Here is a 144,179-nt window from a genome sequence, read left to right as displayed (position 1 = left end):
TGTAGCTGGCTTAATTTGCATCCACACAAGAGTCTGGGAGAACAAAAGAGATTTTCCTTTGAACATGGGAAAGGTGGGGGCTGCTGAGACAGGGGGCATGTGGAACTATCATGCTCAGCAATCCACACTGCTAGGTGTTCACTTAGTAAGTGTTAAGTGCACCATTTCTCATACACACATTAATACGCACGCATCTGCCCCAAGTTAACTAGCATCTTTATATCAAACCCCGCATACTCACACATTACATATCCACATAAAAGGTTTAATAAGCTTTAAGGTAAAAGATTTAAGTTTGTTCAGTTAGTATAAATGCTGTGAAATAAAGATATTTGATAACTAAGGTTTTATACAAGCTAAGAAAGCAGTGTTTGGTTTCGTATTGATGCGTATTCTTTCAACAGAATTCCGGTATTATCGGTGTGGAGATCGCATCATGAATTCTCAACTTATGGACCGCAGAGACTTCAAGCAACAAAATGTATATTATATGAACAACTGTTAGGATGATTGCATGGGGTGGGAGGGCAGAGACCCCCAGTTGTTAGAGGCTGGGATGAGTCTATTTGAACCAGCCTGTTAAACGCTCTGTAACAGATGCTTCCCCCCTGGGAACAATAGCAAAAGCAAGAAACTTCTCTATTGTCCTGTCTATTCTGGGGGGGGTATAAATATGTGTGCTCAAACACTGGGTTCTTAGTCTTCTTGCTGAATGCTGAATGACGACGGGGTTTCTTGCTGATGCCTAACATCTGGACCAGAAAGCGTGGTGTATGTATACTGTACTTGGGGTCTGTATAATTCCTTTGCGTCTAATTGTGTCTGGATCAATAGTGTGTAACTGACTGTACTTTTTACTTGAATAATACTTTGTGCTTCGGAACCACACGTTCCAAGTCTGGAGTCTTTTATTTACTGTATGAGTGCGTACGCAAATTGGCGTCATCCTTAGAGGTTTATAGGTAGGATTTTAGAAGGTACAGGCAGGGGTATATAGAGGTTCTGATCCAGTATCATCAACAAATATCCAAAAAGTGAACTTCAGTAGTACTTTTTAGTCATGGTCAGTTTTATGGGGCTAGTAGAATTGTTATGGGCCTCAATTAAAGTGTCTAATGCCACCACATGTCCCGTCTAAAAATTAGAAGGTCGTCTATGTACCTATAATATAAATTAATATCATCAGATACCACTGTATTCTCAAAGAATAGGTTACATTCGACCTCCCACATGTATGTATTTGCAAATGACGGGGCTACGACAAAGCCCATTGCACATCCTGTGGTTTGCTGATAAAACTGGCCATCAAATAAAAAATAATTATGGCTCAAAGTGAAGTTGAGTGACAAATAAAACTCAATATCAGGTCCCTCGTATTTCGGGTTACCCACAGTTAATCTTTTCAGCCCCGTGTGGAATACACGTATAGAGACTGGAAACGTATAATGTTGTTAAAAGTGTGTTTTTATTGGGACCACTTTCATGTCATTAAGTTTTCTCAACAAGGTACTAGAATTCTTGAGGTGGGAAAAAGTGCTCTGTATGAAGGCTTGCAGATATATATCCAAATAAATGGAAATCGGTTCACACAGAGACCCCCTGCAGTGGCGTAACTAGGGCAGGGCGAGCGAGGCATGTGCCCTAGACGCTGTGGGACCGGCGTCATGGGGGGGGCCTGCCGGCCATGGTACTGGCCCATCCCAGTTAGCCAGTGTAGTGCCGACCACAGTGTATGCGGTCAGCACTACACATTTACACAGGACCGGCGCTAGGCTTCCAGCGCCGGTCCAGTGCTGCACAGCCGAGCCCTTTCCCTCCCCCTGAGCGCTTGCCCAATAGTGCCAGAAGGAAGGTGGCAGGCGGGCTCATGCTGTGCTTAACACACACATCGCCGCCAGCGCTGGTGGCGATGTGTGTGTTAAACAGCAGCCAATGAGAGTCAGATAGACTCTCATTGACTGCTGCAGCACCCACTGCAAGAGCCGTCTCCCTTCCGGCTCCTGCAGTGGGTAATGGGAGAGACGTCATGACGTCTCTCCCATAATGCAGAGCGTGCCAGCCCGGGAGGACTGACGTGCGGACGGCGGCGGGAGCCGGAGCGTGGATTCAGGTAAGTATTTTTCTTTTATTTAATGCTTCATTTCAGTGTATATTTGTTGGGGGGGAGGCATTTATACTGGGGCACTGCATCGGGGGGGGCTATTACTAAGGAGGGGACTACTACTGGGGGCACTCCTTCGGGGGGTCTATTACTAAGGAGGGGACTACTACTGGGGGCACTGCTTCTGGGGGGGACCACTTCTGGGGACTACTACTGGGAGGGATACTACTGGGGGCACTGCATCGTGGGGGACTCCTACTGGGGCACTATATAAGGGGCTCCTGGGGGCACTGCACAGGGGGGACCACTACAGGGGGCACTGCATAGGAGGGATAACTACTGGGGGCCTGCAAAAGGGGGACAATAACTGGGGGCACTGTATAAAGGGTACTGCATATGGGGGATCACTACTGGTGGCCTGCATATGGGGGATCGCTACTGGGGGCACTGTAAAAGGGGCACTACTGGGGGCCTGTATAAGGGGGATCACTCCTGGGGGCACTGTATAAGGGGCACTGCATATGGGGGATCACTACTGGGGGCACTGTATAAGGGGAACTAATGGGGAGCTGCATAATGGGGACCACTACAGGGGGCACTGTGTAAGGGCACTGCATATGGGGGACCACTACTGGGGGCCTGTATAAGGGGAACTAATTGGGGGCTGCATAAGGGGGACCACTACTGGGGGTACTGTATAAGGGGCACTACTGGGGCCCTGCATAAGAGGGGGCACTACTGTTGGCCTTGTATACTGGGGGTGCTATATAAGGGGTACTATTGGGGGCCTGCATAAGGGGGACCACTACTAGGGGCACTGCATAGGGGGGACTGTATAAGGGGCACTGCATTAAGGTGCAAATGGAAAGAAATGTTCCCAGTGACAAGAAAGGGGTGTGTGTCATGTTGACAAGCTCCATTTTTAATTGGCCACGCCCCTTGTGACCACGCCCAGATTTCACCACGTGTGCGCACATATTTACACATATTTACATACCCTAGTTACGCCACTGGCCCCCTGGCAGAAATAATTGGTCTGCCAGGAGGCCTCTGTGCATCCTTATGTACTTTTGGAATGATATAAAACACAGGCACAATGGGACATTCATTAACAAGTTTAACATATATCTCATTTATCTCAGAAATAATACCTGAGCTGAGGGCCTCATTCAGCATATTACCTAGCTTTCGTTTATATACATTTGTGGGATCACTATCACGATGACGGTAAGTTGTTTCATCCGATAATAAACGGTAACATTCAGATTTATAATCCTCTATGTCCTACACAACTACAGAGCCCCATTTAACTGCTGCTCATATAATTATGTCCTCCCTTTTACTTAGCGCTTGAAGTGCCTGCTGTTCCTCTCTGGACAAATTATGATATAGCAGTCCTCGCCGCTCAATAGATTTGCCCAGCATCCTGCAGAAAGTCTTTATTGATGCATTACAAGATGGTGGGTTGAATTTTGATTTTTGTCCCATTTTCTGTAATTGAATCAGTAGAGACATTTTGCCAGCATCCGCTGGATTTTTGCCAAAAAAATTCCTTCAGTTTAAGAGATCTTTCCAATTTGTACTGTAGGAGCCTATTGTCCACTGAAAACTGTTCAGCTGGTGAGTAGGGACAAATGTTAATTCTTTACTTAATATTGCTATTTCTGCCGGAGATAATGCTTTAGATGATAAGTTGAATATTAATTCCGGTTGCCCCTCAGTGTATGTAATAGATATACCATTCTTGGGTGCAGTTGTGCTCTCTCATATATGCTATATGTATCTTCTAAAATTCTACGTGGAGATGATGTAGGGTGAAACAGATACAGGGTAGGAGATAAAAATAGTTCAGAATAGGCTGTTTAATTTGAATTATTGTTAATGAATAAACATTTAACTGGATAACAGTGACAGTAATGTGCAACTGTTTAGCATGGTTCATTTTGGAAGGCTGTCATGTCTACTCACTGTATAATGTGCTGGATTCTGAAGTGAGTGCTCAGGTAAGCCCTGCTCAAGTTCTTTGAATAGATCACCATTGTACAAGTCAATCTTTGGTTAGGATTGATGTTAGGTACTTTTTTTTTTAATGTTTTGTAAGAAATGTGTATGTCTGTCAGTGAGGCAGTGATGTGCTGCTTTTCTGTGAGCAGTGTCTTTAGGCTCTATTTATTAACATTATTTTTACTAAAATAAAGTGAAAAAGGGTATGTTTTCACACCCTTTTCACGTTATTTTACTTTCACCTAAAGTCACTACAGGGCAATTGGAGTAGAATTCATAAAATTCTACTTCAAGCCCTAATTATTACTTATTTTTAGTAAGCAGATCGCATTTCCCATAATTGTGAAAAAATACTGGGTAAAGCCCTGTGATAATAACGCCACCTGGAGGTGGCGTTATCCAGGGTATCCCCCGGTTACCGAACTCCTGCGCTGCTCTAACGGGCAAAGCAGAGCCTGGAGTCGGCCCAAGTGATCAGCTGTGTGGTCTAAGCAGACCCACACGCTGAGCACTGCTAACAAAAAAATAAACTTACCAGAGTCCAGGGACCGGTGATCTGGTCTCCCAGCCTGCACTGGGACCCGGTCGTCACCTGACCGGGTCCCAGTGCAGTATGGGATGTCAGCTGACCGAAGCCACGGAGGACATCACAAGAGCACCGATCAATGCAGGTAAGTGTAATTAAGGGAGGGGGCATCGCGGGGAGGAAGGGGGGGGTCACGGCGGGTCCGCGATTGTGGGAGGCGGGGCTTAGCAGCAGGGGCGGGGCTTAGCAACGGTCAGTCGGCGCATGCGTCCGCACTTGTCACTGTTTTTTGGGGGAAAATACTGTGATAAGTGTGCGGAGGGGATTCGCAGGGACAGAGCTTTATCGCAAGCTCTGTCCCTGTTGTAGTAAATCCCTCTGATATTGCCTGAATTCGCAATGCGAATTCAGTCGGTAATATTACACCACAATCTGCATTACAAATGCGGATTGAAGTAAATAGAGCCCTTTGTGAGATATGTTTACACTTGTGGAGTGATACAGCTGTGGCTTTGTGATGATTTTTTGGTGACAGTTGGAAGTAGATCAGGCCTGAGGCGTGCTGTCGTTGGGTTATAATGAACGATCATGTGATCTAGTGTGTCCAATGATGTTGATGGGATTTGACTCAATATATCACACCGTCATCCCCATTTTCCTGGGAGGGACGTGGCCAGGGTCAGCATCAGTGGGCGCAGATTTCTTAGCCTTGCAGGCTGCCAGGCTGCCAGGAACTAGCATGGCTCATCAATACAAAATAGTGGTTGCTCATGATCAACTTAATAGTTTTTCACAGGTGCTTGTAAAGGAAGGGGTTTACACTAGGCTACAGCACACTGCAAAAAGAAAAAACGGCAAAAGACTTGAACACTACATCATAATAGAAATACTATTTCCCCTAATGCTACATGATAATAGCACCCACTCTGGGTCATTTAATTGCATATTGTTGTGCCACATAATAACTAACCTGAAGGTACCCCAGAAACCTCCAAATAGCACTACAGGAATCAGCACACCCTCCCAATGTTGGTCCCATCCATGCCTCTCAGAACAGCAATACAAAATACTGGTTGCTCATGATCAGCTTAATAGTTTTTCACAGGTGCTTGTAAAGGGCCGTGGTCCAGCGCTTAACCATGTATTTGCAAATATATGCAACAAAGATCTCTGAATTTCTAATATCAAGTAGTATTCAAGTCTTATTGCTGGTCTATTGCAGTGTGTTGGGGAACATTTTTTTTCTTTTTTTCTAGACCAGTGGTTCTCAAACTTGGTCCTCTGGACCCCACACAGTTCACATTTTCCAGGTCACCCAGCAGGTGCATTCATTATTCACTGACACATTTTAAAAGATTCACAGGTAGAGCTAATTATTTCACTTGTGTTGCTGTGAGGAGACCTGGAAAACATGCACTGGACCGAGTTTGAGAACCTGTGTTCTAGACTATCAAGGCTTAGTAAAGTCTCGGCTTACCCCGATGGTCGCAATGGGGATCTGAGGCAGCATCTAGACTCTGCACGGGGATCGCAGATGCAGCAAGGAGGTGTCTATTTCTTACAGGCAGCTCCTGCTTCATTTGCATTTGAGTTGGATGGTATTGCACAGCCGCATCCTTACAGCCATGGGCGCAACTACCATAGGTGCAAGGGGTGCAGCTGCTATGAGGCCCAGAGCTGAGGGGGGCCCATCTTCCTTGTTAAAGTTACATGTGTAATATACATTTTTAACTATTGGGTGGTACATAGGGGCCCTTACAGACTTTTGCTATGAAGCCTTCAAATACCTGGTTGCAACCCTGCTTGCGGCTGTGTTATATCTTCCATCTCTGAATCAGGCCCATAGTTCATATAATTCAATAGGACTTACAAGGTAATATGGTAGTGATGACTGACGAGTATTATATCATTTCACAATCTACATCAATTTGAGACAATTAAATATATAAGTATAAGTAAATGCAATAGTTAGCAATTACCGTATGGACTCCTTTTTATTATATCTCTGTCAATAAAGGGAAATTTAAATAAAAAGTAAAACAGTCATGACACCTGTCAGAATCCCGGCGCCGGCATCCCAAAGCTAAGTAGCGGGGCTAGGGGGAGGGTTTGGGTTAGGAACTAGACATGAAGGGGGAGGGGTACAAAAAGGGTTAGTATACCTACTGTCAGGCGTTGATATTCTAACCCTGTTGGGATGCCGGTGTCGGGATTTTGACCACCGGCATCCTGTACCAAACCCCACGGAACACCCCTAATATGTGCTCCTTCGACCCTTTACCACATTTAAATAATATCTGAAAAATGTATTTTCTTTTATGCATTGCATAGTAATATTAGGCACATCAATGCATCTACACCATGCTTAGCAAGAAACACCTTCACTCTGCACTCCCATGGGCCATTGCAAATGCCACCATTTACCTCTGTACCAAGGCGGAAGTCTAGAAGACAGGCTCTCCCAAACATGATTTTTTTACTTCGTAGGTTACTAAAGCTATTTTTATGGTTTATGAGGAGACTGATTATGTGTCATATAAGCAACATTGTACAAGAACAAGGTTTGACATTGATCTGTATTAGAAATAAACAATGTAATCTATTACAGACATTGTCATTGTGTTTTCAAATATTGTATGGTGTCCAATCACTGCAGTTATGTTTAGCTCTGATAGAGCTATTGAGAAACTCAGTATGTCAGGCACATAAATATATCTCTGAGTTGACCTAATTGCTTAGGAACTATCACAACAGCATTCACAACCATGGTGTCATAGAAAACAGATATACGATATTCACCATACAAATGTGCTGTGCTGGTACTCCTAATGTGCACCAGTCAGGTTACTAGTTTTGCTACAGTATGTTGGTGACTGTAATATATTTAGATAATGACTGGCAGCATACAGTAGATAATCATTTTAAAATTATTTTGGCTTTGGCAGATATTACCTTAGAATGATTATTGTGAAGACGGGCAGCTATTAAAGTGTTGCAAGGGTGTTAGTGTATACTAACATTTCTAGATTGCAGTCATCATAATAGTATTTTTTGTTCTTTCAGAAGGTGTAATGCAATATTCTAATCATTATTATTTGGTTTATCACTAGTTACAGAACATGCCCTTACAATACAATATCCTTAAATTAGGGATGTGCAGGCTCGGATAGGTTCGAGTTTGCACGTGGAGTTCGGATTTTTCCCTCCAAAAAAACGGAACTCAGAAAGAGGCAAAACGTCATCTTACATGGACGAACATCATCATTCCTGGACTTTTGTCCAGGAATGATGATGTTCGTCCATGTAAGATGACGTTTTGCCTCTTTCTGAGTTCCGTTTTTTTGGAGGGAAAAATCCGAACTCCACGTGCAAACTCGAACCTATCCGAGCCTGCACATCCCTACCTTAAATATAAATCCAATCAGATCGGTTGCACAAGTTTAATAAGTATTAACTGAAGATGGTTTCAAAGCAATTCAAATAAATCAAGGTAAATAACATAAATCTATTTTAGCCATTCCATTACTTCTTCTGCCTGTGCACTTCAGGACGCTAAACCAGTATGTGAATTACGAGTGTAATCCAGAAAGTGAAGACCCATTTGCCTATTAAAAGAAAACCCAAAAACATCTGGAAGTACATTTGTCTATGTCTTCACATAATCACATCCTTCTTGTTAGCATTTATCATATCTGTCCACGAGCTTTACAATCCCCTTGTTGTAGTCACTGTCTCCAGCCCATTACGCTAGTTGCTAACTGCAAGCTTCAGCTCATCATCACTTCCAAAATATTTTCAGTCCAGAATCTCTTTCAGCTTATTGAAAAGGTGAAAATCGCTTGGAGCAAGGTCCGGACCATGGGGTGGATGATCAACAATCCTCCCACCCAAAGCTGTGACAAGAGATGGGCGTCCTGGTCTATCTCCTTCATGCATGTTTGTTCCTCCATTATTAAACATTTCACACATCACCATACACCTGCTTTAACTGACAATAATGTTTGCCATGTCTCACTTTCTGCGCATTCAAGAATCTAATAACATTCCTCACTTCACAGTCGGATGGATTTTGTATCATAGGGTTTGTTTTAACAATGCACAACATCACCAAAAACAACCATAACAGCACGTCACTCACAGAGCACTAAGAAAACAGGACAGGGAGAATGACCGACAATTGGGGAGGGCGAATGACCCACACGGCAGGAATGTACAAACGGTCTTTATTTTCTGGTTTACCCTTGTATATTTCTGAATATACATCTATCTTCTTCCACACACATCACCTATTTTGTACTACACTAACAAAAACACAGCTGAATGTTCTGCTAAAGTGGTAAGTATAGAGAACAGTTGTTATAAATTATAATAGGATAATTAGTTTTCAAAAATCTAAACAATATACTAATGCAAGTTGGTATCATATAAGTTTGGAGGAGGAGATATTAAGCTTGAAACTCTAAGTTTAGCTGGTTGTATAACCTTAGGTAAATTGTTAATAAGACCAGTAATGTCTTGTTTCCCAATACACATTCCATTCGAAGGAGTCATCCTCAGCTTGGACGAAGGCTCTTCTGGAGACAGCTCATTCTGTGTGTAGGATCTGCTTGGCACAAACAGCGGAACAGGAAGCAAAGTCTTGTAAGGCAGCTGATAATTCCTCATGTCACCGCCTAGTGTACCTGCTCTGATGGTTTGCAGAGGAGATCTTTGAACCAAAACAATTGTTTGCTGTCTCTTTTTAAATCCCTCTTTGGATAGTGAATCAAATTCAGATAGAGCCATCCTGTTAACATAAAAATAAAATTGCGAATGAGACTGTGTATTATGAAAGTGTCAACTCTTGCACATTGTTTTATAAAAGGGATCTATATCGGGATGTATCCAGTGGGGTCCCTCCCAGTGGTGACATCCGGTGCAGGGAGGCAAGCCATGCACGCGGCACAGCCATGCACCGCTGAAAAGGGGGCATATCCTCGGGGCGGGGTGTGGCATCACAGCCCGAACCCCGGTCCGCAGTGATTATCATTGGGGTGGTGAGGGCTGTCAGAGGTGCATGCAGTAGTGACAGCTTACTTGCATTTAACTTTATAGGTTACCATCCTACTTAGGGCCATATTTAATTTGAAGCGAAAAGGCCATTATCGGCAATAATTTATGCTGATGACGTAATTTTCGCCTATTTTCATTATCCCCATATTCAATTTCAAAGACTTTTCGCCAGTGCGAAAAGTCACTGAAAAAAAAACGGGGATAACTTTTCACCACTGAATAGGTGGCGAAGAAAAGTGCAGAATTGGGTTTTAGAGGTGCAGCCTTAAAAAAAATAGCCTGCACCCCTGGGAGAGTCCCCTAAATAAGATCTGTGTAAAAAAAAAAAAAGTAAAAAAAAAAAAAAAAAATCTGGACACCCCAATAAATAAAGTTTAATTTTGGGGTGAAAAAAAATAAAAAATATGGGGAACAAGTTTGAAACTAACGATATTAATTCAGGGGGGGTTCCCAAGTATGCGGCAGGTGTTTTCTTCATTGCGGGTAGTAGCGGCAGGTGCATTTTTGAAGAATTTTAAAAATGCACTTTGGGGACTTAAAAATATGCTTGCACCCATTTTCATGTACCCCAAATTTGATGCACCTAGTTTTTTTTTGTAAAAAAAAAAAGCTAAGTGCTCTTCTTGACCCCTTCTTCCCTGTCGGAAAAAAACACCTGCCACAGCTATTTAAAAACCATACTTACCTTTCCGCAGGCCAAAACGGGGGTACCCATAATGATCCCCCATGTCAGGACATCATTAGGGGGGTCCCTGGATGCTTTCTCGAAAATTCACAATTTTTCCTGATACTTAACCTTTCCGCCGGGTCCTGTTTTTGCAGCTTTCAAATTAAATACGGGGATAAAGCGGGCGCGCGCCCGATACTTTATCCCTGTAAAACCTCTGATGTGGAGCGAAAAGTCCAGCACGGACTTTTCGCTCCCATATTGAATACCCCCCTTAATGTTAGTTCTTAGAATATTTTTGTCTTTTAGGCATTATACGCCACTTCAAAAGTTTTTGTAGAGAGAAAATAGTTGCAATGCCGAACAGGGCCAAAGCAGGGTGAAATTCTGTCCTGTAATGCAGAATAGTGGTTGCTCATGATCAACCAGTATTTTGTATTGCTGTTCTGAGAGGCATGGATGGGACCAGCATTGGAAGGGTGTGCTGATTCCTGTAGGGCTAGTTGGAGGTCTCTGGGGTATCTTCAGGTGGGTTGACTCAACTTAAATATATCTGTTTATGTGCTGTTATCATGTGGCACAACAGTATGCAATTATATGACCCAGAGTGGGTGCTATTTTCTATTATGATGTAGTATTCAAGTGTTTTTTTACTTTTCTTTTTTTCTAGCCTAGAATAAACCCCTGCCTTTACAAGCACCTGTGAAAAACTATTAGGTTGATCATGAGCAACCACTATTTTGTGTTGCTGTTCTTAGAGGCATGGATTGGAAGGGTGTGCTGGTTCCTGTAGTGCTATTGGAGATCTTTTGGGTACCTTCAGGTGAGTTGGCTTAAGTATATCTGTGTATTTGCCGTTATCATGTGGCACAACAATATGCAATTATATGACTTAGAGTGGGTGCTATTATTATGTAGCATTAGGGACGGCGGTACAGAGAAGCCTTGATGTGGCCGGCGCTTAACCATGTATTTGCAGATATATGCAACAAAGATCTCTGATTTTCTATTATCAAGTCCTTTTGTTGGTTTTTTTGTAGTGGGCTGGAGGGACATTTTGTTTTTTCTAGCCTGAAATTTTGCCCTGTGCCAGGCCTGTCCCTCAACTTGTGACATCACAATGTCTCCTTGAGGTGAGGGGGCTCCGGGACCAGGAAGGAGCAGCGTGCTCAGAGTATACTAACAACACTCTGGGCACCTCTCCGGCAGCTTTCTAAGATGCAGGGTGCTGTTCCAGGCACCCTGAAAGCCAAATCGTGGTGCACCAGTACTGCCTCTTAGGCAGCAGTATACAATGATCATACCACGTTATGGCCCTGAACGCAGATATTGGCATATGACATAAAAATCTGATAAAGCGTCTACAAATGTTGACCCTACAGTACATGTTTGTGCAGGCATCAATCCAGGATTCATAGAAACATTCCTGTGCCAGGTTACAGGTTTGTAAGGGAATCCAAGTGAGAGTAATCTTAAATGAGTAAATTGCATGCCATTAGGTGTAGTATGGTAACCCACAATGTAGCTTTCAGCATGTTACTGGATATCTGGAAAATGACAGGGCACCCTTGGAAAAAGGGCGTGTGGAGATAGAGGTAAGTATTGTACTCACATAACTTGGAGGATATTGGTCACAGGATATCACTGACATTGGATCGGTATGAGGAAAGACTCTAAATTTGTGGTTCATATTTTAATGTTCTATTTCACAACTGACAACCAAAGCAATTCTCAAAATAAAATGTCATCTTGAGTAAGGGGACGTATCCAAGATTCTCTTCACAATTTGGTATTGTGGATTGCTATTAAAATTGCAGCTACAAAAAAATATGCTACATTGTCTGGATTTGTTCTAAAACGCATACTGTATTGGTTTACAACACAGAAACCATGCTTCCAGTGGAAAATAATATATTCTGGTCATATTATGAAACATGTGTCTGTATAAAATGCTGCCCAATGTGTTCTAAGTAAGCAGAGCCACATTCATGTTTTAAATGCATGTTTGTAAGTTTAATGTCAACACTAATGTTATACTGTATAATAGAGAATGTGGCTTCATGGATTAGTGTAAAACATAAGATAATAATAATAATAATAATAATAATAATAATAATAATAATAATAATAATAATAATATATTTGTGGCCAGCACACAAAGCTATACCAAATGACTTCTGTATCAGGACTTACTTAGAAATAGGATTCTGCAAAAATATTTGTAGCCAAGAACCATAAAGAACAGCAAGAAATAAAAGATATTTTCTAACCTTTCTTCTGGTCGGCTTTCCATTGTCAAGTCCTCCCAATGCCAAGTGCAGGATTCCCTCCTGTCTAGATCTTCCTCTTGCACATCGCAGTTGAGGACAGTAAAGTTAATAGATGACTTGGCCTTCAAATCCATGTACAACATTGAGAAATCTATTGCTCTTGAAAATTATACATGGTACAGTTGAGTGGAAATATACACAAAGCTCTAGACCAGTTAGGTGTTCCACAGACAGTTTAGATTACAGCTATTTAAATAACACGTCCTATCTATTTTTGATCACAAGTATCACATTTTATGCATGATCATGATGATTGAAGTGTCTGGCCAAGTGAAACATCCTAAGATTTTTGTTTTTAAATAACTGACAGGTCACTGTCATCATTATATATAGATTATAGTTGAACAAGACACTGACTATTCTATAACTACCACATCTACACGGGAACAAACGGGATTGAGCGCTATTTCAGTACCATACTGTGTGTGTGTATATATATATATATATATATATATATATATATATGTAGATGCATGTAGAGGGGCACTCGCATTGTCATGTTTAATGCCGGGGTGCCATCCATAAATTAAGTATACACAAGGAGACCCCTGTAACCCAGGGACCAGGTGGCACTCAGCGGGCTTCCAAAAAAGCAAACAGATTTTAATCCATAGATCGACGTTTCAAGACCTGCGCGGTCTTTTCATCAGGATATACATTACATGAACAAAGTAAAAGTAAGCTTACCTATATACCAAAGTGTGTCAAAGAAAAAACTAGCACCAGCTGCTTTCTGTGACCAGCGTCGTCTCGTGGAGCACAGGGTCCATGACCTCATCACACTGCGTCTTGGCCGGCAAGGAAATCCCAGCGTTGTCTGGGAGACGGTAACCAGGCAATAGTAAACAAATTGACTCTAAAACAGAGTATGCGATGACCAGGGCCGCGGACCTCTGCTGCTTACTGAGCGAACAACTGTGGAAAGCAAACAAATAGATTAAACAGTGCTCAAGCATAAAAACAAAACTAGTAAATATAGCAAGGTTCAGGTAAAGAAATGTAATTATAGCGCATTCAAGCGGAACTAGGTATATATATCAGTAAAACCCAGGTCTAAAATATATAAATGTTCAAAGTAGTCAATACTGACAAAGATAAATCGGCATTAAAGTCCACAATATATAGGACCATTATAAACATAAGTTCCAAGGCAGTTTTTCGTTAAGCCCACCAGGGGATACTGTATTCAGGGAAAAAATCCAACGTGCTTCCCTGATTGAGAGCAATTTTGCTCTATCTCCTCCTCGCTTCAATGGGGTTATGTGATCGATGATTTTGTAGTTCAAATCCTTTAGTTGATGCTTTGCTTCACTGAAGTGTCTGGCCACTGGTTGCTCACTTGCTTTACCTTCAATGGCCGCTTTGATAGCCGACCTATGGAGGGCCATCCTCTCCTTGAACATTGTGATAGTTTGTCCGATATAACACAAGCCGCACGGGCAAGTTATCATATATACTACAAAGCGAGTTGAACAAGTGACCACATGTTTGATGTTAAACACTCTACCCTTATGCGGGTGTTTAAACGTAGAACCCATCTCCAAGTATTTACATGTGGTGCATGAAATGCATCTATAGCATCCAGGTTGTTTGGTAAAGGTGGATTCATTCTTCCGTTTGAAGGGAGTTATGTCGCTCTTCACCAAAATGTCTTTAAGATTTCTGCCCCGTCTGTAACTTACCAGAGGGTATTTATTGGATAAACCGGGTAAATCTTTATCACTCCGGATGATTGGCCAGAGTGCCTTTGATGCTCTAGGGATCACCGAGCTAGCCAGCGTATATTCTGTAATCAGGGGGATCTTATCCCTAGTGTCACGTATAGTCGTACTGTTCAATAAAGTAGACCTCGACATTTGTAGTACTTCTTTCTTTTGTTTTAGTAATGTCTGTTTGTTGTATCCTCTTTTGTCAAACTTAGTGACGATCTGATCTAATTCCTTTTCCACATCACTGTTTTTGCTGGTAATGCGAACTGCACGTATCATCTGCGACCTAGCCAGTCCCTTCTTCAATGCCGGAGGATGGAAACTGCTTGACATAAGTAACGTGTTACGATCAGTGTCCTTAATGTACAGTGATGTCTCAAATTTATTGTTGATAATCTTAATAGTAATGTCCAGATAGTTAACAGACGAAGTACTAGACTCAAATGTAAATTTAATCGGAGTGTTCTGATGGTTGACACTAGATATCATAGTTTTAAAGGATAATTCATCCCCTTTCCAGACCAAGAACAAGTCGTCTATGTATCTCGCATAAAAACTAATATTTACTGCGATGGCTGGATCAATGAAGAAAAAATATTCTTCCTGGGCAAACATGTATATGTTGGCAAAGGCCGGTGCCACATTAGAGCCCATAGCACATCCGCTTTGTTGTAAATAATACTCGCCATTGAATAAAAAATAGTTTCTAGTCAGGTTACGTTCCAACAGGGATATAAAGAAATCAATGTCCATAATATCAAAGTTCACCTTGTGTAAAAATGTTTTTGTGGCATCAATGCCCTCCTTATGCGGTATCGCCGTATACAGGCTCTTCACATCAAGAGTACACATTAAGGTATTATCTGGTACATGTCCAAAGGAGGAGAGTTTCTGTAGAAAGGAAGTGGTGTCCTTAAGGAATGTTTCTTGTGCCATGACAAAGGGTTGTATGAGGTTATCCAAAAATTGAGAGGTGGGTTGATATAGAGATCCTCGGGCAGAAATTATAGGTCTGCCCGGCGGTGTAGTCTGATCTTTGTGGATCTTGGGCACAGTGTACAGTAGTGGTACCACAGGATGTGTTTGTGTTAATACTTTAATGATCTTAGATTCCAGGATTTTATTCTCTAGGGCCTGTGTTAAGATGTTGTCCAGTTCTCTTTTACACACTCCCGTTGGATCACCACAAAGCTTTTCATATGTGTTGTGATCAGACAATTGTCTATCTATCTCAGACTGATAGTCTTGTAAATTCTGGATAACTATGGCTCCCCCTTTGTCCGCAGGGCGGATAATTATGGAGGAGTCCTCTGATAGCGTTTTCAGGGCTTTCTGTTCCTCCGGTGATAAATTGTGGTAAGATTTAGGTTGTGCCTGTAAAAACCTATGAACTGAATCATCCATCAGTCTAGAAAACGTTTTTATAGAAGAATTGTTGGATACTGGATCAAAATTTGAAAAAGAGTACTTTTTTAAAAAGGATGTAAACGATGAAGAAATTTCCTCAGAGTTAAAATTTTCTTGATGTTGGAAATATTCCTTACGTCTTAATGTACGTGCAAATTTGTAGTTATCTAGTTTCCAGTTAAACTCATTATGTTTGTTGGTTGGAATGAAATACAACCCTTTATTGAGTACTCTAGCTTCAGTATCTGTAATTGTTCTGGCCGAAATATTAAATATCAGGTTTTCTTCCTGGTTGCTTTTCCGGAGCCTTTTGGTCTGGCCCCCACGTCTTGTGGGTTTAATGGTGGTAATTCTCCTTGCTTCGTGGTACTTACCCCTAAAGGGATAGACCGCGGAGTTGAAGGCTCATCTGAATCCTGCACCTGAAAATCGCTATCGCTCTGTGAGGACATTGCTTCCTTTCTGAATCTTTGTTTCCTATTTCTCCAGTTAGGGCGTCCTCTTGGGGGACCTGTTGGAGTTGGTCCAAAGCCACTGAGCCAACGGTAGACCCGTTTTTCTTCATAGTCTGAGCTCACTGTGGCCCATTTTCCTTTTTTATATTTTAATAAATCTTTTTTGTATTGTTCACATTGAATCGTTAGTTTGTTCCAAAGTTGATGGTATGTATTATCATCCAACATTTTTTTGTTATCAGCTGTATAAGTCTCAATTTTTGTTTTAACATTTTTGAGTTTCTTGCCGGACTCCTCAATCACTAAAATCCAAACTGCACTTATTTAAAATCGCTACCCATCTCCGGCAAAATTCTGCATTATTACGTCCTATTGTTGGACAATTCTTTATCCTAAAGCCACGAGGTATTAATTTAGCTCTAAAATAATCAGATAAAGTGCTGCCGTGCAATAGATAGTCTATTTCTTTCCTTTTTAATTTGATAAGATGATTATATATATCTTCAGCGGAATTAGCATCCTGTAGAGTGGTATCGTTTGATTGAGAGAGTATTGTAGAGATTTCAGCTTCAGAAAAACTAAGCGTTTCCCCTTTAGGTAGATCCAAATTAACAAAAGATAGAGGGTCACCTGATTACAGAATATACGCTGGCTAGCTCGGTGATCCCTAGAGCATCAAAGGCACTCTGGCCAATCATCCGGAGTGATAAAGATTTACCCGGTTTATCCAATAAATACCCTCTGGTAAGTTACAGACGGGGCAGAAATCTTAAAGACATTTTGGTGAAGAGCGACATAACTCCCTTCAAACGGAAGAATGAATTCACCTTTACAAAACAACCTGGATGCTATAGGTGCATTTCATGCACCACATGTAAATACTTGGAGATGGGTTCTACGTTTAAACACCCACATACGGGTAGAGTGTTTAACATCAAACATGTGGTCACTTGTTCAACTGGCTTTGTAGTATATATGATAACTTGCCCGTGCGGCTTGTGTTATATCGGACAAACTATCAGAATGTTCAAGGAGAGGATGGCCCTCCATCGGTCGGCTATCAAAGCGGCCATCGAAGGTAAAGCAAGTGAGCAACCAGTGGCCAGACACTTCAGTGAAGCAAAGCATCAACTAAAGGATTTGAACTACAAAATCATCGATCACATACCCCCATTGAAGCGAGGAGGAGATAGAGCAAAATTGCTCTCAATCAGGGAAGCACGTTGGATTTTTTCCCTGAATACAGTATCCCCTGGTGGGCTTAACGAAAAACTGCCTTGGAACTTATGTTTATAATGGTCCTATATATTGTGGACTTTAATGCCGATTTATCTTTGTCAGTATTGACTACTTTGAACATTTATATATTTTAGACCTGGGTTATACTGATATATATACCTAGTTCCGCTTGAATGCGCTATAATTACATTTCTTTACCTGAGCCTTGCTATATTTACTAGTTTTGTTTTTATGCTTGAGCACTGTTTAATCTATTTGTTTGCTTTCCACAGTTGTTCGCTCAGTGAGCAGCAGAGGTCGGCGGCCCTGAACATCGCATACTCTGTTTTAGAGTCAATTTGTTTACTATTGCCTGGTTACCGTCTCCCAGACAACGCTGGGATTTCCTTGCCGGCCAAGACGCAGTGTGATGAGGTCACGGACCCTGTGCTCCACGAGACGACGCTGGTCACGGAAAGCAGCTGGTGCTAGTTTTTTCTTTGACACACTTGGGTATATAGGTAAGCTTAATTTTACTTTGTTCATGTAATGTATATCCTGATGAAAAGACCGCGCAGGTCTTGAAACGTCGATCTATGGATTAAAATCGGTTTGCTTTTTTGGAAGCCCGCTGAGTGCCACCTGGTCCTGGGTTACAGGGGTCTCCTTATATATATATGGATATATATATATATATATATATATATATATTTTCTATCCCATGTTTAGTTATTTAATATATTTATTGCCATCATGTAGAACAGACCCTGGGATTAATGGACAATTTGTTATACCAATTCGCTATGCTGCTTATAGAATATCTCAAAAGTAATTTTAAAATGCTGGAAAATACAATCCAAATTAATTGTTTTTAAAGCATAAGGCTATGGTAATGATATATATATATATATATATATATATATATATATATGGAGTTATAGGAAAAAAAGGTCATGCACGCTCATACTGTTATTAGATATTACATGTTAAATGGTTTTGAATAACCTAATTAAATGAAGGGAACCGTCAGTGTGTAACCAGCAGGGTATTGACAATGATGTCACTGAAATAAAATCTGACTATTGCAGCATAGCAATGACTGAGTGGTGACTGTGGGCAGAGCCGGGTGTAGATAAGTTCTGTACTTCTGGGCATTCCATACTCTTAAAGACACAACCTGCAGAAGATATCCAAAAACTGATGAACTTTATACCTCCCATTTACTGTACAGGTGTAATATGCAGCAGGTTATGTGAACAGGGACTGTGGGATTGTATTTTATGATATCAGAATAAAAATATAATCAAATAAAAATAGGCACAATCTATACTTTTAGCTGGCTTTCCACAATGAAATGTAAAAAAATGACAATGCTTTGCTGAATGCACAACTAATGAGCTTTGGAAAGTCAAGGTCAGTCCTGAAAGTGCTGTGTCATACGTGATATCATATTTTGTAGTCTGAATTAGAAATTGTAACCTAACACGTTGTGGTAATACACAAAATAGCTATTACAAAGATTAATGAAATAGCATTGTAAAAGAAGGCTTGGCATACGCATCATATTTTACATGATGAACACTTTACACGCTTGCTAGTATATAGCACTAGCGCACGCAAGGGGGGGATTTCTGAGTACCCAGAAACCCCCTCCTGGCAGACTTGAGAGCAGGCACTATCTTCTTAAGCCCCGCCCCCTCGAGGCAAAATGGTGCATTTGCGGGTCAATTGGGAGGAGGTGGAGCCAACATGACGTGATTGCATTAGAATCGCATCATTTGGCTCCCCCCCTTTCTGATTGACCTGCGAATCACGGCATTTTGTCGCTAGGGGTCTAATGACATGGTGCCAGCCTGTCAGGTTCCTATGCTTATCAGGTCTACGACCCACAGCTGTTGCAAGGTAAGTATGTGTGTATAATATGAGATATGGTAAGAACTTACCCTTGTTATCTCTATTTCTACGAAGTCCATAGGGTTCCACAGGATACCTTGGGGTATAGGTGTGACGTCAGTCGCAGGGCACCAAAGAGTTAAGCTTTCAGCCTCCCAGGATGCACTAGGTCCCCCTCCTATACCCCGCCCCCGGGCCAAGGCACCTCAGTTAGTTACCAAGCCATAGGCCGGAGGAGGAGAAGGAAGAGAGAGAACAAAGATCTGGACACATACAAGAATCACATTCTCACCAGAGGGAGACGGAAAACCGGTGACCAGAGCAAAGCCCATCTGCAGCACAGGTGCGACAGGGCGGGAGTCCTGTGGAACCCTATGGACTTCGTAGAAATAGAGATAACAAGGGTAAGTTCTTACCATATCTCATATTTTCTACTTCAGGATACCTTGGGGATGTCCCAAAGCAGTATCCTTTAAGGGTGGGGACGCTCCTGTGCAGAAAGGAGAATCCGCCGCCCGAAGGAAGCATCCTGAGAGGCGAAGGTGTCAAACCTGTAATACCTCACGAAGGTATGGACAGAAGACCACGTAGCAGCCTTGCAGATCTGAACTGCCGAGGCACCACGTCGAGCTGCCCACGAAGGACCCACAGACCTAGTGGAATGAGCCTTCAGAGAAGGAGGGACCGGTAGGCCTTCATGAAGATAAGCTTCAGAAATAGCCATACGGATCCAGGCTGCCAAAGTTTGCTTTGAAGCAGGCCAACCCTTTTTACGGAAGCCAAAGAGGACAAACAAAGCGTCCAACTTCCTAAACGAAGAAGTGCGGTCAACATAAGTCCTTAAGGCCCGCACAACATCCAAAGAGGCCTCACCCACGGAAAGACCCGGTGAGTTAAAGGCCGGAACAACTATTTCCTCGTTAATATGAAACTGGGAAACAACTTTGGGAAGAAACTCGGGCCGAGTGCGGAGCACTGCCCTGTTCCCATAAAAAACCAAGAAAGGGGGTCTACAAGAAAGAGCCCCTAACTCAGAAACACGTCTGGCCGAAGCAATGGCCAGAAGGAAAACAGTCTTAGCTGTTAGCCATTTAAGATCCACTGAGCCCAGTGGTTCAAACGGCGGTCCTTGGAGAGCCCTCAGGACCACAGCCAAATCCCAAGGCGCCACAGGTGGAACAAAGGGCGGCTGAATGCGGAGAACACCCTGCATAAAGGTGCGCACATCCGGGATTGTAGCAATCCTACGGTGAAACCAGACAGATAGGGCCGAAACCTGTACCTTCAAAGAAGCAAGGCGAAGCCCATGATCTAGTCCCGCTTGCAGGAAGGCGAGAATCCGAGACAGACGAAACTCCCGCGGTGCATAACCTCTCGGTCGACACCACTGGAAGAACGTATGCCACACGCGATGGTATATCCTCGCGGAAGACGGTTTCCGAGCTCGCAACATGGTACGCACCACAGAGCTGGAAAACCCCCGGGACCTCAGCATGGCCGTCTCAACAGCCACGCCGTCAAAGACAGCCGAGTCAGGTCCGGGTGAAGGCAAGGACCCTGAGACAGAAGGTCCGGTCGTAGCGGCAACCGCAGAGGAATGTCCACGGACAGACCCTGAAGGTCTGAGAACCAGTGCCGTCTGGGCCACGCGGGAGCTATCAACAGGAGCGTCCCTCCTTCCTGTTTGAATTTCCGGATTACCCGTGGAAGAAGGGAGACCGGAGGGAACAGGTATGCGAACCGGAACGTCCACCGGACGGACAGAGCATCCACCAGAGACGCCCCTTCGTCTCTTGTGCGAGACCCGTACACCGGCAACTTGTTGTTGTGCCGGGACGCCATGAGGTCGATTTCTGGAAGACCCCACCTGTCCACCAGTAGTTGAAAAACGTCCGGGTGCAGGGACCATTCCCCCGGATGAACGTCCTGGCGACTTAGAAAGTCCGCCTCCCAATTGAGCACTCCCGGGATGAAGACCGCTGATATGGCCGGAAGATTGCGCTCCGCCCAAACCAGGATCCGAGAGACCTCTACGAGAGCCGCCCGACTGCGAGTTCCTCCTTGCCTGTTTATGTAGGCCACGGTGGTAGCGTTGTCCGACTGGACCTGCACCGGGCGACCCTGGAGAAACCGCTGTGCCTGCTGGAGAGCATTGAAGACCGCACGGAGTTCCAAGATATTTATTGGAAGCTCCGCTTCTGTCGGCGTCCACCTGCCCTGGAACAAGTGTGGACCTGAAACTGCTCCCCAGCCCCGAAGACTGGCGTCCGTTGTCAACAGGACCCAATTTGGAACCCAGAACGGACGTCCCTTGTTGAGGTGGGTCGTCTGTAACCACCACGTAAGGGACAGGCGAACCTCCTGGGTGAGCACAATCGTCTGGGACTTCAGAGACTGAGTCAGCCCGTTCCACTTGGACAGGATCAGGTGCTGCAGAGGTCTGGAGTGAAACTGGGCGTATTCCACCATGTCGAACACCGACACCATGGAGCCCAGTAACCTCATCGCCGAGTGTAAGGACACTCGGCGGCTGTGCAGACAACTGCGCACCCTTGACTGTAAAGCAGAGATCTTGTCCTCCGTCACGAAGATCCTTTGCTGTCCCGAGTCCAATAAGGCTCCAAGATGCAGAATCCTCCGAGACGGGATTAGAGTGGACTTCTGCCAGTTGATTAGCCAGCCGTGCCGTTGCAGCAGTGCAATGGTCAGGTCCAAGTGGCGTAACAGGAGCTCTGGAGATCCTGCCACCAATAACAGGTCGTCCAAATACGGCAACATGCGGACTCCCTGCAGCCGCAGAGAAGCCGCCATGACCGCCATCACCTTGGTGAAAACACGTGGTGCTGTTGCCAGGCCAAAAGGTAACGCCCGAAACTGGAAGTGGTCGCTGCTGATTGCGAACCTGAGGAACTGTTGATGGCGCCAAAGAATAGGGACATGCAGGTAAGCGTCCTGTATGTCCAATGACACCAAGTAGTCCCCAGGTTCCAGCGCCAGAATGATGGACCGTAGGGTCTCCATCCGAAACTTCGGGACCCGCAAAGACTTGTTGAGTGCTTTGAGGATGAGAATCGGACGATATGACCCATTGGGTTTCTGTACCAAAAATAGATTTGAATAGAAACCCTGGCCCCTCTGGGAGAATGGAACCGCTACTATAACTCCAGCCTGGAGCATAGTGTGCAATACCTTCCGCAGCTCCGTAGCCTTGTTCCGGTCTGATGGGAGACCCGTGGTGAAGAAGCGAGCCGGGGGTCTGTGCCGGAAGGAGAGGGCGTATCCGTGAGAAACCACCTCCAGAACCCAAGTGTCTGTCGTAGTGGTCGACCAACACTGGGCGAACTGTAGCAGGCGGCCTCCCACCCTGGGATCCCCCAAAGGGAGGCCCGGACCGTCAGGCCGCAGGCTTGTCATCTGGCTTGGGGGCCGGACGTCTGGTACTCCATGCCTGCTTCCGGGGCTTGACCGATTTCTTAGGGCCAGCCTGTCAAGGAAACGACTGTGGTTTGGGCCTGCCCTGGGCCCTAGATGACCGAAAGGACGATGGTCCCGAACCAGAAGGAGCAGCGGCCGACGGGAGACAGGCAGATTTGGCTGCCGCCAGCGTGGCCACAATCTTATCCAGATCCGGACCGAAGAGAACTTCTCCGGTAAACGGCAACGCTTCCAGACCTTTCTTGGAATCTGCGTCCGCCTTCCAGGATCGCAGCCACAAGGTGCGACGAGCAGCTACCGCTGCTGAAGAAATTCTAGACACCAGAGTACTAATGTCTAGAGCCGCCTCGTTGATGTAGGTGGCCGAATCACGGAGATTGCCAATCAACTCCGCCTGATCGGCCGGACAGTCGGATTCAAAAGAAGCCTCTAATGAATCCGCCCAGCGCTCCATCGCTCTGGCAACCCAGCAAATGGCCATAGCCGGCCGTGCTGCCCCCCCTGCAAGGGAATAAGCGGACTTCAGGCAGATTTCTACCTTACGGTCCATAGCATCCTTAAGGGAGGACATGGATGGCATCGGCAATGTGGCACTACGGACAAGACGGGTCACGTGAGAATCCACCTGTGGAGGGGATTCCCACTTCGCAAAATAATTATCCGCGAACGGATAAGCCACCGCCAGGCGTCTCTGCGGCTGGTATCTTTTGCCAGGTTGTTTCCACGCCTCCTCTAAATGGTCCACCAACTGACCCGAAAGAGGAAAGACTGTGGCATCGCCCTTCACATCTTTGAAAAAGGCATACTTAGATTTAGCCGCTGGGGGAACTTCGTCCTCAATCACCAAGGCTGTGCGGACCGCCCGAATAAGTCCAGGAATATATACTTTGGACTTAGCATCAGCGTCCTTAGTATGGAGAGGTTCCTGATCGTAAGGATCTAGAATCTCCCCATCATCAGACGTCCCTTCGTCATCCTCATAAGGAGCGGACAGAGACGCCACCGGCCTTTTATGAGACCGCATCACAGACTCCCCTTGCAACACATCCGACAAGTGCTGTACAGAACTCGTCAGGGAGTTAACCCACGCTGGCTCCTGAGAACCCGGGAGCGGGGAAATAGGGAGACTGTGGGGTACCACCAATTGTCGTGGGAACCCCTGCATGGGTGACGACACCACAGACTGCTGGGACAAACCCATCGGAGTAAACGCGGGCTGCGGAGCTAACTGGCCCACTAAAGCTGTTAACGCCTGAGCGAAACAAGCCCAGGGCGGCTCCTGTACCGGTGCTGTAACCGTAATAGGCCGCGCCATGGACAAACACTGCCGGCAAAGGCCCTCCGCGCTACCCTCCCCCTCCGCTAACGGTACTTTGCACGTGGTACACTGTAGCCGGAGGGGAAAATCACTTTCAGACATGATGGCACCACGTATGTGACCTCTCTCACCAATTAAGTATTAAATAGGCGAGAGACCACCCTGCAGCACCGCACCGCAAGGGCTTTAGCAGAAAGAACAGGGACAGTAATAAAGCTGACAGTTTAGATGAAGAAAAGATTACAGGCAGCAGCGCTAGCACAGTCACATACAATGCAGAGAAATAACAATTCCTGCACTAACAGCGCTGATCACTCAACTACACAGACACAGGGCCTGGTAGGACACAGCGCTGCATACACAGACCTGACCACAGCGGAGGAGAGGTATGCGGGGGGACCCAGACCACGATGCTTCCGTCCAGCGCTTCCAGCAGCGTTCACCATGCGTTCTGGAGAAGATGGCCGCCGAGGAGCAGAGAGGAGGCTGGCCTGGGGGAGGAGCGCTGCCACAGGACCAGTCGGCAGCATGCAGAGAGGGCTGTGTGCAGCGGGGGAGGCGCCGGCTGTGAGACAGGGAAGGCGCGCTCCCCTGGCATGCATTTAACCCCTGGGACGCCGCAGCGCTACCGCTCTGCTGCGGTCCGCTGTCCCAGGGGGTAGTGGAAGCGCAGGTTGGTCGCCTGGCTCCACGCTGCAGCCAGTCCCCAGGGAGCCCCCTGCCTGGGGACTTAGGACCATGTGATCAGCGGGGACCCACCGCGGGACCCCGCTGCTTACCTCTGTCCCCCTTGAATCCGGCCATGGTCCGGAGCATCTGGGGTCACCGCTAGCTGTGACCCCAGACGCCCACCAGCATCCCCGGATCAGTACCGGCGTTCTGGTACCGGCGGGGTGTAGGGAAGACAGCATGGACGTCAGGACTGACTGTCCATGCTGTACATCCAGTTGTGCAGCCACAGCTGCATGAAGAATAAGCTTCAGGGGCTCTTCTAGCCCCCACTCCAACAGGTGCACCCGACTCCGGCCGGGCACCAAACTAAACTGAGGTGCCTTGGCCCGGGGGCGGGGTATAGGAGGGGGACCTAGTGCATCCTGGGAGGCTGAAAGCTTAACTCTTTGGTGCCCTGCGACTGACGTCACACCTATACCCCAAGGTATCCTGTGGATACCCTATGGACCCTGAAGTAGAAATATTATATACACACATGTGTATGTGCGTGTGTAAATATATATAACATGACAAAAGTGCTGGCACTCACTGTCTCCATGTAATAATTGGCGCCGGTGCCTTCCCTTGTCCTGACCGGAGCTAGGTGATGTATAACAGCAACCGTGAGGGCGGCACTCTAGGCGGCTTGTAAACAGACAAACAGTCTCCTTTAGGTTATCGACGTTTCATGAATTTAATTCATTTCATCAGGATATAAAAAAGTGAACACTGTACATACCTTTATAACCATCACCTCGTGAAGATGCCGTCCGCCCGCCCGACCAGAAGCAGAAGGTGACGTCAGCATAAACAGTAGTGCACCTGTCACCATGGTAACTAACAAAATGTAAATACAACATGTCAGCATTGAATGTACGAATAACATGATCGCTAAAACGATTATAACATGCAGCGACAATCATCATATGACTCAGTGGCGTAACTACAGCCCCCGCAACCCCCGCGGTGGCTTGGGGGCGCGGAGGCTGTGGGGCGAGGTGGCTGCAGATTCCATGCGGACTGGCTGCCCGCATGAAATCTGCAGAAAACAGCCCTCCCAAAATGGCCGCCGCCTAGGAGGAGACATATGCTATACTGGACCTCTAGCATCTGTTAGTCACCCAGGCAGGGTGGTAGTGTGGACGGCACATAAGTGCCGTCCGCACTACATTACTAGCAACTAACACACAGCCGCCGGCTTCGGCAGCTGTGTGTTTGTTTTAGCAGCCGATGAGAGTCTGTGAGACTCTCATCGGCTGCTGTGCCCACTGCGGGAGCCGGGCTTCCGGCTCCTGCAGTGCGTGATGGGACAAACGTCATGACGTCTCTACCATCATGCAGAGTGGGCCGGCCCGGGAGGACGCTGCACGGAGGAGCATGCCGGAGCGGGGATCAAGGTAAGCGGAGTTTTATTTTCTTTGTGTGTGTGTGTGTTTCTGGCCGGGCGGGGGGCACTGCTGGGGGGACTACCACTAAGGGCACTGCTGGGGGGGGGGGAGGACGGACTACTACTAAGGGCACTGGGGGGGGGGAGGACGGACTGGACTACTGCTAAGGGCACTGGGGGGGGACTACTACCACTAAGGGCACTGCTGGGGGGAAGGACGGACTACTACCACTAAGGGCACTAGAGGGGACTACTACACTACTAAGGGCAGTGCTGGGGGGGAGGACTACTACTAAGGGTACTGCTGGGGGGGACTACTACTACTAAGGGCAGTGCTGGGGGGGAGGACTACTACGAAGGGCACTGCTGGGGGGGACTACTACTACTACTACTCTGACGTCAGAAAAATTTTTGGCAGGGGGGAGCAAAATTTATAGTTACGCCACTGATATGACTACTGAGACAAGAACGGAATATAACCATTAAAAGGATACAACTATCTTGTGTCTATAAATGAGCCTTAAATGCATTGCTACTGACATCATGGTAGCAAAAGATGTTGTGGTTCATTGACCATATACATAATCAAGCAAGAAGACAAACAGGATAAGACACTAAACTGCAATCAAAAAATTATTATGTACATGCCTCTCGTTTTGTTTTGACCGCCCGGTATTTTTAAAATTTATTAAGTGATTCTGATACAAATACCACCCCTAACAATTCTGCAAGTATCCCTTTAGGCATGTCTACACGCATGACTCCGGCACACGCAAGAGAAATTATACCAGGTGGTCGAAACAAAACGAGAGGCAGAGGCGGACAACGCAGACCCCCATTCCCGAGACGGACTTAGTGTTCAATTTGTCGGATAGAGATTTGACAACCACAGAACGCAGAGTTTTGAATCTTGGCTTATCATTTGTGCCTACTAAAGACCACGATGCGTTTGAATGGCAGATTGAAAATTACAAATTGAGACACAAACTCTGTCTTATGGAATTTTTTGCCAAAGATATACCATCTTCTACTAACCAGAGTGAGTCTATTCCGTTGCAATTAAAATCACTTCTGACGCCTTCTAAATTCGACCCTCCATCTTCTAATCATTCACTGAAAACGTTTTCACGGCTTTTGAAAGATTTTGCGAACATTAACCAGAAAAGTACTGCCAACAAACATCTTAATCTGACCAGAAATGAGCGCAAAGCGCTAGATGATTTACGCCAGGACTCATCAATAGTCATTCGCCCATCGGACAAGGGTGGATCAAATACCATTCAAAATTTGAACGATTACAAAAGTGAAATGTATTCCCAATTAGCCGATACATCGACCTATATCAGATTAAAAGGTGATCCTACAGGCCCATTCAAAAAGGAACTTGACACAATTCTATAGGCTGCACTTGATATGGATCTTATAACATCTTCATTAAAGGAGGCATTATCCTCCAAACATCCGAGACTTCCTATCCTATACACGGTACCCAAGGTTCATAAATCCTTGACGAAACCCCCGGGCAGACCCATAATTTCTGCCCGTGGTTCTGTATTACATCCGATTGCCGTGTATCTTGACAGTTATCTCCAGCCAGTAGTGCAAAGCCACAATTCTTTTTTGAAAGATACTAATTCTTTATTGAATCAACTTGAACTGCTGACTACTTAACCATCGGATTTAATCTTCTGTACAGCGGACGTCAAGAATTTATACACCAGCATTCCCCATCAAGCTGGATTACATGCAGTTCAGCGGCTCTTAATTAATCACCCTGTTCACACTGGACCAGATATTGATTTTTTTATACAACTCTTGGAGTTGACATTAACAAAAAATTATTTCTTATTTGATGGTTCTTATTATTTACAGGTAGCAGGGTGTGCCATGGGTTCAGCCGTGGCACCTTCCCTGGCAAATTGTTTTATGTTTGAGGTGGAAAATTAAATATTTTATACAGATCTTTCAATTTCAAACATATTTATGTATACAAACGCTATATTGACGATTTGCATATCCTGTGGTCCAGTCTTTTATCCATCTTGGAAAATATCTTTAATCAGCATAACACACTAGCCCATCCAATCAAATTTACTTATACTTGCAGTACCAAGTCTATCAACTATTTAGACGTTACCATCACTTTAGAGAACAACACGATAGTAATGGATCTTTTTCCTAAGCCGACAGATAGGAATAATATATTGCACTTTAATAGTTTTCATCCTCCGGGTACCAAACGTGGTTTACCCTTCTCCCAATTCATAAGGGCATGCAGGATTATTAGTGATAGGGCTCATTTAGAGATCCAATTAAACAAGATGGTTGAGAAATTTTTAAGTAGAGGACATCCGAAGGAATTAGTGTTAATTAAAAAACAAAAAGCCCTTGCTATTCCCAGAGAAAAACTCTTAAATCAATCTAGGTATAACAGTGACAGCAAGTCCAGAATCCCATGCATGAACCATTACAGTCCTGTAAGTTCCACTATCAATAAAGAAATTAAAAAACATTGGTCCATAGTTACTTTTGACCCTGAATTAAAGGGTTTCCATGACACAACAATAATGCAGAGTTTTAGCAGAGGCAAGAACTTAAGGGACCGGTTAGTCAAAATCTGACATTTCAGACATGCATAATGATAAATTCCAGCAATCCAAATATATGAAAAAAGGTTGTTTTAAATGTCTGGATTGCTTAACCTGCCAGTATTTACTAACGGGTAATTCTGTTAGTCATCCATTGACAAGCAAATTGTATTCAGTTAGGTATTACCTCACATGCACTACTAAGTATGTGGTTTACCTAATCAGCTGCCCATGTAGCAAGAATTACGTGGGAAAACCGAACGGATGTTCAAAGAACGAATGGCACTCCATAGAAGTGCCATCCGTTGTGCTTTGGCTAAAGGTTCCAGTGAGCAACCAGTAGCACGCCATTTTTTACTAGCCAAACATAACCTGGCAACTTTGAGGTAAAAAATTATTGATCATGTCCCCCCATGTACAAGAGGGGGTGATAGGTCTAAAGAGCTGTTAAGACTAGAATCTCAGTGGATTTTTCGTCTTAATACACTTGCCCCACAGGGGTTAAACAAAAATCTTGGTCTGCAATGTTTTGTTTAACAGGTTTTGGGCATTATGACTTGTTTTTTGGTAAGATCTTTCCTTTCATTTGTCATTATCATGCACATAATAATTTTTTGATTGCGGTTTAGTGTCTTGTCCTGTTTGTCTTCTTGCTTGATTATGTATATGGTCAATGAGACAACATCTTTTGCTACCATGATGTCAGTAGCAATGCATTTAAGGCTAATTTATAGACACAAGATAGTCATGGCCGTAGCTAGGGTAGTGCGGACGGTGCCATCGCACAGGGCACCACAGGTCAGAGGGAGCTGTTTGGGCCTGTCAAATTTCTGTTTATTGTCATTCTCACTTGTAGCTTCCTCTTATTTCATCCACAGCATCTCCTGGCTTCTCCTATCTCTTCCCTGGCCCTTCCCCATGAGGCCATTCCACTTCTTTGGGTGCATTATGTCCCTTTGAAAAATGAGGGGGGCGCCACTGCACTTTCTGGCACAGGGCACCAAAAAGTCTAGTTACGGCTCTAAAGGTAGTTGTATCTTTTTAATGGTTATATTCCATTCTTGTCTCAGTAGTCATATGACGATTGTCGCTGCATGTTATAATCATTTTAGCGATCATGTTATTCATACATTCAATGCTGACATTGTTGTATTTACATTTTGTTAGTTACCATGGTGACGGGTGCACTATTGTTTATGCTGACGTCACCTTCTGCTTCTGGGCGGGCGGACGGCGTCTTCACGAGGTGATGGTTATAAAGGTATCTACATTGTTCACTTTTTTATATCCTGATGAAATGAATTAAATTCATGAAACGTCGATAACCTAAAGGAGACTGTTTATCTGTTTACAAGCCGCCTAGAGTGCCGCCCTCACGGTTGCTGTTAATATATATATATATATATATTATATATTTATTAATATGTGTGTGTGTATAAATCCCCCTGTAAAAATCCTGCTGCCCCTGTTTAGGGTGCACTAATCCCTTATGTCAGTTGCACAAACCCTGTTGATAAAATGTATTGAGACCCACAATTTATGTATTATCATTACAATTGAAGAGGCGGGTGTATGAAGGTGTTATGTTAAGGAACTGAGATATTTACAGTTATAGATATGTGATATTTGGCATGAATTGGACATAGCACTTTTATCTACAAAATATATCAGTAAATAGACTACCAACATTTAAAATAATATTATTACTATATTCCCTAGGTCATAACACAATCCATTGAAAAGAGACTTGTAAAAAAAAAGTTTTGTAAAACAGACCTATGGCCGCCCCCTCCACACCCCCAAAAAACCACAGCCTGTATTATCAGACTATGGCTTAGGGGGCACTATATGCGACGATGCACGGCCCATTGTGCACATGTGCTGAACGGGTTCTGCGTATGTGCACATCTATGAATCATGCCCTATGTTCTAACCATACTTTTTCCAATATCCATTTATATTGCATTACAAAGCATACCAAGGCCTGTTTATCTTGTTTCACCAACCTATTGAATAAAGTAGGCAGGGGGATAAAAGAACAGCAGTAGCACCAATCGGATACCTTGACAAAGTGATGAAATGCGTCGGTCACCTAAAGTTGAATGGACATGACAGCAGTTCTGACACCGCCCTGCTCTAAGACGCTTCAGCACTGAGAACACAGAAGACCTGCTACGGTGGTTAGAGAAGACTGCCGGACCATTGGGGAAAAGCGGCATCGCTCACTTCTGCCGAGCCAGCCGGGGACATGTGCAGCGGACTCCAGTTGCTAACAGTAGAGTAAGGTAGGGAAAGGTATCACCTTCAGCGCTGTTTGAGTCCTGACTTTTTCCACAAAGGGGCATAATTGTTTGTGTTTGTATCTGTCATGCTTGTGTTTGTTTGTGGAGCAAGGGTCGGGTAGAATTCTGTTAGAGTAGTGGGAGGTGTATTTGCAAGCTGGCAGGCCTGAGGAGACTTCTGGACATGAGAATAGATGCATTCCTGACTGGGAATCGAACTTGGGTCTCGGCAGAGATGCCGGATCGTACCCACTAGACCACCAGGAACATCAGTGTTGTCGATGGTATGATGTATGTAGCAGAGAAGAGTGTAGCAGTATATTTACCAGGCTGAACTGGGTTGTTACTTGATAATAATAAAAGCACTCTTCTTACTTGGGTCTGTAGTCCAGGACACTTAAGTGGCAGTTCTTGGCAGAAGGATTTACTAGGCTTAGACTGGGTTTTCTCAGTGGTCTGGGAGCACTCTAAGATGACAGGACCGGATACAGACTGAACACTGGAATGGATGGTAGCTGTGGAATAACCTGAGAAAGAACAAGGGAAGCAAGAACGGCTGATATACCTGCAGAGAGGTGGATGCTATGCACAGGTGTAGCACACAGGGCCTGCTCGAGGCATGTTCGACCAGTGCGGTTGAACTGGGCCGCCACCCCATAGAGGACGCAGCCATTCCCGATTTCAGCAGGACAATCCCGTTTTTCGGGCACTGCCCAACTGTTCCACCCGTGGGCAGTCGGGAGGTTGGGCACCAGAGAAGAGGAATGGCGCACGGCATCCATTCAGTGCTGGAAGAGAGCTGGGGGCAGCCCAGCTACTGATGTAGTGCTGGGCTTGCCCCCAGCCTGACGTTAACGGGAGGCGTGCCATATGGGCACGCCCCAAAATAACCTCATTTAGGGGGTGTGGCCTATGGTAATTAGGCCACTCCTCAATTTTGGCCGCACGCGAGTAGGGGGCATCGATCACCCGTCCTGCACAGGGCGCGGCTCCCCCTGGAGCTGGCACTGGTAGCACAGATTCAGCACACTGGAACAAGCTGGAATTACCTGTGCTACTTGAGATGCTGATTACATAGGAATAGAATGGCAAACATAGCTAGTGCTGCAGGACTAAACAGAACTGCACTAGCAGGATAACAATGACTGTAAACCGAGCACAGTTAAGCTTCACTCAGTAGGGACTGAGCTAGACAAGTGTATACTTGCACACATGCAGACCAGAATCAGCAACACAGGAACAGGCTGGATATTACCTATGCAACTAGAGATGCGGATTGCACAGGAGTAGTATGACATAGGAGTTAGTGCAGCAAACACAATCAGAATTGCATCGGCAGGATACAAACGAAAGTAGCACGAGCTCAGTAAGCTTTACTCATTAAGGTCTGAGCTAGACATTGGGGGAGATGCATGAAGCTCAGAAGCGGTGTCAGCGCATGTTATGAGCGCTGATACCGCTTCTCCCTGATGTTATAGCTCCCCTGCTCCGGCCGATGAGATGTTTATACATCTCATCGGTAGTGCTTCCTGCTTCGCCTCGGTAAAGAGGCGAAGCAGGAAGCGATATAGCGGCATGTTAAGTGCTGCTATAATACATCTACCCCATTGTGTGATACCCAGGTAAACAGTGTCAGAGTAATTTCAAACAGTAATGTTCTCACTTTACCTTGTACTTGAATTTCTCCACCCAGCACAGGTTCTAAGGTGCGGTTCAGAGAGGTAAGGATGGTGGGACTACACAAAATTTATTTTTACCAGATGCCTTAGTTGAAAGCTGGTTTATTTGAAAAATATGTTGTTCTATAAGAATCAGCTATTGTATACTCTGTTTTGTTAATTTGCAAATTTCAACTTTATTCAAGTACACGCTGTCAGTTTCAAAACAAAACATATACATACATCCTTGCATCATAGATCAAGTAGTGCAAATCAAATTCAGAGGTATACAAATATTTCCCATTCAAGAATAAGACAGTTCAGTGAGGCACAGTAACAATCACTTTTCAGACATTAGAAAATGTACATAAAACAGCTCAATACTTAATAAGTGAAGTGAATAATCTAGTAACTTATTTCCTACAAACATCACAACACATTAAATGATTACAGTATGCCTTATAGCAAGGCCCTCGGAATCATTTGGCCTGGCCCTCTGAGCTTTTTTCTGCTAGCCTCATCTGGCTAGCAGGGTACCTAAAATTACACCCTGCAGCCAGAATCTATGCAGCAGTGCCGCCTGGAGTGTCCTTAGTATGCTTAAATGGTCACACCGCTGCCCTTACAGCTCCCCGGAGCATCCTCAGGATGCTCAGGGCATTGCTGTAATCACCGGTGATTGTGGCCCCGTCCCTTGTGACATAATACGGAGAGGGGGTGTGGTCTGCACCAAGCCCGCAAATAAAGTATATCAAAATGGCCCTTGGCAGAAAAAAGGTTCCCCACCCCTGCCTTATAGTAAGTGCATTTATAACCAACTTTGCACAACTCAATATAACAGTTATCAAGAAGCTGAATGTTCCCATAAATTGAGTCCAGTGGTAACAAAACGTCTCTTGAATCTCCACTGTTCAGCACACAAAAACAAAGGCAGTTGAGTGCCCATTAATAAGCGTTTATAATGAAAGTCAATTGCACTTTCCAGAACTCTAAGGATTCCAATACATGTACAGTATAATTAATATATATATATCTATAGAACAAAGGGGACGCCCCATAGGGAATCGGTATGAAATACCGCTGGCCGCATAGGCGAAAACCGCAGAGTTCCCGGCAGCGGAAGCCCGACAGCGCTGGAAATCCCAATCGTGGATAGGCAAGTACTAACTAACCTAACCCTCCTTAGGGGTGCCTAACCCTAACCCCCCTCTTCCTGCTGCCTTATACCCAAGTCCCCCGGGGGCTGCCTAACCCTAAGTCCCCCCCCCCCCGGGGGTGCCTAACCTTAACCCTCCCCCTAGCCTAATCCTAACCCTCCCGGGGGCTTGCTGACACGATGGACACGTGACCTGACGTCCCGGTGCCCGATACCCGGTGCCCGATACCCGGCTTGAGGTGGAGGGACGTGCTGCAGCCCTTGAGCGGTGGTGCGTGGCTTACCCCCGGAGGATAAGGAACGGCTGACGGTGTTTGCCGGGTATACCTACATTGAAACCAAGTGGTAATCAGCCCACTCAGTGTGATTTACGGTACGATTGGTACATGTTACAGACAGGATTGTCTGTTTATGTTTTTACGATTAAAACTTTTATAAGGCACTATGGAGTGCCCCCTTTGTTCTATATATTGACAGATACTACACCCTGTGGGATTCCAGGAGACCTTGGAAAAGGGGAGCAGCGACTTCAACATAGGAGCCTAGTGCAGATATCACATCCTACACTAGGATAAAGAGTGCTGGACTAATTTTATTGTTCAATTTTACTGAATATTTCACAAGCAAATGGTAAAATGAGCACCTGCTTATGTTGTGTGTGTGTATATATATATATATATATTTATATATACACACACACACACACACACACTAGCTGGAGTACCCAGCGTTGACCTGGATTTTAAGAATTTTTGTTTGCACATCATCCTCCAACAAACCTCTCCTTAGGCAGGCCTCACGAGAAGTGTGACAAACTTTCCCATCAACAGTCCTAAAGTCTTCGGAGGAAGTAGGACCTGTAACGGTGTAAAGCAAACTTCAGAGATAGAAGCATTCAAAATTTGTAGGATGTACAGTGTAAACACGGCCAAGAGCTTCTGTTGCTCTGATACCAGGATGACCATCTACAGCGACTCCCTGTTTTCTGCGCATAAAAACTTTGGGAGAAGCATTCCATGTGTAATATTTTGGCAGCTCACAGTACAGCAGGGTCCTTGCAAAGTCACCATTTTGACACAGTTTGAATAAAGAAGTAAATGTTGTTGCGCAGTGGCGTCCTTACCCGACATCGCACCTGGTGAGGGTCGGGAGGACAGGTACCCTTGATAGTAGATAAGCGAAATACTTTTGTAATTCCGTGCCCGACCTGTAGAGGGCAAATGCTATGCAAAAATTTTTGTTTTTCTTTAATTAAAAATTAACAGTAATTAATTTTGATTTCAAATTTATTTAATTGCCTCCGCCGTGTTTTAATACGCTCGTATGTAAAATTTCACGATCGTGGCTTGTAAAGTGGGCATATGTATAGAAAGACAGGAGGACAAATTTTCGCTTTTTATATAGTAGATACATATAGATTATTGTTGTATTTAGAAGTAAACTGGAGGATACATGATAACACGAGTGAAGGGTTCTCCTCGGTGTTGCAGCATTTGGTCAGTCACTACTGTAGTAATGGAATACTAGCCTTTAATGCTCTGTAAGGTTGCTTTGTAATCATCAGGCTGTAATACTGCTCTATATTGCTGTCACAGGTTGCTGCCGGTGGTGTCTCCCAGCTCTATGCCCAGGTGGATGGGACTCTCTCTGCAGGGCTGTGTTTTACACTTACTGTGCAGCCACTTTGTGATGTATCTGTGGTCTGTTTCCCAGTCTCTCCAGGGTAGCCCAGTGCTGGTCATGGTTTGTCACACACCTGCTGCTCTCAGCATACTGCTGACCATGGGCCTGATTCAGACCCACTCGCAAGCGGCTGTCCGCTCGCAAGTGGGTCGATGGTGTGCACTGCGCATGCGCACGACGGAGGGAGCTCCGTCGTGCGCATGCGCCAGACGCGACGAGCGAAGGACTTTCCTTCGCTCGTTGTGTCTGATCAAAGGGGGCGTGCGGTCGATGTTGATTGACAGCACGCCCCCTTTGGTGGGCGCGCCGGGGGCATGCCTCCCAGACGGGGGCGTTCCCAAGGGAACGCCTACCATCAGAAGCCGGCCCACTGACATCACTAGTGATGTCAGTGGGAGTGATTTTGGCTCTGATAGAGCCAAAATCACTCCGGGCCTTGCGGTTGAGAAACTCAACCGCAGGCTCCGGCTCGCAGTGGCGATGGTCGCGATGGTCAAGACCATCGCGGCCATCAACCTGCACGCTCGTATAGGCTGTGGGTGGTGACCCACAGCTATACGAGCGTCCAGGAGGACGCTCCATAATTATGGAGGACGGCCCTCATTCAGAGCGTGCGCTCTGCTCAGAGCGTCCGGCTCTGAATGAGGGCCCATATTCTTAGAGCTCCTTCTAGCTCTCAGTCTCAGCTCTTTGCTCTGTCAGCTCTCAGTCTCCATGTGCAGCCAGCTCTCTCCACACACACCAACTTCCTGTACCCAGCATTCCTGCTATCAGCCAGTGTTCACATGCAAAACACACAGCCTCTCTGAAGCTCCTCCAATAAGAGCGCGTGTTCCACTTCCTTATGCACGTGCCCAGGGTCAGACTTGGGACTAAAAAGAGGCCCTGCCATTTTAAAGCACACAGGCCCAACTCTGGGCGGAATTCAATTCTTTTCATCCCCTATCGCGCCCGACGGAGCTATTCTATTCTTGCTCCTGTCGGGCGCGATCAGTTGCCAAGCGCTACATTTCAGCTCGCAGCCCCTGAGGGATGAGAGCTGAAATGTGCGAAAAGTGACATGTTTGGGTGCCCAAACATCACTTTTCGCGATCGCGCCCAGCACTTTGGTCGGGGTTAGCCGTTTTACGCGGCTAAACCCGACCACTTTGGGTGCGATCAGCGTGAAATGCTGGCACAATTGAATAGTGGCCCGCGATCTCCTGTCACTTTAGACGGGAGATGCGGGCCGCGAAATCAATTGAATTCCGCCCTCTGTGTCAGCATCTGGTTCCTGGCACAGACTCCTCCCACTGCTTAGGCTATGCTCTTACACATATAATTAATATTAGAACAACATAAAAGTGTACATTATTCTCTGCATTAAAACATACACAACAAAACACATCCTGCAAGGGACTTAAACATTTGCCATAGTCAGACATTTGGTACTTGGTTGGTTTGGTTAGGTAAAGCTGGCACTTCATTGGTGTAGATCACACCCAAAGAAAAGGAAAGGCATTCTCTCAACTGCCACTCAGCTGGGACACGCCCGAGCCAGCCCTGACCACCAGTCACCCTGCTCACCACCAAACCCCCACCCATTTATAGTTACTGAAGCCATCTTCAATCCAGAAGCAAGGGCAGTTGTCACGGAGCCGCTTGTCACTACAGCACCGCTACATGGTCCAGTAAAGGCGCTAAGTCTTCCTTGACTCCACCCCTGCTATTTATAGCCTGCAGCTGGGCCAGATCATCAGAGAGCCAGGGATTGGCTGCAGTGGAGCGTGTCCCCGGGGAGGCACCCATTTTGAAAAAGGGAGTTGATGGTTCTCAATACGTGCTATAGCACGTATTTCTGGTCACTGAGTAACCATTACAAAAGCACAGAAAAAAAAAAAAACCACTAATATTTACAGTATATCAATTAAAAATATTTATTACATTTACACTTAATATATGATAACACAATAGGGTGTGGGTAAAAGCCAGATCCACGCAAAGTATATTGAAAAAACCTGATCCATAGAAAGCATTGAAAAATCTGGATCCACTCTAATTTCCCACACGTACGCACCCAGAAAACCTGCATCCATACTAAATATATAGGAAAAGATGTTTCCATACTGAGGACCTGATTGTGAGTCGCACACTATGCCGATAAGAATGCAAACAGCCAAAGATTTTTCTTCACCGCGCATGTGTCCTGATTGTCTGCCCACAGAGACGCAGTACAACCTGTACACAGGGTGTTGGAATTCTATTAAGCATTCCTGTGCAGTGACTGGTAAATAACATGGGGTGTGGCAAATCCAACACACACAGATGCGTCTTATAGGAGTGTCGCTGGAAGCGGCTACATACAGAGACACAGCAGCTTACATAGGAGGCCATACTCAGATAGAGAAACTGCACCTGCCATAGGTAATGTAGCAACTTCAGATGCTGCGAGTGGGCGTCTCAGTACTTGTAAATTTGGGCGCATGCTTGTACACCAAGGAAGAGCTTTTAGTATCATTACATCTGAATCAGTTTCAGATTCAGGCCATAAGTATATTGAAAAAGATGGATCCATACTAACTTCATAGAAATTCCTCTTTCTCCTCCTCTCTTTCCTTTTATTCCATCTCTCACTTCCAGTTCTCTCATCCCCATATCTCTACTCCCTTCACTATTTCTCTCTCTGATATTCTTCACCCTCTTTCTCTGATCCCGCTTCTTTGCCTCTTCCATCCCTGCCCTTCTATGTCTATGGGCCAAATGTAATAGGGTGAGAGTTTAGAAAATGTGGGAGTTTAGCAGTAATCTCTCACATTGGTCGAGTTTTATGTTCAAAATGAGAAAACATCTGGGTGAGAGTTTAACTAGTGAGAGTTTCTTGAGTCTAAAAACATACGAGTTTGCCTGTTCTGACTATTACATTGGCCGAGGTTAAAAAGTGTCAGTTTACTGCTAAACTCTCCCATTTTCTAAACTCTCACCCTATTTGGCCCCAGGTCTTTGGCCCTCATTCAGAGCCACTCGCTAGCGGCAGTACGCTCGTTCCGAGCGATGTTCGCACATCTGCGCATGCGTACGGATCGTTATACGCATGCGCGAACCAGTCAGTGCGGCTGAAATTCATGTGCTCGCAATATAGCGAATGCCTGCTATTTTGAGTGACAGAATGAGGCGTATGTGGGTGGTAACAGGGGAAGGTGCTTGAAAATGGGGAGTGGAGATCCGAACGCAGGCGTGCTTAAAGGTCAAAACGGGCGTTTTATGGGTGTGCATAATTAATACAGCAGCGTCATTGACCACGTCACTGGGTTATTTTATAGCCAGAACTGCTCGCAAGATTGTGGTAGCAAAAACCAACCACAAGAATAGCGAGCAGTTCATACGCTGGTCGATGTACTCGATTAATCTAATAAATAGCGGACATGACGTACGGTGCGAGCGGCCAGGGGGCGTTTTTAACAAATAAACGAGCGTATGTTTTGCTCGCTCGTTCAGACTTAGAGGTGTGAACAGACTGCAATTTGCGAAAGGATCATTTGAATAGCCACCCCTTGTTTTTGAACGAACGACCGCAAATAGCGAACGGCTCTGAATCAGGCCCTTTGTTTCCATTTTGCCCATCTTTCTTATTCATTTTATGTGATGGAGAAAACTGAGGGTGATTGTGTTACTTACGCTGGGCATTTACTATACAATTATCTGGCCGATCCACCCAATATCCACTGATCGGCCAGATAGTTGTAAGGTGTTTGCATGTGACCGATCAGAAAATATCTATTGGTCAGACATGCCAGAGGGGGAGTTACGGAGAGGGTGAGTAAGGGAAGGGACACTGATTGGGGGATACAGGGTGGGGGCTGGGACACTGAGGGTGAGAGCTGGGACACTAATTGGTGGTTAAATGGAGGGTGAGGATTGGGACACTGAAGGGATTTACAGGGAAGGTGAGGACGGGGACACTGAAGGAAGTTACAGGGAGGGTGAGGGCAGGGACACTGAGGGGGGTTTACAGGGAGGGTGAGGGCAGGGACACTGAGGGGAAGTTACAGGGAGGGTGGGGGCTGGGACAGATTGGGGGTTACAGGGGGGGTGAGGGCTAGGACACTGAGGGCGGGTTAATGGGAGGGTGAGGGCTGGGTCACTGGGTGTTACGAGGGGGTGAGGGCTAGGACACTGAGGGCAGGTTAAAGGGAGGGTGAGGGATGGGACACTGATTTAGGGTTACAGGGAGGGTGAGGGAAAGGACACTGAGGGTGGTTACTGGGAGGGTGAGGGAAGGGAAACTGAGGGGGTTACAGGGAGGGTAAGGGAAGGGACACTGAGGGGGAGACACAGGGAAGGTGAGTGCTGGGACACTGATTTGGGGTTACAGGGAGGGTGGAACATTGATTTGGGGTTACAGGAGGGTGAGGGAAGGGACACTGAGGGGCAGTTAGAGGGAGGGTGAGGGCTGGGACACTGATTTGAGGTTACAGGGAGGGTGAGGGAAGGGACACTGAGGGGGTTTACAGGGAGGGTGAGGAAAGGGACACTGAGGGGCAGTTACAGGGAGGGTGAGGGCTGGGACACTGAGGGGGTGATACAGGGAAGGTGAGGGCTGGGACAGAGGGGGATATACAGGGAAGGTGAGGGCTGGGACACTGTGGGGTTATAGGGAGGGTGAGGGCTGGGACACTGAGGTGGGGTTACAGGGAGGGTGAGGGCTGGGACACTGAGGTGGTGTCACGGGGAGAATGATTCCTGCGAACCTGATTGGGGGTCACAGGGAGGGTGAGGGAAGAGACACTGATTGGGGGATCACAGGGAGGGTGGGGGTTGGGACACTGAGGGGATAAACAGGTGGAGGCTGGGACACTGATTGAGGATTACAGGGAGGGTGAGGGCTCAGCATCTCTTGTTCTGGACCCGTACACTGGCAGTTTGTTATTGTGTCGGGAGGCCATGAGGTCCACCTCTGGGAGGCCCTGTCTGTTCACTAGGAGTTGAAAAACCTCTTGGTGAAGAGACCATTCCCTGGGAAACACATTGTGATGCTGAGGAAATCTGCTTCCCAATTAAAAACTCCTGGAATGAACACCGCAGAGATGGCTGGGAGGTGACCCTCGGCCCATGTCAGAATGCGTGACACTCCTGTCATCGCTGCCTGACTTAGAGTGCCTCCTTGATTGTTGATGTAAGCCACGGTTATGGCATTGTCGGACTGTACCTGTACAGGTTTCCCGTGAAGTATGTTCTGGGCCAGTACGAGGGCCCTGTAGACAGCTCGAAGTTCCAATATGTTGAATGGCAGGGTTGATTCGACTGATGTCCAGCGACCCTGAAAGGAGTGTGGACCATTCCCCGGAGACTGGTGACCGTTGTTAGGAGTACCCAAGTCCGGGATCCAAAAGGGGCGACCCTTGGTTAGAGGAGATGTCTGTAGCCACTAAGAGAGGGACAGACGCACCTCTGGAGAGAGTACCATTGTCTGAGCTTTGATCCGATGGGGTAACCTGTTCCACCTGGAGAGGATCAGCCTTTGCAAAGGCCTGGAGTGGAACTGAGCATACTCCACCATGACAAAGGTGGACACCATGGATCCCAGAACCTGCATTGCTGAGTGGATCGACACCCGAAGACTGTGGAGACATCTGTGCACTCGTAGTTGAAGTGTGGAGATCTTGTCTGATGTCAGAAAGATTCTCTGATCCTGAGAATCCAGCAGGGCTCCCAGATGAATCATTCTCTGTGAGGGATTCAAGGAGGACTTTTTCCAGTTGATTAACCATTCGTACTTGTGAAGGAAAGCAATGGTTAGCACAGATGGCAGTGAAGCACTTCTGGGAATCCTGCTAAGAGCAGGAGGTCGTCCAGATATGGCAACAGTCGGACACCCTGACCATGCAGGTGGGCCGCCATGACAGCCATCATTTTGGTAAACACCCGTGGGGCTGTGGATAGTCCAAAGGGCAGAGCCTGAAATTGGAAGTGTTGCTGTAGTATAGCAAACTGGAGATATCACTGATGTGAGTGTGCTATAGGTACACGTCCTCAATATCCAGAGATACCATAAAGTTCCAGGCTCCATAGCCAGGATGATGGCGCGTAGGGGTTCCATCCTGAACCTGGGTACCCTGAGATTCAGGGATTTGAGGTTGAGTATAGGCCGATGAGACCCATTTGGCTTTTGAACCAGAAAGAGTAGAATAGTAACCTGTTCCCCGTTGAGATAGTGGCACTGGCAGAATTACCCCTGCTTGCAGCAAGGACTGTATGGCTGTCTGCATTTGTAAGGCCTTGCTTGGGTTTGAAGGCGGGCCTGTGTAGATAAACTGGTGGGGTGGCAGTCGAAGAAATGAGGGGGCGCAACCGTGAGAGACCACTTCTCTTACCCAAAGCATCCATGGTGGTTTGACACCAGCACTGGGCGAACTGAAGAAGTCTGCCTCCCACTCTGAGATCCACCAGAGGGAGGCCCGCCTGTCAGGCTGAGGGCTTATCCTCGGCTGTTGAAGCAGGGAGTCTGGGGTTCCAGGCCTACTTGGTCCTGGGCTTGGCGGCCCTAGTGGAAGCAGACTGCCTAGGAAAGGACTAACCTTTAGGTTTTCCTTGAGGATCAAAAGGACCTAAAATATGTAGTCCGAGGCTTTGCAGTAGTAGTTGCTGAAGGCAGAAATGCAGTTTTTGATGCCGCCAATGTGGTTACAATCTTGCCAAGGTCTGGGCCAAACAAGATCTCCCCATTGTAGGGTAACACTGCTAGGCCTCTCTTGGAGTTCGCGTCAGCCTTACATGAGCGTAGTCACAGGATACGGCGAGCAGACACTACCGTGGCCGAGACTCTGGAGATTAGGAGCATCCAATGTCACTTCTCCAATATAAGAAGCTGCATCTCGTATGTGAGCAATGAAAGATATCTGAACCCTAGAAGCATCTGAGGGAAAAGAGTCTTCAAGTGCGTCAGCCCAGCTCTCTATAGCTTTAGCCACCCATGCAACAGCCATGGTCGGATGGGCAATAGCCCCTGAAAGAGTACATCGATTTATGGCAAGATTCAACCTTTCTATCTGTAGGGTCCTTCAAAGAGGATACTGTAGGGATAGGCAACGTAGCAATTTTAATTAAATGCGTAACATGCGAATCCACCGCAGGGGGAGTCTCCCATTTTGAACAGTGAGCCACAGGAAATGGATAACAGGTGTTCAGACGTTTTTGGGGCTGAAACCTCTTACCAGGCGACTGCCAGGCTGCCACCATGTGTTCAGCTAATTGGTCCGATAGAGATAATTCTGCTGAAGCCACTTTCTGTTGTTTAAACAGTGCTTTGATTTGGGGCTGGCTCATCATCTTCTATTAGTAAGATGGGTCTAACAGCTCGCACCAAGGCAGGAATATTAATTTTAGACTGACTCTCGTCCTCCCCGAGGGAGTCAGTGTTAGAGAGATCAGCATCTTCTGCCTCCTCAGATGATACTTCAGAATCTGACAGCTGCATGGACTGTGAAGACAATACAGGACGTTTAGAAGGCTTACTGGGTAGGGGCTTCTCACCTTGCAACATAGTTTGAAAGGCTGTAGAGGAAGCCACCAGATTCTGTACCGAGGTACCTGTACTGCCTGAACCTGTTGTTATGGCAGCCCCAGAGGGGGAATTATGGCCTAATGTGGTAACCCCATAGGGAAAATTACAGTCAGTATCGCCAGGCGGTCCGCAAAAGTAGCCAACACCTGAGAAAAGTAAGTCCAGGGGGGCTCTTGTGCAGGACCTGGGTGGGTCTGATGAGCCTGGTGGAGTATAACATTTAACACATAACCCATCTTGTATCAAATCCTCCTCACTTAAGCCTGAGGCACATAATTTGCATGATAGCAGTATGGGTGCAGATGCTTGCTTGCTACTCTTGCCTTTGCTAGACATAGCTGTAGAGTAGTATAGCACACAATATGACAGTGGGTATAATGCAACCACTGGGTATGTAGGATACAAGTAGGAATGCAATATACTGATCTTGTCTTAGGCTTGGGCAAGCTGCAGGAGAGCACAGCACAAATATGGCACTGTGCAGTAACCAACTGTGTGTGACAACCCTCACCAATACATTTATTATAGAGATGTGAGGTACTAGGAAAAGCCCTGAATACACAAGTATGTTAGGGCAAAGTCAGAAAAAGAGGGAAAGATATATACTGACAGTATAGAGAAATAAACAGACAGGCAGCGCTAGCATAAGTCACATACAATGCAGAAATACAATTTTACTGCAGAATGGCACTACAATCAACTATTGACTGCCAATCCGCGGGTCCCCTAGTGTCCGGGCCGCAGTCTGGGTCCGTCCGCAGGACCGGCTAGAGAGGACCCAGAGATGCCTGCCGAAATCCCCAGCTGAAGCTGGCGTTGCGGCGCCAGGAGGGGTGACAGAGTGGCAGCGCAGACGTCCTGCAGACAGTCTGCTACTGCTCGCTCAACATATAAAGTACTAAAAACAAATAAAATCAGAAAAATAAAACTACTTGGGCTGACCCGACTCTGGCCAGGCACCGCCAAAACTGAGATGCCTCTGGACCAGCGCATCCTGGGAACTGTAAGCTTTAACTGTGTGGTGCCCAGTCCTCAACCAGCACCTACACCCCCCCCCCCCCCCACCAAGGTCTCCCTGTGGAGCCCTATGGACCCTGAAGAAACATCAATATGCTTCAATGAGGCATCTCCATTATATTATGTAACTCCAAGATAAGCGCAAACATAAGGCGATGGGGATCTAGCTGCTACCCCCCAGATACTGAGTTTACACATCATGGACGCAGTATAATCATGAGGCCATGTGAGATTCATTGCTGAAATTGACGCGAGTCAGCTGGTGATCTACTCCTCTGGCTGTGTTCTGCCCCCATTAAGGAGTTAAGCAGGTCTATGGAGCCATCTCCTGCCCCTCTCTCTTGTTCCTGCAGCAGATAGCTCTATCCCAGCAGCTATGCTCGCCCTGTATAACTTATTCAGAAAATTTGTAATTCTATAGCGGTACTTGGAAGCATAAAGCATATGCCGATTGGGCACCCTTACCTTCCATGCATGTGTTTACAGGGCAAAGTAAGCACATACTGCCTCTTCCCCTCCTACCTGGCACACTTACTTACTCTGCTAGCACCAGGCCGTCTCTTTTTAGCCGAAAATGCATCAAAGTCGCAATGCAATGTGACTAGATCACACCAGCAGACTGGGCTAATTAATTTGATATGTGACACTTTTATATCTGTGCGAGACAGAGTCTCTGAATCTGTATTTGAAGTGCTACAATGTAGCGGCTGCAGCTTTTTTCATTACAAGTTCCGTTGTGCTTCATGTACAAACTCAGGTCCCCATCACAGGGTGTGATTTGTGATGGGGATTAGGGGGCATATTTAACAAGCTAAATTTTCCTTGCATTCCCTAATATTCCTTGGTCGTTGACTCATGCAGGAGCCATCCCTATAGTTTTCTATAGGGACAGTATGTAACAAGCTTGCATTAGTTAATGTCATCTTCAGTTAGACCGCTATCCTCAATGGAGCAGCCCTGCCAGAGAGGGATCTTATGAGCACTCTTTGGTGGGCTGAGTCTGTTTGCGACTTTCGAGCAGAGCATGCACATTGGTGCTTCCGTGTTGGAACTCAGAGTAAAGTGATTCTTATGCTTTGGTATAAGAATTAGGATCAATAAAAGAATTTTGTCAATGACATTAATTTAGAGAGTGTAATCCAAGTATAAGACCCAGTGTTAGATATCAATAAACAATTTGAAGCATTTCTCAAAAAATTGTTTTTTATTCACATTAACAAAATGTGTCTGCATACATTGTTGTTTAAAAAAAAAAAAAGTAAACCCCAACTGAATATTAAGAAAACTTGTGTGTTCACAATCAATGTCTCTAGACACATACTTTAAAAACAGTTGGAACTGTTTAAAATATCTGGACCACAGAAAAGTCTAACAGTTAATCACAGCGCTCATAAATATACACATATATTAGACATCATCATCATCGCTGCAAGCTGCTTCTGCGGTGAGTCGGTTTTCTCTTTCCACCAACACACCTTCACTGTGCGCATGTTGGTCTGCAAGAAAAATATATGTTACTGGTCAAAGTCATGACTGAGTATAGTAATAGCAAAACAATATTAAAAGCAAATCATTGATTTTATTTATTTATTTATTTTACACACACCAATTTGTCTATTCCTTTGGTGATTCTTAGCACAAACATCCAGAGTTGTGTTGATGAGGATAAACGTCACAATAAAATATTTATGAAAATTCAAGACAAATTCCAACAAGAATAACAGACATAAAGGGACGAAAACGTTTGTTTTTTATATCAGCTATTGTTACCTGTGAGAACTGAACTTGCAGCTACACTAGCAGCTCCAACTCTATCAATGCAATGACAACATTATATATTCTAAAGCAGAGGTTCCCAAATTCTGACATTACAGTCCAGGTTTTAAGGATATCTATGCTTGAGTCCAGATGGTTAAATCAAATTGACAGTAATGGCGGAGTTTGGGAACCTCTGATCTAAAAATTTTTTAAATTGCGTAGATCAACACGGTTTATCTTGTGGCTCCCTGGCTACAACCAGCCTTTAAAAAGGACAATAACCATTCATTTTTTTTACAGTATTTTTCTTAAACCTAAACCCAATACAATTTTACTATAAGAAATTCCTAAAGGTTTAAATGATTGAAAATCCTGCAATTTGATTAGCTGAAACCACAGAACATGGTCGTGCTGTGTCAAGCTGTAACTGTAAAACAATGTACAGTCAGTGGCCACCTGATTAGTTACACTAATACATCAACAGGAGATGTATATGTTGGCAGGCGAGCTTACCCGGCAGTTATATTGTAAATAAAATCTCCTATTATGTATTTTGACACATTTGTTTACTTTAGATTATTCGTTTTCATAGCTTCCACCACAATGCGGTTTACCAGTTTTGTAGGGGGTCACAAAATAAATGAGTAAATAAATTATTTTAGTGTAGAAAGACAATGCATGTCTCAGTATCTAGGTATGAGGCCTTGTACAGCACAATTTATTCTGTTATGTGTGCCAATTGTCTGTCTAGGATAAATGTGCTGTAAATAAATATATAATAGAGTAGTGCTTACGTAGCATAATTCCTAATTTAGATAGAGAACAAAGAATGAGAGTTATGGTAAGAACTTACCTTTGTTAACTCTCTTTCTTCGAAGTCCATAGGGTCCACAGGGTGAACTTGGGTGTAAGTGATAGATCTGGATCCCGGGCACCATGCAGTTAAAGCTTTCAACTCCCAGGATGCACAGGTCCAAACTCCCTATACCCCGCCCCCGAGCCAGGGGCACCTCAGTTGGTAAGTAGCCAAAGGCCGGAGAAGGATAAGAGAGAAGGAAGACTGCTACACACAAGAATCACACTCTCACAAAGAAGGCAACGGGAAACCGGTGACCAGAAATATAGCCCATATGAAGCCAGGTGTGTCAGGGCGGGTGCCCTGTGGACTTCGAAGAAATAGTTAACAAATGTAAGTTCTTACCATAACTCATTTTCCTCTTCAGGGTCCATAGGCTCAGCAGGGAGTCCTTGGGGATGTCCCAAAGCAGTCCTTTTAAGGGTGGGAAGCTCCTGCGCTGAGAGGAGAATCTGGCGCCCAAAGGAAGCATCCTGAGGGCAAAGGTATCAAATGCCTAGAACCCTAGAAAGGTCTGAATGGAAGACCACGTGGCCGCCTTACAAAGTTTGAACAGCCGAGGCGCCACAGCGAGCCACCCACGACGGTCCCACAGACCGAGTAGAATGAGCAGCAACAGAAGCCGGAACATGAACACTGTGTGTAAGCCTCTGAGATAGTCATACGAAGCCATCTGGCCAATGTTTGTTTATTGACTGGCCATCCCTTCTTGTGAATTCCATAGAGCACAAACAAGGAGTCAAATTTCCGAAGGAAACTGGTACAGTCCACAGGGCTTGACAAATATTTCTAAAATCTAGGAGCCAGGATGAAAGTGTAGGTGCCAGACGCCCCTTCCCTCGGGGCAGCAAAACTGAGCACCTACGCCCCAGGTAACCAACCCCCATGGCCACACCACTAATGGGGTACCCCAGGTAAACCCCCCCCCCCCAGTAGTGGACCCCTATGCAGTGCTCCATATACAGTGCCCCCAGAGGTGCCCCATTAACAGTGCCCCCAGTAGTGGTCCCCCCAATGCAGTGCCCCCAGTAATAGTCTCCACTATGCTAGTAATAGTCTCTCCTTATACAGTGCCCTAGTAGCGCCCCCCCCTTATACAGTGCCCCTGTAGCAGCCATCAACCATACAGTGCCCCTAGTAGCGGCTACCCCACCTATGCAGTGCTCCCAGTAGTGGTCCCCATATACAGTACCCTCAGTAGTGGTCCCCCTATGCAGTGCCCCCAGTAGTAGTCCCCCCTATGCAGTGCCCCCAGTAGTAGTCCCCCCCTATGCAATGCCCCCAGTAGTAGTCCCCCCTATGCAGTGCCCCCAGTAGTAGTCCCCCCTATGCAGTGCCCCCAGTAGTGGTCCCCATATACAGTACCCTCAGTAGTGATCCCCCTATGTAGTGCCCCCAGAAGTGGTCCCCCCTATGCAGTGCCCCCAGTAGTAGTCCCCACTATGCATCATTGCCCATAGTAGCAGCCCCCCCTATACAGTGCCCTTGTAGCACCCCCCCCCTTATACAGTGCCCCTGTAGCGCCCCCCCCTTAAAGAGTGCCCCAGTAGCGGCTACCCCCCATACAGTGCCCCCAGTAGCGGCCACCCCACCTATGCAGTGCTCCCAGTAGTGGTCCCCATATAGAGTACCCTCAGTAGTGGTCCCCCTATGTAGTGCCCCCAGAAGTGGTCCCCCCTATGCATTGCCTGTGGTAGTAGTCCATCCAGTAGTAGCCCCCCCTATACAGTGCCCCCCAGTAGTAGTACCCCTATGCAGTGGCCCCAGTAGTAGTCCCCACTATGCATTGCCCCTAGTAGCACCCCCCCCTGTACAGTGCCCCAGTAGCGAACCCCCCCCATACAGTGCCCCATGTAGCGGTCACCACCCCTATGCAGTGCTCCTTACACACAATAAAAACCCCACACAACTTACCTGAATCCCCGCTCCTGCCGCTGTCCGCTCAGAGTCCTGGCCTGCTCTTTTCCTGCACTATGGGAGAGACGCCATGACGTCTCTCCCATCACCTGCTGCGGGGGGAGCCGGAAGGCCGAGCTCATGAATGGGCTCGAGCCGGCTCACTCCATGGACGCAGCAGCCAATGAGAGTCTATGGTTCTCATTGGCTGCTATAACTGTAGTGTGGACCGCGCTTATGGTCTGCACTACACTAGCAACGGGTGCAGCGGCGCCAGAGGGTTGCTCCAAATCTGGTCGCCATGGCGACCTGGCCCCCGGGTTTTGTCGAGCCCTGCGGTCCACATTGAGAGCACGGACCACATCCAATGAAGCCTCACCAGCCGAGAGGTCTGGTAACTGAAAGGCCGGTACTATAATTTCCTGATGTATATGGAAATTAGAAACCACCTTAGGAAGAAACTCAGGGCGAGTGCGAAGCATAGCCCTGTCCTGGTGAAATATCAGAAAAGGGGGACTACAGGAGAGCGCCCCCAATTCTGACACCCTCCTGGCAGATGCAATAGCCAGAAGAAAAAGTCTTCGCTGTGAACCACTTGAGTTCTACCGAATCCAGGGGGTTCAAATGGAGGACCCTGTAGGGCACGAAGAACTACTGTCAAATCCCACGGTTGAATTCGTAGGACACCCTGGAGGAAGGTGTGGACATCCGGTAGTAGAGCAAGTCTACACTGGAACCAAATGGATAGGGCAGAGGCGTGCACTTTCAGTGAAGTAAGGCGAAGTCCAAGGACCAATCCAGCTTGAAAGAAGGCCAGGACTCTGGAAATCCTAAACACTTGAGGATTGTAGCTTCTGGTACGACACCACTGGAAATATGTACGCCAAAGTCTGTGGTAGATCCGAGCAGAGGCTGGCTTACGCGCTCTGAGCATAGTGTTGACTACAGAGCTAGAGAATCCTTTGGACCTCAGGAGGGATGTCTCAAAAGCCACGCGGTCAAAGACAGACGACCCAGGTCCGGGTAAAGGCAAGGACCCTGAGACAACAGGTCCGCATGTTGAGACAGCAGGAACGGAGTGCGGATGGAGAAACTCCAAAGATCTGAGTACCAGTAACGTCTGGGCCAAGCTGGAGCCCCCAGCAGGACAGTACCACCGTCTTGTTTGAACTTCCGCAGGACTCGAAGAAGGGAGACCGAAGGCAACAGGCACGCAAACTGGAAGGACCACTTCACTGACAAAGCGTCTATGAAGGTTGCTTTGGCATCTCTTGTTTTGGACCCGTAATCCGGCAGTTTGTGATTGTGTCGGGAGGCCATGAGGTGCCCCATGGAGACTCCATCTGCTTACTAGGAGTCGAAACACTTCTAGGTGAAGAGACCATTCCCCGGGATGCATGTCGTGACAGCTAAGGAAGTCTGCTTCCCAATTGAGAACTCCTGGAATGAACACTGCAGAGATGACCTGGAGGCAACCCTCGGCCCATGTCAGAATGTGTGACATGACTGTCATTGCTGCTCAACACAGAGTGTCAACTTGATGACTGATGTAAGCCACTGTTGTGGCATTGTTGAACTGAACCTGTACAGGTTTTCTGTGAAGTATGTGCCGGGCCAGTTTGAGGGCCCTGTAGACAGCTCGAATTTCCAATATGTTGAATGGCAGGGTTGATTCGACTGATGTCCAACAGCCCTGAAAGGAGTGCGGACTGGTCACTGCGCCCCAGCCCTGGAGATTGGCGTCCGTTGTTAGGATTACCCAGTCCGGGATCCAAACGGGGCGACTGTTGGTTAGATGAGATATTTGTAGCCACCACGACAGAGACAGATGCACCTCCGGAGAGAGCTCCATCATCTGAGCTCCGATCCGATGAGGTAACCAGTTCCACCTGGAAAGGACCAGCCTTTGCAAAGGCCTGGAATGGAACAGAGCATATTCCACCATGTCGAAGGTGGACATCATGGATCCCAGAACCTGCATTGCCGAGTGGATCAACACTCAGCGACTGTGGAGACATCTGCGCAATTGTAATTGAAGTGTGGAGATCTTGTCTGATGTCAGAAAGATTCTCTGAGCCTGAGAATCAAGCAGTGCTCTTAGATGAATCATTGAGGGATTCAGAGAGGATATTTTAGAGTTTACTAACCATCCGTGCTTTTGAAGGAAAGCAATGGTTAGCTGTAGATGGCTTTAAAGCACCTCTGGGGAACCTGCTAAGAGCAGGAAGTCATCCAGATATGGTAGCAGTCGGATACCAAGACCACACAGGTGGGCCGCCGTGATAGCCATAATTTTGGTAAAACACCCATGGAGCTGTGGACAGTCCAAAGGGAAGAACCTGAAAATGGAAGTGTAGCTGTAGTATAGCAAACCGGATATAACGCTGATGAGAGGACGCCATAGGTACATGTAGGTATGCGTCCTGAATATCCAGCGGTACCGTAAAGTCCCCAGGCTCCATAGCTAGATGATGGAGTGTAGACCGATGAGACCCATTCGGCTTCTGAACCAGAAAGAGTAGAATAATAACCAGTCCCTGGCTGAGACAGTGGGACTGGCATAATTACCCGTTTGCAGCAAGGACTGTATAGCTTTCTGGATTTGTAAGGCCTTGTTCGGGTCTGACCTGTGTAGAAAAACTGATGGGGATGCCATCTGAAAAATGAGAGGGCGTACCCGTTATAGACCACTTCTCTTACCCAAGCAACTGTGGTGGTTAGACACCAGCACTGGGCGAACCAAAGAAGTCAGCCTCCCACTCTGGGAACCCCTCAGATGGTTCAGGCTGAGGGTTTATCCTCGGGTTTAGAAGCAGGGCGTCTGGTGTTCCAGGTCTGCTTGGTTCTGGGTTTGGCGGCCCTCGTTGAGGCAGACTGCCTAGGAAAGGACTGGCCTTTTGGCTTTCCTTGAGGACGAAAGGACTTAAAAGATGTAGTCCGAGGCCTTGTAGTAGAAGTAGCTGAAGGCAGAAATGCCATTTTCGACGCTGCCAACGTGGTGACAATCTTGTCAAGGTCTGTGCCAAACAAGATCTCCTCATTATAGGGTAACCCTTCAAGGCCTTTCTTGGAATCAGCATCTGCCTTCCATGAGCGCAGCCACAGGGTACGGCGGGCAGATATTGTCACGGCTGAAACTCTGGAGGCCAGGAGACTGGCATCCAATGTTGCTTCTCCAATAGAGGAAGCTGCATCTCGAATGTGAGCAACAAAAGACATCTGACCCCTAGAAGCTTCTGAGGGAAGAAGAAGAAAAAAAAAAAAAAAAAAAAAAAAAAAAAGAGTCCTCAATAGCATCAGCCCAGCTTTCTATAGCGTTAAGACACCCATGCAATAGCCCTGGTTGGACGGGCAACAGACCCTGAAAGAGTACATTAATTTCAGGCAAGCTTCCACCTTCCCAACCGTAGGATCCTTTAAGTAACTGTAGTAATAGGCAATGTAGCGCTTTAACACAGAATATAGGAATCCATTTTACCCAATGAGCCGCAGGAAAAGGGTAACATGAGGTCACACATTTTTTTGTGGTTGAAACCTCTTACCATGCTGCAGCCATGTGTTCAGCTAGTTGATCCAATAGAGGGAATTCTGCTGAATCTACTTTCTGTCGTTTAAACAGAAGGTGCTTGGATTTAGGGGTGGCTCGTCATCTTCTATTAATAAAATGGATCTGACAGCTCACACCAAGGCAGGAATATTAATTTATGATAGACTCTTATCCTCTTCCGGAGGGGAGTCAGGGTTAGAGAGATCAGCATCTGTGCGTGGACTGCGACGATAACACAGGATGTATAATGGGTTTACTGGGTAGAGGCTTCCCACCTTGCAACATGGTTTGAAAGGCATTAGATGTAGCCATCAAACTCTGCACTGGAGTTAGAGAGTACGTCTACCCATGGTGGAGGTACAGCAGGTACCTGTATCGCCTGCACCTGATGTGACAACCCCAAAGGGGGCATTACGTTCTGCTGTGATAACCCCATCGAGGGAATTACAGCCGGATCCACTAGGCGGTCTGCAATCATGGCCAATACCTGAGCAAAGGAGCCCAGGTTATATACAAATCCTCCTCACTTAAGCTTGCAGCCCATAACTTGCCTGATAGCAGCAAGGGGGCAGATGCCTGTTAATACTCCTGCCTTTGCTAGACATATCTGCAGAGTAAATGGCACGGTTTATAATGCAACCACCGTATATGTAGAATACTAGTAGGAAGCAATATACTGGTCCTGTCTTATGCCTGGGTAAGCTGCAGGAGCACACAGCCCAAATATGGCACAGTGCAACAAATGTATGTGACAAAACCTCACAAATACTTAGTTCTATAAATGTGGGCACAGGAAAACCCCTGAATACACCTGTATGTTAAGGTAATAATCCGAGAAAAAACATTGGTCCTGACCGATGCTTTGATAAGTGCAGGAGCCCACTGCCTAAGTATGCAACACACTGGTCCTTGGGTAACACTTGGGTAAGCTGCAGGAGCCCTTTGCCTAAATATGTCCACACAACAGTATGTGTCAGACCTCACAAATATTATCTTTTATATATGTGAGTTAAAAGAACCACCTTAACTACACCTGTATTAGGACAGAATTAGAGGAAAGTATAGATATATGCTGACAGTTTCGAAAAAAAGACACAGACAGGCAGCACTAGCATAAGTCACAAACAACGCAGAAAGTATACTGCAAAGGGGCACTACAATCGCAGTCAGGGCTATCCCACGGGGCCCGGCTAGCACAGACCCCAGGGGCCCGCCGAAATCCCCAGATCAGTACTGGCGTCGGGGTGACGGAGCAGCAGCGCAGACATCCTACGAACAGTCTGTTGCTGCACGCTCTGAAGATAGTAAAAACTAATAAAATCATAAAATAAAAGTAGCGTTAACAGTGACCCCGACTCCGGACGGGCACCAACTAAAACTGAGGAGCCTCTGGCTCGGGGGCGGGGTATAGGGAGGATGGACCGATGCATCCTGGGGGTGAAAGCTTTAACTGCGTGGTGGCCGGGATCCAGATCCATCACCTACACCCAAGGTCTCCCTGTGGAGCTTATGGACCCTGAAGAAGAAAAAAAAAAAAAAGATGATATATATATCTATAGAGGGAGATATATATATTTATATATATATATATATATCAAGGAGAATCCGGCACTCAGGTATACACATAGCATAGTCAGGTACCTTTCCCAGAGAACATGTATCCAAAACAAGGTGGATGGCACTCTGACATAAATAAACCAAATAAAGACGTTGGCAAGACAGCCCTTGTGGTCCACGTTTCGGAGTTTTACTCCTTTATCAAGACATGTCCTTTATGTCTTGATAAAGGAGTAAAACTCCGAAACGTCGACCACAAGGGCTGTGTTGCCAGTGTCTTTATTTGGTTTATTTATGTCAGAGTGCCATCCACCTTGTTTTGGATATATATATATATATATATATATATAAATATATATGATCTTTTTTTTTTTTTTTTTACTGCAGTTATATTACATAATATAAATTTATGATTGCGGAATCTAGACTGCAGTTGAATATCACACTAGGGTCATATTTGGTAGTAACAAAGGACTGTTTATGAATATTTCCTTACCATCAACTGTGGAGTTTGTTGCTGATGTTTTATTTGGTGAGTTTATCACCTCACTGACATGGGTTGGTGACCTCGAAGTGTTAGATTCGATATTTGGATAATGTGAAGAGGAGCTGGTTTGCTTTATGATGGCTGAACATGGTTGGCAGTCTGTGGAAGATGATTGATGGGACATACATTGTGCTGGGGATAATTTTCTTGAAGAGTTGTCGCATGATGTTATAAGTTCACTATTAGCGGTTGCTTGGGATATTGCAGAATGCTTCTGGTTGGAACTCGAGATGCCTAAAGATTCTAAAACAAAACATGCACTGAATAGCAAAACATTTATAATGGGAGCAACATCTTCATTAAACGTTCACTTTAGTTCTCCCGTGTATCATATTATGACATCGGCATAATCCTGAAGTCACCTGCTCAATGCTTTACATTCCCATCATATACATAACACTACCCTTATGTCACTCTCACGCCTGTTTTCAATTCCCGCGTATGAGCGGTCACAATGCACACGTGTTTATTCCTGTAAATGATGGTACACCAACATGGCTCATTTTCCTGCACACCTGTATGGAGTGCTAGAAGAAATCTGCAGGTTGAGCTGTGAAGAAACGGGAGGAGCACCGGCACCTTGCTGCCAAATGATTTGGTCCCTTAAAGTAGATGCCTATAACTGGACTCAACAATGTATTCCACTGGTTTTTTGTAGATTTTGTTGAAGGTTTAATGACACCTGTCAACCTTTTAATGGCAATTCTTTTGCAACATGAGGGTCTGTCTTTCACAGCTCGTCAAACACTACATTGTTCTAACTAATAACCTGTAATAGTACATTTCATTTATGGCATAAATGTCATGCTTGCTCGCTAATAATTTCACCATAACAAATAATCTCTTCCACACTGACTAATGCTGTTATCTAAAACTTCATGACTCTAGAGGCTTCTTTTTCATGTAGTGCCCAAGACGTGGAGGCTACTTTTATTCGCAACATTTCTTTAGATTAACCACTCATTATGGGCTGAAAGCAAAAGGGCTCTCAATCTATAGATCTAAGCCTAAGACTTCTGTAAAGGAGAAAGCATAAAATGGTATTAAGAGGTTTCTCATTTCCAAATTGCAAGTTACTATAAAAAGACATTTAAGTAAAACCTGCTACATAAAGTTTTTTATTCCTAAGGTAATTTGTTGACATAAGAGAAACTGGAATTTCTATTTAGATCAAGTCCTTTTGGGATAGATCTGTTTACGTCAAGCTCTTCTCTGCTCCCTCCGTCTGGGAGAAAACCAAACGCTAAATGCCAACTCCTGGGCGATCACCTCCTTTGATTCAGGTACAAATACCCAGAGAGGGAAGGAGACATTTCATGCTCTCTCAAAGGGAGAAGTGGGGGACTTTATAGTTTTCAGGTCATGCATCATGCACAAGGTACATTATAAAATAATACTCAAAAATCCACAGGTGCAAAACTTTAGAACTAATTACAAAAGAAAATGTAAATTACTCTGCTGATAGAGAAATATAAAACGTAATTTGCTGCATTGACCATTGTGTAGTTAGATTCATTAGTGCAAAAAACAAACAAGTTTTATTTAATGTTAATACATAATGACAGTGGCACACTGGCGCTTTCAGTATCATATGAGCCACAGCAAGCAATGAACACTGGTTTCCTGCCACACAACAGCAGATCTGCACTATGGGCGCTGCTAGCAGTAGTAGTGTGACAGGCTCCAATGGCTGCATGAGGAATGTACAGTAGCCAGAGTCCGGTGTTGGATATACAAGGAAAACACCGGTCTGCTATTCCCTTGTTAATGATAGGTCAATATTGATAAGTCACCAGCAGTAGCTACAAACAAATTATTTCAGGAAAAGACTTACCATGGATACTAGGACTACTAGGTGATGCTGTGTGAGGACTCGTACAAAGTTCTCCAGTTGTCTCGTGTTCTGCTTCTGTGCAGACCTTGACAAATAATTGTAATAAAGATCACTAAAACAGCCAAGATCTGTTAGAAATGACCATTATTTTGGATGAATTACAGATGTGTCCTCATACACCTAGCCTCAATATGCCATGTGGCACGAGATGCCTGGTGTGAGTGAGCTGTGCCGAGGAATGTGTGAATCTGTACAACGGAACTTGTCAAAAAAAATCCTGTGGCCGCTGCATTGTACCACTTCTTCTACAGACTCCGATGCACAGATACGCAAGAGACGCATATGAAATGAATCAGTGCAGTCTTGTGAAGTGGCTGTGTCTAATTGCGTTGTGAGTAAGACCCATTTGAGCGAAAAAGACGTTCAGCATAAGCAGAGTTGCACGGGACCTTGCACGACTGCGGCAATAGTGTATGGAGACACATCTACTTTCTTTTTTCAATAACAAAATCAAATTTTATTTTTTTTCACCACATTATTAGACATTGGTACTTACCCATGCCAAACATCAGTGCCAGAAAAACCACACTCAAAACCATTTTTATTAAAAAAAAAAAAACTTAATTTATCCCTAAACACTGCACAATGCATAGTGACAAACATCTTAACTCTGTCCCACAGAGGCTTGTGTTTCATTCTCAACAGTGCATACAGTACATGCTTTGCAATCACTCATACATGGCTTTATTTTTTCTCTACTTAATACTTAAGCTGCATACACACACAACGATTTAGTAAAGGAACGATTTTGGTAAACTATTTTCGTTCATTTTTTCAAAGGAAAAATGAACGAAAATCGTTTACTAAAATCGTTCATTTACTAAATGTAATGAACATTTTTTTTGAACTACAAAAGATTTTTGCATATTCCCTTACTGAAAATCGTTGAGTTGGTCAGTCTGACTGAACTACAAACGTGAACGCGCATGAACGATAATCGTTTATCGTTTTAACTCAGAAAGTGAACAATTTTTTCAACGATTGAACGATATCGTTATCGATAATCGTTCAAAAAATCATTGTGTGTGTATGCACCTTTAAGCTGCATACACACAACGATTTTCTGTCAGATTATCTGTCAGATTTTTTTAAAGTGTAATGAACGATTTTTTTGAACTACAAACGATTTTTGTAACTTCCCTTAATGAAAATTGTTCAGTTGGTCAGTCAGAACAAACTACAAACGGGAACGCTCATGAACGATAATCGTTCATCGTTATAACTCAGAAACTGAATGATTTTTTCAACGACTGAACGATAACGACATCGTTATAGTTAAATTGTTCAAAAAATCGTTACATGTGTATGCACCTTGAAACATCATCTGCTACCTGGCTAAGCATTACTCGCAGTCCATAAACTAATGCATTGGTCTGCAGTCAGTTAGCAACAGTCAGTTAGCAAAAGTCAGGAGCTTACGCTAAGGTAACCTTCGGTTAGGTGAAGGCATGTTTGTACCCTGGACACCAGGTCACCTGTATGTATATTTCTTGGGACTTCAGGTCTGTCTGGGGCTTGGTGATGGTACAATAGTGTAGTACAAATTTTTCAGTAGTACACAGCCATAACAAGAAAGAGTCTGACTTGATTTTGGTTGGAGGGTGAAGGCCATGACAGAATAGTCTGGACTTTAGTGGGCTCTGGTCGAATTGCCTCCTCCAACCTGATGCCAGTGGTAATACCTCCGTCATCCACATCTGAAAGGGCGGATAGTCAGGACTTCCTCACTAATGCACTTGAGAACCTGGGTGACTAGCCCAAGTTGCCCTTCCCATTTTTCATTGTAGATGGCTTTATCATTCAGATATGCCTGGGTAAATCCTGACACCCTTCAACCATCCACTGTAAGGTATCTTGGGGCATTTTATATTCCGAAGAGAATGCCAGTAAACTCTGATATCCCAAAGTAGTGATGAATGCAAAAAGTACCTATGTCTCTCTGTTGTGGGGTATCTGTCTGTACCCCTTACTAAGGCCCACGATATACACAGAGCACTGCACTCAGCTGGTCCAAAAGCTCATCTACTCAGGGCATGAAATAGGCATCTGTCATGGTTTCCTCCTTCAATCTATAGTAGTACATGCCAAAGCAGATGATCTGGTCCTTCTTGGGCACTAACACTACATTCGATACCCAGAGGCTTCATGAAGTTAAAATCACTCCCATTTGCAGAATCTCATCCCCTTCCTTCTTGACCATGCTGAAGTCTTTGGCATTCACCAATGTATGTGGTTTGCCTAATAAGTTTAACCTTTCCAGCATCAACATGTTGGGCTACTACAAAAGTGCACCCAGACTTGCGGGTAAAGTGGGGCCAGAGAAACACCACCTCCCTACTATGCTCCCGCAACTGCATATCTGCACCGTCTCAAGCCTTACCTTAATATTTGCCCCTGATAACAGGTTGAGTTGGTTTCAGTCTGTGGGTTGTCCACGTACAGACAACCCACAGACTGACCAACTGCATTGGTCAAACGTCCTGTTTCAGACATGACCTAAATGATGGAACATCTTTAAATGTTTGTGCTGTCTAGAGCCACAATATAAATGGTCTTGGCACACCACTGTATTACAATAAAGGGTCAGGCACAAGTAGCCTGTAACTTCTACTTCCTAGCCAGGATTATCCCTATTACTTTCTGTCCTATGGCCAATACATGGCTCCAATCTCACCTATAATAGCCCTACTCTTGAGGTACTGCACTAGTCGCAGTTGAACGAAGCAACAACATTAATTGCTTAGGTCACTAAAGCAACTTTTCTACATGTTCCACAGCAAGTACCTCTGGTGCCCCAATACTTCCCTCCCAGCTCTCACTGACAAGTCCAGAGGCTCTCAGTCTCCCGCCTACTGAACTAGGGAGAAATATAAATTCCAGTGGAGCTTTGCAAAGCTCAAACAGATGTGTTCCAGGTTTTTCTCCCAGTTTCCTTAATTTACATAATTGCTAAAGTCCCACTGAACCTCATATAGCCGTCTAGTTTGGGATCATGCACACACCACATACAGTGTCTGATTCAGAGACGCGCGCTAATGCAATCACAGCTATGAAAATATGCTAATGTCTGCAAGATCACCTGAGCATATATACTCCCACTGCTGCCTTCATACCTCTGTAAATACCAGTACCATCAATGCACATCGACAGCCATCATGCCCTTCCGGAAGGTCTAACCAGCCGCAGCCTTGGGAGCTCTTCTGACACACAGCGTTGCATATGCAATCGCAGTGGCTAATTTATGCACGCCCATGAAACGGCGTTCAAACAGACACTTCTACTTTTTTCAGACACCCCCTCCCAGTCACCACCCTGAAATGCTGACAACCTGTCAATCACTGTGATATGAATTCCGAAGTGCGGTCGTAATCGCAGTGTGATCTCTGCGCACGCAAAGTGTGTTTTATACGCATGTGCAATGGTATACAATCGCTCGACCTGTGTACGTAATCGCCACTGCGTGCATCTCTGAATCAGGCCCAGAGTCTGCATTACTTCACTCGAACTGGGTCCCCTGGTTATTCATCACCTTCTGAGGGAACCTGGTGAGCTAAAACTATCCATTAATGCCTGTGCTACATGCTCCATATCTATAGATGACAAAGTCCCTGCCTTGACATATCAGATGACAAAGTCAGAAATTACCTTGTTCTAATTTGATTGATCTGGGAGCCTGCTTTTAATAACAGCTGTGCAGGCACCATTAAGCCTCTTACAGCCTTCAGGGTGGCAGCTTGTTTTCTCTCCAGCCATAGGTACAATGCAATGTTGGAATTGCCTGCATACTCGGTGTGGTACTGGCTCCCACTCTTAAGCTGGGTACACATATAACGATGTGTACCCAGCTGACCTATCATGCTGGGACCCTCGCCGGGTCGGGAGCAGCATCGTGACGACGGGTGCCATGCTGCATGACTGGCAATATCACTGACGATGCACAGGTGCCAACGTCAGTAACAGTCTGTATACACTGGACGATGTGAACGATATGTCGTCCATATCGTCTAGTGTGTACCCAGCATTAGACTTGCTCCTATGGGTTTTGGGGGTAACAGAAAAAGGAGTCGACAGGCTCCCCCTCACAAGCCTCTGAACTTAGGGTAGGATAAGCCTTCAATGCTTGGCCAACTAAGTTGAGTCCCATGTATTGGGAACAAACAAAAAATGGCAGCTGCTCAAATCAATCTGGCAGTACTCTTCAGGTGCATGAAAGGGAGGGGTCATGCAAAGAAGGAAAAAAAAAGGGGGGGGGGGTTGACCCCCTATTGTTCCAAAGCACGCTGCATTGCACCTGCAGCAATACATGAAGACTATATGGTGATAGAAATTCAGAGATATTAGTTGCATGCATTTGCAAATCCATGGGAAGCTGCTAGGTCACGTCACGGCTTCTCTGTTACTAGCAGTCCCTAACACTAAGGGGTTCACATCCGGGGCGCAAGGCACAACAAAAAACGTCCAGCGGTTTTTGGGGTGGCACTCAAAAACAGCAAATAACTGCACACAAATTAGATAAATTGAGTGGCAGAAATACTCAACCTTTATATTCAATATTCCCATCACCATGCTCTCACCACAAGTGGTATAGAACTAGTCTATTGGGGAATGAAGAAAACACTGCAAACTGTCCCATACTCCAGATGGCCCACTGCCATACATTGTAATAACAGGGAAAACAAGTATTTATTGTTTTACATAAATTGAATTTACCTGTCCCATCACAAGACATGAGCTCATATTGTAATTCTGTTAATATTTTCACTTTGCAAAAGCTAATGAATGCTGTAATTGAAGACTATGATTGGGGTGACTCGTTGGGGGTGATCAAACTATCTAATAGCAACTAAAAATGGTCTGCTTCTATTGGTTATCTTCAAACATTTAAATGTAACAAATTTTTATTAGTGTACTTTTAATCTAAATTTGGTGCATCATTATCTAATAAAAGAATAAAATGGTGTACACTGTTTGCCTTTTAGATGGAGAAAGTTCCTTTGGGAACTATGGCACAATTCAGCAATTACTGATTGTGCTGTATATGGCATTCCAGTTTACTACCCGCACCCGCTAGTTATTCATGCACTAGTGTGATTAAGTGACAGGCATTCAATTGTGCCATTAAAGAACACTCTCCTTCTGTAGTCAGCTGCAAAGAGATACAGATAAGAAGGGAAAGCACTTACCATTTCTTCCAGTTTCTCTTCTTTATATTTATTTAATGCTCTGGACAACATCTTTGCCATCTTTATTGCAAATGTAACATCAGACTCATTTGTCACCTCAAAGTTTTTCTAAATAAAATGAAAGCATTCAAATCACAGGAATTAGGAACACACTGTATTCACTATAAATTCTAATGAACAGCCACAAAGACACCAAGATGACAAAGGACACAAGCTAAACACAATGCAGGGTGTTTTAAAGCAAATAAATGATAACATTCAGGAACAGTGGCATTGGTAATATGGAAGACAAGACATAAGGAAATATCCATACATACCAGAAACTTGAACACATCTTGGTTTCTTTTTACTGGCTTAAATGAGGAATGTAAAAAAAAAAATGAATAAACCTTAATAATAATGCTACTATTGTAAAGTAGATTTACATCACATCCATTACCTCTGTGTTCATGTTTAATGAAAAAGCTCAAAAAGGTATCAATACTGTATGTTGTGATGATTAAATACTTATGCTATAGAAAACAAAGAGAAGTGACCACCCTGCTTTATCAGCTCCAACCAAACATTATTATGGTGTAGTAGGATGGCACACCTGTTAAAATTTATAACAGAGTTCAGTAACATAATCTTGTGCCATCATGTGGCAAAAATGTACATGAATAAAATAACTGAACATTCAATGTTGTCCATCACTATTCACCTTTTTTTGTGCGCGCGCGCGCGTGTGTAACCAAATCACCCAAAGAAGCCAACGGCCAATCAGTAATACAATTTCATTAAAATCTTTATACGGAAGAATTCTAAAAAAAACACTGCTTACAGCTTAAAATGTTGTTGACATCCAATACCACGGTACAGGGAGATGGTAAGTACTCCAGCCTTCACCCTTTCGGGAGTGAGCTCACACGACACGGGTCCTTTGCAGTAATGGATGAAGTACTTAAACCCTACACGCTTCGTCCATTAGAGTGAACTTCATCAGGGGTATCAAAACAAATTTAAATTTAAACAGTCATAGCTGGGGAAGACACCATCACGGATGGGATAGTTCACTCCAAATGGGTGAATGAACCATATACAGAGAAATAATTTTCCAGATGGCTGATTGACAATAATACAAAAATGAAATGGTGTATAACATCCAAGTCCTGCAATGGTGTATAACTTCCAAGTCCTGCAGCATAAATAGGTGTATCCTCTCCAAAGGCAGCAGCCAAGAGCAAGTTTTGGACTTATTATTTATAGGAGAACATTCTATATGAGAACACTATTCAGATTATCTATAAAAAATTGTTTATCTAGTGCCCTCTGGTATATTTTTATTTGTGTCTATCATATTTGGTTCCGGCTAACAGGGGATCTACTAATGCTGGGCATACACAGCCAGATAAAATGTCTGTCAGACCGACAGACATTTTATCTGGCCGGCTGCCAGCCGCAGATGTCGCCGGCATATACTGTGAGAGAAATCTCACAGTGTATCAGCCCGACATCTGCGCTCCGCCCCCAGGGGAGGAGACATTTACCTGTTCCTTCCGTAGGAAGGAACACAGGAAATGTCTGTCTGTCGGCCGCGCTGGGCATACATTGCCCGATGCGGCCGACAGTTACCGGGTAAATATCGCATCGGACGGGCATGCTGGACAATCCTGCATGCCCGACCGAGCAATATTTAGCCCTCGGTCGCCAGCACACACGCTACAATTATCGCGTCGATCCGCCGATATCAGGCGGATCGCCCCGATAATTGTAGCGTGTATGGCCAGCATTAGAGGAGCAGCTGAGTATTTGTAGCGCAACATAAGGGCATTTTCTGTAAATATATATACTGTATATAAATAAATAAATCACAGGGGCTCTGCACTCACCATAACATACTCACCATACCAAGATTTTGTCAGCTCCACGGCTCCGTAATTTAGGGAGTCACTATACCCTATATAAGGTTTCAACAGAGTGACTATCCCTACTTTACAGATTGATATCATTCTGGTTGCCATTAGTAACATATGCTGATTACCATCAAGGCTCTACATAGAGTTTAAAACATCTATCTTTTTTCCTATGATATATTGGAAACAGTATGTGTTTATATTATTAATGTAACATTTAATTTCATTTTTCATTCAAAGTGTAACGTTTATATATGTTTTTAGAGTTGAACTGCAGTTCATTTTTTCATATGTTCAATAAAATAATGAAGAAAAATAAGAGCCGGCAACATCCTGCTATAGAATGCAAAAAGGAAGTATTTAATCCAACATTAATAGTAAAAACCATCATCCAACAGTATAGTGCATATCCACTTAAAGTAGGGGTGAGCGGGTTCGGATTTCTGAAATCCGAACCCCCCCCGATCCGAGGCCGATCCGAGTCAGGCTCGACTTTTCCCGCCTGACTCGGATCTGAAATCGAGGCAAAACGTCATCATCCCGCCTTCCAGGTCTCGCGGGTTTTGGATCCTATATAAGGTATCCACGTCGGCGCAATTTTCTCACTCGGCTGTGGACAGTTTAGAGGGAGGGTGGGAGTTAGGGCTGGCTGGGCTGTGTAGTGTAGTGTAGTGTTGCTGTTGTCCACTCCTCCAAAGTCCATAGGGGCTGGCTGTGTTGTGCTGTTGTTGTCCATAGGGGCTGTGTCCACTCCTCCAAAGTCCATAGGGGCTGGCTGTGTTGTGCTGCTGTTGTCCATAGGGGCTGTGTCCACTCCTCCAAAGTCCATAGGGGCTGGCTGTGTTGTGCTGTGCTGCTGTTGTCCATAGGGGCTGTGTCCACTCCTCCAAAGTCCATAGGGGCTGGCTGTGTTGTGCTGTTGTTGTCCATAGGGGCTGTGTCCACTCCTCCAAAATCCATAGGGGCTGGCTGGACTGTGTTGTGCAGTCAGTTGTCCACTCCAAAGTCCTTTGCAGAGTCCCAGTCCTAAAGGGGTGCTGTAGTGTTGTCCAGGGGGTGCTCTGTCCATCAGGGGTGCTGCCCCCAAGTGCAAAAAAATTAAAATATTTTCTGTGTTTGTGAATTGTGTGCGCAGTAGCCGCACATGCATCAACAAAGTAGTGCCAAGCGTGCGCCTGTGTCATAAGTAAAGGGCCGGCTGGCTTGACCGTTACAGGGTGCTGTAACCCCCAAGGGCACTCCAAACAAAATAAAAAAATATTTTCTGTGTTTGTGTGCGCCTTAGCCGCACGTATATATCAATATAACTTAAATGGAGGACCAAACTTTCTCTGATAAACATAAAATAGGGAAAAATCAAGAACCACTTCCTCCTAGTGCTGAAGCTGCTGCCACTAGTCATGACATAGACGATAACATGCCATCAACGTCGTCTGCCAAGGCCGATGCCCAATGGCATAGTAGAGTACACATACAATCCCAAATGACAAAGTTCAGGAAAATGACCTTGAAAAAAACATTTAAATCATCTGAAGAGAAACGTAAACTTGCCAATATGCCATTTACGACACGGAGTGGCAAGGAATGGCTAAGGTCTTTCCCTATGTTCATGACTAGTGGTTCAGCTTCACATGACGATGGAAGCCCTCCTCCCGCTAAAAAAAATTCAACGAGTTAAGCTGGCAAAAGCACAGCGAAGAACTGTGCGTTCTAAGGAGATATCACAAATCCCCAAGGAGAGTCCAAGTGTGGTGGCGGTTGCTATGCCTGACCTTTCCAGCACTGGACGGGAAGAGGTGGCTCTTTCCACCATTTGCACGCCCCCTGCAAGTGCTGAAAGGAGCACCCACAGTCCACTTGCTGATATGCAAATTGAAGATGTCACTGTTGAAGTACAACAGGATGAGGATACTGGTGTAGCTGGCGCTGAGGAGGAAGTTGGCGAGGAGGATTCTGATGGTGATGTGGTTTGTTTAAATCAGGCTCCGGGGGAGACAGTTGTTGTCTGTGGGATGAAAAAGCCCATCACGGTCATGCCTGGGCAGAAGACCAAACATTCCACCTCTTTGGTCTGGCAATATTTCTATCCAAATCCGGACAACAACTGTCTTGCCATATGTACCATATGTAAAGGTGAAATAAGTAGGGGTAGGGACGTTAACCACCTAGGAACATCCTCCCTTATACGGCACCTGCAGCGCATTTATAAAAAGTTACTGTCAAGTTCAGAAACTTTGGCTAAGACCGTAAGCAGTCCAGGGACACCTAAATCCCTTTGTCCTGGTGTATCCAAGCGCCTGCAAACCACACCGTCAACTCCCTCCTTGTCAATTTCCTCCTTAGTCAGGATCGGAAGTAGTCCTGCAGGCCATGTCACTGGCATGACTGACTCTCCTATCCGGGATTCCTCCGGAGGATCCTGCATTGCTACGCCTCCTGCTGCCGCTGCTGCTGGGAGTCATTCATCATCCCAGAGAGGAAGTAGGAACACCACTACTTTTACTAAACAATTGACCCTCCAACAGTCCTTAGCGAGGAGGATGAAGTACGACAGCAGTCATCCTGAAGCAAAACGTATAACTGAGGCCTTGACTGCTATGTTGGTGTTAGACGTGCGTTCGGTATCCGCCATTAGTGCAGTGGGATTTAGACAATTGATGGAGGTAGTGTGTCCCCGGTTCCAAAACCCGTCTAGATTCCACTTCACTAGGCAGGCGATACCGAGACTGTACAGAAACGTCAGAAAAAGTGTCCTCAGTGTCCTGAAAAATGCCGTTGTACACAATGTCCACTTAACCACGGACATGTGGACAAGTGGAACAGGGCAGACTAAGGACTATATGACTGTGACAGCCCACTGGGTAGATGTATCACCTTACGCAGCAACAGCAGCAGCGTCACCAGTAGCAGTATCTCAGAAACGCCAGCTCATTCCAAGGCAGGCTACGCTGTGTATCACCGGTTTCAGTAAGAGGCACACCGTCGACAACCTCTTAGAGAAACTGAGGGAAATCATCGCCCAGTGGCTTACCCCACTTATACTCTCCTGGGGATTTGTGATATCTGACAACGCCACCAATATTGTGCGGGCATTACATCTGGGCAAATTCCAGCACGTCCCATGTTTTGCTCACACAAACTTGGTGGTGCAGAATTTTCTGAAAAGCGACAGGTGCGTGCAGGAGACGCTTTGGGTGGCCCGAAAAATTTCAGCCCACTTTCGCCATTCAGTGACTGCGTGCCGAAGACTGGAGCGCCAGCAAACACTCTTGAACCTGCCCCAATCATCACCTGAAGGAAGAGGTTGTGACGCGGTGGAACTCAACCCTCTATATGCTTCAGAGGATGGAGGAGCAACAAAAGGCCATTCAAGCCTATACATCCAACTATGACACAGGCAAAGGAGGGGGTATGCACCTGACTCAAGCGCAGTGGAGAATGATTTCCCTGTTGTGCAAGGTTCTCCAGCCCTTCGAACTTGCCACACGTTTAGTCAGTTCAGACACTGCCAGCTTGAGTCAGGTCATTCCCCTTATCAGGCTTTTGCAGAAGCAGCTTGAGAAAGTGAAGGAGGAGCTAAGATGGAGCGATTCCGCTCGGCATGTGGGACTTGTGGATGAAGCCCTTCATTCGCTTTGCCAGGATTCCAGGGTGGTCAATCTGTTGAAATCAGACCACTACATTTTGGCCACCATGCTCGATCCTAGGTTTAAAGCCTATGTGGTGTCTCTCTTTCCAGCCGACACAAGCCTGCAGAGGTGCAAAGACCTGCTGGTGAAAACACTGTCAGCTGAAGCGGAACGTGACACGTCAACAGCTCCTTCTTCATTTTCTCCCGCAACTGGGGCTGCCAGGAAAAAACTTAGGTATCCTAAGCAACCCGCTGGCGGTGATGCAGGGCAGGCAGGACCAAGTTTGGACATCTGGTCCGGACTGAAGGACCTGGCAACAATTTCTGACATGTCTACTGTCACTACATATGATACTGTCACCATTGACAGAATGGTGGAGGATTACATCGGTGACAGCATCAAAGTAGGCATGTCAGACAGTCCATACCTGTACTGGCAGGAAAAAGAGGCAATTTGGAGGTCCCTGTACAAACTGGCTCTATTTTACCTGAGTTGCCCCCCCTCCAGTGTGTACTCCGAAAGAGTGTTTAGTGCAGCCGGGAACCTTGTCAGCGAAAGGCGTAGGAGGTTACTTCCACAAAATGTGGAGAAGATGATGTTCATAAAAATGAATTATCAACTCTTCCAGGGAGACCAGCCTCCAGAACGTACAGAGGGACCTGTGGTGGTGGATTCCAGCAGGGACGAGTTAATACTCTGTGAGGATGAGGATGTACACAACACTGAAGAGGGTGAGGAATCGGTGGATGAGGACGACATCTTGCCTCCGTAGAGCCAGTTTGGGCAGGGACAGATTAATTGCCAGCATGTTTTGTGGGGGCCCAAACGAACCAATCATTTCAGCCACAGTCTTGTGGCAGACCCTGGCACTGAAATGATTGGTTTGTTAAAGTGTGCATGTCCTGTTTATACAACATAAGGGTGCGTGGGAGGGCCCAAGGACAATTCATCTTGCACCTCTTTTTTTCTTTGCATTGTGTACTGTTTGCGGCCTAGTTTTTCAAACTGCCATCCTGTCTGCCACTGCAGTGTCACTCCTAGATGGGCCACGTACGTGTTTGTGCCGCCCACTCGTGTCGCTTAGCATAGTCATCCAGCTACCTCGGTGCAACCTTTTGGACATAAAAACACTATTGTGAGGTGTGAGGTGTTCAGAATAAACTGGAAATGAGTGCAAATTAAGGTTATTGAGGTTAATAATAGCATAGGAGCACAAAAACCCACAAATTCTGTGATTTTAGCTGTTTTTATGCTTTTTTAAAAAAAAATACAGATCGAAAACACAAAACCCAGAACCCAAAACACGGAAGGGTGGTTTTGGCAAAACCAATCCAGATCCAAAACACGAAGAAAGATCCAGATCCAAAACCAAAACACGAAAAGTGGCCGGTGCACAACCCTAATTTAAAAGTCAGGGCATGCGGGGAGATCAGCGATAAATTCAAAAAAGTGGCATAATTAACATGTCATAAAGTCCATGTAGAATGGCATAGGTATACTCATCATAAGTCCATCCCCAAGCATGTAGTGTAATATTCAATAAAATAATAATATATTTATAATTTTCGCAGCCTATGATTTTTATATAGTGATTAGCGCAGACACCTTATTTGTATTTTTTTGTCCCTACTCTATTGCTCAGAACTATAACATGTAACTAGCCATCGCGCGCGCGCGCACACACACATTATATATATATATATATATATATATATATATATATATATATATATATAAAATATTGGTATAGATGTCAAACTAGACAGGTGACAACACCGCAGCAGACAAATAAAAACAACAACAAATTGATAACCTGTTCAGTGTCAACTTCCCAGTTGCCACTAGTGAGAACATTTATCAACAATGCTTATTACCGGTGGCATACTTCATTTAGTGTCACAGTGATCCTATGGAACAAGCCGCTGGTATGTAACTTAGGTTACCTTTCAGGCAGGTCCAGGGACATCCTCTGCTCCGTTGCTGGCAGCCTACCGCTGTCAGCAACAGGCTGCTGTGTAAAGCACATGAACAGCAGCAGTCTGTGCATTTCATTTTGTCCCATGTGTACTCAGCAACGCCTGGAAGGCGATGGGAACCGTACCGCAAACACTATCTTTACATGGCGTTAGCAACACAGTGACAAACAGCAGTGAGCTAAGCTTAAAGTGGTTTATTAAATACTAAATGGAGGACATAACCCCTACAGTGAGTGCTAAAGTGGTTATGTCTCGTTAAATGCAGTCTTGAGAAAAGTACAGTTCACATATTTCCTTCATGCTGTAAAGTAATATGCAAAGTACAGTAGGTATCTATGAAACCATTTACTCCTATTCAGGAAAAGAGACTTCTGGTAAATGTCATTTCCTGGGCAACCCTTGAGTCACCATTTTACACAAAGCTTTTAGGACATCACATTTTATCCCACATTGGTGAAACCTAGATATGCTGAAGTAGTCTGACCAAAGGTAGAAATCTCAGCTCTAGCCTGTATAATGTTCACAAACCTATTTATTCAATGGACTGCTAAGCCAAGTAAATGGAATTCCCCCCCCAAAATGTGGAGGTATTTGCATATTGCCTCTATGGAGTAACACACCTATCTCTGGTCATGGTTTCATACTATAACCAAAGTTATTTAATCCTACTTTATCCTGTGAAATTACACATTCTGGCCTAACATCATTGTAAAGTTGCCCACCCCAGGATACATTCATTTCGGTTCATATTCTGAATATAGAAAACAAAAAATTGCAAATGTAAACATGGAGGTAATGGAATGCTGAAAACAAATGTATACACCTTGCAGTTGGCATGGTGTGGTGTGTATATTTTTTCCATGTGCAAATATCTATATACCCCCAGCCTATTACCAGTAAGCCCCATAAAAAAAAAAAAAAAATACAGTCGGGTGCATAAATATTGGGACATTGACAGAATTTTCATATTTTGGCCTCTATTCACCACCACAATGGCTTTGAAATTAAACAAACAAGATGTGCTTTAACTGCAGACTTTCAGATTTACTTTGAGGGTAATTACATCCAAATCAGGTGAACGGTGTAGGAATTACAACGGTTTCTATATGTGCCTCCCACTTTTTAAGGGGCCAAAAGTAATGGGACAAACTAAACAATCCTAATGGAGCGTACACACGGTCAGATTTGTCAGATGAACGACTGAACGATTGAACGATTTGAACGATTTTACCAAAGTTTTGAACGATTTGAACGATTGAACGATTTTTGACTGCATTAAAATGAATGGAATCGTCCAAGTCTGACTGCAAACCCATCAGATGTCAGATATCGTTATCTGACAAACGGGAACGCGCATCGTTGATCGTCCATCGTTCAGGCATGTCAGATATGAACGATTTTCCTTCAGATATGAACGACTGAACAATTTTTAAATCGTTATCGTTCATATCTGAAGGAAAAATCTGATCGTGTGTATGCACCATAAATCTAACTTTCACTTTTTAATACTTTGTTGCAAATCCTTTGCAGGCAATTACAGCCTGAAGTCTGGAACGCATAGACATCACCAGACGCTGGGTTTCATCCCTGGTGATGCTCTGCCAGGCCTCTACTGCAAATGTCTTCAGTTCCTGCTTGTTAGGGCATTTTCCCTTCAGTTTTGTCTTCATCAAGTAAAATGCATACTCAATCGGATTCAGGTCAGGGGATTGACTTTGCCATTGCATAACATTCCACTTTTTAGCCTTAAAAAACTCTTTGGTTGCTTTTGCCTGTATGCTTCGGGTCATTGTCCATCTGCACTGTGAAGCGCCGTCCAATGAGTTCTGAAGCATTTGACTGAATATGAGTAAATAATATTGCCCGAAACACTTCAGAATTCATTCTGCTGCTTTTGTCAGCAGTCACATCATCAATAAATACAAGGGAACCAGTTCCATTGGCAGCCATACATGCCCACGCCATGACACTACCACCACCATGCTTCACTGATGAGGTGGTATGTTTTGGATCATGAGCAGTTCCTTTCCTTCTCCGTACTCTTCTCTTCCTATTACTCTGGTACAAGTTGATCTTTGTCTCATCGGTCCATATGATGTTGTTCCAGAACTGTAATGGCTTTTTTAGATGTTGTTTGGCAAACTCTAATCTGGTCTTCCTGTTTTTGTGGCTCACCAATGGTTTACATCTTGTGGTGAACCCTCTATATTCACTCTTGTGAAGTCTTCTCTTGATTGTTTTCTTTGATACATATACACCTACCTCCTGGAGAGTGTTCTTGATTTGGACAACTGTTGTAAAGGGGTTTTTCTTCACCAGGGAAATAAATCTTCTGTCATCCACCACAGTTGTTTTCCGTGGTGTTCCGGGTCTTTTGGTGTTGCTGAGCTCTCCGGTGCGTTCTTTCTTTTTAAGAATGTTCCAAACAGTTGATTTGGCCACACCTAATGTTTTTGCTATCTCTCTGATGGGTTTGTTTTGATTTTTCAGCCTAATGATGGCTTGCTTCACTGATAGTGACAGCTCTTTGGATCTCATATTGAGAGTCGACAGCAACTGATTCCAAATGCAAATGTCACACCTAGAATCAACTCCAGACCTTTTACCTGCTTAATTGATAATGAAATAACGAGGGAATAGCCCACACCTGTCCATGAAATAGCTTTTGAGTTGATAGTCCCATTACTTTTGGCCCCTTAAAAAGTGGGAGGCACATATAGAAACCTGATTTGGATGTAATAACCCTCAAATTAAATCTGAAAGTCTGCAGTTAAAGCACATCTTGTTTGTTTCATTTCAAAGCCATTGTGGTGGTGAATAGAGGCCAAAATATGAAACTTCTGTCAATGTCCCAATATTTATGCACCTGACTGTATGTCCTTGATAACCTCAGAAAGGCATGAGGTGAATTGCTAGATATAAAAAGCTTGCGTTACTTTAGTTATAAAAGAAACTTACAAAAGGAGTCATATGTCCTGCAATAGGCATATTTATAATGGGTGCAGGGTGCTTGGTGCAAACAGGCCACCTACCGCACATCCTGCACCCAAGGTAAGATGTAGGGCGTGTGGGGGGCATGAGGCACACAGGCTTCCTTGGACGTTATTACGCCTCTGTGTTCTGCATAGTCTATCTCATTATCTAGCTAGCACTTAGACCTAAAAAATGTCTGTGGATAAGGGGTATATTAGATCTAGGGAAGTAAAGTGCGGACCCAAGAGATGATGATGATGTAGGAAGTATGGGTTTCAAGATGAGTGTTATTAATTTGCAGGTCACAATCATTTCAATCTTTACATTTGTATACTTTGCCATGCCCACTTAAATTCTAGTCTATTTGTAATTGAGGTCAACTGTTTGTCCTACAATATAACATAACTGGCATATTTAAAAAATACAGGAAAAAGTGTTTCCAAAATAAATTAATTACATAAATAAGGCATTTGTTCAGACAACAACCTTCATCTAACTGAATTACTACATTGAAATTCACTAATCCTCACCTCTGTTTGTTTTCTATGTCCAATCTTTTCACTGTGCTTTGTGCTGCATGAGAGATGGAGCATTAGTCGATATTAGGCAACAGTAATTGTTTGAGTAATCAGATATACAGTATTATAGGGAATGACAAGAAGGGAAGATTCAAAACGAGAGGAGAAGGGGGGGTGGGGGGTTTGGGGGGGTTGGCCAGAGTAGCCTGGTGTAGTGTGCACTTTACCAGCTCTCCTGCATCAATCCTGTCTTAACCTCCTGTTTACCTGGAAGTTCCCACTCTAAGGGCCTTTTTATCACTAAATATTTGCTAGCGATACCCGCAAATATTTAGTATCACCCCAATGTACAGAGGAGGGACTGCAGCAGATCTCGAATATATCTGCTGCGGTCCCTATATTTCCAACAGCAGCCACAGCCCCCATAGATTTCTATTGGGTATGCAATGCCATCTGACTTACCAAGCTGCAAATGCAATAGATAAATAATGAGCCCCTAACCTTGCTTACACTGGTTGGCTTTTTTCTCCTGCTTCTCCCAGTGTTGTGCAGTGGTCAGCTCCATGATTTGCCGCTACGCGTTGTAGACAACTTACATTCACAGGGTGCAGAGGCACGCTGCACTGTGTACACAGACGGCCGTCTGATTCATGTGTTGTTACACGAACACCGGGAGGTCGCCGCACTACCAAGTTAGTGTGTGCAGTGACCACACACACAAGAATAGGATGGCAGAGGGACCGGTCAGCACCTAGTACAAGCTGGACATCAGCACAACACCCACCAGCACTCCCATAAACAGGTAGAGAGCAGGTGGGAAGACTTTACAAGCTACAGCAACTGGTAAGCTTATCATCATCACAAAGTTCACATATTTGACTTTCTGTTTGCTGGCCGTATTCAGTCTGAAGCATTACCAGACTGAGAACATCATTTATTCTTTAGCATCATGCACCCTGCATTTCTAAAGACTTTTTAATACTGAATATACGTTGGGCATGTGCATTAGTTCTGTATGTACATATGTTGTGTTATAATAACCATCATTAAACTAGTATATAAATATCATACCTTGTCTTTATTGTACACACCTCTCCTAGCAGAGCGCAGTACCTTAATTGATACTAATATTTACTTATGAGAAAGGAATATCTAACGAGCGCAGTTCCTACTCTTTTTATATTGCCCTATCCCTGCCTGCAGTCCCAGTGATCCTGTGTTCTTCTCTAGTGGCCGATTTGCGGTACTGATGTCTCCCTGGCCTGAGATGAACTCCTGTTATCCTCAGTGTGCAGGCTACTGGTTACCTCTCCTCTGGCTTCCCTGGGAATGCATTGATGATCTGGGGTGCGCGGGAAGTGACACTCTGCCGCTGCCAATTTAATCCTGCTCTTCTCCGCAGCTACCTCTCGGTGCTCAATGATGTTCCTGCTCCAGTGGTGCCTCCACATCCATGTCAACTCCCTGTGGTCCCCCCCTGCCCCTGGCCCGATGCCATCCCCTGGTGTATAACTGAAGGAGCTGCTGCCACCAAGGAGCTCAGAAAGGACTGGCTGTGAGGATGTGAACTGCTCACGATTTAGCATATTTACCCCGATGCTGATGATTGTGCCTTCTCTAAAAGGCTTGTTTTGGTGTTTACCTGTGTTCTATTCACTTACCTATTTGCACTGAAAATATTGTTTTATGGTTTTACGTTATGGATTGTCCCCTCTTATGATTTTATTTGGAGGTACTGCTGACACTAATTATGCACGTGTTGGAGTACACCCAGAAGGATTGATGGGGAAATTTGACATTTGTTCATCCGAAAAAAACCCTATGAAAAACCTACTTTCCGATCTGTCCTCTCAAATGGCTGCAGTTAAGTCCAAACTGTCTGATATGGAGGAATAATATACTTTTTGTGGGTATTTCAGAAACGGCGGAGGGTATTACCCCCCAGTTCGCCGTGAAGAATGTACACAGTCTTCCTTCCCAGCCACTTTCGCCAGTGGCTTCACCCTGGACTTTATAGCTCGCATTCTTCAAAGACTGGGATGCTGTCCTGCGACTTGTCTATCTTCAAAGGCCCTCATGTACAACAATCATTCAGTTTCTGTGTATCCCGGTTTTGTTATGGATGTTCAAAAGAACAGTTTCCAATCATTTAAGGTTAAGAAAAAACCTCAGGCTCATCAAATACAATAGCGGAGGGCTTTGTTTAAAGATCCAGGTATACCTAGGTTTGGGGCTAGGTATACAGGGTGAGGTGATCTGGGGTAAATTACTTGTGTCTGGGTGTTTTTGTTTAGAACCATTGGCGAATATGTAATTTGCCATTTTCAGGTCTTCTGCGCCAGTAGTTTTCTATGTAATAGCTCTGTAACAGCGGGGGTATACATCTGGGCTGTCCAATATAGTTTATAGGCTCTATATTACTTAATTCCCACTAATTTCTTGGTTTTAGGTCGCATGGACATAATTTACGCCTTCAGGTACTTGTTCTATTATCTTTATACACTCTTTTTGTGTATGCTTGTTTCCCAAATGTTACTAATTGCTTACTCACACCCGCTGATTGGTTAGGTATAAGAACTTATTTACCCATCTATTTTTGAGTTTTTAATTGTTTCCATCTAAATGCTATGTCCTGGACACCATGACATTTGTTTGCTTCTCTATTATCTACAATTACATTGAGGTTCTATGTTGTCACATGCCATTATGCACATAATATTTGTTGTGGGTGTAACGCTCTTAAATTTTTTTTATAAAAAAAAAAAGCAAGACTTATTAATAATCATAAGATTAAAATACTGCAAGTAAGTCAAAGGAGATGTGTGGATGGCAGGCATTAGATACTATTAGGGGAATTCAATATGGAGCGAAAACTCAGTTTTTGCGTTAATATCGCACCTATGACGTCATTATCGCAGGTTTTAGTTTTAAACTGTATTCAATTTCAAAGACTTTTCGCAGGTTCGAAAAGTCTTTGAAAAAAAAACCGGGGATAACTTTTCACCACTGAATAGGTGGCGAAAAAAAGTGCAGAATTGGAGTTTAGGGGTGCAGGCTTAAAACAAATAGCCTGCACCCTTCAGAATGACCCCTTGAAACGATCTGTGTCAAAAAAAAAAAAAAAAAATCGTGACACCCAAAAAAAAGAACTTTGAATTTGGGGGCCAAAAAAAAAAATGTTGGGGAACAAAGTTAAAAAATAGCGAACTTGACTCTGAGGGTGCCCCCAAGTATGCCCCAGGTGTTTTTTTTCATTGCAGCTCTTTGCGCAAGTGGGTTTTTCACGATTTTTTAAAGTCTCTTTAGCAACTTTAAAATATGCTGACCCCCATTTCAAGTACCCCAAATTTGCTGGGCATAGTTATTTTTCCCCCCCAAAAAATCTAAATGCTCTTCTGCACCACTTTCTTCAAAGTCGCATTTATGCACTTGCCGTGGCTATTAGAAACCCCGACTTCCTTCAGGGGTTAAAAATGGGGGTACCCATAGTGATTCTCCATGTCTACACATCATTAGGGGGGTCCCTAGAATATTTCCCGAAAATTCCCTTTTTTGTTAACCTGTAAAAAAAATGTGTAAAATTTTAGAAAAAAAATTACATAAGGTCCCCCTCCCAATAGCCAAACCAGCCCCAGGCTTGCCAGCCAGTGGTGGTTTCTAAAAATACGGGGAATAAAATGTGTAGGGTTCCACCGTATTTTAGAAACCAACACCGGGCTGCAGGGACTAGTGCTGGTTTTAAATATAGGGGGCAAAAACGACGTGGAGTACCCCCTATATTTAAGACCAGCACCAGACCCAACCGACCGGGGTGTAATGCCACAGCCCGGAGACCCAATCACCGGGGCTCCAGGTCCAAAGCATTACACCCGAAGTTGGTCAGCGCAAGCCGGTGATCTCGGGGGAGTTGGGGACCCCCCTAAAAAGGGTCCCCCCTCTCCCGAGCACCACAGGCTTACGCTGAAGCCTGGGGCTCATCCACATAACCCTGGAGTGGTGTGTATGGGGGTAAAAGGAAATGTTAAAAAAAAAAATGTCCCCAAAAAAATCGGGACATCATTAAAAAAATAATAATAATAATGTTTTTGGGTTAAAAAAAAAAAAAATTAGGTAAAAAAATTGCCAAACTAACGAAATTATTTCTGGTGGGGTCCCCAAGTATGGGGCAGGTGTTTTATTCATTGCGCAAAGTTGCGGCAGGAGCATTTTTGCTGAATTTTTTAAAATTACCTTTAGGGACATAAAAATATGCTAGTACCCATTTTCATGTACCCCAAATTTGATGGGACCACTTAAAAAAACGGAAAAAAAAAAACCTAAGTGCTCTTCTGTATCACTTCTTCAATGTCGGGAAAAAAAAAACACCTGCACGGCTATTTAAAAACCCTGACTTTCTTCTGCAGGCAAAAACGGGGGTACCTATAGTGATCCCCGAGGTCTGGACATCTTTAGGGGGCTCCTACAATTATTTCCAGAAAATTCCAGATTTTTCGCCGATCCAAGTATCGCCGGGTCCCGTTTTCGACGATTTCAAATTGAATACGGGGATAAGCGGGAGCGTGCGCAATACTTTTTCGCTGGCAAAACCTCCGATGTGCGGCGAAAACCTCGCTGGCGAGGTTAAAGTTTCATATTGAATACCCCTCTAAGCGGTCTAAGCTCCAAGCATTGGAGAGAGATAAAGTGGATGAATATAAAGTACCAACCAATCAGCTCCTGTCACTTGACAATAGATCCCTATGGTGTTTATTTACGAAGCAGAGTCTTTGAAAAACTGATCCCTTGTAAGTATATCCTTTGGGTCTCCTTGTTATAATGGAGGCCAAGATAAGGATCTCCAGCACTTATTTCATAAACAAAACTTTCTGTCAATGTTGGACTGGAGTACAGCTGAATAGCGGCATAAAGAATCTCTGGGGCTTCATACAACCTTAGTTGCTTACAAATTGATTTTTAGATCAGCAATTAATTTTTATTCCTCACCTCACAAGCATTTTCATAATACATTGGAAAGTGTTATTTGAAATAAGCTATACCAGGAGTGACCAAGATGTCAACTGTGGAGACATATTTAGTTTCATGCAGCTATAGGACCTCAGCAGAGGTAGTGTACCCAAAACAAGTGCTTCGAACGTCGGTGGCAGTGAGTGGCGCAATCCATACAAATAGGCCCATCATGAGCACAGATGGAGGGAGGGGTGCCACAGTGATAGTTCAGCATGGCAATGTGATGACCCACACAGAACCCTTCAGCAGCCACACACAAGGATAAACAGCAGATTCACATCTCCAGGAGCCTTACAAATTCTGTGATCAGTGTTCGTTGCTGTAAGAGCCCTCTGGGTGAGGAGGGTACAAAGGTACGTTAGACCTCCAACTTGTTTTTTTTTTTTTGTTTTCTCGCCTAAAGTGCCTAATCGTTTGACCACCCTGACCAACAGTATTAAACAAAAACAAACTTCTATTATTTTAATACTTACCCAATGGGTTCCCCTGACTCCTCATTAGCATTTTCCGGCTCTGCACAAAATATGAAAAAAAAATAAATTACAAATATATAATCTGTGTTTAAAATACAGTATACTGAAAATGCATTGAACTAGAAAGTTGTTTTATAAACTTGTTTTGAGGAGTAAAATGATGATGATGCTTTGTCTAAAAGGTATCACAAAGGAAGTCTATGTAACCATCTGAGAATGAATGTGAGGCAGTTTACAAAACTGCACTCAGTCTCCCTCTCCACCTGTAGCCAGAAGCAATGCACCATTCGCCATTCCCACAACTGATGGTAAAGGTCATCCATGTTATAATTACACCTGGGGCAATTGTGCCAATCTGACTCACCCATTAGAAAGCTTCTTTGGGGACAGAGATAACTCCTATGGCATATATTAAGAAAAAAATAATTATAAGTACTGGCTGTTAAACTATGGGATTGGGAGAAACCAGAAATAAAATCAGTAAGAGTTAAAGCAGTGAATCGAACGAGCCATTGCTTTTGTCCAATACCTACCACCATCTTGTGATGGACTCCCTCCATCAGGAATGTATAGAACTACAAAATGGCTATTATAGGAGTGTATCCAATGGGTTCTCAAAACAGGATTTTGGCTGAAATAGTTTTCTTATATGTGCTATCCTATCTTGAAGTGAGCATTAGTTGAACATCCTTTTGTGTGAGAATAATGGGCAGTGACTGTAAAGTATAAAAGCCCAGGAAAAGTCATTGGGCCTGATTCAGGCCCACTCGCGAGCGGCTGTCCGCTCGCAAGTGGGTCGATGTTATGCACTGAGCATGCGCACGACGGAGGGAGCTCCGTCGTGCGCATGCGCCAGACGCGACGAGCGAAGGAAAGTCCTTCGCTCGTTGTGTCCGATCTAAGGGGGCGTGCTGTCAATGTTGATTGACAGCACGCCCCCTTTGGTGGGCGTGCCTCCCTGACGGGGGCGTTCCCACGGGAACGCCTCCCGTCAGAAGCCGGCCCACTGACATCACTAGTGATGTCAGTGGGAGTGATTTTGGCTCTGATAGAGCCAAAATCAATCCGGAGCTTGCGGTTGAAACCCTCAACCGCAGGCTCCGGCTCGCAATTTCGATGGTCGCGATGGTCTCGACCATCGCGGCCATCACAAAGCACGCTCGTATAGCCTGTGGGTGGTGACCCACAGCTATACGAGCGTCCAGGAGGACGCTCCATGAAAATGGAGCCCGGCCCTCATTCAGAGCGTGCGCTCTGCTCAGAGCGTACGGCTCTGAATGAGGGCCATAATTTTTTATAAGGTTCATCCTCCACAAACAGAACAGTTAAATGATTCCATCCTCCAAGTTCCTCTGCTATACCATGAATTGCATGAGCAATATGTAAATCATAAGAATTCACCTGGATTTTAGCGAGAGTGATACCCAATTATTCAAAGTGGGCAGAGGCACAGCAAGATGTAATGTAATGTCCCCATGGGGGAATGGAGGAGGAAGTATTCAGATACATGGCTGTTGATTTGTCCGCATTAACCATCAAGCCAGAGAGAGACACCACCATACACTCGTAATTTGTCTAGCATTATTGGTAGGGTTTCGTGAGATGAAGGTATATATAGAAATAGGTCAGAGGCAAAAGCTGTGATCTTAACTATCGGGAGTCTATCAGAACTTTTTTAATAGATGCATGTCCTTTAATATACATAAAGTCCAGAGCGAGGTTTAAAATAAAAAAAAATAAAAAAAATAAAAAAAATAAAAAAAAAGAGGATTAAAATATCACCCAGAGACCATTTAACAGCAATGAAGTATTGGAGTTTGTGTAAAAGTTAACAAGACACATTAACTCTGTTTCAAATTTTTGCTGCTCAAAGATGGCAAATAACAGTGTTAAACCCTTTGTGTGTATCAAGGCTCAGCAGCACATTTTGCATAGATGGGTCCTGTAAAGAGGCCACGAATGACGCAACTGCCATCCCAACACCTTTGACCAAGTTCCGGCCCCTGATAAACCACATGTCAGGAACTGACAAAGTCAAATCGCAAGAGACGTTGCAGAAACAAGAAATTAGTTCCTTGATTACATTTCAGTCCTTTCCAGGATTAAAAAAAGTTAACTCTAATTGACTCTGGTCCCTCCAGTTGCACTTTGCAGTTGTGGGAGTCTCTGGGCGAATGCCCCATCTGCCCTGTTGTTAATCGGGCACTAATAATAATATTGAAAATGTCTTTCAAGTTTTGCGCTCGATTTTTTGCATAGCTCACATCCAGAACTGCGTTCCAGAGCCTACCCTAACACCTATCATGCTTGTGATCATACTGCTAAAAAACGTGAGGCCGATCTTATTTGCTCACCATCTCACTTCAGATTAATTTGCAGACAAGGAAGGACGCTTTCTTATCTTAGTGGGTAAGCTTAATAATAGACTGTGTACTCTAGTAAATGTTTACGCCCCTAACCAATGTCAAAACATGTTTTAATCCAAACTAGACCCTATTATCTCTCGTTTCTGCCAGGGATAACTCATTGTTGCTGGAGATTTCAGCATGGATCTAAAAAATATCCTAGATCGTTCTGCTCCTGTGGCTGCATCTCCTCCTTCTCCGGACTCCCGGTATTCACGATCCCTCCTCAGCCTCATGAAATCCCAGCTCCTTTATGACTCTTAGAGGGTTAAGGAACCATCCATTCGTGAGTATATATTCGATTCCCCCCCACACAATTCGTATTCCCACATGAATATGACCCTGTTCAGCCACGACCTTACTCTTCACGAGATTCAGAAACACGCTCCCATCTCTACTGACATTTCTGGCTTAGTACCTGGCTCTCACCCCATGACTTGGCGTCTTAATGACGCTCTACTCCATAACCCAGAGGTACTCTCATGCATCAAATCTCACATTAAAGACGACTTTGACCGGATGATCACCCGGACATTTTAAGAGCTGCTCTTTGGATGGCGCATAAAGCAGTCTTGCGGGGGTACCTGATCAGTATGGCTTCCAGAAAAAAGAAATAATCTCTTACTCAGATCAACAAACTCTCTATTCGACTTCACACTTTAGAAACCACACACAAACTACTCCCACTCCTGCCACTCTGACTGCTCTCCGGGAGACCAAACCCAAACTTGACATTCTTCTCTCTAAACAAGTGGCCAAGCACCTTCGATTGCTTCGCCAAACTTTCTATGAAAAGGGTGACAAAGCGGACAAGATTCTTGCAGCTCGCCTCCGCTCAGCCACGACCCACAAAGTTATTTCCATGCGTAACTCCCATGGCCAACTGATTCAGAACCCAACAGCAATCAGGACTGCCTTTCAATCCAACTACTCTAACCTCTATAACCTCACAGGTCCCTCTGCTACTCCACCATCCATGCCTACTTCCCAGGTAATTACTGACTTTCTTGCCAAGTCCCAACTCCCACGCTTATCCACTAGCGCTCTCGAGCACCTCAATGCTGAAATTTCATCTGACGACATTGGACAAGCTATACGAACTCAAAAATCTGGTAAGTCCCCAGCCCGAATGGGTTCACGACTGACTACCATCAGTTGTTCTTGGATCTGCTTGCCCCCCTCCTCCTGCACGCCCTCTATAATAAAGCTTTCCAAGGAACCTGTTTCCCCCTTGAAATGTTGGAAGGCCAGGATTGTCGTGATCCCTAAGGAGGGTAAAGACCCACTTAATTCTGCCAGCTATAGACCCATCTCTCTCCTTAACCTACATCTAAAAGATCTATGCGAAGATACTGGCAAACAGACTGAACGCTCTCCTCCCCTCCCTTATCGACTATGAGCAGGTCGGTTTTATCCCTGGTCGTCAAGCTAGGGATAACACCAGACGTGCTGTTGACCTTATCCATGTTGCAAACTTCAGATCCCCTACTATCATGCTCTCCCTCGATGCTGAAAAAGCGTTCGACATGACCACCTGGGGTTTCATGAAGGCCGTCCTCGAAGTGTTTGGCTTCACGGGAGATTTCCTCACAGGGGTCCTGTTATATTCTGCTCCCTCTGCTAAAGTTCTTATCAATGGTACCTCCTCTGTCCCGACTTATTAGCAATGTTACCCAGCAGGGCTGCCCCATTCTGATTTTTGCCCTTGTGATAGAACCGCTTGCCTCTCAGATCAGACCCCACCCCGATATATGCAGGTGGGGGCACTCACTTTAAAGTGTCTCTTTTTGCAGACTATATACTGCTTTCCCTAACTGAGCTGCTGATTTCCCTCCCCAACCTTTCTGCTGTTCTTTGATACTACAGCACAGTTTCTAATTACAAGATCAACTATTAAAAATCCAAAGCCATGATGCTCCATGTGCCCCCTCAAATCACTGAGACTCTTGAGGCAGATTTCTAATTTAAATGGCAACCCAACCAGATTCGATACTAGGGGTTCTCTCGGACCTCCCGCTAGCATCTCCTCTTTTGCGAGAACTTCCAGTCTCTTTTCTACAAAATACAGACTGACCTGACCTCCTGAATCCGCCTCATCTCCTGGCTGGGCAGGATCATATCAGTTAAAATGATTATTATACATAAGTGACTCTACCAGTTTCAGACCTGCACCTGCCACCCCCCTTTGTGACATCCAAAAAGCTCTGGTTTGTTTTATCTAGAACCACAGCAACCCCCCGGATCTCAAGTAATGTTTTGAAAAGAAAGGTAGATGCAAGCGGTAGGGGTCTACCAGATATAAAACGTTATTATCTAGCCACCCACTTCTCGCCCCCAGGGTCCACCTCCTGGCTAGACCTAGAAGCCGCCTATGTTACCCTTCCCAACCTGACCCGCATATGGGGTTTATCCCCCACAAAACACCCTATCACCTCTAAACTGCTTCCTACCCTCAAATTTAACATTGCCCTCTGGGATCGGCACTTACTTAAATTGAACCTTACCTGCCCAATCTCAAACCTTGACTTCCATTTGGTTCAACTCTGTGTTTCCCCCTGGGTCTTCCACCAAGAGAGCGTATTTGTGGTCCAAGGTAGGCCTTAAATTGCCTGTGGAATTTTCTTGGAACGTCAACAGGAATCCCCATCCCAAATACTAAGCCCCTTTGAATTTTTAAAAATCTGTCACTCCCTACCCCCCTACCTCAGTACTTTGGGACCTTACACCCTTTGACTAACTCTGTAAACATCGTCCCCTAACTAAAGGCCTGATCTCCCAACTCTATTCTATTTTCCTTGATGTAGCCCTCCCCTCCCCGTGACTTCATGAGACTGAATGGGAAAAAGATCTTGGGCCCCCTCCGGAAGAGGAAACATGGTAAAAAATGAGACTGGGGATTGCTAAAAAAAACCTCATATAAAATGTATTATCGATTGTACTATACGCCCGTGAGACTCCACAAAATGTTCCCCTCCTCGTCACCTGACTGTTGGCAAGGCTGCGTCCACAGGGCCACTATATTACATATATGGTGGACATGCCCAAATATTATCCCCTTCTGGGATTCTGTTCATGGTTTCTTGAACTCCCTCTTTGAATCCCCAGTAATAAATCCCTGGGTATTCTTTTTATGCTACCCACCCCCACATTGATGAAATTTCAAAGAAACTACTTATGCATATCCTGTCGGCGGCCAAGTACCTGGTGTAGGCCTCAACCGAAAAACAATTCTTCCCCCATCTCTTTCTGCGCTTAAACGCCAGATTTGGCATGTGGCTGCTATGGAGGAGATATGTTCATGATAGGGGCCACATTTTAACCTAATAAGTTAAGTATGGGCTCCCTGGCTATTTGACAAATGCAGACATCCATTTCTCTCTACCCCTGAGCGCAGTATATGCCGTCTCCCTCAACTGGAGCTGCTGCCTCGAACACTACCATTCTCCCTACAGACTGGTCTGTAGTTTTTCATGTAATCTTTTGCTATGGTACCCCCTCTTCTCCCCTCCCTGCACTCATTCCCCTTATAACTGTTTGCGTTACGATTGTTGTTTCCTAAGTTTTTATTTGCATCAAAATTTGGTCACCTATTTGTGTCTAATAGTAATATTTACCCATGTTATCTTTATTTCCTGTTTCCGTTTTGGTCCGGATCACGTCGTGACATTTGATATTTGCCATATCTTGTTTTCCTCTGTATGTAGCATGGCCTTACTGTTTATCTTTCTGGGGTTTTTTTTTTTTTGACTGACCGCTCAAAGTAAAGAATAAAAAAAATAAAATAATGTATTGCACTGATGACTGTTATATTATCAACCTTGTTTACTTATAGATGATATTGCCTACTAGGTATACTACGTGAGAGAACAATTTAAATGTATTTTATTTTATTTTTTTGACAGGTTCAGATGACTGGACTCACCATCAGGGGTAGGCAACTTTTCCTCTTTGGGTGGAAGATTCAGATTACAAGCCAAAACATTTTCTAGAGGGCCACTACCATTATAAAATATACAAAAGCAATAAACGGGAAATAAAAATTTTAGTGGCTTTCCTATACTTGTTTAGGTTAGTTTGATAATTTGTAGTCTGAAGACAGAGATATTCACTTAGCAGAAGTCCAACTAGAAGATCTAGCTTGCCAAAAGAGTCTACTGTGTGAGAACAGGAGGTGGAGTAGTGGTGCTACTCAAAACATCATTGAGTGCCCCCTTGTATCACTAGTGCTAAGGGTGCCTCCCTCTGCAGTACACTAAGAGCAATCAACACCTATCACGAGAGGGATTCTGTCATTATATTTTAAATTACAAAACCTAATAATACATGAGTCTATACCATATTTTGTATATTTCTTTTAAAAAAATTGTATGGGTTTAACTAATTAAGCTCAAGGATCATTCCTACACTTTTGCTCATGACTAAAGCTGGGTACACACTTTACCGACCGAGCGGCGATTGGTAAGCATATACACATACCAATAGGCCGCTCAAAATGTCTGACCATACATCACAACTGGGCAGGCATTTAAATATGCCCATCCAGTAGTGATGTCAGAAGTGTCCCTGCAGCCAGTGTACAGGTGGTCAGCAGGTCACCTGTACATACAGCTAGATGATCATATAGATATATTGGTGCATTGGCTGTGCTGACGTTCTTCAAACGACGTTCTTCAAACCTATAGCGTGTAAACACATGCCGATCCGCTACCGATATAACATTCGATCTAATGATATAGCTAGTAGTATATAGCCAGCTTACATAAAACTTTTATATAAATGCGACATTAGCTCTTAAGATAGTGCTCAAATACATCTCAAATAGTCTAAGAAATGTTAAATAAAACTAACAACAAAGCTAAAAGCAATCTGTGAAACACAAACATACACTGAAAAAACAGGGATGTTACTAAACTTTTGACCAGTTTTTATTGAAATGTAAGTACCAAGTCCAGTGAACAACCTGAAATGGTACAAGGGTAATGTGGTAAAAAATTGCTAGAGGAAAAATTCGAAAAAAAAAGTTAAGATCAATAAAAACTGAAAAATATTGCGAATTTGAGTGTTAATAAAAGAAGGCTTTTTCAGGGAGCAAGAAATTGGTTAAGAACTTACAGCTGTTCTGCAGCAGTAAAAGAAAAAAGAGGGCTGTCTTTGCCATTAAGAACTGCCCGTGCACTACTGAAGGCTGGAAGGTTTCATGTACAGATGATTCTAAACTTTACATCTTGAGGTTCATCTTGCAGAGATTTTTGTATGCCGTTCAGTAGGTGAAAGCATGGTTGCTCAGTGTGGTGGGTTTATTTACTAAGCAGCAGTTTGTAGGAACCACTGCTTTTTGGCATGTATAAGCCCAATGCTTTGATATTAAATCCATTGAACTTTTACATTTTGGGCTTAAACACAAGTGGCTTTTACAAGTTACTGCTTAGAGAATAAACCACTGTGACACCAAATGTCACACATGGAGGAGTGTGATGGCCTGAAACTCATTTGCTGGATCTAGAGTTTGCTACTTGCGCAGAGTGACTGGCACCAAAGCTAATATAGCATTTTGTAGCACCATGCAATAGCATCTAATCTACATCTAGTTGGTCAAGGATTCATCCTACAGCAAAATAATGACCCAAAACGTTAGGCTTCAAGTCATGGAATGGCCAGCACAGTTTCCAGGCTTAAACCCCATAGAGCTGTTTGGGATGAACTGGACAGAAGGGGGAAACAGCAAGGCAACCTACAAGTGCAACACATTTGTGGAACTTCTGCCACAGTGCTGGGAAGAACTTCTCAAACAATATTTTATTCCCATTGTAGAAAGTGTGTTTGGCGGTTATGTCAAAAGGTGACTACGAAGATAAGTGAAAAAATTTTATTACATTTTGTTAAAAAAAAGAAAAAGAAAATCAACGAATCATTTTGTTTATCTCCAATTGTTTATTTGTTCTATGCTTTAATGTTTGAGTAAATGTATTAAAAACAGCATACAACTGGGAAAATAGGGGTGTTCCAAAACTTTCGACTGGTAGTGTAGTTTCAATAATACCTTTTGATTTTACTTAATATGTTTTTAACAATAAAAAAAGCGCAAACTTCAGTAATGGAAAGAAAAAGTTAAATTCACCTGCAGCAGTATTGGAAGAAGAGCAGTTGGAAACATCAGATGATGGAGAAATTGGCGCAGTTTGGGTATAATCAGGCGTTTCCATTCTAGCTTTCTTCTTGGGCTGTTCATCACTGGTTTTAACAGTTGCTGAACGAAATGATATTTCATGAATGATACAACATTATCATCAACATGTGTTTTAAACAATAAAAATACTTGTTTACTTGTTGCGGTTATAGTTTGAAATTCCCCATATGTAACAAGTCGGAATCAGCATATGAAAGCTATCCAAAGGAACTCTTAAATGGAATTGTCTCAATGGTTCCTTATTAAAAAAAATATCAAGTGATCAAAAGTATATTTTGTTTTCAACACCTTCCTTCCACATCTACATAGTCCATGCTTTAATTTTGTAATCGCAGTTTTAGCTAGTCTCCAGGGAGTGTCCATCAGAGTTATTATGTGACTAGTGAGGCTGCTCAGAAAACATGTTGCAGTATGAAAAACGGGTTATGTAGGATATTTTTCAGCTGGGTGTAAACAATAATTGTGCGCTTGACATTCTTTTTAATGTAGAGCAATAAAATATAGGATTTTGGTACTTACCAGTAAAATCCCTTTCTTTGATTCCACAGGGGACACTGGAGATCAAGACACTGGATGAGTGGAGCTGGCATTTGAAATTTATAAGTGTGAGTGACTCCTCCCCTCTATCCCTCAGAAGCCCCAGTTAGAGAAATGGAGCCCGAGGAGACGGAAGAGAGGGCCTGATTCACTATGGATCGCTATTTTGCGAATACACACGCAACTGCATTGCTAATTTATCAGCAGTGATATTTAAATGTTTGCATTCGCATTGTGATCACAGTCTTACATAAGGATGCTCACCTTTCCTTACTCACATCCAACATAGAGAAACAAAATCAGTAACATACGCAGTTAATGAAGCCCAGACCTCTCAGGAATTGCTGGTTTTGCAGTGGCTAGTTTATGCACGCCCATGCAACGGCGTTGAAACGCACTGGAAACGCCCGCGTCCGCCCGACCACTTCCCCAGTCACCACCCACAAACAGCACTTCCTGCTAATCACTCTGCCATGGGTCTGCATATCCTCTGCGTTCGCAGTTCCGAGCGCAGTGGCTAGTTTGCGCACTGCGATGCATACGCAGTACGCAACAATCGACCGATTGCGTGCGTATAAGCAACTGCGATCCTTGCTGAATCAGGCCCAGAATCAGAAGACATAACTGAGGAGAAGGGATTAAACAACAAGGACGGCAAAAGCCGAATAGAAACATACATAACAGAATGTATTCAACATGTGTAAAAAAAAAAAAAAACAGAACACCATGGCAGGTAAAACAGTCCTGGAAGGGTGTCCAGAGTCCCCTGTGGAATTGGAAAAAGGGATTTTACTGGTAAGTACCAAAATCCTATTTTCTCCTTCATCCACCAGGGCACACTGGAGTTCAAGACACTGGGGACGTCCAAAAGTTTTCCTCCCCCGGGTGAGAGAGCCCTGAGTAACCTGCAAAACCCTGTGACCAAAACAAGATTCTGAGGCCGCAAGGGTAACAAAAAAAAAAAATGAGGACCGTGAACCATGGGGCCGCACGGAAGAACAAATTTTATGAGGCACCATGATGGGCAGCCCAAAAAGAACCCACTGCACGAGTGGAATGCGTAGAATAGAAACCCGCGAAGGCCGGGCACTAGCAACATACATCTGTCGGATAGCCAAACGGATCCATGTGGCAACAAATTTAGGGTACATGAAAATGGGTGCAAGCATATTTTAAAGTCGCTAAAGTGAAATTTAAAAAAAAAAAAAAAAAAATTTTTAAAAATGCACCTGCAATAAAAAAAATAAAAAAAAACACCTCACCCATACTTGCAGACCCCCAAGAATTCTATTTCGCTAGTTTTTATGCTTGTACCCCCCACTTTGTACTTTTTCGCCCACAAAAAGTACTTTTTTGGGGTGTTCCTCACTTTTTTTTAGTTTTTTTTGGACGCAGTTGTCCTTTGGGGGGCTGTCCCAAGGGTTCTGAGTGGTTTCCCCACCTTTGCACCCCAAAATAAAAACAAATGCACTTTTCTCCTGCTATTCAGAGGCGAATCTTTTCCGCCTTTTACATTGCATTGACTTTCCGCGTACACAAAAAGTATTTGAAATTGAATACGGAGTTAAGTTTCCGACTGGCGAATAGTGGCTATCGGTGATACTTTTTTGCGGATCTTGGCATTTCGCTTCTAATTGGAGGCATATCAAAATATTAACTGAAAAGAAACATATTACACTTGTCCTATCCAAAAGCAGAGAAGCAATTACTTATATAGAGGTGGTACTAGGAACCCCCCACACCCAAAATATGTAATTAAACATACTGCATTATCCCTAAGCTCAATGCTGCATACAATTCTGTAATTTATATAGGCATATATGACACAGATGTTCAAGGTAACGGTGATCGGTTACTCAAAAATCTGCATATAATATTAGCGTAGAGCTGCTGCTTCCCTTCAAACACATCTGGCATTAGTGAGAACTGAACCCACAATCTCCTGATGACAATTACAGGGTATTATTACCTGATAAACCGACAGCACCTGTTGTCCCATCCAAGTACTAAACCAGGCCTGATCTGCTCAGCTGCCGAGATCGGACGAGATCTGGCGTGCTCATGGTAGTATGGCCATAGGCCAAAACCTGCAGCAATCTTGAGACAGCCAAGTGACAGATTATGTTATCACATAACCCCCTGGGCTTGACATTTTCTACACAGCCAAATTGACTAAATACAGTGCAATATACTGTCTTCAGTATAAAAAAAAGATGAGGCAGAGCTATGGTCTATAAAGACTCTGCAGCTGCCTACTAATAAAGCAGGCAGACTCTATAACTGCGTGCACTGGCAGTGGGGAGGCTGTCTGAGCCCACCACCCCCAAGAAGCTAATTAGCATGTTTTTAATTAGGCCAGGAGAGCGATGTGCTATATCACATAGTATTACATTTCTGGCCCTAATTGGAGTGGAACCCAAGGTAACAGTTCTGTTAAGCAGGTACCCTTACCATTGACCCACATGGGCTTGCCCACGATGCTGAGCACTAATGTAGGTGCTCAGCGGTGTACTTAAAATGGTGGGCATCCCAATGTGGGAGCGCGTTTGCATGGAGAGGTAGCATAGTCTCTCTTGGACTGTAGGAATGGCCGAGATATGAGAGAGGTACCTCCGGTGGGAACACCCTCCGTTCCATCAGAGCGGGGGGTGCGGAAGGTGCCACACCGCTGCTAAGCCCCACCCCCAGCTTGCAATAAAAACGGAATCACTAAAGTCCGGGTCAATGCAATGAATGACCACTGCCTGCAGAGTAGCGCTGGGCGGGTGACCCGCGCAAAGTGTGCCAATGACCAGACAATACGGGGGTTAAGCTGGCCGTTGCTGCCAGAGACAACCATACTAAGCGGGATCTCTGGGCAGCCCGCTGCGGCTTCGCCTCCTCCCCTTCCTGCCGGCACCCGGCTAATCTATGGGCACACTAACGGACACCCTGTCCGTGTTGTCTATGTAACAGCACTGGCTACAGCGTTGATAATCCGGGTGGCTGGTCACACTGCCTGAGCTAAGCGCTGTCTGGCTACCAGCAGAGCTGTTACTTGTCAGAGCAGCCACGCTATCAGGGGAAGAGATATACTGACTGTAGCTGCTGGCAACAGGTCCTGCGGTGGCCAGAGAGACATGGATACAGCCTCTTTAATAGGCTGCGGCATGTTCCTCCCTGATCTAGTGTCAGGGTGCCTGGGACCCGGACACTCACTCTCTGTTAGTGGCGTTGGGTCCCCCTGATGCCTCCATGTAGCAGCAGGCTAACAGATGCAGCTGTCAGCCTGTCCTCAATGCTGTGTGGGAGGCTAAAAATAAATAAATAAATCAAATTAAATACTAAGTTTAGGCTGAGCTCAGCCCCAAGTGACCGGCTCCCTTGGGCACAATTCTAAAACAGGGGCTTCTGGGGGATAGAGGGGGAGGAGACACTCACACTTATACATTTAAAGTGCCAGCTCCACTCATCCACCAGTCTACACCCAATTTCTTGATCTGCAGTGTCCCCTGGTGGATGAAGGAGTAATACATTTAACAATTCCTACAATATAAAAGTTAAGAGTTTTGTGACAAACTTACACATGTAGCACTTGCAGAAATACATTTTAAGTTATTTTCATACATAGGGGTCTATTTACTAAGCCTTCGATGGAGATTAAGTGAACGGAGATAAAGTACCAACCAATCAGCTTCTAACTGCCATGTCACAGGCTGTGTTTGAAAAATTAGTTAGGAGCTGGTTGGCTGGTACTTTATGTCCGTCCAAGGATTAGTATATAGACCCCATTGTTTCCTGATGATGCCCTATTTTTGTGGATTAAATGACAATGTAAATACTGTTTTGGATTAATCGTATTAAGATATCAGATTTATTCAATTTTAGGACTTGTCGAGGATTCATCAAGGTAATTAATTGATGTAAAAAGGTAGATTTGAAAGAAAGTATGCATCTAATATTTCTACTGTGCTATTCAGAGTTCTACTGGTAAGGACAAATATGGACAACGGCTGCTGCAGCATTGATATTACCATGCAGCCGGTCCCCAGGGGCCCAGAAAGGAGTGTCAGGGACCCAGCCTCCCAAGTCATGCCTAGAGGCAAGCTTTTGCTCTTATGCTCCACATGATGGTTCTGTCCCTCACTAGGACTTAGCCACACCTGCAGAGATGCATAAAGTAAAGGCTGCCTAAGCATATGCAACGTGTAGAGACCACATCTCCAACACACTGATGACGCCCCCCAGTAATAGGACCTGGAAAATCTGAGGGTTCCTGTTGGTCCCCAAAATTAAGTGATGTTGAGTTTGGGCATAATCTTATTCTATGTTCCTTTTGTGCATATTACAGTTCTATCTTGCTTTTATGTATATATAAGTTGCTCTTCATACTAGTCATGCATGTGTGCACTGTATAAAGCTCTAGGGAGGCTGAGAAAGCTGTCATAGATCTATAATTTGTCATGATCCCAAGGATTTTTGTTTTGGGGTATTCTTTCTCTGCTCCTTCCTCCCAACCACCAATACATTCTCCAAAACTGAAGGGCACGTGGAAATGACATGTGGGATGAGGTGAGTGAGATGCTCTGCGGCAGTGCAAGTGCCCAATAATTGGAAGGCACACATCCATTTTGTGTGTCAGTGAGCACCACCAGGCCACAGGCAGAGCAGGGGGCAGATTTATCTACACCATATTTTGGCAGTTATCTCTTGCTATCTTATTCCCTTGCTGCAGCAGCTTAAAAAAATAATTTGAATGTGTTTACCACATTGCTCCAGGTGGCATTCTAATAAAAAACCCTGGTAATAAATATAATATAGCAGGGAGGATGCAGGTTTAGAGAATGGTACCTGTACTTGATGAGGCAATCGCTGAACCAGAAGAGTCGCAAGATGCAGGGGAAGCAGGATGGTCACTGTCGTAATTTTTCTCATCTAGGATAACCATGTGCTTTCTGGAAATGTTGTCTAATGTTTTAAATCCTTAAACCATTAAAATTAGAGGGAAAAAAATAAAATGTTAAATGTAATACCTATATGTAATTCTGAAAAAGCTAGCTAAAGATAAATGCATATTCAACAGACAAATCAAAGTTAGGCTGGGTACACACGTAAAGATTTTCTGTCCAACCATCCAACCATTTGATTGGTTGGAATGAAAATCTGGTAAGGTATGACAGCAAATGACAATCAGCAATTTGCTCCCAAATGCCGGAAAATGGACAAAAACTGTTGTTTGAACAAATTGTTTAGATCAAACATTTAACAAACTTGTCTGAATGACCATTTTCATCTGTTTTCTGGCATTTAGGAGCAAATTGCTGATCATCAGTTACTCCCATACTTTACCAGATTTTCTTTCCAACCAGCCAACTAGTTGGATGGCTGGGCATAAAATCTTTACGTGTGTACCCAGCCATAGGATGTAAGTTAGCATGTTACATTTACTGTGTGTTACAGCCATGTACTGTAAAAGCACAATTTCTATTCACCGTTTTATATGCTACTTGAAGTTAGCTTCTAGGCAGGTGTAATGTGAACATCCCATGTACTGGCTAGAACAGGTCATTATGCTCCTTATAAAATCATCATCAAACAGAAGCCACCAAATCCCAGCTGTGAGTGATGATATAGGACGGGGGTCACAGGATTATGTGTACACAGGATAGCCCACCCCAAACATTTAACTCTTCCACCACTGAGGCTTTTCTCATGCACATCAGTAACTTTTTTGCAGTATTCACACAAGTACCTTGTTGTTTTTTTTTTTAAAAGACTTGAGTTTTTAGAAAATGCCAGTTTGCTTAATCCTAACATGACAAATAAAATGTACCCAAAATGGCAAATATGGAAAGTGTGCTTCCAGTGATCTAGCCACTAAGCAATCTGAGATTCTTGCTTTGGCATTAACACACTTGCCAAAAGCAGCAGAAAAATAAATTAATAAATAAAAATTCTAAACAAAGTAATTGATAATATCTACACTCTAAAATACAAGAATACATTTTTTTTGCTAGTTTTTGTTATCTTGAATGAAACACATACAATGTGTAGGACTAATATGATAGCCCAACAAATCATACTGTACCATTTTGAAAACAAGAAAACCTACAGCATCACATTTTTCTGCAGTGTAATGCTGCCCATCCACTAGACGAGCTGAAAACGACTGCACAGTTACAACATTGTAATGGTGCAGTCGTTTGTCAATCTGATGAGCCTGCACTGAACGAGCAGTGGTACAGTGCAGGCTCATCAATCATCTGCAAACATGCTCAACCTGAGGTTATCGTTAGGTTGATCAGCTTGTTTGCACGATGATAGATGTCAGAAACGACCAGCAGGTACGCACATCGCTGGTCGTTTCCGACATAAATGTGCACAATGCAAGCAAGATTTGCAAGCGATTGCACGATAACGAGGCCGTTATCGTGCAACCGCTTGCAAATATCGCTATATGGATGGGCACCTTAGGGGTTATTGTCTGGTGATCAAACTGACAATAAAACAATTTATATCCCTATAGTTTTATTTGTAAATGTCCTTCTTGTTGCCTCCCCCTTTACGTAGAATATTGACCCTACGAATTCTATGTTTGTGTTTATTTCTCGTCTGCGTTGGATTGCGACATGTTGTTCAACCTCTCTCAACATGCCTTGTGTATTGCTTGATGCCTTTAACAAAATTTGTTTGCAAAATAAAATACTGCTCAAAGACTACACGTGCCTGGATGGGGGAGTAAAGGGACCTTCAGTTCCCACACCCCATACCCTGCATTTCATATTTTAGTTATGTTTTGTAGTGTTACGTAAGCCCCTGCCCCTTCAGTGATATCATTGCGCACGAGTAGGGGTATGGAAAATTATTTACTTACCTACAGCATCGCTGAGGACAAGTGGGGTTCTACATCAGCATTTTTGATGTACATGCTGAAGACGAGTCAGACTCCTAAGCACTGCAGTAGGTAAATAATGCCAGCTGCATTCTAGCAACATTTTATAGACTGTTTTCTCAAAATGGCATCTGTGTCATTTAGGCTTTTATTTAGGCTGTTTTATCAATGACAGTGTTTGGAAAATTATATGACAGGTATATTTTTAAGTCCCAAAATACAGATAGAATAGAAGTACCAAGTGCAAAGTTTTCAACATACCATGTTGATATTCACTATTACCAATTATACTAAGTGCCATCCTATAAACATTTTTGTATAAACAAATTCTGAGGGCAATTTTTTGGGAATCTTTAGCACAGGCAACTTGATGCAAGTATCAATTTTAGGTAGTTTGCAGTGATGTCTATTTTTAGGACCTATTTGATTCTAAGCACCAAAAACACAGAGGATCGGCTAGAATAATACCTGATGTCTCACTGCATAATATAATATATAGCCTGTTATTAACGGGCACCTCCGTAAGGGCAGGGTGCATTTTAAAATCAGGCGGGGCACGGTGCCCACTGAAACAGCCTAGGAGGAACACTAGATACCATTGGTTATTGTTTTTAGCTAAAGATAGCAAAATGTTAAATCTTACTACCAGCACAGGGCATGAGACCTTATAGGACAATATTAAATGTATTGGGAACGTTTGATGCCATAACCAATTATTACCTGAGCTTGGAATAGCAGCCTCTGAATCTGAAGAGTCACAAGAAGCAGGGGAAGCAGCATCATCATTTGACAAGTCCTCATCAGTCTCATCTATAACGACCATGTTCTCCAGTAGAAATGTACCATCTTTATCTAGAAGAGAAAAAAGGTAAAGCACAAATGTAGTTCACCATCAATCTCTCACACAATCATCTACATTTTTCTAATGACTTTTCTAGAATGGATTAAACAAGCAAGATAAATAAATTGAGAAGACTGTAAACAGTTTTTTTTCTTATTAGGCTAGCTTATAACAGATGAAATCTTAAGTATAAAGAAAATAGGATAAATCAAGGAAGAAAAAAAAATATTGTACATTTAGTAGTTTAAATAGGAGTTGTGGGGAGTCTCATTAAATTATAGTCTATTAAAAATTGTGTGTTTTCTTAGTATAATGGTCAGTGATGACAAAGTTCATAACTATCTGGGTCCCACAGAACCATGATGTGTTTGTGTTCATCAATGCTCTATCGATACTCTTCTCAGACCTCCCCACATGCTATTAGACAACCCCACACAAACCCCTAATATGTCCGTTAGGAAACGTTTAAAGCTAGGGAGAATGATAGAAGTCGGACTTAGCGAGGGAGTGCGTTCCAGAGGAGAGAGGTGCTGCTGGAGGAATCTTGGAGGCAGGCGTGACAGTGAGTAATCTTGATCTGAAGTCCCTCATTGCCATTTTAAGGCAAAAGATGCGCTATAGCATGTAAACACGAATACTGATTGGGCATTATATTGGAACCAATAGGGTTGCAAACTTGCCACTTTAGCAGTCCCTTTTCTGATCACTACCCCTGCTGCCACAGCCCAGTGTAATTGTACGCTTTTTTTGCGGCATCCTCCCCCACCGAATAACGAGCCACCCGCTGTGCAGACTGGGCTGGTTTTCATGTAGAGCGTTGTCCAACGCTCATGGCCTTCTTATCATCATACAAACCATCCCATGCTGTATAACTCTGGGACCAACTGACAGTCTGCTGGGGGGGATGGGGGCAGGAAAATGTATTGCATTAAATTTGCTTTGGAAAGACCTTATAGTGCAATGTGTTTCCTTAAAGGGGCAGCATGAGGAATAAAAATAGAATCACCCAACATTAAAAACAAATTGATGTGAACTGCATCTGTAAATTCTAAGATTACCATACTGCGCTGAAAAAGGATAAATAGATTTTTTTGGTTTACTGCAGTACTCACAATGAATTTTATTAACTGATCAGAAAGAGAGGACATTACCTTCTTCAGGAGGGATGCTAAATGTCCTCACCTGGATTGTAGTGGGGAGGGAAAGAAAGCAAAAATTAATAGGAATATATTATAGTCATCTTAAAATGGTTGTAAATGTTAACTTTAATAAAAATTCCAGTAACTACACAGACTTTAGATTGGGATAGGCGGTGAAATACGAAAACTCTGCATTGTAAATATTTTATTAAATGAATCAATCCTAGGAATGGATCTGATTAACAAAGTAGCATTGCTGCCAAGACTCAGGTCACTACCTGCATCTCCATATATTTATATCATTTTAGATTTGTATCACCACAGTCGTCCTCAGCGAGGGATGATGGATATATATACCATCATAGCTAAAATCAACAGTAAATTCCATACATAGCTTAAGAGAGTGGGATTTTTGTATTACCGTTAAATCTCTCTAATTCAGTGGTTCTCATACTCTGTTTCAGGACCTTACACAGTTCACCTTTTCCAGGTCACCTAGCAGTAGCACAGGTTAAATCAGTACTCACTGACACATTTTAAAGATCCAGAGGTGGAGCTAATTATTTCACTTGCGATTCTGTGAGGAGACCTGGAAAACATGCACTGTTTGGGGTCCTGAGGACAGAGTTTGAGAACCTGTGCTCTAATTCCATCTGGGGACACTGCTCAACATGGGTTGCTTGATGGGTCAGAAGGAGCTGGCACTTAAATGTAGCTGTCTTTAAGACATAAAGCTTTGTATCCCCTGTTCTCCAGTACAACTTTAAAAAGAAGCCATAAACCAATGGTAAATCACTAGTGTAACATGCAAACCAGCAAGAACCAACCAGAAAAAAAAAAGAAAAAAAAAAAGAATGAGCATATAGTGAGGGAACGCAGTGTCCACCAGATGGAGGCAAAGAAAGGACTCTAATGGCTAGTACAAAAAGCTAATTTTCACTGTCTTCCCATCTGTGGGACATGGTTTACCATGGGCTGTTCAAAAGCCACCTTCAAGGGAGGGGTAAGCTCAGACAACCTGAACGCAGAACCTCATATTCAAAAGCGACACACTGTAGTTGGATGCAAACAAATGAAAAAACAATACAATTTGGAAACTATGTGGACAGAGGACCAAGTAGCTGCATGACAACTACTCCGGAAGCACTCACCACTTTGGTAGAGTGCAGTAACAAAAGCTCCAGAGCAGGCCCTCCTGCGCTGCAGTTAGCCTGGTGAATGATGCGGATCCACTGTGCAATAGTCCGCTTCCCTGCCGGTCAACCATATTTTGTCACATTGTAAAGCACAAGAAGTGAATCTGTGCACCTAAGAAAGGAAGTTCTCTCCAAATAAAAAACAGAGCCCGGACCACATCATAAGGAATCAAGCTTTCCTGTTCCCTAGGAGAAGTAGACTGTCACAACACAGGAAAAACAATTTCCTTGTTGATGTGGAAAACACACACCACTTCAGCCTAGAACAATGTAACAGTACGCAAGACCACCATATCCATATGGAAGACAAGAACAAGCAACTTACAAGACAAGGCCCCAAGTTCAGAGATCCACCAGGCTGTGGTGATGGATATGTGGAAGCTTAGCTTCCAAGTCAACGGTCTCGTAGCCTGTTGAAGGGCCGAGAGGACCAGGTTCAGATCCCATGGAGCCTCCAGAGTGACAAAGGGACACTAGACATGGAAAATGCCCTGCAAAAAGTACGACCCTTCGGAAGAAAAGCCAAACAGCGCCGAAAATAAAGGGACAGCAGACAACTGCAACCTTAGAGATAGCTCAGATGGAGTCCCGCCCCCAAACTCTCCCGAACCAAATAAAGGAAATGAGAGAGATGAAAGAGGGAAGTATGGTGACTCTTGTCACACCACAAAACATTGACTTTCCACACCCTGTGGTAATGCCTATCCAAGAAAGGTTTTCTGGCACGCAAAATAGGGCTTTATTTACAAAACAGCATCTGCTTCCCGGCAGGTGAAAATTTAAAACGGCACACACAGTCAGTGTAACGCGCACCAGGCTTTACACTGACTGTGGGTGCAGTTTTAAATTTTCATCTGCAACCCGCATGGAAGCAACGGCTTACAGAAATCGCTGCTTCGTAAATAAAGCCTTTAGTCTGAGGTAAACTAGAAGAAAATCCCATAGCTCTCAAGAGACAGCCAGTGAGGGTCTTTGTGAAGAAAAGGACCGATCCAGATGCGAAGAATGATGCCAACCTGGCCTGACTACCTTCCTTGAACGTCATTGTACCAGGACAACAGAGACCAATCTGGAGTTATCAGGATGGCCAGCATGCCCTGTTCCCTGATATGTTTTAAGACGAGGCAACATTGGCAAAGGAGGAAAGAGATATCCCTGGCAGAACATCCATAAAAGTCATGCAACCACCAAAAGGCTTTTGGATCTCTGGATCAAGCACAAAACCTGGAACTTTGCAGTTGTGGTAAGATGTCATGAAGTCCACTTTTGGCAGACCCTACTTGAGAATGAGCTGGTGGAAGATGTCCAGAGACAACTCTCTCTGCAAGACAGTGTTCCTGCTTAGAAAGTCCACCCCCAGGATGAACACAGCAGATATTGAACATCTCCAACCAAAACAGGATCCGAGTAGCCTCTGCTATGGCCCTGCCACTCCTTGTGCTCTCTAATTGTTGACATAACCCACAGCTGTGGCCTTGTCCGACTGGATCCTAAACGACCTGCCTGTACATATTGAGCAAGGAAAATGGCCCTGAGCTCCAGAACATTTGTGGGAAGGTTGGACTCCTGCAGGGAACAAGGTTAAAGGCCAGCGCTCAACAACCCAGGATTCTGGCATTTGTTGTCACATTGGAGTGACCAGAGCCCTTCCCCTGAGGAGATTCTCCAGGTTCAGCCACCACTGCAGGGACTGATAAGTACTTAGTGAGAGAGTGAACAACTGAGAGGCCAAGTGATCATGGAATCTTGACAAACGCTTCAGAATGTCCCATGTGAAGTCCCAAGAGTGAAACCGGACATACTGTATGGTTTTGAAGGAGGAGACCATTTTCCCTATCAATTTCATGCACAACAGGACCAACAGGCGATCTAAGGCCTGGACCTTCCAGACCAAACTCTGAAGGAAACAGTCTGGCCTTCTAGAAGGAACAACCTCTGAAAAAATCAACCTCAGTAACATTTTGCATCGACAGGGTACCAGATGGGACCTCTTGAAATTCAGTATACAACCATGTCCTGCAACACATGAACTGTTCGGTCGAGGTGACACATCAACAGAGCAGAGACTGCCTTAAAAAGGAGTTCGTTCGAGTAGGGTACTAATGTGATACACTACTCCCACAACAGGGACAACAGCTCCACCATGAGTTTTGTAGAAACTGATGGAGCTGTTCCAGACCAGAGAATAGAAACCCTGAACCGATTGTGGACTCCCCCTACAGTGAATCTGAGAATCAAGTGATGCCCCTCTGAAAAAGAGACATGGAGATATGCATCCTCTATGTCTATGGAGGCCAAAAATGTGTTGACCTCTATGCCGCAATTCAGAGACCTCAGGTATTCCATCCAGGACCAATCCACCCACAATCTGGCATTGAGTTCCTTGAGATTGAGACAAAACAAATGGTCCGGATTTCAGACCAGAAAAAGGTTCCAGTAAAACACCCTGTTCCGCTGGCACAATCATCCTATCGTAAAGAAGGGAAGAATTAGCCTGATCTAGCACATACTCTTCACTGCCTCCTTTGGAAGTATGGTGGAGAAAAATCTCATGGGAGGGGAACCCCTGAGGTCATTGACCTGTCCTCCATCTGTCTCTGAAGTGAAAGCCAGCCCTCTGGCCGAAGTCCGTAACCAACTCCAGCCCAAAAAGAATACCTCAAGAGAACGCTTGGACTCCAACTACGCCTCCCAGGATCAAAGTCATAAAGCCTGCCTAGTACAGACAGCTGTAGCGGAGAACCTAGAAGCCATCTGAGCCACATTCTGCGCCGCCTCACACACATTCTGCAGTACCTAGGAGCTATTCCACTAAGTTCAGCAGATTCTACCTAGAGGTCCCGAATGAAGTCCCGTGAGGAGCTGGGTGCGACCAGTGTTTCATGCAGTAGCCATTATAAGCTGGATAGCCACCCCATGTATATGCAGAAAATATGTACTAAGCGCTCACCTGGAGTATGTGGACAGGTAAAGACTATATACAGTATTCTCTAATTGTGACCATTAATAAAAATTAATGAATAATAGGTATGAGGAATAGTGTTTATTTCTCTGGCAGACACAATGCTCCAATGGACACTACCACTGTGTAAAATCCCAAGGAGTGGGAATGGTTGCTAGGGATGTTAGATGGTTCCTTCAGGGTACCTCTATTCGTAGTGCTAGCTAGGCACTATGTCTCCCTCTAGGCACCTATGGTGTGGGAACTTGACTGTGTAGTCACTCATGTATGCATGGTATTATGTCTGGGTGGTGAGTGTGCCCTTTTAGGGGGGGTCACTCTCCGTAGATAATTATGTCACCCTGTGTATTCACACCTTGCTGCTGTGTATGATAGGGATGTAAGGAAACCTTGTGATAACAGGATCCCTTTCCGTATGTGCGAGAGGTCATACGTATCCCCCGCTGTTAATAATTAAAGTCTGATAACAGTGTGCAGTCGCGGAGTCCCGCGTATTCGCTTCCCGGTAAGTGTTTTCTACAAAGTCAGTCTGGGGCGTTCTTAGCGTTAGCCGCGGGAAGGGGGGGTAGGGTTAGGTACCACCCCGGGAGTTTTAGGGCTAGGCACCCCTAAGGGCGGGTTAGGGTACTTACCAGCCGGCGTCGGGAACTCCCAGTCAGGCTTCTCCTGTGGGAATTTGAACTAAACAGCTGCCGGTATTTCATACCGATCCCGTTTTGCCATGGCAGACGTAGCACTCCCCTGAACTTATTTGTCACCGGGCCCCGCGGTACTATCTGCGCACAAAACCCACCTTAAATTGAACACACATAAAAAAAAAAAAAGGTTTAAGCAAAAAGACTGATCTAGCTAAAAATACAAAAAAAAAAACCACTGCAAAAAACTTAGCCTTCCTGGAATGGGCTAAGGATCAGCAGCTGCAGAGCAGAGAAGCAGGTGCCAGAAACAATGGTCCTGTAGGCTGTTGTAGATGCACAGAAGATGAATGGCTTCTGTCTCCATCTCTGACACGAGCAGGGATTCTTCCCCAACAGGGGCATGGTATGGGGGGAGTCAAGCACTGCTGTTGCCTCCTCTACCAAAAGGTAATCTCGCCAACTGGCACAACAACCACAGTTAACTTCCCTGCATAGGGAAATCACTTGGATGGGCTTGCTCCCGGGCTACTTGTCTGCAAGCGGTTTTCCCCAAGGGGGAAGCTACGATAAGAAAACCCAGCAAGATGGTGGCTACCATATTCTGCCAGCACGGCCACTGTCTAAAAGGGCGACTGCGGTTCCAGGCGGGGCCTCTAGCAAGAGAATCGTGGCAGTGAACAGGGTTCACTCTCCAGGCCGTTCCCGTGGTACCGCTGTGCAGAGGCCGGAAGCTCCCTGTCCGCGCTGCTCTGCTGTCTCCAGGTCTCCTGATGTGTGCATGTGTGATGTGTCGCAGCACACATTTCCCAAATAAAAAAAAATAAAATAAACATAATATTACAAATTAAAAAAAATGAATACAGGGCTGTACCACAGCCCCTACAGAGAAGTCCAGCTCACATGGGTACTTGAAGAACACTGGAAACCAGGGGATGCCGAGAGGAGGAGCTTGTGTCTTAAAGAGATAGTTACATTTAAGCACCAGCTCCTTTGGACCCCTTAAGCAACCCATGGTGAGCAATGTCTCCCAGATTGGAAGAAAGAGAAAACACATTGATTTTCATAAATTCATAAAGCAGGCATCTTTCTAGTGACATCATTATAAACAGATCTAAGGTAATTAATTTAAGTCAGTGTGAATGCAGTGAGATATGGGTGTGTTAACGTCCTCTTGTGCGGTCATCAATGCTGCCAAGATGAGGGGAAGGTAAAATGAAAATGTACGTGAATGAAGACAAAGATTTTCCAAAAAGATTCGGGTGTGTCATGGAGAATGAAGTGGTGTAAGTGCACTCCTTAAAACTGGGAGTGTGGGGGTGAATTACTATTGCAGCTCTAGACACTGGTGGTTTCCCCAATATCACCAAGAAAGGGATCTGATAGTACAAAGGTATGTCTAGTAGGTAGCGCAATGTAACAGCTTGTTATTGCGTATTGTAACTAGATCTAAAGATATTGGACTAATGAGTCAGCATAATGGGATAGAATTTAATGTAGTTAAAATAGTAAAATGATAATAAAATGACAAGGTCTGAAATAAGTATAGATGAGAATATGTTACACAATTCAAAATACACAATTACAAATGCACAATGTGTACATGGGAAAATATGTTGCACAATTTAAAACACACAATAAAAATTCGCAATCACAAATGTCTGACGGTATGGTGAAAGAAAAACAGTATACCGTCCAATGGAAATTGTAATACAGGTAAAGTGGGACTGTTGGAACAGTCCTATCTATAATAATACCAATGCTGATGGAATTTGTGTGATGGAGGTGTAGATTTACTGTCCATTGTTGTGATGTCACAGAATCATCGGAAATACAGTTCAGCAATCTGCAGGTTAATAACGATGGTATAGAGGACGTTGGGTAGGGTCTAGTAGATAAATTTATGTTTGGTGAGTGCATGCACCCCCTACCTCATCCTGAGTGGCAGCCCGGTGGCTGGTTGCAAGAGTTGTATAGATGTGAGAAAAGCCTCCTTCTAGACGCAGGGCGCCGGTTCCCTGTGTGAGACAACGGCTGCCGCCTAGTTGGAAAGGGGCAGCCCTTAGTCAGCCCTGACGAAGCCCGCACAATCTCTAGCGGGTGAAACGCGTTGGCCATGCCCCCTCTACTCGCCGAGTCGCCGGACGGACCCCAGGAGCGGTGAGGTATTTGTGCACACCCTCCGCTGGAGCGACTGAAGCAGCAGCTGCCCCTTTCCAACTAGGCGGCAGCCGTTGTCTCACACAGGGAACCGGCGCCCTGCGTCTAGAAGGAGGCTTTTCTCATATCTACACAACTCTTGCAACCAGCCACCGTGTCATGGAGAATGCTTAACAGTTGCCAATGATCATTATCCAATTTTGGTTTAGTTATTAAAGGGTAAGCCCACATTTTCAGGACTTCTATGAGTTAGACAGATTTACATTTGTTGCTGTGGGGTCTAACAGATCTGCTGCATAGACACAATTGTGTCAATACATAGACCTAAATGTATGTTTTGTTGTACCCCAAGAGCAAATCTGTCAGAATTCTTATACAGTGGAATTCTGGCAGATTTCTTCCTTGTTACTTGGTACAAGCTAGCCACTGTTAGGGGAACTGCACACTGGTTAGCTACGCTGGGTCTCCTTACAGCTAAATGTTATTGAAATATGTATGTGACTTACGTGGTGCTTTATTCCCTTAAGATGCTGATCTAATTGTTGGGATGATGTACATGAAATATCACATTCCTACAGGAGGGGAAAAACACATTAGTTTACATAAAAAATATAAACTAATTTGTATAATAATACCCAACTCATACAATGAACTGCACACATTTTATTCATCTATTTGCTGTTGCAAATTGTACATCAATTCCTCAGTAATATAGACAGCCATTCAGCAAACAAGGGCAGGTCCATCCCATGGCATCTTGTACCTGAAACTAGGAGGAATTTGCGGTAATATATTCACTGGGTGGCAATGTCAGTACATATTGTACCTCATCCATGCCAGAGTTATAGTGTACTTCAAACGGTTTTATGTAACAAACTCAGATTTATTCTTCTGTACCTACATAAAATTACCTCAGTCAGACATTACACTGGAGCCATTCTGAAGTGGTGAATTTAGAAATTTTGCTGGTTGGCTATTACAGGAACAGAGGTGCGACTATATGGAGCTACAAAGATGGGCAGGAACTCCTACCATTTAATAATCAGGTGGTAATGCTGCATGTGTTTTCAAAACTCCTCAGACTTTGAATATCCTTATCTTGCATATTAGCGGGTTACTCTCACGTTTCACCAGAAGTCAGCAGAAGAATATAGTGCTCTTTGTTTAGAGCACAGTATGGAACTAATATTTTTATCAAAGGTGGCATCATAAAAAAGGGTGACATATGCCATTTTTATAAAAACAGCAAACTAGGGTGGCATAAGAGAGAACGATGGAACAGGTTTGATTACTTTTAATGATGATTGAGTAATAGCTAATATGCCAGTCAGCAGTGCAGAGCTATTGAAACGGTATATAATCTGGAAGCCGGCTGCCGGAATCCCAACAGCCGGCTTCCCGACTACTTTATCCCGGCGTGGGATAAATGACCGGCGTCTATATTCCCGATCGAAAAGATGCCGGGCGCCGCGAACGGACAGCCGCGGGGGAGGGAGGGTTAGGGCACCCGGGGGGGGACTTAGGGTTAGGCACCCCCCGGGAGGGTTAGGTTAGGGGGAGGGAGGGTTAGACACCCCCTGGGGGGGACACGGTAAGGCAGCGGGGAAGGGGGGGAGGGGGTTATGGTTAGGCACCCCTAAGGAGGGTTAGGGGGTTAGGTTAGATTATACTATTTTAACTACATTACTTACCTTAGCGACAATCGGGATTTTCCAGCGCTGTAGGGCTTCCGCAGCCGGGAACTCTGCTTTTGTTGGCCATGCGGCATTTCATACTGATTCCATTGAAACATATAAGCTTTTGCTTAAGTGCAGGACAGACCTTAGCAGTCTCAACATCATGGACTACTGAAGTTGAAAGTGCAGACTATCAGCATTAATTTGAGGGTATTCACATCTAAATTGGTGGAAGGGTTTAGGAATTACAGCTGTTTAATATGTAGCCCTCTCTTTTCCAAGAGACCAAAAGTAATTGGACAATTGACTCAAAAGTTGTTTCATGGACAGGTGTAGGTTGTTCCTTCATTATTTCATTATCAGATAAGTAGCTAAAAGGTCTGGAGTTGATTCCAAGTATGGCATTCGCATCTGGTAGCTGTGAACCGACAACATGCGGTAAAAGTAGCCCAGAATACAAATGAAACAGGCCATCCTTAGGCTGCAAAATAAAATTACTGAAGTTGAAAAAAATGTGTGTGTGTCAAGATGGTCGGTACTTCTCCTTATAATACACTTTTGCCTCCCAGAAAAATAATCCTTTTCAAATGCATCACCACATAGGGCACCAGGCAGGACTCCCTGGACTTTTAAAGCATCTGTACACATCCAAAAAGTTATTTTTGAAATAATTGTGCTGACGTATGCTCTTATATATAAACCTATCGAACATTATAGAAATGTTTTGTTTTATTTTATATCCTTAAGTTATTTTAGTATGTTTAACCTGTGTGCTTCCATTCACCATTAAGGGAGAAGGAAGCAATTATGGTATAATTACTATTTTACTCAATCATTAAGTATTAACTTGGCTATAAAGTAAAGTAGATGCCACAGGCAGCAAAATTCAAGTCTAGTAAAATGCTTGATCTAGACATGAGAAATTGTACAATGTCAAATCCAGCTGCTATCTCCTGGGATTACACAGTGATAATATTACCAGCGTGATGAGGGCTATAAATGTGCGTACACAGTAGACGATGTGCTCACGATGCAATATCATGAGCGATTTCCCTTGTACTCTCCCCGGCACTCCAGGACACGATATGGTGCTAAAAAGTGTCCAATCTGACTTAAAATCTATCGTGCACAAAATCTATTGCACAAAATCATGTATGGAGTTGTCAAATCTTGCCTGCTGTAGGCAAGATCTGAATATGCGATGTACGACCAGTGGGTACGTGCATCGTGATCGTGAGTGGACACTCACAATTTGGACATATTTTACACGATTTGATGTTCCGATGCGTCGAAATCGGGCAAATCGTGTAAAATATCGTCTAATGTGTACGCACCTTAAGTGTCTGCAATGTGTGAGATAATGGAGCAAACAAACTCTAAACAATAGTTCTCTGTGACATACTATCATGGTCACTTACTTGCAGTTAGATAAGAAACAACTTACTGTGGGCTGGGCTTCAACCCATAAAATCCATACTACACAATAGTGGGCTTTATAGGAATACTGCTGTGATATATTCAACATAATAAGCAAACCCAACAGGTAACTTCCCATAGCCAAACTAATTACTCAATATTATATATATTTTATTTTTTTTGGACACAGACACAATATTCATAATTTTGGCTCTGTACACCAACACAATGGATTTGACATAAAACAATAGATATGTAATTGGAGTGCAGACTTTCACCTTTAATTCAAAAATATTGTATGAAAAGGTTAGGAGAATTGCATCCACTTTTTATACACAGCCCCCTATTTTCATGGGCCTTTCCTGCAGCTGTCTTCAGTTGGTGTTTGTTCATGGGTCTTTCTGACTTTAGTTTTGCCTTCAGCAATTGAAATGCATGCTCCATCGGGTTAAGACCAGGTGATTGACTCATCCATCTGTACTGTGAAGAGCAACCCAATCTACTTTGCTGAATCTCAGCAGACAGTTTATCCCTATACACATCAGAATTTATCCGGCTGCTACTGTCACATTATCAATATAAACTAGTGACCCAGTGCCATTGGAAGCATTGCATGCCCATGCCATCACTCTGTCTTCCATAGTGTTTTACAGATGATGTGGGATGCCTTGGATCACGAGCCATTCCAAGCCTCTCTAGACTTTGATAAAAAACATCTAATCTGGCCTTTCTATTCATAAGGCTTATGAATGACAATGACCTGCCTAGCTATTGTGGAGTGTTCTTCACTTGGCAGGATGATGTGAAGGGTTTTCTCTTTATCATGGAAAAGATGTTGCGATCATCCACCATTGTTGTCTTCCGTGGACATCTAGGCCTTTTTGCGTCGCCGAGCTCACTAGTGTTTGGCCACTTCTAAGGTTCCCACTATCTCTCTGCTGGATTTTATTTTGCAGCCTAAGGATGGCCTGTTATCATTTGTATTCTGGGCTACTTTTACCGTATGTTGTCGGTTCACAGTTACCAAATGCGAATGCCATACTTGGAATCAACTCCAGACCTTTTAGCTACTTATCTGATAATGAAATAATGAAGGAACAACCTACACCTGTCCATGAAACAATTTTTGAGTCAATTGGCCAATTACTTTTGGTCTCTTGGAAAAGAGAGGGCTACATATTAAACAGCTGTAATTCCTAAACCCTTCCACCAATTTAGATGTGAATACCCTCAAATTAATGCTGATAGTCTGCACTTTAAAACCATATTATATAACCTTAACTTGAATATTTGGTAAACAGCTAATATAGACAAAAATTCAGTCAGTGTCCAAACATATATGGTCCCAACCAGTGGCGATTTCTACCATTTTCAGTCAGGGGGGGCTTCCCTGGCTGCAGATCAGGTCAGTGCTGACCCAGACTCCATAATAATCTATTGCGCATGCACACAAAACTAGCTGGGAAGGGGAAAAACATGTGCATGCGCACAAAGCCTTTGGCTGAATCACTGAGTCAGCTGTAGTGAAGCAGTTTCTAGGTCTGCACAGTCTGCAGCTCTTAGAATCTTTGTTATGGGCAGCGATTTAGCACAGTGTGGGCTTCATTACTGCTAATTGCACCCTGGACTGTCAGTCCTGTGTAAGATTAGCAGGCAGAGCCACCACATAGCTAACAACCTCCTTGAAGGGCTGGTCTAAACAGGGACACCTGCTCCCTGCTGTGCCTGTCCTCACCGAGGGGAGGACTCAGTGATGATGCTTACAAACAGGGGGTGAAAAGCGCAGGACTAGAGCAGGGGGGGGGGGGGGGGAGGCGGTGAGTGTATGTGCAGTCGGAGCTCACTGACCATGGTGGCAAATTTATACTGCAGTTAGGGAGCCCCTAGGTAAAATCTACCACTGGTCCCAACTGTATATTCAGGAACCTGGGTCTGTCCCCTATTCAAGCTGTAACGACTCATTATTATGAGGTAATCTTTTTACAAGAAGAGAACAAAACACCATGGGTGTGGGACATATGTGAACACAGTGAGACAGTTTGAGAATGTTGAAAAAAATATACAGTTAAGTGATAGATCTGTACTCTTTTTAAATGAGAGAGAAGTGAACTCTTTAGAATAGTGACTTAATTATATAAAGAATCACTTACTTTACACCTATAGCGTGATTTTCCCTAAAAAACACATAAAAAAGAATCACGTTAATGCCCATAGCGACAGAAATTTTTTTTCAAAACATTATTTCATTTATTTTTTTGACAAAAAGCAATTTCTTACTATTCAATACACAATGGAAAATATGGCTTAAACAGGAAACTAAGGTTTAGGCAAGATTTAAACTCCTGTAACTTTTAAACAAATACTGCACATAAGTTGCCGTTTCATGATACTGAAGTTGCAACGCTGTCAGTTTGCATGGTTATGGCGGTTTAGTGCAGTGAGCGCTATTACAGCGAGGACATGTGCGTAAAAGTGTGTGCACTCCCCATCCCACCTAGGTCACCGAAGGTAAACTAATTTTACACTGCATGCTCAGACTTAAATTTTTGCGGTGTTTCACTAACTTCTACAATGCGCAATAAACCAGAAACATAAAATAAAATTTTTAATGTTGGCAAAATATACTGTATATATGAGTAGATTTTTTATGCTTACATGAGAAAATAAAAAACTGGACAGTAGAATGAATCAAAGAGCTGTCTGTAAGCCCTGAAATGCAAGGTAATGATCTCTCTTCAGGAAAAATCCTGTCAGTCAGTCATATACAGTGCATCTGGAAAGTCTTCACAGCGCTTCACATTTTGTTATGTTACAGCCTTATTCTAAAATGGAATAAATTCATTTTTGTCCTCAAAATTCTACACACAATACCCCATAATGACAACGTGTAAAAAGTTTTTGACATTTTTGCAAATTTAATTAAACAAAAAAAACTAAGAAATCACATATACATAAGTATTCACAGCCTTTGCCATGAAGCTCAAAATTGAGCTCAGGTGCATTCTGTTTCCACTGATCATCCTTGAGATATTCCTGCAGCTTAATTGGAGTCCACCTGTGGTAAATTCAGTTGATTGGACATGATTTTGAAAGGCATACACCTGTCTATATCAGGTCCCACCCTTTACAATGCATGTCAGAGCACAAACCAAGCATGAAGTCCAAGGAATTGTCTGTAGACCATCGAGACAGGATTATCTCGAGGCACAAATCTGGGGAAGGCTACAGAAAAACATCTGCTGTTTTGAAGGTCCAAATGAGCACAGTGGCCTTTATCATCCGTAAATGGAAAAAGTTCGGAACCACCAGGACTCTTCCTAGAGTTGGCCGGCCATCTAAACTGAGTGGTCGGGGAAGAAGGGCCCTAGTCAGGGAGGTGACCAAGAACCCGATGGTCACTCTGTCAGAGCTACAGCATTTTTCTGTGGAGAGAGGAGAACCTTCTAGAAGGACAACTATCTCTGCAGCAATCCACCAATCAGGCCTGTATGGTAGAGTGGCCAGACGGAAGCCACTCCTTAGTAAAAAGCACATGGCAGCCCGCCTGGAGTTTGCAAAAATGCACCTGAAGGACTCTCAGACCATGAGAAACAAAATTCTCTGGTCTAATAAGACAAAGATTTAACTCTTTGGCGTGAATGCCAGGCGTTTGGAGGAAACCAGACACCGCTCATCACCAGGCCAATACCATCCCTACAGTGAAGCATGGTGGTGGCAGCATCAAATTAGTTAGGGAAAAGGGGAATCTGGGGAAACTTCTGCACCAGTTGGTATACTTTGTTCTGATTCTTATATAAACCCCAAATTAAAGAATTAACCAATTGTATTTATTAATGCAAAAAGTACAGGGTGCTGCCAAGGACAATATGGAATCACTATTGGAAAGTAGAGAAAAAGGAGAGAATGTCCTCTTCGGTGGCGTACTTTTAGATTATTATAAAATATAAAACTTTTATTAGAGGTATTTAAAATATCAAAACTTTCATGAAGTGCAATATGCTGATAACAATAAAGTTGTGAATTAATAATAAATAAAATAAAATTGCTTGTGTCTAGTGTCTCTATATAAATAAATGTATCAATGAATATATAAGTTGGTCATTCCACATACACCCTCTTGATTAGCCTCGAATGAATCCTATAAAACTATGATAAGTTCTAATAGGATTAATGTGTACACCACTAGGTATTAAATCAATGAGAAAGCTTGTTGCAGTTCCAACTGCTACAATAGTATCTGTTTAATAACTGTTCCTCTATGGGTAAACATTGTAGCAAGTTGAATCACCACAAGCAAGTCAGTATGTTTATGTGTACACCACTAGATGGCAATGGTGTTGTAATAATCACTGTAGTTTAATTCCATTCATGGAAGTGCCTGAAGTAAAATAGCAGATTCTTCAAATAAAGATTTGTCTGAATATTACACTCTGCACTGTACTAATCACAAGGATTGATTAGATAAATATAAATTGTTATATTACTGAATTGTGATAGCTTAAATCGTGGATCACTACTATATCAATGTGAGTGGCAGTGATGGTATACGCCAGGGATTCCCAACCACGGTCCTCAAGGCACAGTAACAGTCCAGGTTTTAAGGATAGCCATACTTGAGCACAGGTGCCTTAAGTAATACCTATTATTATTTTGATTTAACAATCTGTGCTCAGCCATGGATATCACTTATGCTGGCCATACACGCTACAATTATCGGGGCGATCCGCCTGATATCGGCGGATCGCCCCGATAATTGTAGCACGTGGGGGAGCGACCGAGGGTTAAATATTGCTCGGTCGGGCATGCCGGATTGTCCAGCATGCTCGTCCGATGCAATATTTCCCGTTAAACTGTCGGCCGCAACGGGCAGTGTATGCCCAGCCGCGGCCGACAGAGATTTCCTGTGTTCCTTCCTACGGAAGGAACAGGGAAATGTCTTCTCCCCTGGGGGCGGAGCGCAGATGTCTGCCGAATACACTGTGAGAGAAATCTTACAGTGTATGCCGGCGACATCTGCGGCTGGCAGCCGGCCAGATATAATGTCTGTCGGTCTGACAGGCATTTTATCTGGCCGTGTATGCCCAGCATAAAACGTGGACTGTTGATGTGCCTTGAGGACCCTGGTTGGGAAACACTGGTATACGCAAATAATCTTATATTCTAAAAAGAAAAGGAGAAAAAGGGATCATCACATACTATGTGTCTAATCATCCATTAAACACCCCTAGAAAAATAGTTTAACTAAATCAATGTGTTTGTTCAGCCTCAAACTAGGTAGATAGAGGTGTATGTGTATCTTAGCATTCAAGAGGATTAAGAGGACTCACCATATATTCATGTATTCCAATGAGCACACAATTCTGTGGATTAGCAACTCCACCATTTTGTGAGTGACAGCAATCTCATTCTGTGAGGGCTGAATCAGCAGTTAACCACAGGGTGTGATGGCATACCATATCTGTATTGCGCAAGGAACACGTCCATTAAGACGTCAGCCTTAATTATCGTAATTTCATTGCTTTTTGAAGTTTGAGTGGCAGAAAATCAATATGTTTTGTGAATTTTCAGATCATGTCTAAGTAGCCTTAATGGGACATATGAAACTGTAAGGTTTTTTGTCTATGAAATTTCATAGCTTTTATAAAATTAATTAACTATCAGGGTTTGGATGAGCAAACCTGGCCACCTGTAAGGGAGAAGGGCAACAAAATGGTACACTAACGCTGGTGAAAGAGGGGACAGCACACAGGAGGTTGGTTTGGGAGGTGCAGAGTGCGAGACAGCTGTAGGTGTGTGGGGTAGCGGCAGCAGCAGTGGTGCAGAGCAGTGGTGCAGTGCAAAGGGGGCATCAGTGGGCGACAGAGGGCTCATTGGTTGTGCGTATGGACCTGAGAAAATCAAATCAATAAGTCACAGATGCACGAATGCAGCAGTGAGATCCATCTACACATCTGTTAAAAAAAAAAACGACAACAAGCACCGAGCTTTGGAGCCCCAGTACTGGTTGTGCTACATACAGGGGACAAAAAGACGTAGGGGTCCCCCATATTAAGCACAACCAGCACCAGGCTTTTCAGAACCTGTCCTGGTTGCCAAAATATAGGGGACAAATGACATAGTGGTCCACCATATTTAGCGCAACCAGCACAGGGGGAAAAAAATGCATAAGGCCCCCCTGTATTTCCCAGAACCAGCACCGGACTCCTTATAGCAGGGGAGTAAAGCCACAGCCAGGGGAGCCCTTTCACCGGGCCACCCAACCGCAGCATCACCCGAGTGAAGCCACAGCCACGGATCCCTGGGGAGTTGGGGACCCTCCCCTTCAATAAAGGGGTACCCTTCCTCAGGGCACCCCAGGCCCAGGCTGTTAGCCCGGGGCTATCCCCAGCACCTGTGGGCGGTGGGTGCTGGGTTGATGTGTGTTGTGTATATATTTATATTTATTGTCTTTTGCAGTAGTACTACAGGACCCTGCAGGCATCCCCCGCATACTGGTACTTGGAGAACCACAAATACCAGCAGGCGGGGCACTATGGGCTTGCTGGTACCTATAGTACCACTGCAAAAGAAATATTCAAATAAAACAGACAGTCTTTTAAATCTTTTATTTACCGGGACCTTCACCTGGAGGGCGACGGCCATTAAGCTCTTTTGCACGGCCGTCGCCCATCCAGGGCTTCTGCTGCGTCTTCACCTGGATGGGGCGGCCATTAAGCTCTTTTGTGCGCCCATCCAGGGCTTCCCGGCATCTTCATGCTTCAGCTGGTCTCTCCAGCTCCCCGGCCGTTGACTGAATGGACGGGGCTCGCGCTCCTTGCTGTATTTAAGCCAGCCGAGGGGGCGGGGCGATGACGTCGCGAGCCGTGATTGGCTCGAGTCGGCCATTTTTGTATTTCACAGACGCGCCATTTTTGAAAAGGGCACGCTCAGTTCTCACCATTGAATTCAATGGTGAGAACCGCTCATTGGCTAAGAGGCGGAAGGCTCGCCTCTCTCAGCCAATGAGCGCTCCGCACCGGGATATCTGTACTGAAATCCCGGGCGGAGCTACACTACTAAAGTTCGTGGGTCCGGGTATCTCGTTTTTTTATTTTGCCAAGACCCTGGATTGTGTGCAGAGGACCTGATCCACGCATAGGAGGAGGTGAGTATGAATTTTTTTTTTACAGGTAATCCACTGTATAATCTACTGGACAAGAGGACAGATTGGCTTCAGGGATACTAGGCGAGTATTTGAGATAGTGTGTGCATGTGGGAGTACGTGTCTGTGCGCATGTATGTTTTAATAAATTTATATTTTTCTACGGTGTGTTGTGTGTTTTTTTTAATATTGCTTTTGCTGTGGAACTAAAAGTAATAGCAAGCCCGTAATGCCCCGCATGCTTATACTTGTGGTTCTCCAAGTACCAGCATGCAGGGGAGGCTTGCTGGGAACTGTAGTTCCACAGCAAAAGCCAATATTTCTATTTTCAAATGCACCACACTTTACATAATCAACCTGGCACCCCTGGAGATAGCCCCGGGCCATCAGCCTGGAGTGCCCTGAGGAGGGGGACCCCTTTATTGGTGGGGTCCCAACTCCACAGGGATCACCGGCCTGGGCTAACTAGGGGTGATGCTGTGGCTGGTGGGCCCGGTGAAAGGACTCCCCTGGCTGTGGCATCACCCCCCCCGCTAGACGGAGTCCGGTGCTGGTTCTGGGAAATACGGGGGGAGCCTTATGCATTGTTTCCCCCTGTATTTCTAGAACCAGGACCGGCTCAGAGCCCTGTGCTGGTAGCGCTAAATACGGGAGACCCCTACGTCATTTGTCCCCCGTATTTTGGCAACCAGGACAGGTTCTGAAAAGGCTGGTGCTGGTTGTGCTTAATACGGGGGACACAGAAACAGGCATCATGGATCTACCAGATCCGAGCCTGCATTCTGTGTGCTGCTACCTCCCCCGGGTCCTAGCGCCTGCACCATCGCCGTCCGCACTGCCACAGCCCGCTACTGTCCCTCCACGCATAGGAGGAGGTGAGTATGACTTTTTATTACAGGTACACCATTGGATTACCTACGGGAGAAGAGGACAGATTGGCTTCAGGGATACTAGGGGAGTATGTGAGATAGTGTGTGCATGTGTGAGTACATGTGTGTGCATGTATGTTTTAATAAATTATACTTTTCTATGGTGTGTGTGTTGTGTTTTTTTAATATTGCTTTTGTTGTGGAACTACAGCTACCAGCACGCCAGTAATGCCCCGCATACTGATTCTTGCGGTTCTCCAAGTACCAGCATGCAGGGGAGGCTTGCTGGGAACTGTAGTTGCACAGCAAATGCCAATATTTCTATTTTCAAATGCATCACACTTTACACAATCAACCCAGCACCCACCACCCAGGGGTGCTGGGGATAGCCCTGGGCTATCAGCCTGGGCTGCCCTGAGGAGGGGGGACTCCTTTATTGGGGGGGTCCCCAACTCCCCAGGGATCCCCGGCCTGGGCTGACTAGCGGTCAGGGGCGATGCTGCGGCTGGGGGGCCCGGTGATAGGGCTCCCCTGGCTGTGGCATCATATACATATACACAGTCAGGTGCATAAATATTGGGACATTGACAGAATTTGCATATTTTGGCCTCTATTCACCACCACAATGGCTTTGAAATGAAACAAACAAGATGTGCTTTAACTGCAGACTTTCAGATTTAATTTGAGGGTAATTACATCCAAATCAGGTGAACAGTGTAGGAATTACAATGGTTTCTATATGTGCCTCCCACTTTTTAAGGGGCCAAAAGCCATGGGACAAACTAAACAATCCTTAATCTAACTTTCACTTTTTAATACTTTGTTGCATATCCTTTGCAGGCAATTACAGCCTGAAGTCTGGAACGCATAGACATCACCAGACGCTGGGTTCATCCCTGGTGATGCTCTGCCAGGCCTCTACTGCAAATGTCTTCAGTTCCTGCTTGTTCTTGGGGCATTTTCCCTTCAGTTTTGTCTTCATCAAGTGAAATGCATGCTCAAATCAGATTCAGGTCAGGGGATTGACTTGGCCATTGCATAACATTCCACTTTTTAGCCTTAAAAACCTCTTTGGTTGCTTTTGCAGTATGCTTCGGGTCATTGTCCATCTGGACTGTGAAGCGCCATCCAATGAGTTCTGAAGCATTTGACTGAATATGAGCATATAATATTGCCCAAAACACTTCAGAATTCATTCTGCTGCTTTTGTCAGCAGTCACATCATCAATAAATATAAGGGAACCAGTTCCATTGGCAGGCATACACGCCCACGCCGTGACACTACCACCACCATGCTTCACTGATGAGGTGGTATGTTTTGGATCATGAGCAGTTCCTTTCCTTCTCCATACTCTTCTCTTCCCATCACTCTGGTACAAGTTGATCTTTGTCTCATCTGTCCATAGGATGTTGTTCCAGAACTGTAATGGCTTTTTTAGATGTTGTTTGGCAAACTCTAATCTGGTCTTCCTGTTTTTGAGGCTCACCAATGGTTTACATCTTGTGGTGAACCCTCTATATTCACTCTTGTGAAGTATTCTCTTGATTGTTGACTTTGACACATATACACCTACCTCTCTTGATTTGGACAACTGTTGTGAAGGGGTTTTTCTTCACCAAGGAAATAATTCTTCTGTCATCCACCACAGTTGTTTTCAGTGGTCTTCCGGGTCTTTTGGTGTTGCTGTGCTCTCCGGTGCTTTATTTCTTTTTAAGAATGTTCCAAACAGTTGATTTGGCCACACCTAATGTTTTTGCTATTTCTCTGATGGGTTTGTTTTGATTTTTAAGCCTAATGATGGCTTGCTTCACTGATAGTGACAGCTCTTTGGATCTAATATTGAGAGTCGACAGCAACTGATTCCAAATGTCACACCTAGAATCAACTCCAGACCTTTTACCTGCTTAATTGATAATGAAATAACGAGGGAATAGCCCACACCTGTCCATGAAATAGCTTTTGAGTTGATAGTCCCATTACTTTTGGCCCCTTAAAAAGTGGGAGGCACATATAGAAACCGTTGTAATTCCTACAACGTTCACCTGATTTGGATGTAATTACCCTCAAATTAATTCTGAAAGTCTGCAGTTAAAGCACATCTTGTTTGTTTCACTTCAAAGCCATTGTGGTGGTGAATAGAGGCCAAATATGAAAATTCTGTCAATGTCCCAATATTTATGCACCTGACTGTGTGTGTGTGTCTATATATATATATATATATAATCAGCCACAATGGTCCGACACTTTGTTGCCTGTTATCTCTGTTTCTACGAAGTCCATAGGGTCCACAGGGTTGACCTTGGGGTATAGGTTGGGAACCATATTCGGGCATCACGCATTTAAAGCTTTTAGCTCCCAGGATGCACCGGGTCCACTCTCCCTATAACCCCACCCCCAAGCCAGAGGCACCTCAGTTTGTAAGTAGCCAAAGGCCGGTGGAGGACAGAGAGAGAAGACTGGAACACTCAATAACCATACTCACAGAGAAGGAGACGGGAAACCGGTGACCAGTAACACAGCCCATATGAAGCCAGGTAGGTCAGGACGGGCGCCCTGTGGACCCTATGGACTTCGTAGAAACAGAGATAACAAAAGGAAAGTTCTTACCATATCTCTTGCTTTCTACTTCAGGGTCCATATGAGGTCCACAGGGTTGACCTTGGGGATGTCCCAAAGCAGTCCTTATAAGGGTGGGGACGCTCCTGTGCTGAGAGGAGAATCCGTCGCCCAAAAGAAGCATCCTGAGAGTCAAAGGAAACCAATGCATAGAACCTTAAAAAGGGGTGGACAGAAGACCACGTGGCCACCATGCAAGGCAGAATAGCCGAGTCACCACAGCCCAAGTAGAATAAGTATCAATAAAAACAGAAAGGCCTATCCGATGTGTAGGCCCCTGAGATAGTCATACGAAGTCATCTAGCCAATGTCAAATTATTGGCCGCCATCCTTTCCTGCGAAATCCAAAGACCACAAATAAGGAGTCTGATTTCCTGAAGGAACTTGAACGGATCACATAAATCCGGAAAGGCCGGACCATTGTCAATGAGACCACACCAGCCGAGAGAACTAGTGACTGAAATGTCAGTACCATAAGTTCCAGAAAAATATGGAACTTAAAAACTACCTTAGGAAGAGACACTCTCCTGGCGGATGCAAACGCCATAAGAGAGAGAGAGACCCTAAGCTATAGACCATGTAATGGCTATCAAAGCTAGTGGTTCAAATGAAGGTCCCAGGAGGGCACGAAGCACCACTACTAAATCCCAAGGAGCCCCTAAGGGAGATAAAGGGAGGCAGAATCTAGAAAAAACACCCTGAAGGATGAACCGGATACCAGAGAGTGGAGCAATTCCACATTCAAACCATACTGACAGTGCAGAGATCCACACTGACAGGAAGGCCAGGCAGAGGGCGAGACCCAAGCCAGCTGTAAAGAATACCAGAACTTCTGGAAATCCTAATCACCGGAGGATCGTAGCCCCTCCGTCTCGAAGGAAACTTCCAAAGGCTTCGAGGAAGCAGGGAGACCGGAGGACACAGGTACACAAAGTGGAAGAACCACTTCACTGACAAAGAGTCACTGAAGGTAGCTTCAGTACCCCTAGTGCTGGACTGTAACACCGGAAGTGTGTGACAGAGTCAGAAGGCCATAAGGATCACCTCAGGGAGGCCCTCTCTGCTCACCAGGATTGAAACCTCCCTTGGAGAAGAGACTTGTCCCTGGGATGCACGTTGTGACAGCTGAGGAAGCCTGCTTCCCAATGGAGAGCTCCCGGGATGAACACTGCAGAGATGGCCAGGAGACCCTCGGACTATGTCAGAATGTGTGACATTCCTGTCATTGCCACCCAACTACCAGTGTTGCCTAGATGGAGGCCACTGTTGTGACGCTCTCGGACTGAACCTTTTCAGGTTTACCGTGACATATGTGTTAGGCCAGAGTGAAGGCCCCATACAGCCCAAAGTTAATTGGCAGTGCGGAAGCGACAGATGTCCAACTGCCCCGAAACGACTGCGGACCAGACAATGTCCGTAGCAAAGAATATCCTGGACGAGATGGTCATATCATAGCTACCTGGACAGAGACCGACCCTCCAACGGAGATAGCATCATCGTTTGAACAGCGATCTGATGGAAAAAACTTGATCATCTGGAGAGGAGCCAATTATGGCAAGGCCTGGAATGGAACTGAGCACATTCCACCCTTCCAAAAGAAGACACTCTGGATATTTGACTGTGCATCACAGAGTGTAATGACATATGTTGACTGCATAGACATTCGCACACTCCTAGCTGAAGAGTGAAGATCTTGTCTTACGCCAGAAGAATTCTCAGATTCTGTGAGGGATGCAGGGAGGACTTGTTCCCTGTTGATTAAACATCTGTGCCCTGAAGAAGCCATGGCTATCTTCACCTGGCTGTAAAGTACCTCGATGATCCTGCTAAGAGCAGGAGGCCGTCCAGATGCTGGAGCAGTCGGATACACTGAACAGGTGAACTGTCAGAAAATTCATAAAGCTGGTAAACCCCGATGGAGCTGAGGACAGTCCCAAAAGGCGCAGCCCGAAAATTGCAAGTGTTCCTGTGTCACAGCAAACCTGAGCCCATGCTGATGAGAGGGCTCTATATGTACCCGTAGGTACATGTCCTGAATATTCAGAGATACCATAAAGTCCCCAGGTTCCAAACATCGGATGATGAAGCATGGTGGACTCCTCCTGAGTCCAGGCACCCTTAGAATCAGATTCAGGGATTTAAGACAGAGGATAGGCAAATGAGGACCAGTCGGCCACTGCCCCAGAAAGAAAGTAGAACAACCAGTCCCTTGCTGAGATAGTGAGGCTGGCCTAAATAGCTCTGCTTACTGCAAAGACTGTATAGCTTTCTGGATTTGTAAGGCACTGATCGGGTCTGAAGAAGGGCCCGTGTAACAACGCCTGTGAGGAGGCCGTCTGAGCAATGAGAGGCCGTACCCGTGAGAGATTACAACTCCTACCCAAGCATCCGTGGTGACTTTACACCAGCACTGGGTGAACTGAGAAGTTCAGTATCTCACTCTGGAATTCCCCAGATGTAGACCTGTCCCGTCAGGCTGAAGGTTTATCCTTAGGCTTACAAGCAGGGTCGTCTGGAAGTCCAGGTCTGCTCGGTACTGGATATGGTTGCCCCCGTGGAGGCAGTCAGCCTAGGAAAAAACAGGCCTTTAGTCTTTTGGTCCTCAGGGTCAGTTTAAACAGATTTAGTCCGATTGTAGTGGGAGTAGCTAAAGACGGTATCTTCCCATTAGTGATACTGCCAATGATGCCACAATCTTGTCAAGGTCAGGACCAAACAAGATCTTCCCCATAGATGGTGTCTGCACCTCTTCTTTCCCAGAGCGCAGCCATAGGGTATTGCGGCGGATACAGTCGCAGCCGAAACCCTGAAGGTTACAAGACTGGCATCCAATGTAGGTATTCCCACATATGACAACTGCATATTTCATGTGAGCGGCAAAAGACATTTGAACCCCAGACGTGTTGGAGGGGAAAAACGTTACAAATGCATCAGCCCAGTATGTAATAGTATTAACCAACCATGTGATGGCCATGGCAGGACGGGCAACAGCCCCTGAAAGCGAGTATATTGATTTCCGGCAAAGGTACCACCTACGGATCCGTAAAATCTGTCCAGGCCGGAATGGGAGGCGTATTAACGCCTGTAACAGACAATTAACATGCAAATCCACCCCAGGAGGTGATTTCTATTACTTGTGATGACCCTCAGGGAATGGGAAACAGGAGGCCTTTGTGACTCCACGTATCTGGCGACAGCCAGACTCCTGCCCAGAGATCCACCCGCTGATCAGAAATGGGGAATGTATGATACAGGTGCAGGATCGACATTCTCTTTATCCAGAATAGGCTACCAGCCTCAAAGCAGGGATAATAATAATACTTAAAATCGGCTCCCCGCCTGTGAGTGGGAAGAGCCCAATACATCATCCAGTTCACGGCAGAGCCAACTGGGAAGTAACCACAGAGTGGATATCACGCCATTTTGTATTTCGTAGAAAACGACATCCACACAGGATGGCTGTTGTGGTAATCCCTGCAAGGGGAATGACAGACCGTTGCGGTACCAGAGGGAATTCATGTACTGTGAAAAACCCCGGCAGGGAGCGATAGTCTGTGTCACAGGGGTAAAGTGCAAGAAACTGCGAGATACCCTGAGATGACAAAGGGGAGTATGGTGAAGTAGCCCCAAGTGAGTTACGACAACAGGGCCCACCCGGCGATCCGCAAAGGAGAGGATCCTGAGAAACAACCCGCCCAAGGGGGTCATGTAAGGGGCCCGGCACCAGATGGCGCCGCATACATAACCATTTCTGAGTCAAATCCTCCGCACCAACACCTGCAGTCCATGACTTGCAGGATAGCAAAAATGGGTGCAGTATCGCGCTCTATCCCCTGTTCAGACATATCTGACTAACCACCTTGGCGGAAATAATAAGCAGCGCCATACCGGTCCTGACTGACGCTAAGAGTAGCTGCAGGGACCCATTATCAGCATATGAAACACACAGTTCCACCTAAAATATGGCAACGTGCAGCACGCAACAGTATGTGACAAACCTCACAAATATTGACAAGTATATATATGTGAGGTCTCAGAACCACCCTAGGTACACCTGTATTAGGGCAGATTGTAAAGAAAAGGGATAGATATACACTGACAGGTGAGAGAAAAAGCAGACAGTCAGCACTAGCATAAGTCACATACCATGCAGAAAAATATATACATACATTAGCATTACATATAATATACTGTACAATGTCGCTACATTCAACTGCCCAGATTCAATGTCTGGGAAGGCTATAGCGCTGAGTACACTCACCCAAAAGGCCAGGTACACGCGGGTCACTGCAAGCGGTGACCACGCGACTTACCTGTCCCCGTCGATCCGGCAGCAGCCCAGGGATTCCTCCAGAGCCCGGCTAGTACAGACTCTGGGGTCCCGCTGCGATCCCCAGATCTGTACTGGCGTCGCAGCGCCGGCGGGGTGTAGGAGCGGCAGCTTAAACATCCATTGGACAGTCTGATGCTGCCGCTCTGAAGAGTAGTAAAAAAGAATAAAAACAAAATAAAACTGTTAAAATAAATTTTAAGCTTAGGGGCTGCTAAGCAGCCCCCCTGCGCCAAGGGTGACCCGACTCCGGCCGGGCACCAACTAAAACTGACCCCCTATGGACCCTGAAGTAGAAATCTGAAAATTCTGTCAATGTCCCAATATTTATGCACCTGACTGTGTGTGTGTGTGTGTGTGTGTGTGTGTGTGTGTGTGTGTGTGTGTGTGTGTGTGTGTGTGTGTGTGTGTGTGTGTGTGTGTGTGTGTGTGTGTGTGTGTGTGTGTGTGTGTGTGTGTGTGTGTCACAATGTTTCTCCTATGTGAGGTGTGGAGACCCCCCCAGGGGAAGAACAAAACAGAGGAGGCACTCCCTTTGAAAGTAGAAAAGAAATGTATACTTATATCATATTGAAATTCAGTACAGAGGCATGTCAACGTTTCAAGGTCCGCAGACCTTTTCGTCAGGACTGTACAACAGGTATCAAGCATAAAGTGGCAAGTGCTTACCTTAAATACAAGGCTGTGTGTGTGAAAAGGTGCTGAAGGGATAGAGCGGCAAGTGCGGGCTTCCCCGCCACGAGATCCAGCCCGGCATCCGGCGGAAGCAGGGAACTCCAAAGGGGGTAACCTAGCAACACCGACGCTCGGCTGGTGACGTCATCAGGGAACCCGGCAGCCGCGAGGTGTAATGAAGTGAAGAGACTCGGAATGTAATGTGTAGTGAAACAGCCACTGTGCGTGGCTGTGAAAAGAAGAAGGGTGAAGCCAATTTACATATTAGAGTAGCATATTAAAAGCAAAAGAAAAAGAACAGTGCACATCCTATGAATAGTAAGGGAAGCTACTGTGCAATGGTATGTGAGACTAGTCACAGAGTAATTAAAACAAAGAGAGACAGGAATTAAATGATAATGAATAAAATGGAGAAAGATAAATATAACACATCTGTATAATGGCCAAATGCACGAAATAAACACAAAAGGTCTAGCAAGACTCGAGGATATCAACAATCACTGGTTATTGTATTACAGCATATAAGAGATGAAACGAGTGTAGTAGAAAGAGAAAAGTGAAGTGAGCTGCATAAAGCTGGTTAAAAACAGACCTCACACTAGGGAGGGGAAAAAAGGGACAGATAAAGTGTAAGTGAAAAAAAAGGAGAAAAAGGTTAAGAGAAAGAAGAAGAAAAAAAGTTGATAAATAAAAAGATAATCGATAAAAGGAATAGAAGTAAAAAAAAGGGGGAAAGAAAAGAACGAAAAAGAAAAGAAAGAAAACAAAAAAGGAGAAAAAGGGGGAGAGAGTCTCCAAGCAAAGAAGGAGGAAAGAAGGAAAAATGGAGAGAATGTATCAGGAAAAATAAATCTAGAACACAACAAAAAAGAAAAAGCACGAACAAAAGGCGAAATATAGGAAGGAAGAGAGTAAGAAAAAGATGTAAGAGGATATAATGGACAAAACAGTGGTTAAAGTTAATACTGATTATGCCAAGCGGTGGGGTTAACTGTTTGGTACAACTTAGAAGTTGTTTCAACAGGAATTTCACCTTTCTAAGGTGGTAATATGGTTGATTTCAAATGTTTATTAGTGAGGCGTGCGGTTCTCTCAACCCATTTATTTCTGACAACTTATATATATATATATATATATATATGTGTTTTATGGTAAATATAAAATTTATCTGTTTATACATTTAATTGTGATGCATTATATATGTTTTATTAATGTATACAGTTTACCAATAAAATATTTTGGTAAAAAAAAAGTTAATACTGATGAAATTTTTTTTTTACAAAAAAATGTTCCAAGAAAATTTCTCATTTAAGCCCCACGGGGCAATGGTGTCCAATCGATATATCCATCTTGCTTCTAATTGGCTTAGACGTATCACACGGTCACCACCGCGGATATCCATTGGGATGTGATCGATAATCTTGTACCTCAGACAGGATAGCTGATGTCTAGCTTGTTTGAAATGCCTGGCAACGGGTTGTTCCATCTCTTTGCCCGAAAGGGCCGCTGTAATGGCCGACCTGTGTAGGGCCATGCGTTCTCGGAACGTGTGTGTAGTTTAGCCTACATAAAACAGACCGCATGGGCACATGATGATATAGATAATAAATTGAGACGTCCAAGACAGCACATGACAAATAAGAAAATTATGGCCCGTATGTGGATGTTTGAAATAATGGCCACTCTCCATATAGTTGCAAGTGGTACATGATGTGCATTTATAGCAGCCAGGTTTTTTCTTTTGTGTTAAAAAAGAAGTTCTGGAAGGGAGACTAGAGATGTTCGTTTTTACTAAGATGTCTCTCAAATTCTTACCTCTGCGATACGCAGGTATCAGTTTCTTGTTTCTAAAGATAGGCAAGTCCTTATCACCTGCTACAATAGGCCACAAGCCCTTAGCGGCCCTCGGTAATACTGGGCATGCTAGGTTGTATTCAGTAATGAGGGGAATTTTCTGTTCTTGAGATGAGGTCCGTTTTGTTGGTGAGAGAAGCTGTTCTCGTGGAATACAATGTACTTCTTTTTTAATTTTCTTTAAATCAGAGGATGAATAACCTCTTTGTAGGAATTTAGCAGTCATAGAATTTAAAGTATGTTCTAATGCATTGGGGTCGCTAGTAATGCGTGCCGCCCTCAGCATCCGGGATTTAGGAAGTGACTTCTTAAGGGCTGGTGGGTGGCAACTGCTGTGGTGTAGGAGAGTGTTGCGGTCTGTAGATTTGTTGTACAAAGAAGTTTGAATTTTGCCTTGTTGAAGTTGAATGGTGATATCTAAAAAATTTATTTGAGTGTCACTAATTTGACAAGTAAATTTAACTGGATTATCTTGTTGGTTAATGTTATCGATCACATTCAGCAACTCGTTGTGTGAGCCAGACCAAATCAGAAGCAGGTCGCCTATATATCGTGTATAGAAAAAATTTTTTTTTAGAGATGTCGTAATTATCAAAGAGAAAAAAGATGTTCCTGTTCAAACATAAAAACGTTAGCGAAGGACGGAGCGACATTCGAACCCATAGCGCATCCAGTACACTGCAAAATAAAAAAATTTACCGTTGTGGAGAAAATAGTTATGGGTTAGAGTGATCCTTAAAAGAGGCAAAAAAAAGTTGTAAATCCAAGGTGTCAAAATTCTTGCGGATCAAAAATGTTTTCATGGCATTGAGGCCTCCAATGTGTGGAATAACGGTGTAAAGGCTTTTAACATCCAGTGTGCACAATAAGATGTATAAGGGATACCATAAGCTTCTTGGTGATGAGACCCTCTTCAAACGCTGTATTGAGAAGAGACACACACCAGCTTATGGTATCCCTTATACAATTACACCCTAGGGTACCCATCCTATACCATACCGAAAATTCATAAGGATGCGCATAACCCACCAGGGAGGCCAATAAATTTCCACCCGTGACTCCCTCATGCAGCCATTGGCTCAATTTCTGGACTTCCTTATTCAAACAATGATCATGCAAGAAAAAACCTTCCTGAAGGATACCACGCAATTACTTCTGAAACTACAAGCGCTTCCAGATATCCCCATCGGAAGCTTATTGTGCACACTGGATGTAAATGCCTTTACACCGTTATTCCACACATTGGAGGCCTCAATGCCATGAAAACATTTTTGATCCGCAAGAATTTTGACACCTTGGATTTAGAACTTTTTTTTTGTCTCTTTTAAGGATCACTCTAACCCATAACTATTTTCTCCACAATGGTAAAAAAAAATTTGCAGTGTACTGGATGCGCTATGGGTTTGAATGTCGCTCCGTCCTTCGCTAACGTTTTTATGTTTGAACAGGAACAACTTTTTTTTCTTTGATAATTACGACATCTCTAAAAAAATTTGTTTCTATACAAGATATATAGACGACCTGCTTCTGATTTAGTCTGGCTCACACAACGAGTTGCTGAATGTGATCGATAACATTAACCAACAAGATAATCCAGTTAAATTTACTTGTCAAATTAGTGACACTCAAATAAATTTTTTAGATGTCACCATTCAACTTCAACAAGGCAAAATTCAAACTTCTTTGTACAACAAATCTACAGACCGCAACACTCTCCTACACCACAGCAGTTGCCACCCACCAGCCCTTAAGAAGTCACTTCCTAAATCCCGGATGCTGAGGGCGGCACGCATTACTAGCGACCCCAATGCATTAGAACATACTTTAAATTCTATGACTGCTAAATTCCTACAAAGAGGTTATTCATCCTCTGATTTAAAGAAAATTAAAAAAGAAGTACATTGTATTCCACGAGAACAGCTTCTCTCACCAACAAAACGGACCTCATCTCAAGAACAGAAAATTCCCCTCATTACTGAATACAACCTAGCATGCCCAGTATTACCGAGGGCCGCTAAGGGCTTGTGGCCTATTGTAGCAGGTGATAAGGACTTGCCTATCTTTAGAAACAAGAGACTGATGCCTGCGTATCGCAGAGGTAAGAATTTGAGAGACATCTTAGTAAAAACGAACATCTCTAGTCTCCCTTCCAGTACTTCTTTTTTAACACAAAAGAAAAGACCTGGCTGCTATAAATGCACATCATGTACCACTTGCAACTATATGGAGAGTGGCCATTATTTCAAACATCCACATACGGGCCATACATTTCTTATTTGTCATGTGCTGTCTTGCATGTCTCAATTTATTATCTATATCATCATGTGCCCATGCGGTCTGTTTTATGTAGGCCAAACTACACGCATGTTCCGAGAACGCATGGCCCTACACAGGTCGGCCATTAGAGCGGCCCTTTCGGGCAAAGAGATGGAAGAACTCGTTGCCAGGCATTTAAAACAAGCTAGACATCAGCTATCCTGTCTGAGGTACAAGATTATCGATCACATCCCAAAGGATATCCGCGGTGGTGACCGCGCGAAACGTCTAAGCCAATTAGAAGCAAGATGGATATATCGATTGGACACCATTGCCCCGTGGGGCTTAAATGAGAAATTTTCTTGGAACTTTTTATGTAAAATTTTTTTTTCATCAGTATTAACTTTAACCACTTTTTTGTCCATTATATCCTCTTACATCTTTTTCTTACTCTCTTCCTTCCTATATTTCGCCTTTTGTTCGTGCTTTTTCTTTTTTGTTGTGTTCTAGATTTATTTTTCCTGATACATTCTCTCCATTTTTCCTTCTTTCCTCCTTCTTTGCTTGGAGACTCTCTCCCCCTTTTTCTCCTTTTTTGTTTTCTTTCTTTTCTTTTTCGTTCTTTTCTTTCCCCCTTTTTTTTTCCTTCTATTCCTTTTATCAATTATCTTTTTATTTATCAACTTTTTTTCTTCTTCTTTCTCTTAACCTTTTTCTCCTTTTTTTTCACTTACACTTTATCTGTCCCTTTTTTCCCCTCCCTAGTGTGAGGTCTGTTTTTAACCAGCTTTATGCAGCTCACTTCACTTTTCACTTTCTACTACACTCGTTTCATCTCTTATATGCTGTAATACAATAACCAGTGATTGTTGATATCCTCGAGTCTTGCTAGACCTTTTGTGTTTATTTCGTGCATTTGGCCATTATACAGATGTGTTATATTTATCTTTCTCCATTTTATTCATTATCATTTAATTCCTGTCTCTCTTTGTTTTAATGACTCTGTGACTAGTCTCACATACCATTGCACAGTAGCTTCCCTTACTATTCATAGGATGTGCACTGTTCTTTTTCTTTTAATATGCTACTCTAATATGTAAATTGGCTTCACCCTTCTTTTCACAGCCGCGCACAGTGGCTGTTTCACTACACATTACATTCCGAGTCTCTTCACTTCATCACACCTCGTGGCTGCCGGGTTCCCCGATGACGTCACCAGCCGAGCGTCGGTGTTGCTAGGTTACCCCCTTTGGAGTTCCCTGCTTCCGCCGGATGCCGGGCTGGATCTCGTGGCGGGGAAGCCCGCACTTGCCGCTCTATCCCTTCAGCACCTTTTCACACACACAGCCTTGTATTTAAGGTAAGCACTTGTCACTTTATGCTTGATACCTGTTGTACAGTCCTGACGAAAAGGTCTGCGGACCTTGAAACGTTGACATGCCTCTGTACTGAATTTCAATATGATATAAGCATACATTTCTTTTCTACTTTCAAAGGGAGTGCCTCCTCTGTTTTCTTCTTCCCCTGGGGGGGGTCTCCACACCTCACATAGGAGAAACATTGTGACTTGTATTGATTGTTTAGGAAGGCACCCAGTCACTCGCAGTTTTACCTGAGTGCCGAACTTTTGCTATATATATATATATATATATATATATATATATATATATATATATATTTATATGGGATGTGCAGGCTCGGATGTACTCGGATCTCAAAACGGCATTTTATTGGCTATCGCCTATCATGTGTTTTGGATAGCCAATATAATAAATCCGAATTTGCGGTAAAGTGGCGATAAGAACCGAGTAAATCCGAGCCTGCACATCCCTAATATTATATATATATACACACACACACACACACACACACACACATACACACATATATATATATATATACACACACACACACACTCAAAAGTTTAGTAGTTCTGAAGCATTTAGATGTCATTTTGAGAGTTTTACCAGCCAGATGAGTTATTTTTACATTTCTCCCCCTGTGACAGGTGTGTTGAAGAAAAATAAAAAATCTGTGATCCTTCCAAAAGCGGAGTGATTGTGATGCAGGGCCGCTGCCTTGTCAGATTGGATACCTAGAGGTGACCACTGGTGCAACAATAAACAGTGACACAAGCTCTAGCATGTTTTAAGATAGTTATTTTGCAGAAGTGCTCTGATCTCAGCATTTGTATTTACCCAGTTTCCTCATATTACCTTTCCATTTTTGAAAAGGCCATTTTATTAGGTTTATTATATTACATGGATATTTATCTGAGTGTGAAGTGTGTTCCCGCATCCATAATATTGAGGAGAGGACATCACTAACTTGGAGATGGAGTTACCAGCTATCCCGGACATACTCCCAGTGTCCTGGCCATGAAAAGTAGTGATAGGGAACTCCATTATCATGAAACATTGTTTTGCTGCATTTAACTAAAGCTTCAGAGGCTTTTCCTGATTATATAAAAACAGCCCTATGAAATACTCTTGATGTACTTAAAAGACAGAGACATACAGTCAGGGTAGGCAGACTTTGACTATAAAAAGGATTAGAATAATACAAAGAAGATATTTATAACTTATAAATATCTACTTTGTATTAATCTGATTGTTTTTATAGGCAAAAGAGCTCAGCCTCACCTCTGATAGCTCAGACACTGCCTGGAGCAGGGGGCTGGGCCACGAACCAGCCAATAAAACACACAGAAAAAGATCTAATAGAGGCACGCTTCACTGTGAGGGTGCGTGCCTTGAGTTCTGATGGACACCTCTGACTATCAGGTGACCAGTCCAGGAAGCACTTAGGAATCGGAGCTCAGCTGCAGCAGCACTGAGGAGGGACGGAAAATGGAATATGCAGACAGAGGAAACACACAAAAGGAGAAAAAGGCGAGGAGGGTCTGCCGCTAGGGGGAGATCTGTGTGTGGGAAATCTTTCATGCTTGGGGGGGGGGGGGGGGGGGGGAATGGTCTTCTGTGCTAATGGGAGATATGTTTGAGGGATCTGTGCTACGGGTATTCTGATACTAGCCAGTGCCTCCCCATTCACTGACCTCACCGCACGTACCTGCTTGAGAACCCCCCTTTCACTAAGTGGCAGAACCGTGGGGTTCCCTGTCTGGGAACTTTCCAGTCTGTCAGAAACTCACGCATCTTACACAACTTTCTCCAAGTGATGGAAGTTTGAAACACTACAACACTCAGTACCCGTTTTTAATAAAACTGATTGGACGGAAAGACTGTCAAATCAGTTTTACTCACACATTTGTTTTGAGTGGTAGGCCTATTTAAGTTTCTCCAGGGTGTTGAGACCTGGTATAATGGCAGTTACCTGCCGGGACAGTGCTGACTTTCTTGAGAACCTACACTGTTCTGCCAGATTATGGGCCGTATTCAATTAGAAGCGGAAAGACTTTTCGGAAAAACTTTTTCACCGATGACGTCATTTTCGCCGATTTTATTTATCCCCGTATTCAATTTCAGAGTCTTTTCGCCAGCACGATAACACAATGCAATGTAATAGGTGAAAAAGTTTCGCCTATGAACACCCGGCGGAATTAAGTGCAGAATTGGGGTTTTGGGGTGCAACGTTGCGGGAACCATCCTGCACCCTTTGGACACCCGCCCTGATGCTAACAGTCATAAAATGCAAATAAAACCCACAATGGACTCCCCAAAAAAGCACTTTGAAAAAAGGGCCAAAATAAAATAAAAGTGGGGGCACAAATAAAAAAAACTAGCGAAATAGCCTTTGGGGGGTTCTGGAAGTAAGGGGAGGTGTATTTTTGATTGCAGGTGATTGCTGTAGGTGCGTTTTTTGCCCTTTTTAATGCTTGACTTTAGCAACTTTAAAATATGCATGTACCCATTTTCATGTACCCCAAATTTGATGGGAATACTTATTTTCCCTAAAAAAAGTTGCAAAATACTATTCTTCACCACTTGCTGACAGATGCTAAATAACGCCTATTGAGACCATTCAAAGACCCCAAATATCTTCAGCAGGGCTAATCGGGGGTACCCATAGTAAACCCCATGTCAGAGTATCTTTTGGGGGGTGTCAGGCTGATTTCCCCAAAAACTACAGGACTTTTCGCCTGTTTCAGTTTCGCCGCGTCCCGTTTTCGCTGATTTGGAATTGAAAACAGGGACACGCAAGGACGCACATGATTTTTGCATCTGAAACCCGCGATGACGGCGTAAAGTCCGGCAACGGACTTTTCGCTTCTAATTGAATACGGGCCCAAGAGTGGTGGGGATAATTTGATTTCTAAAAAAAATTTTTCCTTGGCAGGGGTTTTTAAAGCATAACCATTTACCCAAAAATATATTCTAATGTGAGTAATGGTGCATACACACGATCAGATTTTTCCTTCAGATATGAACGATAACGATTTAAAAATCGTTCAGTCGTTCATATCTGAAGGAAAATCGTTCATATCTGACATGCCTGAACGATGGACGATCAACGATGCGCGTTCCCGTTTGTCAGATAACGATATCTGACATCTGATGGGTTTGCAGTCAGACTTGGACGATTCCATTCATTTTAATGCAGTCAAAAATCGTTCAAAACTTTGGTAAAATCGTTCAGTCGTTCATCTGACAAACCTGACAAGTCTGACAAATCTGACCGTGTGTATGCTCCATAAAGCAATAATAAATGTTTATAATGCGGTGTTTGTTAAGACAACGTGCAAGAACACTTACATATCTTCCATGATGAGGATATGAATACACTTTTCGATATGGCTTATTCTGCCGATACATGTTCCTTTTCAGTAAGCAACCTATGTTTGGAAAAATAAACATAGTTTATATATAATAAATGGGAAGCCATTAAGATACTTGATATTGTAATATTGACAGAAAAAAGTTCCTAGGTCTCAGGAAATACACATAAATTACATTACCTACATAGCTTCCAGACATTATAACGCCTTCTATTTGCAGAATAACATGACTGTTATACCATATTCACTCTTAGTGACTCTGTGCAGATGCAGAGCAACTGTTTTATCTTCATATTCACTATCATTAACTTCAGCTATTACATATCACTAATAATTGTAATATACTACATTATTTCACATGTAACAAAGCTGGCACGAATCCTGGTATAACCATGATGTGCTACACATCAGTATAACTACATGGTGGCACACACAGGCTGGCTAACTATTCGTTCTTCTGGAATGCATTTCTGGATATATTGTTTAGTTGTTATCACTTAATCACAATTAAACATAATATGTTTTTATTAACTTGCAGATCTGGCAGTGTCAGCCACTTTTACTTGCAATGAACAAATTGGGTACATTGTAACAGATTGCTGACATACATAGACATTTACTAAAGACAGAATGATCTGACATCACCACACCACTCTGTTTCCAATGGATTACACAACAGACACAGAATAAATGATAACAGCCCTGTAATCACTGACGCCTAACATGCCTTGCTCTCACCTACACGGAGAAACGCCAGCAAACAAAGCACTGAGACCAATATGTAATATGCAGAGCAGACTTACAGATCCCGTTTCCCCAGCAGACCCTCTTCCAAACACTAGAGCGAACATATTAGTTAAAAAAAGAGCATTCTGCCTTCCGCAGCCATTATGAGTAGGCCATTTAAGTGTGTTGAAAATAAATTTGGCCTCCGAGAAAATGGCCACCAGATTACGCGACACTAGAGGCAGCACCACACAATCATGTACAAATCTCCCTCTAGTTTTGAGTAGGGCGTGCACTTCCGGCGCAACAGGAACTTCACGGGGGTCACGGTTAGTATAGAAACGGTTGTGTATAGAATAGATCATCTTCAGTATATGTACCGGACGTGACGTAGAGTGAGGGCGGAAGTGCGGTCTATGCCCTGACAGCTCCGTTATTTTGTCTTCACTGTACTAACCGAGCACCAATAGTATAAATTTGTACCCTTCTGTGATCGTTTTTGGTCGCTACAGTTACTATCCCACTCTGTGTCCACGTGGATAGTAACTGATGGCGTCAGGGTACAAATACTGAAGGGGATCTATCCATTTCCATTTGGAAAGAGTGATGGTGTTGTCAGACAGGAGGGTGAGATACTGTTATTTATGTGTGTTATTATGTTCATGTATATACTATGCATTTTATAGTGCAACACGGCCCCTCAGCAGATACTATGTACAGGGTGCTGCCAGGAGATGGGGGTGGTTTCTGCTCTATAAAGTACAGATGTTATGTAGTTTCAGGTTGGGCTCCTTTCCTATTTGATTATATGTATTTTATCTTTACTGACACTTCTACCACAATAATGTTATGTATCTCTTCATAAACAGCTGACTATATAAAATAGTTTGGAGTCCATACTTGCCAACTCTCCCTCATTGTCAGGGAGATTCCCTGACATAGCTGCAATCTCCACTGTCTCTCTGAAGAGTCTAGTAATCTGCCCGATTGCACTTCACAGCGCCGTAGCTAGGGTAGTGCGGCCGGTGCCATCGCACAGGGCACCACAGGTCAGGGGGTGCTGTTTGGGCCTGTCAAATTTCTGTTCATTATCATTCTCACTTGCAGCTTCCTTTTATTTCATCCCCAGCGTCTCCTGGCCTCCTCTGTCTCTTCTCTGGTCCTTCTCCATGAGGCCATTTCCCTTTTTTGGGGGCATTATGTCCCTTTGAAAAATGAGGGGGGGCGCCAATGCTCTTTCTGGCACAGGGCACCAAAAAGTCTAGTTACGGCTCTGACACTTCACCCCCAATTATAAAGCTATCCCTATGGCTACTTGCATATTCTGAAATGTATCAGTGTGTTTTCATCATTCATTGGGCAGCACAGACGGTGTAATGGTAGCATTACTGCCTCACAGCACTGAGGTCGTTGGTTCGATACCCACTACGGCCCTAACTGTGTGGAGTTTGTATATTCTCCCTGTGCTTGCGTGGGTTTCCCCCGGGTACTCCGGTTTCCTCCCACACTCCAAAAATATACTGGTAGGTTAATTGGCTCCTAACGAAATTACCCATAGTGTGTAAGTGTGTGCACATGTGGTAGGGAATATAGAGTGTAAGCTCCACTGGGGCAGGGACTGATGTGAATGGCCAAATATTCTCTGTAAAGCGCTGCGGAATATGTGTGCGCTATATAAATAACTGGTAATAATAATAATAATAATCAACAAGTAGATCTTACTACCTGCTTTGGGGCTCATTTACATGTGGATGTAAGTAAATTTTATGACACGCCTCTCAGATGTAGCAGTACACCCCCATTTTACCGCCGTGCTCATAGGTATTGCTGTTACAATCTCCATGAAATGCTTTTTCTAAAGTAGGAAAGTATGGTTTGGGCTCTATTTACTACAATCTGCATTTAGAATGCAGATTGTCGTGTGATATTTTCGACTGAATTCGCAGTATCACAGGGATTTATTAAAAATCCCTTGCAGAGACAGAGCTTGCGATAAAGCTCTGTCCCTGCGAATCCCCTCTGCAGCCTTATCACTGTATTTTTCGGAAAAAATACAGTGACAAGGTGCCGCTGCTACACCCATCCAGGGGCGATCACCCCTTGCAACCCCCCCTTAATTTCACTTACCTCCGGTCATCGCTGCTCCGCTAATGTCCTCCCTTCGGGGCTCTGGTCCGCTGGTCTCCCATCCTGTACTGTGACCCAGTCAGCTGTTCTATGCAGCAGCTGAAAAAAGGAATTTGCCCTCCAGCACACTACAGCTAAATCAAAAATACTTGAATCCTACATTTTTATAGAAATTCAGAGGTATTGGTTACATACATTTGCAAATATATGAATAAGCGCTGGGCCAACGTCAAGGCTTCTCTATACCAGCGTCCTTAACATTAAGGGGTTCACGTCCGAGAAGCAAGGCACCCCAAAAAATTCCAGCAAGGACCATCCCCAGGGCATCACACGAAAAGGGGAATAAAGGTGATAGTGAAGTGTAAAGGAAAGATGTGTAAAGATAAATCAATAAGTGTTAATGAAATGTAAAAGAATTAAAATGACATAAATAATATACAAACGATTAGAGAAGTGAAAAAATATTCTATGTGAATTAAGTGGTGATCACCCCTTGCGACCCCCCCTTAATTTCACTTATTTCCGGTCATCGCTGCTCCGCTAATGTCCTCCCTTTGGGGCTCTGGTCAGCTGGTCTCCCATCCTGTACTGTGACCCGGTCAGCTGTTCTATGCAGCAGCTGACCAGGGTCACGGTGCAGGAGCCGGGAGACAAGCTGACCGGAGCCTAGGAGGACATCACTGGAGCACTGATTTCCGGCCCTGGACTCGGGTAAGGTTTTTTTTTTTTTTATATATAGCAGTGATCAGCTTGTGGTCTGTTTAGACCATGCAGCTGATCACTGGACCCCGGCTCCCAGATTTGCTCTGCCTGTTAAAGCAGAGAAGGAGTTGGGGAACTGGGGGAGACCCTGGATAACGTCATCTCCAGGTGGTGTTATTATCACAGGGCTTACCCTGGTATTTTTTCACATTTTATTTTTAGTAAATCTCAGGTAGATCACATTTCCCATTACAATTATGGGAAATGCGTTCTGCTTACTGAAAATATATGATAATTAGGGATTGGAGTAGAATTTTACTAGTTCTACTCCAATTGCCCTTTAGTAAATTTAGGTGAAAACACCCTTTCTAACTTTGTTTTTGTAAAAATAATGTTAATAAATAGAGCCCTTTATGTGCACTGTTTTTGCCTATAAAAGGGTTTACTTCATTATCTTTAAGTTCAATATCATGTTCAATTCAATACAATAATTTACTTTGTGTTGTGTAAAATAACACCATGTACTCTCATCTTCTATATGAATCATAATAAAGATTGTATTTTTATTTAAATTAACAGTTTTCTATGTGTATTTTGTCTGTTTCTTACCATAAAGTTACACAACTGTTACGGTTCTCACATGGTTATGTAAGACCTCTAGAGCCAAGGAGAGGATCTTCCACCAATAACAGCCACCCGTTGTTCCCTTAGTGATTTATACTGACACCGGGACTTAGGTGGCCGTCTGGATTTAAATTTCCAGCAGTAGAGGCTTACACAATCGATGAGAGACCACATGACTGCTGACTGACGACAAAGCAGAGCTAAGGGGTGGCAGTCTTTCCACTACTGAATCTAGCTGGAGTGAGGCCGCAGACAGATGATGACTTGTACAGATGTAAAGGACAAGGTCCAAAAGCAGCGGCAGATGATGAAGGTCCCAGGTATGTCTTCGGACTATAGTGCAGCTAGGTCGTCTGGCAAGAACCGACTAGATAATGAATACAAGCTGCGGAGCAGGAGTGACCTGGACTGTGATACTGAAGGTTTTACAGACAAGGATTAGACAGGCAAGATGACTGATGCAGCAGGGCCATGTTACAGGCTATGACAGGGCAGACAGGGAATGCACTATGATGTCGCTGGGCCACTGGCTGAAGTAACAGACTAGGTTCAAGGTGTGGGCCAGAAGTGCGACAAGAACAACATGGTGCGGCCTTGAGGGCTGAGGTACGACAAGAACAACAGTGCAGCCTTGAGGGCCGAGGTGCAACAGGAACACAGTGAGACCTTGAGGGCCGAGGTACGACAAGCCACTTGTCATGTTTGACCAGGAAATCCCCCTACTGAGGGGGTGAAAGCTGAGTTCCCGGGTTGAGGGAAAAATCGGAAGCGTGGGGCCTGTATATACAATCTCCTCATCCACAAATATCGGATGTTGGCGAGACCTGACCAAAGGCGCAGAGTCTAACTTGCTGGGAGGTGTTCACCAGTGACCTCCTCCAAGCGGGATATGGTTTTAAGCTGCACCCAGGAGGCAGGTTGCGGCCCTTTGGTCAGGTATCCGATACCCACGGGAATAGAGATAATACAACGATGGCCCAAAAGATATACAGGAAGAAGTACAGCTGCACAAGGAGTTTTTAGCTTGTCCGGGTCAATTTGTAAGGAACTCCCAGAAATGATATGCCCAAGGAATGGCATAGATGACTGCTTGAATCGACAGTTGGAAATTTTCCCATAAAGACTGTGGTCGCAAAGGCGAGACAGAGCTTCTCTGATGTGACGTCGGTGACACTAAGTCCTTAGAAAAAATTAATATGTCATCAAGATAGACTACCACGAATTTGTAGAGGACGTCTCTAAAAATGTCATTGACATATCCCTGAAAGACTGCTGGTGCATTACATAAGCCAAATGGCATCACCAAATATTCAAAATGGCCATCACGCGTATTGAACGCGGTTTTCCATTCATCTCCGGATTTAATGCGGATCAAATTATAAGCCCCACTAAGATACAACTCAGTGAAAATGCAGGCTCCACGAACTTTATCAAAAAGTTTAGAGATGAGGGGTAATGGATACCGGTTCTTAATGGTAATAGCATTGAGTCCTCTGTAATCTATGCAGGGTCTGAGTCCGCCATCCTTCTTTTCAACAAAGAAAAAAATGGCTCCTGCCAGAGAAGATGATGGTCTGATGGATCCCTTGGAGAGATTTTCCTTAATGTACTCCGACATGGCTGCCGTCTCTGGCACAGAAAGGGGGTAGATACAACCTCGAGGAGGCATCTTTCCTGGAATGAGGTCAATGCCGCAATCTGAAGAGCAATGGGGAGGCAGTTTATCCGCAGCTTGTTCATTAAAAACATCAGCAAAGTCCTGGTGTGCTTCCGGCAAATGAGGATCAGAGAGAACTTTCAACTGATTATGGACTGGAGAAAGTTTCTGAGGAAGTTGATGGGTACCCACAGGCAGTACTCGAGATAGACATTGATGGAAACAGGCGAGGACTTGCATAGTAGACCAGTTCAACATAGAATTGTGTTTTTTAAGCCAGGGCAGGCCAATTACTAAGTTCTATACTTTCTTGATGAAGGCAGCCAACCTGAAGAGACACTGGATGTGTAATAGACGAAATGGAATTTCCCAGAATGACACTGCCGTCTACTCCTGAGAGTGCAAGCTTGCTGGGAAACGGATTAACTGGAATACCTAGAGAATAGGCCAGGGACTCCTGAAATAAAATTTCCAGCTGCTCCGGAATAAATAACTTCAAATCCTTTGTCTTCGCCTTGTAGGAAAGAGACACTGATAATAGACTATCCATTACGTGGGATGGTTTGATCAATACCCCTAACTGGATGCCCCCAGTTAAGGTCTTAGTTTCCTGTAAGGAGAGGACAATTTTTAAGGATATGATCCAGAGCTGCACAATAGAGGCAGAGCTTGTTTTGGAACCGATGGGTTCGTTCAGCAGTAGTTAAGCGAGATCTTTTGACCTGCATAGGTTCCTCTTGACTAGTAGTATGAGGAGAAGGATGAACATGCAAAGACGATCGATCTTGAAAACTGTCCCCTCGACCCCTGGTAGCCATACGATCCCTGTGCCGTAGGTCAAGTTTAATTCATAGAGAGACTACCTCAGCGAAAGACTCTGGGAAGTCCGGAGAGGCTAGTTCATCTTTTCGGAGAGCCCATGAAGAAAAGTTGCCTTAAGGGCCTCCTCATTCCACTTTTGTTTAGAGGAAATGGTTTGGAATTAAACCACATATTGTCCTACAGTACGGATTCCTTGATGGGCTCGAAGAAGGTCAGAAGAAGCTGAGGAAGTACGGCCAGGCTCATCAAAAATTCTTTTGAAGATAGTAATGAAAGTTTCATAAATGGATACTAGTGGTTCTGCTCGTTCCCACAGAGGGGAAACCCAGTCCAAAGCGGTTCCAGTCAACAGGGAAATAATGCAGAACTGGGAATTACAAGTGACCTTTCTACAGCATGCAGGCAAGGTGCTTTGACACACTGCTGCACCAAGAGGTGGCACTTGTAATTGCACGCAGGCAAGATGTTCAGGCGCACTGTTGCTCAAGGAGGTGACACTTGTATGGCACACAGGCAAGATGTTCGGACGCACAGTTGCACAAGGAGATGGCACTTGGAGACTCGAGGGTATCACGATAAGGGAACCTGGAATGAGGTGACAGCAAATATGTCACAAACTGTGCTACAGACCTCAGTCTCAGACCCCTACATCTTCCCATGCGGCTGTGCCATCGCTACCCGCTGAGCCAACGGCCTCTTGTTCCGGTGATCTCCGATGCGGGGCCTCCGCCTGTGGATCGTCTGCAGCATCCCCGCTGTTGCCTGTGTCCCTCTGCTGCAGATCCATGCGCGTGTGGCGTGCCAGTATGCAGGTTTTCTGGAACCAGGTCAGGTGATACTCGTGCATCCAGTCAGCAGCCATCTCAAATTGCTTCAGCCTGATGGTATAAAAGACATTCCTGTAACACATGCTGGTTGCCAGTGCAACAATGTCCATTGCTGCTGCATGACTTATGTTCCTGAGCTCCCGGTATGAAACCTATGCTTCCTAGTATAGCTAAGCTGATTCTCACTTAATACCTATGTTCCTGAGTTTCCTGTGTGTTTACAGTGCTACTCCAGTCCGGAGTCATATTCCAAGTGCTTCAAAGTTCATTCCACGTTACTCCAGTCCAGAGTCATATAGTCCAAGTTCTACAAGTTCATTCAACGTTACTCCAGTCCGGAGTCAAATTCTATTTTTCAAGTTCATTAAGTTCCAAGTCTACAGTTTCTTTCTGCAGTTCCTTTCCAAGTCCAGTGACTATTCAGAGACTTTTGTTTTTACAGGTTTATTCAGTAGTTGCGTTATCTCTGCACAGAGGACTATATTATAACATCTTATATTGCAGTCTCCTCTATTGCTGTACGGGCAGAAACTACATTTAAACCACCCAGTTTCAAATTACCTGTTGGTTCAGGTGTCTCTGTCTTACAACCCAGTTCGGGTACACAATCCCAAGTTCCCCAGTCCGTGACAGTTTGCACTGGCCACATGGACCCGTCTAGTGCTCAGAGCCCTGGATCCCATTCCACCCAGGATGTGTTGAGTCGTCTGGGAAGACAGGAGTCTGCTCAGGTGCAGTTGAAGCAATACATACAAGATGTCTCTGCTCGTTTTGGACAATTTTCAGGCTCTTCTCTCTGGAACCAGCCCCAGCATCACTAGTCTCTCCTCCAGTACCCCGTGTTCAGATTTCTCCTCCTAGCAGGTTCGATGGGAATCCAAAGTTTTGCCAAGGTTTTTTGAACCAGTGCGAGATCCACTTTGAATTGCAGGCAGCAAGCTTTCCCACTGCCAGAACTCGAGTGACATACATAATATCGTTATTAACCGGTCAAGCCCTGGACTGTGTTTCTCCACTCTGGGAGAAGGCTGACCCAGTTCTCTCCAACTACACTGAGTTCGTATCAACTTTTCGAAAAAGAACGACCTCTGCCTCCAATGATGTTTTACGGCTTCGTCAAGGCAGTAAGACTGTCAGCCAATATGTGATTTTGTTCCGTACTCTGGCCTCAGAACTAAGCTGGAATGAAGATGCATTAACAGCAGCTTTTTGGAATGGATTATCTGAGAGAATCAAAGATGATCTAGCTTCCCGAGAGTTGCCCTATTCATTGGACGGTCTGATTTCCCTATGTTATAAAGTCGACTTGCGACATAGGGATTGAGTTATAGAGAAAAGTTGGTTCGACCGAGCCAAGGGTCGTTCTGTTCCACGTGTTACTACTTCTTCTCCTCCTCCTGATGAACTCATGCAAGTGAATCGCTCCTTGCTGACTACTGAAGAACGTCAGAGAAGACGTCTAGGAAATCTGTCTGTACTGCGCTTCTCCGCAGCATCATCTCAAGTCTTGTCCTTCCTGTCCAGGAAACGCCCCCGCCTAACTTATGATAGAGGGGTTAAGTTAGGAGTATCCATGGAATCACATAAGAAAACTGATCCTACCCTCATTGCCTTGTTAGAGGTGCACCAAGTCTATCTAAGTGTTCCTGCCCTGCTCGACTCAGGAGCTGCCGGGAATTTTCTCACTGCAGACTTCGTTCACAGACATCGCATACTCACCAAATGGCTGCCACATCCAGTGTCCTTAATGGCTATAGATGGCAGTCAAATCGCCGGTGGGAAAATTATGCATCGCACCCAACCTTTGAAGCTCAAAGTTGGGGTGCTCCATGTAGAAAGTTTGTCTTACCTTGTGATTCCTAAAGCCTTTCACGAATTAATCCTGAGCCTCCCGTGGCTTCAAAGACATAAGCCCCCATATTGATTGGGCTTCCTTGCAGATCACCGCTTGGAGTCCATTTTGCTTCCAGAATTGTCCTCAGCAAGTGGTTCCTGTACGAAATTCTCTTGTGAAACCCTTAGAAGGCCTCCCTGAAGTTTCAAAGACTTTTGTGATGTATTTAGTAAGCAGGGAGCCAACACTTTTCCTCCTCATCGTGAATGGGATTGCCCCCTCGACCTCGTTCCAGGGAAAACTCCACCTCGTGGACGAACCTAGCCTCTTTCATTGCCGGAGACTCAAGCCATGTCTGAGTATATCAAAGAAAACCTGGAGAAAGGGTTTATCCGTCCTTCCACCTTGCCAGCCGGAGCGGGGTTCTTTTTTGTAAAGAAAAAAGACTGTGGACTTCGCCCTGCATCGATATCGCCGTCAAGAATCTGTATCCACTTCCGCTCATAACTGAGCTGTTTGACAGAGTGAAAGGTACCTCCATCTTTACCAAGCTCGATCTAAGGGTGGCATATGTGATGGAGATGAATGGAAGACTGCCTTCAACACCAGGGACGGGCACTATGAATATCTGGTTATGCCCTTCGGCCTCAGCAATGCCCCGGCGGTCTTCCAGCACTATGTTAATGAGAGTTTCAGAGACCTTCTCTACAAGTCAGTCGTAGTCTACCTAGACGACATTTTAATCTTCTCTCAAGATCTCCAGTCACATCACTGTCAAGTTAAAGAAGTCCTTCGGTTAAGAAGAAATTAACTTTTTTGCAAACTAGAGAAGTGTACGTTTTAAGACCCCGACCATTCCATTCCTTGGATATATAATTTCTGGAACCGGACTTCAAATGGATCCACAGAAATTACAGGATATTCTTGACTGGTCATTGCCTACCACGTTAAAGTCCATTCAGCGATTCTTAGTCTTTGCGAACTACTATCGCATGTTTGTCAAGGGGTTCTCTTCCCTGGTTGCTCCTATTACAGTTCTTACCTGGAAAGGAGCGAACCCCAGTATATGGTCTCCAGAAGCTACCTCTGCGTTCCATCATTTGATGCAAGCCTTCATCTAGGCACCCATGTTGATACGACCTGATTTGACTCGCCCCTTCATTCTGGAAGGAGATGCCTCTACGGAGGGGGTAGGAGCTGTTCTTTCCCAATCATTCGACGATGGGAAGTTACACCCCTGTTGTTTCTCCTCCCAGAGATTCCTACCTGCAGAGAGAAATTACTCCATCGGAGACCAAGAGCTTCTCGTGATCAAACTAGCCCTAGAAGAGTGGCCTTATCTACTGGAAGGGGCTCAGTACCCCATTTCGATCTTCACTGTTCATAAGAATCTGCTCTATTTGCAAACCGCTCGCTGTTTGAATTCCAGACAGGCCCTGTTTTTTTTCTCTCGCTTTGATTTTAAACTTTCCTATCGTCCTGGTCCTCAGAATAGTAAGGCTGATGCCTTATCTTGCTCTTTGAACTCAGAACAAGATCAAATCCAAGAACTCTCTCCTCCAATTCTAGAACCTACGTCATTTGCTTCTACTAAGCTCACTACTGACCCTCCTAAGGGAAAACCTTTTGTTGCACCAGATCAACGTAAGAAATTACTCTATTGGGCACATGCTTCTTGATTTTCTGGACACACTGGTGTGGAGAAGACTGTCAAGTTTATTCAGCGGGCCTATTGGTGGCCTAACCTAAAAGCAGACATACAAGACTTCGTTGCTTCCTGTATTAAATGTGCCCAACACAAGATTTCCAGACTAACGTCTCCTGGTCTGCTGCATCCTTTGACTGTTCCTCAACAGCCCTGGTCCCATTTATCTTTGGACTTCATCACGGAATTGCCTCCATCTCGGGGTCACAATACCATATAGGTCATCGTTGACAGGTTCTCTAAAATGGCTCACTTCGTTCCCCTAGCAGGTCTGCCATCTGCATCCCAACTCTTTATTAAAGAGATTTTCCGTTTACACGGCCTTCCCCAAGAAATTATCTCAGACAGACAGAGGAGTTCAGTTTCTGGCCAAGTTCTGGAGATCCTTATGTGCAGCCCTTCAAGTGAAGCGCAAGTACTCCACAGCCGATCATCCTCAGACTAATGGGCAAACGGAGAGGGTGAACCAAGATCTTGAACAGTTCCTTCACTCATCTTCATCTCATCTTCTCAAGACAATTGGCTGGAGCTTCTGCCATGGGCTAAGTTTTCCCACAATGACCGTTACCACTCTTCAACTGAGAATACCCCATTCTATACTGTGTACGGTCGTCATCCTCGTTTGCCTGGTTTCCCTTTGCTACCGAATATTGATGTACCAGCTGCAGCTATCTTGAGTAAGGTGCATTATTCGCTGCTAAAGGCTTCTGTACGCTACAAGAAATTTTGCAGATCGAAAGAAACGGGCCACTCCAAAGTTCCAGCCTGGTGACCGAGTATGGTTATCTACTCGAAACCACAGACTTCGGATTCCATCCACAAAGTCTGCTCTGCGATTTATTGGCCCGTTTCCTGTAGAACGTGAAATTACCTTCTGCTTTGCGAATTCCTAATTCTTCCATGTGTCACTTTAGAAGCCGTTAATCTTGACCAGAGGCCCTGATTCAGAGCCAGTCACTCTGACAGAGCGCTCGCTCTGACTCGGGGCCGGTCCCCCAAACGCCTTCGTTTTTGGCAGCCACTCCCACAGCCCGCCCACCAAAGGGGGCGTGCTGTCACTCAACATCGACAGCACGTCCCCTTTGTTGCGAGACCCGGAGCGACGGAGTGCCCGTCCTATCTGGGTCTCGCGCATGCGCACGACGGATCCGGCTCCGACGTGCGCATGCGCTCTGGCCCACCATCGACCCAGTTGCGAGCGCACCGCGCTTGCGACCGGGTCTGAATCAGGCCCAGATTTCAGAGAGTTCTCCCTAAGTCTCCTAGGGGTAAATTTACTAAGATGGGAGTTCTATTACGAAGTGATGTTACCCATAGCAACCAATCAGATTCCAGGTATCTTCCTAAAAGGTACTAGATACATGAGAAGTAGAATCTGGTTGCTATGGGGAACATCACTTCTTAAATAGAACTCCCATCTTCGTAAATTTACCCCCCCGTGTCCATACTCAACGTGGACAAGAATTCGAAGTCTAAAAGATTCTGGATTCCCGCTGTCGTTATGGACGACTCCAATATCTCATCGATTGGAAGGGCTATGGCCCAGAAGAGAGGACTTGGATCTTCGCCGCCAATGTTCATGCTCCTCATCTCATTAAAATCTTCCATTCCTCACAAACCAAGAAAATGTCCAGAGTCCACTTTTAAAAAGGGGGTACTGTCACAAACCGTGCTAGAGACTTCCGTCTCAGAGCCCTACATCTTTCCATGCGGCTGTGCCATCGCTACCCGCTGAGCCGTCGGCCTGTTGCGGTGATCTCCCATGCGGGGCCTCAATCTGAGGATCGTCTGCAGCATCCCCGCTGTTGCCTGTGTCCCTCTGCTGCAGATCCATGCGTGCACGTCGCACCAATATGCAAGTTTTCTGGAACATGGGCGCGGCCATCTTGGGCCAGGTCAGGTGATACTCGTGCATCCAGTTAGCAACCATCTGAAGTTGCTTCAGTCAATCCGCTTCAGCCTGATGGTATAAAAGACCTTCCTGTAACAGGTTGCCAGTGCAAGAATGTCCATTGCTGCTGCATGACTTAGGTTTCATACCGGGAGCTCAGGAACATATGCTTCCTAGCATAGCTAGGCTGATTCTCACTTAGGACCTTATTCAGAGGCGGCCATACTGTCTACGACCGCACGGCCGCCTCGATGTTTGGCCAGTGCGCATGCGCATGAGGGAGCCGGCTCCTTCATGCGCATGCGTGAGACCCGCTAAGACCGACAGCGCTGGTCGTAGCAGGTCTCTTTCCAAAGGGGGCGAGCTGTCAATCAACATCGTTTGGAAGGCGGGCCGGAGGGCTGGCAGCCCAAACGGAGGCATTCCCATGGGAACGTCTACCATTTGGGGGAGGCCCCACTGACATCACAAGTGATGTCAGTGGAGAGCTTCCGGCTTTGACAGCCAGAAGCTCTCCGGGGCTTACGACAAGTGAGACCCTACCCTAGGGTCTCGTCGTAAGCCCCGATGGTCGCGATGGTCTCTGACCATCACGACCATCACCCGAGCGGTCGTTTGGCTGTGGGTTTACACTCACAGCTCTAACGACCGAAACAGAGGCGAGCGGTCAGGATGCAAGCGGCCGCCCAGTTTCTGAGCGACCGCTTGCATCCTCCGACCGCCTCTGAATGAGGCCCTTAATACCTATGTTCATGAGTTTCCTGTGTGTTACCAGTGCTACCAGTCCGGAGTCAAATTGCAAGTTTTACAAGTTCATTTCACGTTACTCCAGTCCGGAGTCAAATTCTATTCTTCAAGTTCATTCAGTTCCAAGTCTACAGTTTCTTTACAGTTCCTTTCCAAGTCCAGTGACTAT

The 144,179-nt window shown here is 44.5% G+C and overlaps 2 protein-coding genes across 6 annotated transcripts; both read right to left on the bottom strand.

Annotated features, from left to right (window-relative positions):
- Positions 1–8,057: 8,057 nt before the first annotated feature.
- LOC148511389 (telethonin-like) lies at positions 8,058–12,787 on the bottom strand (the record flags this gene model as incomplete). The annotated part of the gene is made up of 2 exons (XM_088442275.1): positions 8,058–9,417; positions 12,621–12,787. Coding segments are annotated over 2 exons (549 nt in total), but the record flags the coding sequence as incomplete, so codon positions are not given.
- Positions 12,788–45,322: 32,535 nt separating this feature from the next.
- LOC148511388 (uncharacterized) lies at positions 45,323–131,281 on the bottom strand. Of its 5 annotated transcripts, none has more exons than XM_088442315.1 (15): positions 131,152–131,281; positions 130,326–130,405; positions 108,022–108,045; positions 103,286–103,351; positions 95,839–95,869; positions 94,567–94,698; positions 91,806–91,937; positions 86,370–86,498; positions 77,847–77,886; positions 72,379–72,421; positions 61,693–61,728; positions 61,376–61,483; positions 56,133–56,217; positions 54,248–54,541; positions 45,323–45,633 (listed from the first exon to the last, which is right to left on the bottom strand). In XM_088442315.1, exons 2-15 carry the CDS (start codon positions 130,383–130,385, stop codon positions 45,545–45,547), a joined length of 1,269 nt encoding a protein of 422 aa, XP_088298441.1. In that variant the 5' UTR covers positions 130,386–130,405; positions 131,152–131,281; the 3' UTR covers positions 45,323–45,544. The 5 variants fall into 5 exon arrangements, with proteins under 5 accessions (XP_088298441.1, XP_088298440.1, XP_088298443.1 ...); XM_088442314.1 differs by lacking the exon at positions 131,152–131,281 and adding an exon at positions 131,087–131,146; XM_088442317.1 differs by lacking the exon at positions 131,152–131,281 and adding an exon at positions 131,091–131,109.
- Between the last annotated feature and the right edge of the window lie 12,898 nt (positions 131,282–144,179).

This window comes from Taudactylus pleione, unplaced genomic scaffold, assembly GCF_031769625.1.
Source record: "Taudactylus pleione unplaced genomic scaffold, aTauple2 ptg000309l, whole genome shotgun sequence".
Classification (NCBI taxonomy): Eukaryota; Metazoa; Chordata; class Amphibia; order Anura; family Myobatrachidae; genus Taudactylus; species Taudactylus pleione.
Note: the sequence above shows the minus strand (reverse complement) of the source record. Positions and strands in the feature narration are given on the sequence as shown.

What these genes read in the sequence shown, in the direction of transcription:
- LOC148511388 (XM_088442315.1), bottom strand. Translation starts at nt 130,385, where the DNA reads ATGTATCGGCAGAATAAGCCATATCGAAAAGTGTATTCATATCCTCAT. An exon ending in TAGTAGTCCTAGTATCCATG is followed by an intron (nt 54,542 to 56,132) that starts GTAAGTCTTTTC and finishes GTTTTGTTTTAG; the next exon opens with AATCTTTAGGCATCTCGAGT. An exon ending in AACAAACTCCACAGTTGATG is followed by an intron (nt 45,634 to 54,247) that starts GTAAGGAAATAT and finishes TTTTTCTTGCAG; the next exon opens with ACCAACATGCGCACAGTGAA.